This window comes from Perna viridis, chromosome 3, assembly GCF_037379345.1.
Source record: "Perna viridis isolate PV_CMFRI_1.1 ecotype Kerala chromosome 3, ASM3737934v1, whole genome shotgun sequence".
Taxonomy (NCBI): domain Eukaryota; kingdom Metazoa; phylum Mollusca; class Bivalvia; order Mytilida; family Mytilidae; genus Perna; species Perna viridis.
Window position 1 is genome coordinate 8,028,023 of NC_142447.1, and position 144,179 is coordinate 8,172,201.

The following is a 144,179-nucleotide window of genomic DNA, read 5'->3' on the forward strand; positions in this document are numbered from 1 at the left end:
ACGTGACCTTTATAGAATATGTTTTTTTTTAATCAATACTGTTTTTCGTCTCAAAATTAAATCAAGGAAACAAGGCTTAATATTGCAACTATTAAAAAGAAAAAAGTTCTACACGGCTTCATGATTTTGTTTTGACCTAACATGATTAAAGACAAAATTCATATTAGTAACATATTTGCTCGTCTATAAATACATTCATGAATCCAATAAGCTGACATTATATATCAGAAATGATCTTTAAAGCAATTTGTTGAAGACAAATACATGGCATATACAAATTACAAAAGAAAATAAAAATATAGAACAGATTTCACTTGAAAACCATTTTCAGAAGATTCATCATGATTCACTGCTTCTTTGCGAACTATTTGATTACCTAAAACTGTATCATATTAAACGTATTTTCATTTTATATTTGTTAAAAAAAACATTAAAAAAAAAGACAAAAACAAAATAGTATAACTTATCATCAAGTTGGCATTAAAAGCGATTATCAATCTTTTTGTTATTTATTAAGACTATTTTCATCGATGTTAATCGTAAAGTATTTCAGAATCATATATGATAGATATGTTGTAAGATATACAAACAATCTTTATTATGCAATAAATTATGAAAATTAATCTCAGAAAATTGGTATAAGTAAAGGTGATGTATTTGATCTGTCACATGATATTGTTACACACCATATATATTTGTATATAATATAGCCTTATTTTTTTTACTTACTTACTAAAATAATATATTTATAAAGTATTCCAAACAAACGTGTTTGTTTTTTTAATTCTTATTTTAGGAAACATTTGTGGAGATAATCATTTGCAGTACAAGATGAGCGTAAGAGCGATTTGTAAAAGATTAATCAAGGGAACCAAGGTTATAGCGGTAAAACCATTAATTTAAAAAAAAATTGTATTACTGGGTTGATGATACCCTCGGGGACAAAATCCACCAGCAGAGGTATCGACCCAGTGGTGTGAAAGAGTAATCAAGGGAACCAAGGTAAACGTGACAAAACAATAGGAGGGGAAAGTTGTATATATGGTTTTGAGGGATATGTCAAATCTATTCATCTGTAGTATTTCAAAAAGAAATTCTGTTGAAAAAAGAACAAGAAACGGCTTTAGATATCGGGCAAAAATTTGTAAGCATCAATATAAATCAACAGTTAAGTGGAGATATGTTCAAATCAAAAAGAAGATAAACTTTCTCGTTTCTGTAGTACTCTGAAAAAAATGAAAAGCAGATACAGAAAAATTCGATACAAGTACAGGTATGTGTATATTATACAACTTATAGTATTAAAATAATGTAATTAATAAGAAAACAAATTTATAACCATAAAAAAACTGTCCTTAATCTGTGCTAATATTGAAAAATAATACCAAAATAATGATATATCATTATTATCTATCTTTATCATTATCGTTTTATTTCTTATATATATATAAATAAACAGGAATCCATAGGTTTCTTTGCTACTGACAAATTGATGAAGCCTTTTTTTTGTAAGTTTTTCACTTCTTAATGGCTTTTTATACGCGCTATTTAGTCGGCATTTGAACTCGTAATATTTATTCACCTCTTACGTAAATGTATCAATAAAGAGTAATCAAAAGAACCAAGGTTCTAGCGGAAATCAAAATAATGTAATCCAGAAAGACATGTAATCCAGAATGTAATCCAGAAAAAAACAGACATGGAAAAAAAAACCACACACACACAACAAAGAAAATAAAATAACCAAAACAAGACATTCAAAATATCAAAAGTAAGGACTCCACTAAAAACTGCTAGCAATGACCAGGATCACCGGTAAGGTATGCGTCCTCTGCTTATTCTAGAAACACCCACCGAGTTGCTCATAAAAGATCATGTCCGGGGTAGACGAATGAGGAAAAGAAAACCATGACACGTTGAACAAATCAGTTTTCATGGTGCGGATATATACACTGTAATGATCCACGAGTTCATGATGAGACCATAATATTTATGATGGCAATAAAATTAAGAAATGAACACATATCTGCTGAACTGTTAATGACTATTTACATGTTTTAAAAAAATCTTTACCGTAGAACTATATTTGTACATAGTCATTTTAAAAAGAAACTAACAGGGAGCGCACAGTGAACTCAACAGGAACAAGTGTGTACATGAAAATTTAATTTGGGAGATGGCCCCCAGTGGTAGCTGTCAGCCTTACTGGAATATGTTCAGTAGTCATCAGAAACAGACATAAATTAGTTCTGCAGCCAGAAATCAGACATTTACACTCATCTCGATCTATAAACAAACATAGATTAAACAGATGGAATGGGAGATAAGGCTGCCTTTTTTTTAGAAAAAAAAGAGTTGCTGATGAAATGTTCAAACACCCTACAGAAAGCTTCAAAATGTATGATTTTTATTCACGAAGAAATGATTAGCAAGAAACAACCAACATTTCAAAGAATCAGTTTGGGTCCACTGTTTGTGTTTATTTTTCCAACGTATAATGAGTTTAAGGGATTTTATCTTACAGAGGGCACGGTATTCGGTAAAGTACGTTTAAAAAAAAATGTTAGCAGGCCATTTGAACGGTGCATTTTTTGTCGCACCTGTTGTTGTTTCTGTACACTTGTGTTTTAATACATTTATTCGTGACTATTTATTTGGTATGTGAATTGTTTATGTTCTGCATTTTTATAATAGTATTTTCCAAGCTCTCTATTTCAACGCTTTCCATCTCTTCAGACAGTTTTAATTGTATTTTGATACTGTCTTGTTTAACTAATTTTATGGACTTTGGAGTTATTGAATTAAAAATAGTTTCTGCTTTGAACATGCCAAAGGAAAAAGTATCCCGTTAACTCTGTATTTTCTCAACAATGTAAAAACATATATTGATAAAATTATGAATTGTGAAACAGAAACGGAAAACAAATCATCGAAGAAAAGAAAACATTTCAAATAGAGAATTAGTCTTGATAAAACAAACTTTGATTGGCATTATTTAAAATTACATGAGTTCATATGCAATACTTTAATAACGTCATTAATAATAACATACAACACTCCCTAAGCTGTATCACAGATAAGATGTACCGGATAGAATCATTTGTACCTTTCTTGATATCTAATAGGCTCCTGAAATTTAATTGGATAAAACACATTTATAAAAGCATTCGAAAGTTTACATCTTATCAAAAATGATTTTAGGAACTGATATCGTATGTAGCCTTTTTCTACATGACGTTGTATGTAATATTTATAGATACATATATGCAATCAATACTGCAACTGTAACCCATTTATTTCCTGTTTGTATAAAAAGTGATGCATCTATATTAATTTGTTTTAAGTTTGGGTGGAAATTCACGCATTGAAGGTATTTGTAGGGTTTAACTTGCTTTTGTCCATATTAATCATTAAGGGCTTAATCTTTGATGAAACATTTGATATTTTAATGTACGTGCCTTTGCCGTATCCACTGGCTGCTACACCATATCCACCGTATCCGCCTCCAAGAGCACCTCCACCTAATCCACCTGCAAGTACTGGTCCAGCAACTATAGCTCCACCAATACCTCCAGCAAGACCTCCTTTAAGACCACCTCCGACAAGAGCACCACCTCCAATGCCGTAACCACCACCAAGACCGTACCCACCACCAAGTGCACCACCACCAATAAGTGCGCCACCTCCAAGACCGGCACCGCCATAACCATATCCTCCTTTAAGACTGTATCCTGCACCTGCTCCATATCCATATCCACCACTTACAAGTGCACCACCACCAAGAAGAGCACCACCGAGTCCTCCAACTCCAGCACCACCTCCGTATGCGACTCCGCCGTATCCTCCTTTAAGTCCATATCCGCTTCCGTATCCACCTCCTACTCCACCGTACCCGTATCCACCTCCTACACCACCGTATCCGTATCCACCTCCTATTCCACTTCCAAGACCACCGAGACCACCCAGACCGACAACTCCTACACTAACAGGTGCTGCTGAAAGTACTACACCTCCTCCACCACCACCTCCGTAGGGTCCATATCCTCCTTTTGGGGCACTTGCAAAGGCAGCACCAACGATTGCAAGAAGACAGATTGCTGTATTCATTTCTATAAAAGAGGATTTAACGATAAATAAGTTATAATTGACACTCTTTTTTATCTTCTCATATCATGGAAAAGAAATTCATGAATTGGTTTATATTATTATATAATCTTCACGATGTGGTTTATTCTTATTGTCGCTTTCCATACAAAAGAATTTTGTAGACATAGCCTATATTAGTGTCATTTAATGATTTAATCTGATTACCTACTGAAATGCCGCGGCAAAATCTACTGTTACATAAAACATGAGCCATACTTAATTTATGAAATTTAGTTATCATTTTATTTACATCTTCAAATCTTTGAAAGTTTTTAGTAGGATTTATTTTATAGAATATTGTATATGTTCATACCCTGTTTACATGTAAACACATCTAAAATTGATTGCGAAGTGTTAAAATGAGTTTAAGTTCACATAAGTAGCCTGGTGCAAACTGTAAAAAAAATAACTTTGGGTAATCTTGCAAGTAAACGTTAATAAATATTTATGTACGTAAGAAAAATGAATATTCATGTATGCAAGAAAAATGAATATATCAAAAGTATAAAAATACCGATATTGAATGGTATTCAATTCCCAAATATACAACATATCATCCCACTTATCCTCATTTCGCCAAATAATTTTTTGTAACATACTTCTTTATCAAATTCAATTTTGTATTAAAATTTCTTCGACGTACTTATTCTTTCATAGTGAATTTAATATAGTTCAAATAAATAATTTTCTTTAAAAAAAAAACCGAGTACCAATTTACCCTATTCAAAATCTACACCTTCTTACAAATTATAATACCCCATTCCCTATAGCTTATCATTTCATGACCCTACCCGTTTTACCAGGAATAAAAAGGTTAACATCTTTTTAGCTGAAAAACAATTTTTTTATATAAACCTACTGTTAATGGGAGTCTTGGTGAAGTCTTGTTTCGTCGAAGTAGTGATATTGTATTGGTATCATGAGTCCGTCAGCTTTTATATCTTTTTAATACGAGAAAATTGCTGATGCAATTTAGATTTGAGTGCATTTATGATTGATTCGTGAAATAAATGTAGAGCGCACGTTCCTGGAGAGTGAATATCCTCTTCTTAATATTGTGGTTAAAAGATTCACGATCTGATTGCATGCAATGTACGAAAAACTGCCAAATTAGCAACTATAATAAAAAAAAAGTTCTTTGATCTATCGTGTTTTGTAAATGATAGGTGTTGTCAGAAGGTATTAAGCAATAAACGTTTATTTATGAACCATTCATCATTAACATTTAACAACGAAAACTGTGACTTAACAATTGTCTTTTCAGCATACTTACTATTGAGATAATTATAAAAAAACATAATTACTGATTGAGAGCATATCGAAATTAATTTCCGATTTGTGTTTAACAATACTTAACTTTATTTTGTCTTTGATGATTTGGTGGTTTACCCTTATAATCATTAATGCATAATTAGAAAGTAAACTGTTTCCAACAATAAATGAACTAATACCACAATAAAATAGGGATCTAACAAATGCCTATACCACAACGACAATTAAGAAATTTTCGGCAGAACGACACTATACATTCAACATTATTTAGGGAAATACAAGGGAACCATGATTTGAATAAAAAAAATATCTGAGTATGACGACCTGACACGAAAAAAAAACACACCTACACATAACAAAACTCATGAAATATCATAAACGTATTGATTTTTGCAGTGCTTCGTAGAGAAGCGAAAAATAGTTTCTGTGAAGTTGATTTTTAACCAAATATAACGTTTATCACGTTTTCAAACCGCGAAAATTGAACATTTTCACTTGAAAGGATCCGAAAAATTTAGTAATCGTGAAAATTGGTACCTGCAAAGTAACCAAATTAACAGCTACGAAGAAACAAAAGGGCATGAACAATCGAAATATAGAGTTGATATAGCTTTGAAATGCAGCAAGAAGGTATTAAAAGGGAGTCCATGCAAAAAACCAAGACAATGGGTGGCACATAACAAATTCCGTTTTCAAAAAAAAAAAAAACTCACTCATTTCATATCACAAATGCATCCTTTCTCAAAGTTGAAAGGTTTGAAATTCATTGACTTAAGAGATATTACTCTTTAATTTGAGTAAAATTTGGTTGCTTTGTTAGAGAACTTTCAACCTCTTTTCTGACCCAACCATTATCGATTTCAACAACCTTTATTCTATTTGACATAACATATGATATATTCATTACATTGAAACTAGCGGTAATCAAAAGAATGTAATCCAGGGACAAAGACCAGACATGGAAAACAGACATACACAACAAAGAACATAAAGTAACTAAAATCATACATACAAAGTAACAAAAGCAAATGAGCAACTCGGACTCCACTAAAAACTGGGAGCATGGACCAGGTGCACCGGTAGGGTAAGCGTCCTCTGCTTTTCTAGAAACACCCGCCGAGTTGCTAGTAAAAAGTCAAGTCAGGGGTAAACAAACGAGGAAAGGAATACTATGACCCGTTGAATAAATCCGTTTTCATGATGCAGATGGATACACCATAACGATCCACGAGTTCGTGATGACGACCATACAACTTCTGTAGTGATGACTTCAATCTCGTAGCAACATAACCCTGCTCCAGGAGCCTATCTGTTAGAGATCTATGCGCGATACAAAAAGTCTGCGTAGTTTCGGCAAGCTCTGGCATAACGTATGAGTCGTGATATGAACATTCCATAAGCAGGTGCCGAAGGGATGTTGCCACAGATGAAAGGAAAGTTGACAATAAAGTTATAGCTCAGGGTCTGCCTGATTTTTAAATGGACAACCTCTTAAATTATATCAAAACCTGTAAGTTTAAGTTGTTTTTCATTTATGTATTTAATTGTGTGTAACACTCCTTGAGATATTTAGGTTTCCCGCACGCACGATACCCAAATGCACACTAAACGCTCACGAAACGCACGATAAACGAACACTTCTATCGTGCATTAAACGAACGCTACTATTGTACGTTTAAACGCACGATAAACAAACGCTCCTAGCGTGTGTTGAAACGCACAATAGACGAACAATGAAAAAAAATGATATCAACAAACAATGAAGAAAGAAAAAATAGAAAGCAGAATTAATGAAAATATTTGAATTAATAATAGCAAAACATATATCAATAACAGTTGAATCAAGGATATAATCGAAGTACAAAAATAAAAAAAATGGTTCTATCGTGCGTTTAAAGGTATGTTTAAATTGTATGTACACATTGTACGTGAATAAATGGACATACATGTATGTTACCTTATTATTAGCTTACTTGGTTGAAGGACATGTGAGCTATTGCCATCCCTTGGCGCCCGCCGTCTTTGTTAACAATTTTTCCAAACTCTTCTCCTCTGACACTACTTGACCAATTGAAACCAAACTTGGTATGATTGTTTCTTGGGGTATCTTGCATAGAACAGGTGTGGAGATTTTTGATTCGTCGAAAAACATGGCCACTGTTACTAAAAATAGAACATAGGGGTCAGACAGTAGGTTTAGCCAAATTATGACACAATAAAATTGTTAAGCAAGATGAGATCCATCTGTGGTCAAATTTTCATTTTAATCTGTTTAGGTATGTTGGAGTTATTGCCCTTTCTCGATGCTTATTTTATTTTATTATTATTATTATTTTTTTTTTTTTTTTGCTTTTCTAAATGTTATTTATTTTCAAAACTCATCTCCTCGGCCAATTGGAATCAAACTTGGAATGAATGTTTCTTGGGGTATTCTGCATAGAACTGTTGTGGGAATTTTTGATCCGTCGAAAAAACATGGCTACCGTTACTAAAAATAAAACATGGGAGTCATACAGTAGTTTCTCGCTTATTATATCTCCAAAATCATTAGGCTTAGGTTTAGGTTTAGCCTAATGCATTCAATTGCTGAAATGATCATTATAAGGCCTACAAAAGGCTCAAAGGGATCAAAGTTGTCAGACGATTCCTTGTAAGAGTTATGGCCTTTGAAAGGTGAAATTTGTTTTTACAGTTTTCAGCCAATATTTTTAAACTATAATAGATAAAAAGAAACCTTCAATTGCTGAAATGCTCATTATGATAAGTCCTACCAAGTCTTCTTGTGTCAAAACTTTTGGACAACCCCTTGTTAAATGTATGTCCTTGAAAAGCAAAAATAACCAGTTGAACGATTCAGGCTACTGGGAGTTTCTTGTTGTTTTGTTTTCAAAGTTCTCTTCTTAAAAGCCATGAATTTTCTGTCACAATGTCACAGTTTGTCAATTAAGGAAAGCATTTCTCTAAAGGCTGATGTGAAAAATATTTTTATTCTTGTATAGTTCTTGTATATATTTGATCTAGATTTTTTAAAATTATTTATAAAAAAGTCTCTTCTTCAAAATGAAAGTTTGGAATGTTCATGCTTTGCAAAAGGTAAAATTCCCTTTGAATGTAGTTTTTAAAGAAAAAAAACACATACACACATTCTGAGTTTACAAAAATGACATGAATAGCGATCTTCCTAACAGTTAAAAGAACAAAACAATGCATATAAATAAATACGTGAATCAACACAATTTTATATGCAAATGTTCAGTTATAAACAGCTTGGCTTTAATAAGTATTTCTTGTATGTAATTTATATTTGAACCTCGGTCTTCCTAATGTTACAAATTACATTTAGACGCGAAAAGAGACAGAAAACTAATGACTGACAAAAATGAGTAATTTTGATATTCCTATGACGAAAAATAACACAAAGTTAAGAAAAAGGACGAAAAGCTTTTATTGTGACAGTTGAATATTATTATTGCATTCCAAGTACGGATTATATACCAGTGATCAAAGACAAGAATATGATGTTGGTTTTCAAAAGATCTTTAGGAAAAATAACATACCGATTGTCCTATTAGTCGAATAGTATAACGACGACATACGGGACAAATAAAATTCTACAAAGAACATGTACAAAGTACAAAGAAAATGTTTACAAAACGGACAAAAATAAGGCAATGACCAAAAGGACACAATGTACACTGTTAAGACAAAAGATGAATAACAAACTGATGATCAAGGGTATGCATACGATGTCGCTGACCGAAGAGAAAATTAAAAATCGACGAAAAAATAACGTACACTTTAATACAGCAATAAATAACAAACAAAATGGGATTAATTTGTACCCCGTTGACCCGTAGGTTAAGGTCTTTGTGCATCTAGTACAAATTAAGAGCGGAGAGTTTGTCAAATGACTAAAACAAAAGTACGTAAATCATGCTGTACTTTTTAAATACCAAGTGACTAAAATACACTACTTGTTTTGAAATTTATCATTGTTAACATACTTATAAAAATATCAACCTTCTTTGTATATAATTTTGATGCATCTACTTCTGTGAATGATGTATTAATTTTTGTGGTCGATTAAAAACAGATTTGACAAAGTGAAAGGGCACAAAGTAAGGTATAAAACAATGAATCATTATATAGTTAAAAGGCTTAATTAATGAAGTATTTGATGGAGTGTTTCTCCATCAAGCATACCCACGAAACATAACACAATTTAACTTAAAAACTACTTTTTGACATGTACTTTCTTTCGTCAGGACGTAATCCGTTTTATCAGGACATAAATAGAGTGATGGAACATATAGCGAGTTGTCCCGCGATAGGTTCGGAAGACGCATTGAATGAATATTTTGGTATGTCATTTTATTTCGAATGGACAAGAAGGAACTTTCATGCTTAATAAGCGAGGTAAAAGCGATTGCCTTTTAGCCTTATCAAATTTTGCGTATTTTTTTGTTTTTGCATAAGCGTACACGTGGTTTATTTTAAAAACGTAAACTTCCAAAGTTGTATCAGCTGCATTGCTTTCTTCTTTTCTATTTTTCTTTACTTTATTTTGTACAGTTAAATTAAGAACACAAATAAATAACAACCCTAATATGTGTAATTTGCATGCAGAAAGTAAATCGGGAGGGTTCATTTGTTTAGTCAAGATAAACCAACATTTATTAGTAAATATTAAAAGGATTAAATAAAAAAAAAACAAAACAAAACTCAAAATAAACATGTTTTGATGCTAATTCGTCAGTGAATTTGTTTTCTTGTTTGATTTGATTGTCACTGTGTAGTTCTCAATAAGATCATTATATTTTATTTATTCTTCTGACTCGTCTTTTATTTAAATGTCGGTAAATTCGTATGCCGGTTTTACCGTGTATGTTAATTTATACAGAAATCGTGAAAAGAGAAAAATAATTTCGACACCGAAACGTGTGTTAAATTTATTACTTAATGTTTTGAATATTGAGTTTATGTTTTCTTCAATTATTATTAAAAATAGTTTCTAACATATGCAGACATAATTATTTTATAAACTTCCAGAAAATATACATTCATGATGATTTTGCTTTAAATATTGAAAGTAAAATTCTTCGAAATTTCAAAATCGCTTCATACCTAATATGCAGAACGATTAACATGATGTAATGTATTTTCACCTTGAAAAAAATTAGTTATGAAAACAAGTTCATATGTTTGCTTAAACAATATACACATTCTGCATAGCTCTTAGTAACTTAAGTACATTTTTTTAGTCTTCATACTAGTTTCTTTGATGCTTACATAACATTGATGTAAAATGCTGAATACAACGTTCCAATGATTTTTAAGAGTTGTATCCCTTACTGTAGGTCTACCTCCTTAAATAACGGAAAACTTGAATGGCAGTTTTACCGTGTATGTAAAATCATACAGAAAGCTTGAAATGAGAAAATAATTTCGACATTCATTTGAAAATACTTGTGTGTTCAATTTATTACATAATTTGTTGAATAAATGGTTTACGTTTTCCTCAATTATTATTAAAAACACTTCTTGAATATGCACTCATGGCCATTTTAGAAAATATACATTCATGATGAGTTTGCTATAAATGATGACAGTAAATTTGTTTGAAATTTCAAAATCGCTTCTTACATCATATGCAAAAGATTAACATGATGTACTGTATTTTCACCTTGGAATTTAAGTAATGAAAACAAGTTCGTTTGCTTGCTTAAACAATATTTTCACCCTTATTGATAGGTACTTGAGTCTATAATTCATTTGATTAATTTCCTTATAATAGATCCTGCTTATTTGTTGAATTTTTACATGAATTGAAAATTGAATTGAATCTTATTGAACACGTGTTCAAAATTTAAGTGGGTTTTGCGTCATCTCAAAATTGTACTCATATCATGTCTTATTATGTAAACAAAACCAAATTTTGAAAATTAATTCCTGATTCTTAAAGACGTTTTACCCATTTATCTATAAGAAAAGTTACACAAACTATTGAGCATCACACTTTAACAATGAACGCAATTTATTTAAGTAGAAGTTGTTATATAAACCAGACAGAGGGTGATTCATCCATGTAAAAAAATCCAGTCTTAGTTTTTCTCTTGGTTGTTTTACTTTTAACATAAAACTTCTATAGATTGTGTATGAAATTGACACATTGCAGTTTTTTTTTATTTGGTTTGATTTGTTTGTTTTAGTGGAAATAAATGTATGATTTTTTCAAAAGTAGACGTGATATAAAATATATAAAAAATCATATGTTTGGTGCGTTTTTTCTAAACCATGAATCACCTCTACTATAGAAAATGTCTGAATTTCATATGGACTTGTTCTTAAACATCAGTAAACCATATAACTATGTAAGCTACAAAACACCTATAATGAGGTAAGAAAACTGTTGAGACTCGGGCTCCATTGTTGTGTTTTGTATGTTTCTTATATCAAACTATAGATGTTTGTATCTAGTTTTGGAATGCGTTAGACTCGTTATTTGAATAGAAACTGTTTTCATTTTACTTTTTATTTCAGTTCGTTCGCCAATCACTATACTTGAAAGCAACATACAAACATGTCCTTCTGGTTCAGACATTTAACTTGACGTTTATTGGGTTTTACCACATAGATAGCTTCTCCCTGTGTAACATTTTTCGGAAATTCACACTGTGAAATAAAATCGGTAATTTTACTCTACTTTTCCCATCAAGAGTCACTAACCATCACCACACATGTACATGAAGATAACCGTCTTGTAACAGACAAAATACAGGTGCAAGTAGGATTTGGGCATATCATTTCTTGTGTTTTGTTCACATTTGTTGATGTAAAGTATCATATATTTATATGAGTGGAAAAAAACTTTATGACATCCTAGAACCAACATTCTTCTATAAGTTATCAAACTGGTGAACCCGGTAAAAGTATGATAGGTTGAACAACTAGATCTACAACAACTATCTTACATTATTTTTATCATTTGTGTTTCTCATGTAGTCGAAACATCAGTTTTCTTACAAATATGAAAACAGGTAAATAATCAAATAAATAATAGTACATGATGTCTATATGTTTGACAAATATTGTACACTGAACGGAATTTAAGGTTCACTATATAACTGAAAACTGTTTTAGAGAAAGGTTTTTTTTTTGTGCCCAAATGGTGTATTGTATATAAACCGGTAATCATTAAAATATCATGAATACCCTTTAATAAACCCTTACTCAGTCGGAGCGCGGCGTTCGGTTCGGCTTGTATTTATTTTATTTTGCTAATGTATTTCTGGTGTTTTTGCCGTTCTACTAAAATGTCTTATGTACATGAACATGCATTAGCATACTATTTAAAATAAAATCTGACAGATGGGATTATTGTAATTGCATTTTTTTGGCAGAAAAAGTAGCTATATGTTGGCCTCAATGGGGAGAACTCAAATCACTCAATCAAACCAGCCATGGACATACTATAAAAAGGGTCCAGTTACACTGTTCGTGAACTGGCATGAACAAAATCTGGTTATAGAACTGTTCATCCATTAATAATAATAATTATATATATATATATATATATATATATATATATATATATATATATATATTTGCGCCTTTGCCGTTTTGGGAGAAAAATTTTACTCAAAATATATGACTTTAGGCGAAACTTTGATTTAGGCGAAAAAAGTGGTGTCGCCCTTATTTTCAAGTGTGTAATTTAAGTTCTTTTACATGTTTTTATGCCTTTTCCTTTTGCATGTGAGTACCCAGTGTGCCAATTTATAACATATCTTAACCTGAAACTGATTTAGTCACGCGTTTCGATTTAATGCCCTTTCATCTGCATACCTGCCTATATCGTCAATACGTGAATAATCGTCGTTGAGCGAACTTTACAAATTCATTAATTTCTTTCTTATTTTATATATATATATTGTAGAAACAGTTGTTAACCGATGTAAAATACAGAATCACATTTTGGTAATGATTTTTTCCAAATAAACACAAAAACTATAACATTTTATTAAACACATAAAGTTTCAAAATGTAACATATACGTTTTGGTGCGTATATCGGATTACAACACAATTTGATTGGTTGGAAATATCTAACAGACAAATGACGTTTAGTCCTTATTTGGACATAGAAATTAATAACAAAATTTACTATAATGTACTATGTTGACCTAGTTAAACAAAATTTATAAAATATTGACGTGTTTTGTTTACACATAATTTGCTTTTTGTCCTTGTTTTCTGACAACAAGATGTTATGTCATAGATATGTTACACCTTCTAATAGATACAGAAAGAAATGTTGAAATAATCAATAACGAAAGGAATGTCATTAAACAGTTTAATCATCAAACTGCATAGCGTTTTGATATGTGAAGAAGTAATTGAAGAGAAATGTTTGTCAAAATATTAGCTACTTCTGTCATATAAGATAAAGATATCTTAGAAAATTAATATTATTCTCTATCAAGGCTACCGGAGATGACAGGTGTATAAATAAACTGAAATATTCAACCAATTGCTACATTGCGGGCTTTGTAGGAGTCCATTGTTTAGTAGGAAAATTCTCACTTTACTCAATAACCACGGAGAAAAAAAAAAACTTGAGATCGATGACTCGGTGTCGTTACAAGCAGATTTATTGAGGTATTTATGAATCACAGGGGCGTCGTTTACTGTCGCATTACCATTACTGGTAACGTATAAGAGATACAACAAACGATTCATAATACTAGGGTTGATACAACCCGGGGATGTATATGCCTCTACTTTAGATAACTACGTATCAGACAACGATCCTTCACAAGTTTGATTGAAAGAATTTCAAATCTTCTGCCGTTCCCAATGTAAATGTAAATGGGCATTTGTATTTAATTAAGTTTTTTTTTGTTGGAATAAAAATCTTGCACTTATTGCATTCCAAACTTCTTTAATTCTTCTTTTGATTTGATGAATAAAAAAATGTGATACTGATCAGATAGGTATAATCAATAAAGCATTCGCTTTCCACAAATATATCAGGTATGATATCAATTTGAACAATGGCAAACACAATTTTATAAGATCGTTTTTTCGATTTATGACTGATAAAATAATATAACATTTCGTTAAGGGTTAAGTATTATTTTGGTTATTGCATGTCCTTCGTTGTTTGTGTCTGTTACTGATGTCTGCTTTTGTCCCTGGTATACATTCTTTTGTTTTCTGCTGGAATCTTGGTTCTCTTGATCACACTTCCTTTTGAACCAGAAAAATATCAAATTCAAGTCAACGAATTATGATGTTGATTGATAATCGTTAGGAATGTAATGGAGAAATAAGTAGGATAAATTCCCTGATCATGTTTTGTAATGCATTATTATCAATGTATCAGACTTTTCTTGTTTATTATTCGAGTTTTCTTGTAAGGCATACTTAATAAATCATTCGTCTAAGCTATTGGCTTAGTGATGACAACATTAATATGAAAGAATCATTTTTGTTTGTTCTGATTTTTTAAAATATTATTATTTACAATATTTGTATAGCGCCAATCTAAACTGCATTTATTCTAAGCGCTTTACAGCATATAAATGATACACAATACAAAGTATGTAGTAATCAACACCTAAAATTATACAAAAGAAAATGAAAGGAGAAATATTTTTCAGAACAGTAATTATGTATCTTAGATATAGAAATGTGTAAAACCACAAAAGAAAAGACGAACAAAAAAAAAAAAAAAAAAAAAAAAAAATTACAAACTATGTAATTAAAGGATAATTAAGTATTAAAACATTATTTAAATAGTATAAAAATAGAAATTTTCAGACGACATGACATACTTTATCATTGTTACGCTAATGATTCGCAGATATATTTAGTAATTGAACCAATTAACAACTGGTTCGAAATATCTACACGACTTGAAGCTTATGTTGAGGACATCAGCTCATGGATGACTAGCAGGTCCGGGTGTTAAAAACATAGGCCTGCAGCAGCGCTAAGCTTGTCGTATAAGGCGACTAAATAGTGCTCAGAAACCTAGCCGGGGGCTAGGCGCTCTGCCCACAGAGCAACTGGGATGTGTGCCCCAGGTGGTGGAATGGGATACCTCTGGCGTGTTACATGCTGGGGTTGTCAGGCTATAATACGGAAAACCTGACCGCAAACCATAGTGGTGCACCGTGTTGGGAAAGATGCCACGTTCCTCGCACGTTAAAGAACCCTGTTGTGGTATTCGAAAGGAGTAGGAACCTTTGCGCTCCGCCACAGGAGACTAAATTGCCCGACCTTACCCATCCCTTCTTTTTCCAGTGGCAATCAACCCTATTATCCTTGTGACCCATCCTTTTTTTTTCATTTCATGTTCATTTTATCATCCAATTCATGTTCATTGTCTGAATATAGCTGAAATATTGCTGCTCGGACGTTAAACCCCAACAAACAAACAGATGTTTTGACTAAAAGAGCACAATGTGAAGATTTATTTCGCCCTAATTCTGAAAAAAAAATGCAGGATGTTTATATCATGCCGTTGTGTTCCAAAATTTACTGATATGTAAAGTATATTAATTCTGATATAAGGTTTAGCATTGCATTAGCAACATGAGTTTATGTTTAATATCTAGCTAAGAATGGCATACAGTAAAAAGGTAACAATTATTAACCCATAATTATTACATGCACAATACGACAAGCTTTAAAGAGTTCAAAATGCTACCACCAGATTGATGTCACGGCGCAGGAAATATGACCATATAGCACTTGGTTTAACTGACCTACACTGGTTATCTGTTGAATTCCAATGAAAATACGAACTTATCTTATGCTTTTATGCTTTATAGCACTGCATGGTATAGCTCCAGCATATCTCCAAAAGCTTCTGACTCTATATTGCCCATCAAGATCACTACGCTCCCAGAACTCTGTGACACGTGAAACGTCAAGAGTGAAAACAAAATCGTACGGTGATCGTAGGTTCGACAAGGCAGCTGCCACTTTATGGAATAATCTTCCCAGTAAACTGCGAGTTTAAAACCGTCAGTATTCTATTATTACACATTCGTTAAACTCAACTGCAATAAATTTAAAGACGATATCTAATGCTTGATTGCACAAAAACATTGCGTTTTCATGAAATTATAAAAAAAATATATTGTATCATTTTCATGAGTTAGGAGAATCCTCTCCTCAAAATACGCTCTTTCGGGTGAAACATATTTTTTACAATATATCTGAACAGCTTTTAAATGTAAGCATAAGTATCATACATATACACAATTCAGCACAGATTAACTGCAATGCACATATTATTTTAGATAACTTAATGCTTTAATGCACAGAAACATTGCGTTCTCATAAAATTTTCAGATGTTTAGAATGGCTGAAACCGTTAACGACAATATGTTTTTGATCAACAAAATGTTGGGTTTGTATCTTAATATTGATGCGTTCGAGGTCATGATTCTTGGAGATGACATACATGTAGTGATAAAAAAATATTTGTTTGATCCGAGTGACTTCTCTTAAAAGATCCCATACCTGTGCATTAGATGTTGTGATTTTCATAATAAATCAATAGGCGTAAGCTTTAAAGTATATCTTGTACTAGAAGTTATGCATTGATTTGTTGACGGATGTTGAGAGATATGAGGTCGATGAATACATGATTGCCCGGGCATGTAATGGTGAATGAGAAAGAAATTAAGATCATTCTATTACTAATTTTCTATGTAGGAATAAATTATCATGAGCCGCAGCTATATTTAGTATTTCCTTTTCTTTACATTATCCGACATTTTTATGTGATGAGAAAATCAAACTTTTAAATGTAAGCATAATTATCTTACATTTACACAATTCAGCAGAAATCAACTGTAGTTATAAAAAATCTATACTACGTTTGATCTGAATGAATTCTGTGAAAAGATTTCATATCTGTGCATTAGTTTTTTTGTGGTTTTCTTCATAAAACAATTGGCGTTAACTTTGACTTATATCTTGCTCTAGAAGTAATGAATTGATATGTTGACGAATATTGACAGAAATGAGGGTAATGAATACATAATTGTCCGGACATGTAATGGTGAATGTGTTAGAAATTAAGATCATTCTATTACTAACTTTCTTTGTAGGAATGAATTATCACGAGCAATAAAGATATTTAGTATTTCCTTTTATTTACATTATCCGAAATGAATGTGTAATGAGAAAGTCAATCTTTCATCTGTTATGATAAAGTAATTATTGATTATTTGCTTCATTTTAAAATGAAAGTACCAAGAACGTAAACACTATGTATAGAAGTTCAATATTGGCGAAGAAAGTATTTTAATTTTATTGATTTACTTTAAATTTTACTTATATCTTAGGGAGAATCATTTTTCTTAACCACATGATAAAATCGAAGAAAAAGTTCATTTAACACCAGCTCTATCAGTGTATTCAATAATTGCTCTCGAAGTAAGTATCGGAAAGCGAAGGCATTATATGAATATACTGTACTTTTTAGGACTTAGGCGAAATCTGTCCTCAAAATAGACTCTTTTGGGCGAAACAAAGTTGAGGATGAAAATTTCAAAATCGCGTGTATTAAAGCGTAAGTATTCGTCTTTTACACTACAGCAGAAATCAACTGCAAAGCACTTTATTAAGGAATTCGTTATTGAACCGAAACATGGTGTTTTCATGAAAGTTTGAGATGTTCTGAATCGCCAATATATATATAATAATCTTTGCAATGTATGTAAAAGCATCGTTATATAATGGTAAGTTTATACGAAAACGAAAAAGCTGTTTTTTACATTGGCAAATATGAGTTTATTTGAAAGTGTTATTGCTAAGAGTTAGGGACAATCTTTGACTATTCATTTTTTTTTTTGTTTTCTACTAAAGCTCTGGATTCGTAATGAATACATTATTTCATAAAAGTTATGCGACATTCCCTATTTGTATTTCAAGATAGCATCTGACCGGTATTAAATAAATTATTATTTAGTGCTTTTGAAAACGAAAATGTTGCATTCGCACTATTCCTTTTTGGGACGAACTGATATAAAAAACATGTACTTGCTCTAAATGTGCAGAATTAAGATGTCGTTTTCAAAAGAAACGTATTTTGTCACTGCATATTTATCTTAACTATCATTGTTTCTTTTTAATGTATGTAATCTTAGCTTGATATTAAACATAAACGTATGTTGTTAATGCAATGCTAAACTTTATATCAGAATTAGTATATTTTTCTTTTCAGTAAATTCTTGAATACAACGGCATTATGAAAATATCCTCTATTTTTTTCTCAGGACTTGGGCGAAACAAATACTCAAACTATGCTCTTTTGGGTGAAACATAGTTACGCAATGTATTGTATCGTATCTGTTAGAATATGAAACTGTAAGTATCCTAATATTATATATTCGTTAAACCCAAAAGCAATAAATTTTAAGAAGGTATATAATGCTTAGTTGCACAAACACATTGCGTATTAATGAAATTTTAAAATTATATTGTATCTTTTTCAGGATTCAGGCGAATCCTTTCCTCACAATACGCTCGTTTGGGTGAAACATATTTTTACAATATATCTGAACAGCTTTTAAATGTAAGCATAAGTTTCATACATTTACACATTCAGGACAAATAAACTGCAATGCAATTGTTATTTTAAATGACTTTTAATACTTAAATGCAAAGAAACATGGCGATCTCATGAAATATTGTAATTTTTAGTATAGTCGATATCGTTAGCGACAATATGTTTGATCAATAAATGATCACTAAATTGTTGTTTTTTGTATTTTAATAATGTTACGTTCAAGTTAATAATTCTCAGAGGTGACATTAATAAAAATATGTTTTGTTTGATCAGAATGGATGCTCTTAAATGATCCCATATCTTTGCATCAGTTTTTGTAGTTTTCATAATAAAACAATCGGCGCTAACTTTCCTTTAAGCCTGTACTAGAAGTTATGAATTGATTTGTTGACGGATGTTGACAGATATAAGGTTGATGAATGTGTTAAAATTTAAGATAATTCTATTGCTAATTTTTTTTGTAGGAATGAATTATCACAAGCCGTAGAGATAATTAGACTTTCTATTTATTTACATTATCCCGTTATGTGTGTTAAATGAGAAATTCAAACTTTCATCTGTTATGAATAAGTAATTATTGTTTTTTGGCTTCGAAAACATTTTGTAAATTTTGAGATGAAAGTAGCAAGAATGTATACACTATGTACAGAATATCAATTTTGCCGAACGAAGTAATTTTATTAAATTGCATACATGTATTTACTTTAAATTTTAATCATAAAAAAAACATTTTACAGAGGGCTGCTCTATCAGTGTATACAATAATTTCTCTCAAAACAAGTATCGGAAAGCGAAGGCATAATATGAATATCCTCTATTTTTTAAGGACTTGGGCGAAATCTTTTCTCAAAGTAGACTCTTTAGGCGAAACAAAGATAAGCATGGAAATTTCAACAACCCTTGTATTAAAACGTAAGTATCCGTCTTTTACATTACAACAGAAAACAACTGCAAACCACTTTCTTAAGGAATTTTTATGTGTTCATGACAGTTCGAGATCTTCTGAATCGCCAACATATATGTGTAAAAATTTTTGTGATGTTATGAAATAACATCATTAAGTAATGGTAAGTTTATAAGATAACGAAAAAGCTGTTTTTTGTTTTTTTTACATTGGCAAATATGAGTTTATTTGATAGAGTAATTGCTAAGAGTTAGGGACAATTCTTCGACTATTTATTCTCTTTTTTACCCCACTAAAGCCCTAATGAAAACACTTTCTTTATAAAAATTATCTGACATTCCTACTTTTTAGTAGAAGATGGCATTTGACGGGTAGTAAATAAATCAATGCTTATTGCTTTTGAAAATAAAATTTTGTAGTCACACTATACCTTTTTCTTAGAGAAACTGAATTAAAGAATAAAAATAATAATAATAAGTATCCGTCTTTTACACTACAGCAGAAATCAACTGCAAAGCCCTTTATTTAGGAATTCTTATGTATTCATAACAGTTTGAGATGTTTTGAATCGCCAACATATATGTATAATTTTTTTTGCACTGTATGAAATAACATCATTATATAATGGTAAGTATATAGGAAAACGAAAAAGCTGTTTTTTACATTGGCAAATATGAGTTACTTTGATAGAGTAGTTGCTGAGAGTAAGGGACAATGAGAAATAGAAATCAATAACAAAACTTTCTATAATAATGTACTATGTTGACCTAGTTAAACCAAATTTATAAAATATTGACGTGTTTTGTTTACACATAATTTGCTTTTTGTCCTTGTTTTCTGACAACAAGATGTTATGTCATAGATATGTTACACTTTCAAATAGATACAGAAAGAAATGTTGAAATAATTAATAATGAAAGGAATGTCATTAAGCAATTTAGTCGTCAAACTGCATAGCGTGTACAGTCGATATGTGAAGAAGTAATTAAAGAGAAATGTTTGTCAAAATATTAACAACTTCTGTCATATAAGATAAAGATATCTTAGAAAATTAATATTATTCTCTATCAAGGCTACCGGAGATGACAGGTGTATAAATAAACTGCAATATTCAACCAATTGCTACATTGTGGGCTTTGTAGGAGTCCATTGTTTAGTAGGAAAATTCTCACTTTACTCAATAACCACGGAGAAAAAAAACTTGAGATCGTGACTCGGTGTCGTTACAAGCAGATTTACTGAGGCATTTCTGAATCATGTAGGCGTCGTTTACTGTCGCATTATCATTACTTGTAACTTATAAGAAATACAACAAACGATTTATAATACTAAGGGTTGATACAACCCGGGGATGTATATGCTTCTTCTTTAGATAACTACGTATCAGACAACGATCCTTCACAAGTTTGATTGAAAGAATGTCAAATCTTCTGCTGCTCCCTATACACATGTAAATGGGCATTTGTGTTTAATTAAGTTTTTTTGGTTAGAATAAAAATCTGTCGCGTTATTGCATTCCAAACTTATTATTTCTTTTTAATTTGATGAATATTAAAATGCAATACTGATCAGATAGGTATAATCAATAAAGCATTCGTTTTCCACAAATATATCAAGTATAATATCAATTTAAACAATGGCAAACACAATTTTATCATATTTTTATTTTTGTCGATTTATGATTGATTAAATTATATAACCAAGGCTACACTTGCATTAGTCGTTGCAGTATTTGTAATAAAACATTTCATTAAGGGTAAAGTATTATTTTGGTTATTGCATGTCCTTCGTTGTGTGTGTCAGTTACTGATGTCTGCTTTTGTCCCTGGTATATATTCTTTTGTTTTCTGCTAGAATCTTGATTCTCTTGATTACACTTCCTTTTGTGCCAGAAAAAATATAAAATTCAAGTCAACGAATTATGAGGTATGCAATGGAGAAATAAGTAGGATAAATAATGTTTTGTAATGCATTATTATCCACAAATTCGTACTGATATAATTATTTCTTTGTAATCAAATGTATCAGACTTTTCTTGTTTATTATCGGGTTTTCTTCTAAGGCATACTAAATAAATCATTCGTCTAAGCTATTAGCTTGGTGATGACAACACCATTTTTTTTAGTTATTATTTACAATATTTATATAGCGCCAATCTAAACTGCATTTACTCTAAGCGCTTTACGGCATACAAATGATATACAATACAAAGTATGTAGTAATCAACACCTACAATTATACAAAAGAATGTGAAAAGAGAAATATTTTTCAGAACAGTAATTATGTATCTAAGATATAGAAATTTGTAAAGTAAAAAAAGACGAACAAAAACAAAACATAATTATAAATTATGTAATTAAAGCATAATTAATTATTAAAACATTATTTAAATAGTATAAAAATATTAGATAGAAATTTTCAGACAACATGACATGCTTTATCATTGTTACGCTAATGATTCGCAGATATATTTAGTAATTGAACCAATTGACAACTGGTCCGAAATATCCACACAAATTGAAGCTTATGTTGAGGACATCAGCTCATGCATGACGAGCAAGCTGTTAAAGCTCAACCAAGATAAGAATGAATTACTGAATCTAAAAATTATAGCTAAAGTAAAAATATCTAGAAAATATATATATATTTATCATTTGAATGAAATAAAAAGAATTAAAAACAATAAAAAATGTTTCCATTAAAAAATAAAAATTCAAAACATAACATTACTGTGTTAAAAATGCCAGTGATAGAATAGATCAATAAACTCATATTCTAACAGATACAAAACCCTGCGAAACTATGTTTCGACTAAAATAGCAGAATTTGAGGATTTATTTCGCCCTTATCCTGAGAAATAAATGCAGGATGTTTATATCATGCCGTTGTATTCCAGAATTTACTGATATGTAAAGTATATTAATTCTGATATAAAGTTTCGCATTGCATTAACAACATGAGTTTATGTTCAATATCTAGCTGAGGATGACGTACAGTAAAAAAGAAACAATGATTAACCCATAATTATTACGTGCACATTACGACGTTACGGCAAATTCTGCTCTTTCATGGTTTCTCTCGTATTTACAAAGAAGGACTCAACAAGTATCCGAGGAAGCCATCCAACCCAATTCGATCAAATTAAACTTTGGCGTTCAGCAGGGACCTGTTTTTGGGTCCAGAGTTCATTGTATGTTTTCTTAGCCTATCGGATACACTTGGGCAAAGATTGACCGAATTCGTTGTTACATTACGGACAGTGCTTGCAAAACTCTAACATCGAGATTGGAATACGGCAACTCCCTTATATATGGCGTGAAATCTAGTAGCTTGAACAAGCTTCAAACAGTTCAGAATGCTACCGCCAAATTGATATTACGGCGCAGAAAATATAACCTAATAGCACTTGGTTTAATTGACCTACACTGGTTACCTGTTGAATTCCGATGTCAATACATACTGATCTTATGCTTTTTTATAGCACTGCATCATGTGCATGGTATAGCTCCAGCATATCTTCAAAAGCTTCTGAGTCTATACCGCCCATCAAGATCACTACGCTCCCAGAAATCTGTGACACTTGAAACGCCAAGAGTGAAAACGAAATCGCACGGTGATCGTAGGTTCGACAAGGCAGCTGCTACTTTATAGAACAATCTTCCCAGTGAACTGTGAGTTTTAAACTATAAGTATCCTAATATTACACATTCGTCAAACTCAACTGCAATAAATTTAAAGACGGTATCTAATGCTTGAATGCACAAAAACATTGCGTTTTCATGAAATTATAAAAAATATATTGTATCATTTTCATGAGTTAGGAGAATCCTCTCCTTAAAATACGCTCTTTCGGGCGAAACATATTTTTACAATATATCTGAACAGCTTTTAATTGTAAGCATAAATATCATACATATACACAATTCAGCACAGATCAACTGCAATGCATATATTATTTTAGATGACTTCTAATGCTTTAATGCACAAAAACATTGCGTTCTCATAAAATTTTGAGATGTTTAGAATGGCCGAAACCGTTAACAACAATATGTTTGATCAATAAAATGTTGGTTTTGTATCGATTCGTTCGAGCTCATGATTCTTGGAGATGACATACATGTAATGATAAAAAAAAAATATTTATTTGATCCGAGTGACTTCTCTTAGAAGATCCCATATCTGTGCATTAGTTTTTGTAGGTTGTTTCATAACAAAACAATAGGCGTTAACTTTCAAGTATATCTTGTACTAGAAGTTATGAATTGATTTGTTGACGGATGCTGAAAGATATTAGGTTGATGAATAAATAATTGTCCGGGCATGTAATGGTGAATGTGTTAGAATTTAAGAAAATTCTATTGCTAAATTTCTTTGTTGGAATGAATTATCACTAGCCGTAGAGATAATTAGATTTTCTTGTTATTTACATTATCCCGATATGTGTGTGTAATGAGGAATTCAAACTTTCATCTGTTATGAGTAAGTAATTATTGATTATTGGCTTCGAAACAATTTGTAAATTTTGAAATGAAAGTAGCAAGAATGCATACACTATGTATAGAATTTCAATATTGCCGATGAAAGTATTTTAACTTGATTGCATACTTTAAATTTTAATTATATCTTAGGGAGAATCATCGTTCGTTACAATATGATAATTTCTACTTGATTAAGATCAAAGAAAAAAATCAATTTACAGCGGGAAGCTCTATCAGTAAATACAATAATTTTTGTCAAAATAAGTATCGGAAATCGAAGGCATGATATAAATATCCTGTATTTTATTAAGGACTTGGGCGAAATCTTTCCTCAAAATAGACTCTTTTGGGCGAAACAAAGATGAGCATGAAACTTTCAACAACCCTTGTATTAAAACGTAAGTATCCGTCTTTTACACTACAGCAGAAATTAACTGCAAAACACTTAATTAAGGAATTCTTATGTGTTCATGACAGTTTGAGATGTTCTGAATCGCCAACATATATGTATAAAATTTTTGCACTGTATGTAATAACATCATTATATAATGGTAAGTTTATACGAAAACGAAAAAACTGTTTTTACATTGGCAAATATGAGTTACTTTGATAGAGTAGTTTCTAAGAGTTAGGGACAATTCTTGCACTATTTATTTTCTTTTTATTAAAGCCCTGGATTCGTAATGAAAACGCATTTTTATAAAAGTTATCCGACATTCCTAATTTGTAGTTCAAGATAGCATCTGACGGGTAGTAAATAAGTCATTGTTTAGTGCTTTTGAAAATAGAATATTATATTCTCACTATACCTTTTCTTTAGAGAAACTGATATAAAGAAAAAACATGGACTTACTCTATATGTGCAGAATCTCGAAGTTCTTGTTCACAAAAAGTATTTTGTCAATGCATATTTATCTTACTTTTCAACCATTGAAGGGTTAATCATTGTCTCTTTCTACTAAAGGTTATTCTTAGCTAGATATTAAACGAAAACTCATGTTTTAATGCAATGCTCAGTTTTATATCATAATTAGTGTATTTTTCATTTCAAAAAATTCTACAATACAATAGCATCATGAAATTATCTTGTATTTTTTCTCAGGACTTGGGCGAAACAAATACTCAAACTGTGTTCTTTTGGGCGAAACATAGTTTCGTAAGGTTAATTGCATACATGTATTTACTTTAAATTTTAATCACATCGTAGGGAGAATCATCGTTCGTTACCATATTTTTAAGGTAAAAAAAATCATTTTACAGCGGGCAGCTCTATCAGTGTATACAAAATTTCTCTCAAAACAGGTATCGGATAGCGAAGGCATGATATGAATATCCTGTATTTTTTCTCCGGACTTGGGCGAAACAAATACTCAAACTGTGCACTTTTGGGCGAAACATAGTTTCGAAGGTTAATTGCATACATGTATTTACTTTAAATTTTAATCATATCATCTTTCGTTACCGTATTATTAAGGTAAGAAAATCATTTTACAACGGGCAGCTCTATCGTTGTAAACGATAATTTCTCTCAAAACAAGTATGGCAAAGCCAAGGCATGATATGAATATCCAGCATTTTTTCCGGACTTGGGCGAAACAAATACTCAAACTGTGCACTTTTGGGCGAAACATAGTTTCGAAGGTTAATTGCATACATGTATTTACTTTAAATTTTAATCTTATCATCGTTCGTTACCGTATTATTAAGGTAACAAAATCATTTTACAACGGGCAGCTCTATCGTTGTAAACGATAATTTCTCTCAAGACAAGTATGGCAAAGCCAAGGCATGATATGAATATCCAGCATTTTTTAAGGACTTGGGCGAAATCGTTCCTCAAAATAGACTCTTTTGGGCGAAACAAAGATGAGCATGAAAACTTCAACAACCCTTGTATTAAAACGTAAGTATCCGTCTTTTACACTACAGCAGAAATTAACTGCAAAGCACTTTATTAAGGAATTCTTATGTGTTCATGACAGTTTGAGATGTTCTGAATTGCCAACATATATGCATAAAAATTTTTGCACTGTATGTAATAACATTATTATATAATGGTAAATTTATACGAGAACGAAAAAACTGTTTTTACATTGGCAAATATGAGTTACTTTGATAGAGTAGTTTCTAAGAGTTAGGGACAATTCTTCCACTATTTATTTTCTTTTTGTTTTTTATTAAAGCTTTGGATTCGTAATGAAAACACTTTTTTATAAAAAAATATCCGACATTCTCAATTTGTACTTCAAGATAGCATATGACGGGTAGGAACTAAATCACTGTTTAGTGTTTTTTTGTTTTGTTTTTTTTTGTTTTTTGTTTTTTGTTTTTTGTTTTTTGTTTTTTTGTTTTTCAAATAAAATGTTGTAGTCACACTATACCTTTTTTCTTAGAGAAACTGAATTAAAAAAAAAACATGGACTTGCTTTATATGTACATAATCTCGATGTTGTAAACAAAAACTATTTTGTCACAGCATATTTATCTTACTTTTCAACCATTTTAGTGTTAATTATTGACTCTTTCTACTGTATTTCATTCTTAGCTAGATATTAAACACAAACTCATTTTTAATGCAATGCTCAACTTTATATCAGAATTAGTATATTTTTCATTTGAGTAAATTCTTAAATACAACGGCATTATATAAATATCCTGTATTTTTTCTCAAGACTTGGACGAAACAAATACTCAAAAACTGTGCTCTTTTGTGCGAAACATAGTTTCGTAAGGTTAATTGCATACATGTATTTACTTTAAATTTAAATCATGTCATAGGGAGAATCATCTTTCGTTACCATATTATTAAGGTAAAAAAAATCATTTTACAGCGGGTAGTTCTATCAGTGTATACAATAATTTCTTTCAAAACATAATCGGAAAGCGAAGGCATGATATGAATATCCAGTATCTTTTTAAGGACTTGGGCGAAATCTTTCTTCAAAATAGACTCTTTTGGGCGAAACAAAGATAAGCATTAAAATTTCAACAACCCTTGTGTTAAAACGTAAGTATCCGTCCTTTGCACTACAGCAGAAATCAACTACAAAGCCCTTTATTCTGATGTGTTATTGAACAGAAAATAGGCATATTCATGACAGTTTGAGATGTTCTGAATCGCCAACATATATGTATAACATGTTTTGCACTGGATGTAATAATATCATTATATAATGGTAAGTTTATAAGAAAACGAAAAAGATGTTTTCTTCATGGGCAAATATGAGTTTATTTGAAAGTGTTATTACTAAGAGTTAGGGACAATTCTTTGACTTTTTATTTTCTTTGTTTTCTACTAAAGCCAACGATTCGTTATGAAAGAGTATAGAAGGGAACCAAGGTAATAGCGGTAATCAAAAGAATTTAATCCAGGGACAAAGACCAGACATGGAAAACAGACATACACAACAAAGAACATAAAGAAACTAAAATCATACATACAAAGTTACAAAAGTAAATGAGGAACTCGGACTCCACTAAAAACTGGGAGCATGGACCAGGTGCACCGGTAGAGTAGCTTTTCTAGAAACACCCGCCGAGTTGCTCATAAAAAGTCAAGTCCGGGGTAGACGGACGAGGAAAAGAAGCCTATGACCCGTCAAATAAATTAGTTCTCCTGGTGCTGATGGATACACCATAACGATTCACGAGTTCATGATGACGACCATAAAACTTCTGTAGTGATAACTTCAATCTTGTAGCAACATAACCCTGTACCAGAAGCCTATTTGTTAGAGTTCTAGCGCGAAACAAAAAGTCTGCGTAGTTTCGGCAAGCTCTGGCATAACGTATGAATTGAGATTTGAACACTCCATACACAGGAGCCGAAGGGATGTTGCCACAGATGAAAGGAAAGTTGACAATTCTGAACGAAATGTCATCACGTTTGTCGTAAAGTTTGGTCAATAGGTTTCCTTTATCATCGATTTCTATGTGTAGGTCAAGATATGAGGCTGACTTCACAGTGTTTGTAGTATCCTTTATCTCAAGTACTTTTGGGTAGATGCGATGTATCAAATCCCCGAAATTAGGATTGTTTAAAGATAATACGTCATCTATATAGTGGAAACTGAGATTGAAGGATCTAGCCAAACGATATTCTTTCTTTCTGATCAGATCAGCTATACGGACAGCCTCATAAGAGTGACGGAATAGGTCAGCAAGAAAAGGAGCATAATTTGTTCCCATTGGAATGCCGACTGTTTGTTGAAAAACACGTCCACCACACTGGACAAATATGTTGTCGATTAAAAATTCCAGCATTTTGTAAACATCTTCCTCTGTATACATTATTTTATAAAAGTTATCCGACATTCCTTATTTGTATTTCAAGATAGCATATGACGGGTAGTAAATAAATTATTGTTTAGTGCTTTTGAAAAAAAAATGTTGCATTCACACTATACCTTTTTGGGAGAAACTGATATAAAAACATGTACTTGCTCTAAATGTGCAGAATCAAGGTGTTGTTATCAACAAAAAGTACTTTGTCACTGCATATTTATCTTACCTTTCAGTCATTTCGGGTTAATAATTGTTTCTTTTTACTCTATGTCATTCTTAGCTAGATATTAAACATAAACTCATCTTGTTAACACAGTGCTAAACCTTATACCGGAATGATTATGAATTTCGCTTTCAATAAATTCTGGAATAGAATGGCATTATATAGATATCGAATTTTTTTTCAGGATTTTGGCGGAAGAAATCCTCAAATTATACTTTTTTGAGTTGAATTATGGTTTCATAAGGTTGAGTAACTGCTAGTATAAAACATTGTAAGTATCAGATTAATACACATTCAGTGAGCTCTTCTGTAATCAATTGAAATACGGTTTCTACTGTTTAAATGCATAGAAAGAGTAATCAACTGAACCAGGATTCCAGCGGAAATCAAACGAATGTTATCGATTACAATTAAAACTGTGAGCATTGACCAGGTGTACTGGTAGGGTGGGCATCCTCTGCTTTTCTAGAAACACCAACTTGGTTGCTCATAAAAAGTCAAGTCCGAGGTCGACGAAAAAAAAGAAAAAATAGACGTTCAACAAATAGGTTATTATGGTGCAGATAACACAGTAACTATCCACGAGTACCTGATGACGACCATGTACTTTGTTGTGATGACTTCAATCTGGAAGCATCAGTAACCATGTTTCCAAAAGTCTAACGGTAAGAATTATAGAGTGATACAAAAAGTCTGTGTAGGAACGGCAAGCTCTGACTTATGATTTGTGATTTGTGAACTTTATACGCAAATACTGAAGAAATGTTGCAAAGAAAGTTTGAAATTGAAAAGAAAGTTGACAATACGGAAAGAAAAGTCATCGCGTTTGTCGTATTCTTTGTCAATAGTTTCCTTTACCATCGATTTGTACGTGTAAGTCAAGATATAAGGCCGAATCAACAGTGTCGGTAGTATTTTTTATCTCAGGTTCTTATGGGAAGATGCGATGTATAAACTAGGACTGTTTAATGACAATAAATCACCTTTTTAACGGAAACAAGAGCATCTGATAAAACTATGTTATGTTCTTCGTCGGTCAACTATTATCTTTCCTTTTTGACTAGTTTGAGAAAATCTTTTGTCGTCCCTTTTATGGTCATTGGACTGTTGGAAATATTAGATACTAATAGCACGTCACATGTGACTGTTTGATGCACAGTGTGTAAGTTTGTTTACCATGTATATTGATGATTAATTGTGTGTGGTTATAGGTGGTCTGATCCCATCAAATATTTAGAGGGAACTTCTGATAAGTTATCAACTGCTAATCTCACTGTTAATCTCGAAGTTTGAAAATCAACAGTTGACTACTTAATGCATACTATAGGTCAAGGATTAATCAAGGGAACCAAGGTTATAGCGGTAATCAAAATAATGTAATGCAGGGACAAAGACCCGACATGGAAAACAGACATACACAACAAAGAACATAAAGTAACTAAAATCATACATACAAAGTAAAGTAACAAAAGCAAATGAGCAACTCGGACTCCACTAAAAACTGGGAGCATGGACCAGGTGCACCGGTAGGGTAAGCGTCCTCTGTTTTTCTAGAAACACCTGCCTACTTGCTCATAAAAAGCCAAGTCCGGGACAAACGAGGAAAGGAAAACTATGACCCGTTGAATAAATCAGTTTTCATGGTGCAGATGTCAAGAACATGTCTAACCCTTATTGCTAAAGTTGAAGCAATTGTTCAGTTCGTTACTCCAACGCAAATAATGAGGTATATGGTCATGTTTGATTTCTATAGAAATTTGTTTTCTAATTTTGCTACTGCCGTTGAACATTTAACACAACTTCTTAGTTTTAGTGAGAATCCCATCTTTCGGTCGAATGGCAAATGCCAGATAACTGTTGAAAATATGAAATCACTGTTGACTAGTTTTCCGGTCTTAATATCTCCAGATTAAGAAAATGTTTTCATACTTTTTGTAGACGCAAGCGACGTTTATGTTCGAGCTGTCCGGTGCAAGGAGAGGCCAGATCTTCTAAACCAACCAATTCCATATTTTAGGTAGAAATTAATATTGAAAAAGAATGTTTTACAATATTATAAGCTTTATAGCATTTTGATTTGTATTTAGGGGGTGTTAGAATGCTATATATGTTTATTACATTCAAGGTGAATATGTTTTAGCTACTATTATACTTGTTTGATTATTATTGCTAAATACAAAAATAGTAATATTGTAAATATATTATTTTAATAAATGATTTTTTCTAGACTTTATAACCAAACAAGTACTGTTTTTCGCGACTCTTTAATGATGCATTACAATGATGTAAATTGGTCCAGAACTTTCGTAGTATTTTTAGAACATTTTTGACTTTGTACTTAAATGCTGGATTTCTTACACTCAAATTAATTTAATCGACTCATCATTTTTTTTTTTTTTTTTTTTTTTTTTTTTTTTTGGGGGGGGAGTTATTTTATAAAAGTGCTTTAATTCTTTAAATACTAGACTTATATACATACATTTGTACCTTGAATTAAGTGTTGAATAGTACATTGGACTCGATGGATATTAACATTTTCAATGAAATTTTTAATCATGGAATTTGTAACGTTTTATTTAAATGATTGAAATCGTAATTTTTTGCTTGTTGACTGAACTTTTTGACATTTACTAAAAAACTAACTATGTGGTATTCCATTGATATAATCAGAAATCAATGGGTTAGAATTTAACATTTAACACCTTGCCTGTAAAAAACATCACATAAAAACAAACTTGCTGAAGTATTTGATGACATTTCATTTGTCATTCTAATCACAACATGTCTACACTATAATTTAAGGAATGAATAACTGGTCTCTGTAAATACAACCTTAATGTAATTACTGATGACAGATGACTGAACGCTCCCCAACAGACCATATTTTGATTAGATACTTGAAATTATTTTTTGCACATAGCAAAGCTCATCTGCACTATAAGTGTTACAATTTTGAATGAGACCCACCTTTGAAATTTTTAAACATGCATGTGTGCCAGATTTTGTTAAGATAGCTGCTTGCCTTAATGTTGATGTTGTTTTTATAAAACAGCAACATTATACTGGCTGTTCTTTATAGCTGGAAGTCGTGAGAATAGAGATTTAATATATGCTATAAAAATATATTATTGGGCCAAGTACCAGTGAATGAAGCTCCCTAAACCTAAAAGACCGTTTGCATTTTTAGGGTGTTTTGTGAGGTTAACTTTCTTTCAAAGTTTAACTCATATCCGTTCCCTATAAAAGACCACCACACTGATAGTATTGGTATTGCACATTTTGTCAGTGCATTCGATCTGCTAAAAAGCTATGTACAAGTGCCATTGACAAAGACAGCTTGTGAGATATCAGACGGCTTGTTTTAGTATAAAATCATGCAATTTAATATAACAAAACGCACCACTAACATTAATGATGTTTTGAAGGATCTTAATACATGTATCTTTGTATAAGGTAGTACAAGCATACGAACTGTGCTACGATCAATCGAACCATCCGTGTTACTTTTTATTAACTCAACATCAGGGACAAAACAGAGGTGATATTAAGCTTGTTTATATTTACATTTTCAATATATCATATCTGCCTTGATTTTGATTTTACTTTAACTATAAAAATAAATGTTTTGTTTCAATGTGAAAGTGGTTGTTAGACGAAACGGTTCAAATCATTGACATCAAACAATATTGTAAAACTTTTGAACAATATGCGATATTTCGTATACTTCTCACCAGATTACTAAATTACATTTCGCACACGGAAATTATACCATTTTTCATGAATCGTACAGTCAACCTTACATGTTAAGTTGACTCTTAAATGAATAAATTTTTAAATATAGGCAAAAATATATATTAACAATAATCAGTCCTGCCTTTCTTTATTTTATGACTGTTATGACTTTTTATTGTCTGATAATTTCAATCCTGCCTTTTATTTTAAATTTGATCGTAGCAACATCCTGCAATGAATATTAAATTGTAGTTTTCTTGAGTGTACAATACAAAGTTTTGTACAAGACCCTGCGTAACCCGCTTGTTGTTAACACACATAGTATTTGTTTTCACATTTTGAAACATCATTTGCATATACATGTCGTTATGCCTGTTTTGTTTAAATCTTCGGCCGACCAAGATTGCAAGTATACTTGCAAATTATGATGTCCTTGTTGAATTATAAAACTTACACTGCAATCGGCCCTCGTGTGCGTTTCAAGAGTCAATAACAATTAACCTTTTTACGAAATGATTTTTTCTGTAACTTGTGTACTAGACCAAATATTGAACTGATTTTCATGTCTAAGCAATAGATAAGAAGTTTTGATTAACAGTCTCAAGTAAAGCAAGCAATTGAATGAATGACAAATTTTGAACTCAAACGTATTGGTAGTAACGAGATAGTAAAATTCTACCTACAACTATGAATTACGACACACCAGTCAACTATTATTTAGGGTTGTAGTAAATCAAACACATACGTTCAGTGTTGAACTGAAATGCAAAGCTTAAATGTTGATTGACAGCCATTTCCTTCCAAAAATAAAAAATAACGAGGCTTGCAATGATATGAAATCACTCATCATTCATATCAAGGTCGAATTGTAAACTAGTAAAACACCTAGTACGTTACAAAAGAGGGTATCTGGTAATAAGCACTATGGGGAGTGAAGTTTATTTTGCCTTGCACTGTGATATTAATGTTACAAGTTTCAATTCAGACCAATATTAGATTAAACTTGTTCAGAATTCAAAAGAATTTCTACAAAAGAGCGTTTCATATAACTGAATAAAATGTATGTTATAGTCATCATTTTATTGATTTAGTTAATATTTATAATATTTTCATTGACCCCTTATGGGATAAGTAAAGAAACAAATACAATATAAAAAGAAACACTATATCATATTAAGCTATTGAAACATAGAAATGAAATAAAAAAATGATTAAATACGTATGCACTTAACCAATGTGGACCTCATTTTCACACTTCTAAAGACTGCTTCATTAAATCTACAACAATGGGTAATTCACCCATATCTTAATTTAGAATAAGAATAGGTTTATCAAAAGAGTCAAGTTGGCGAAAATCTGGGAATTTATCTGACGAAACTTTTTTTTTAATTTGCCCTTAACCCCTCATTTATTTTGCAATTGAAAACTCATTTAAAACTTTGCATATTTGTCAACTTCTCTTTTAACGGTGTATATTTTTATATCTACCATGTTCCAGTTCCAAGTTATGATCACTAACGCGGAACATTGTTAGCATCTTTATACTATTAAATGTTTACTTTTAAATAATCTGACATTGGAGTATTTTGTTAGCAACATACCTTTGTTCAAGAGGCATAATTGTATGAAGTCTAAAGTGGTGCCCGAATGATGGAATGGTGTACCCTAGGCATGCCACATGCTGGAGTCGTCAGGCAATAATACGGAAAACCTGGCCACAAACCATAGTGGTGCAACGTGTTTGAAAAAATGCCTTGTTCCTCGCATGTTAAAGAACCCTTCTATGGTATTCTATCGGAGTAGGAACTATTGCGCTCCGCCACAGGAGGATGAATTGCCCAACCCTACCCTCCTCTCCCTATTTCCAGAGGCTATCAAACTTTGCCGACTCTATCATCCTTGTGTCCCGTCCCATTCTTCATTTCATGTTCATCGCCTGGATATACCTAAAATGTCGCTGCTCAGTAGTTAGACTCCAACATTAAATCTATCAATCAATCAATCAATCTTAAGATAGCTATACTTCATGAAGTACCGTTTACCTATCATACATGCTCTTCACACTCGATTTGTACCGTGCTCTTACCATGAAAGTGCGCTTTTTACCCAAAACATCACAGCTGTTGTAAACCGTACAATTAACATGACCATAATAACGTGCATTCTTATGACATATGTTGAAAACCTTTTTCTTTACAATGAAATAAATATACCACATGAAAAAAAAAACAACATAATACCACTGAAAACAAACATGCTTTTTTGATCAGAGGCGGTTTGTATCCGCAACATTCAATGCTACTTGAAAAAAAATTGCCTATCCAAAACATACATTTTCATCATAACTGCTACAGATAGTACTTCTGAAATGTTCATAGTACTTTCCTGCCCAAGTAATATTCGTTCATCGCATCTTATTGGAAACCTACTATAAACATGGCCATTTCACGTGAAATAGCATTTCCTACCCAAAATTATAAATGGTAATTGATAATGACGGTATATGGCAACATTATGTGCAAATACGTTTTCCTACCAAATAAATGAATGCTCATCACATCTGATTGAATGTACTCTGAATTTGGCCAATCTACTTACGAACGTCGCTTTTCTACCTAAATTATACATGCTCACCATATTTGATACTTTAAATATGACCTTCCTACATCAGATCCGATTCAAACGCTACTCTTAAAATGGTCACTCTATTTGGAAAGCAATGCCATACCCTTAATGTGCATGATTATTGCATATGGTACTGTTAACATGGCCTTACGTTTAAAATAACAGTTTCATACGCATAATTATTCCTGCTCATGAAATTTTATTCGAATATTACTTTAAACATGTTAATTTCACTTAAACAAAAACTATCCGACCCAAAACATATATGCTCATCAAGTTTGATGCAGACTATACTCTTGATGTAGCGACACTAATTGACAAAGCAACTTTCTACCCCCTAATGTACATGCTTATCACATTTGTCGCGTATTGTACTCTTTACACGTCCTTATTATATAGCATGTTTACACAAACAATCACCTGATTCTAACCGTACTTTTAGCATGATCATACTACTTGAAGCAGCACTTTCCTACACAAAGCATCCTTGCTTATTACATCTGATTCAAAACCTACTCTTAACATGGCCAAACAACTTTAAATAGCACGTTCCTTGGTGAGATAAAGTTTTTGTACACATGATAATTGCATCAGATTAAAACTTTAATCTAAATATTTCAATAGCACTTTTAAACTCAAAACATGCATAATTATTAAATCTGACGTAAAGTGAACTATATTCCTGACATGATAACACTCTTTGAAACAGCGCTTTCTAACTCAGAATCATTCATGTTTATCAAACTGATTTGAACTCTTCTCTTATCATAGCTTTACCGTAAACTAGCACTTTTCAACCCAAAACATAAGGCTCATACCGTATTATTAACATAACAATAGCACGTTCCTACTCAAACATCCATCCTGATTTCATCTTATGTGGGCTGTACTTTAAATATGGCCATACTACTTGACAGAGCTCTTTCTTACCAAAATCATAATATCACATCACATCTGATGATGACCGATCGCTCAACACATCCATACTACTGAAAACTCATTTCTTTCCATATCATCACATCATATTCTAATCGCATTCTTAGCATAGTCATTCTCCTTCAAATATTAATTTAATCCAATTCAACATGTTTATTATATACTCTATACATAGCTATACTACTTGTAGTAGTACTTCCCTACCCAAATTATTCATGCTCGTAAAATCTAATTCGAACATCCACTTAACACGACCTAACAATTCAAAAAAGAAAGTTATAACCCTGTTTAAAGCTGTTTATTCGATCCGATCTGATTCAACATGACCATATCACTTGAAATAAACTCTTATTGATAACATTGTCATACTATGTGAAATAGCACTTTCCCACCGAAAACATCACATCTGATGTGGACAGTACACACCATATGGCCAAATCACTTGAGATAGCACTTAACTACCAAACACATATGTGATTCTCGCATCAGTTGCCGACTTCTCTCTCAATATAGCCAAAGAACTAGGAATGGCACTTTCCTACCCCAAAATATTCATAGTCATTACATTTTCTCCGACTTCTACTGCTGACATGGACATGTAGCTAAAAATAGTACTTTCCTACTAAATTCATACATATTCATACATGTTCTTATATCTGATTTGTATCGTCCTCTTGATATAGCGAACCATACCTAATGTACTCTAAACCTTGAGTGGCAACGTAAGAACGGGTTTTCATACAAAAAGTGTACTTGTTGATTCCATCTTTTTCGTATGTGCTCAACATATATCGGTACTATTTGAACTAGCGCTTTCCTACCCAAAACATTTACACTCACCACATCAAATTTGTACCGTATTTTTAGCATAGCCATAATACCTATCATAGCATTTTCCTACTCAAAATATACATGTTCATCTTATTTGACGCGGACTGTACTATAACTATTGCCATACTACTGCAAAGTGCAATTCCTAACCAACATCATACATATCCATCATATGTTATTCAAACCCTACTATTAATGTAGCCATACCACTTGTAAAAGCACTTTCCTACCAAAATCAAACATGCCCATTACATCTGATTGTACTGTACACTTAACATGACCATACTACTTGAAATGGCACGTACGAAGTCATCACATATAATACGGAGTGATGGCATAAATTGGCTTACTACTGAGACTAGTAATTTCTACTAAAAAGAAACTATCTGATGTGAATTGAACTCTTCATATGGACATACTACTTGCAGTATCACTTTCCAAATCAAACATATACCCTCTTCACATCTGAAATAGACTGTACTCTGAACATAGCCATACTACTTGAAACAGCATTTTCATCACAAAATTGTACATGCCCATCACAAAAGACGCCAGCAGCACTCCTGATACATAGAGCCAAACTTCTTCAAACAGCACTTTCCAACATAAATATATATGTTCATTATATTTGATACATTTGTACCTAAATCATACATGCTCATCATATCTATTTCGAACCCTATTGATAACATTGTCATACTATGTGAAATAGCACTTTCCCACCGAAAACATCACATCTGATGTGGACAGTACACATCATATGGCCAAATCACTTGAGATAGCACTTAACTACCAAACACATATGTGATTCTCGCATCAGTTGCCGACTTCTCTCTCAATATAGCCAACGAACTAGGAATAGCACTTTCCTACCCCAAAATATTCATAGTCATTACATTTTCTCCGACTCCTACTGCTGACATGGACATGTAGCTAAAAATAGTACTTTCCTACTAAATTCATACATATTCATACATGTTCTTATATCTGATTTGTATCGTCCTCTTGATATAGCGAACCATACCTTATGTACTCTAAACCTTGAGTGGCAACGTAAGAACGGGTTTTCATACAAAAAATGTACTTGTTGATTCCATCTTTTTCGTATGTGCTCAAAATATATCGGTTTTATTTGAACTAGCGCTTTCCTACCCAAAACATGTACACCCACCACATCAAATTTGTACCGTATTTTTAGCATAGCCATAATACCTATCATAGCATTTTCCTACTCAAAATATACATGTTCATCTTATTTGACGCGGACTATACTATAACTATTGCCATACTACTTCAAAGTGCAATTCCTAACCAAAATCATACATATCCATCATATGTTATTCAAACCCTACTATTAATATAGCCATACCACTTGAAAAAGCACTTTCCTACCAAAATCAAACATGCCCATTACATCTGATTGTACTGTACACTTAACATGACCATACTACTTGAAATGGCAAGTACGAAGTCATCACATATAATACGGAGTGATGGCATAAATTGGCTTACTATTGAGACTAGTAGTTTCTACTAAAAAGAAACAATCTGATGTGAATTGAACTCTTCATATGGACATACTACTTGCAGTATCACTTTCCAAATCAAACATATACCCTCTTCACATCTGAAATAGACTGTACTCTGAACATAGCCATACTACTTGAAACAGCATTTTCATCACAAAATTGTACATGCCCATCACAAAAGACGCCAGCAGCACTCCTAATATATATAGCCAAACTTCTTCAAACAGCACTTTCCAACATAAATATATATGCTCATTATATTTGATACATTTGTACCTAAATCATACATGCTCATCATATCTATTTCGAACCCTATTGATAACATTGTCATACTATGTGAAATAGCACTTTCCCACCGAAAAAATCACATCTGATGTGGACAGTACACATCATATGGCCAAATCACTTGAGATAGCACTTAACTACCAAACACATATGTGATTCTCGCATCAGTTGCCGACTTCTCTCTCAATATAGCCAAAGAACTTGAAATAGCCCTTTCCTACCCCAAAATATTCATAGTCATTACATTTTCTCTGACTTCTACTGCTGACATGGGCAGGTAGCTAAAATAGTACTTTCCTACTAAATTCATACATGTTTATACATGTTCTTATATCTGATTTGTATCGTCCTCTTGATATAGCGAACCATACCTTATGTACTCTAAACCTTGAGTGGCAACGTAAGAACGGGTTTTCATACAAAAAGTGTACTTGTTGATTCCATCTTTTTCGTATGTGCTCAAAATATATCGGTACTATTTGAACTAGCGCTTTCCTACCCAAAACATTTACACTCACCACATCAAATTTGTACCGTATTTTTAGCATAGCCATAATACCTATCATAGCATTTTCCTACTTAAAATATACATGTTCATCTTATTTGACGCGGACTGTACTATAACTATTGCCATACTACTTCAAAGTGCAATTCCTAACCAAAATCATACATATCCATCATATGTTATTCAAACCCTACTATTAATATAGCCATACCACTTGAAAAAGCACTTTCCTACCAAAATCAAACATGCCCATTACATCTGATTGTACTGTACACTTAACATGACCATACTACTTGAAATGGCAAGTACGAAGTCATCACATATAATACGGAATGTTGGCATAATTTGGCTTACTACTGAGACTAGTAATTTCTTCTGAAAAGAAACCATCTGATGTGAATTGTACTCTTCATATGGCCGTACTATTTGCAGTATCACTTTCCAAATCAAACATATACCCTCTTCACATCTGAAATAGACTGTACTCTGAACATAGCGATACTACTTGAAACAGCCTTTTCATCACAAAATTGTACATGCCCATCACAAAAGACGCCAGCAGCACTCCTATTATATATGGCCAAACTTCTTCAAACAGCACTTTCCAACATAAATATATATGCCCATTATATTTGATACATTTGTACCTAAATCATACATGCTCATCACATCTATTTCGAACACTATTGATAACATTGTCATACTATGTGAAATAGCACTTTCCCACCGAAAACTTCACATCTAATGTGTACAGTTTCCTTTACCTAGCTGGGGAGGGGACATTTTGTATACTGGTACATCCATAGATAGTATTCATGACATAATATTTTACAGTGAACAATATTTAATTCTTTTTTTTTCTCTAGGGCGTTTTGCTCTCTCTGAGGTGTGTTGACTACTCAAATATTGTGTTATTGTATTAATTTGAAATGTACATTATGCTTATGTACTTAATCTTTTTCAATGTAGAAAACTGGGATAGGGAATGGTGTGATGTGTAATAAAAATGTTGAGGTATAGAACTTTGCAAGAGATCTTAAATGGATAAAATTGTGGCCTTTCAATCTATCAATTCAAACATTAATTGATACTCATCTCACTTTGTTTTAAACTTATAAAAAGAGATTTGATATAAACATCCATATGTTACCAAAAAGATAAAAATGGACCAACAGTGTTGCTTCTTATTGACTTTAAGATCACATTATGATTTACTTTAATGATAATAGCTGTAAGGCTAATCATATTTGCAAAATTAAGAGCGTCCTGATTATATTGCTAGCTGCCTTGAGAACGTCGAACGATTTCTGTTAAAGCGCTTTTAAGTGGCTTTTTGACCAATTAAATTTTATTTGTTAAATCATTTTATACAGTACCTTATGATGGACAATTAATTTTGATTCACCTTTACCTAGAATGATAGGAAAGTTTTGATATAATCATAATAAAAGCAAGGAAATATCCGATATTTACGAGTGCATTTATGCACTCTTGATTTGTTGATTGTTCACAATAATAATTCTAAATGTTGGAAATAGACTATAAATATGGGCTGGATTATTTTGGTTTTGCAACTGGCACACCTCGTGAGCTGACGAGACTTTATTGATGTTATTTTTATAAACTATAATGTAGAAAATGGATTTAGAATGTTATGAATCTGAATTAGATAACCCTGTATGCACCAACTTTAAATCCTTTGAATTTCAAACGGTTCAGTACAATGTCAACGAAATATCGCATATGTCGGAAGAAAAGTGTTGACAACTTTGTTTGCCACAGAGGGGAGGTATCGTCCAAAAGAAAACTATTTTCAAATTATTCAAACAGACATTAAACCGTACGTACGTAATTGACAATCGAATGGATGATTGAATTATGTGAAGAAGAAGAATCAACGGATAATGTAGCACTTCTAGCAGTGAATTATATTGATAGGTACATGTCATTGATAGATATTGATCGGACACAACTGCAACTTTTGGGGGCTGTTGGATTACTTGTTGCATCAAAACTAGGGAAAACAGATCCAATAAAGCCACAAAAACTTATTTCATGTGCAGGAAATTATTTCACCCTGAAAGACATGTATGCAATGGAATCATCAGTTTTGAGAACACTGAACTGGGGATTGTTTTCCGTTACACCTACTGATTTTCTGATCATTTTTTGAATTTAATGACAATTGCAGTTAATTTGCGAGACAAGACATGCTCAAAAATTCATTTACGTATGCAATTTACTGAAATGGGATTTATTATGCACAAACCATCAGTGATAGCCGCAGCAAGTGTTGCAGAAGCAATTAATGGGCTTAAGAAAAAATTCTATTCCGTTGACGAATTGTTGTAGACTTTACGTGACGTAGGGAGTATAGATGGTGATTGCTTGTAATTATGCCAGGAGCAAATTAAACGTATATTATCAATTAATTTACAAGAATAACATTCGACTTGCCATCAAAATTCTATGAAAAGCTCTAATTTCCTGAGCTACACTTCGAAATCGATGGTAAAGGAAAATTATTGACCAAACTTTACCACAAATGTGATTACTTTTCATTCAGAATTGTCAACTTTCCTTTCATCTGTGGCAACATCCCTTCGGCTCCTGCGTATGGAGTGTTCATATCACAACTCATACGCTATGCCAGAGCTTGCCGAAACTACGCAGACTTTTTGTATCGCGCTAAAAGTCTGACAAATAGGCTTCTGGAACAGGGCTATATTGCTACAAGATTGAAGTCATCACTACAGAAGTTTTATGGTCGTCATCATGAACTCGTGGATTGTTATGATGTATCCATCAGCACCATGAAAACTGATTTATTCAACGGGTCATGGTTTGCCTTTCCTCGTTTGTCTACCCCGGACTTGACTTTTTATGAGCAACTCGGTGGGTGTTTCTAGAAAAGCAGGGGCCGCTTACCCTATCGGTGCACCTGGTCCATGCTCCCATGTCTCCTATTCGTCGGAATATCCCAAAACTTGAGTTTATCACATTAATTCTCTAAAACCTTCGTTTAGGAGAAAAAAATCTGCACATCCGGTCCTTAGACGTTGCCAATATCGCGTTTACATGGTTGATTGTATGGCAAAAATAATGACCGGTAAAAATATTTAGTTTGTATTTTTTTTCTCCAAAATGCATGTCTCCCTCCTAACAAGTTGAGGAGTAATTGTAGGTATTAGGCATTTCAATAAAAGAAGAGGCGTCATTAATATATAATTAATGTACAGAAAAGAAGACATTTGAAATATTTAGTGTATCTCAATTTAACCATTTAATTGATGATACAAACTTGAATGAAAATAATGTGCGTCAGTTAAAACAAAATCTCCTATATAATTGAGTTAGTCGAAGTTTGGGTTTTCAAATACTTGATACATAAAGTAGAAAATACATAATTCTAAATATTTGCTTTCAATCGTGTGACTCGAATATCCACGTTAATTGATAAAAACAAATCTATTCATGGATAGAATACACAAGGATGTGGTTCATATTTTGTAAAATATCCTTAGATCTTTTTTAACAAGCGTACAAACAAGACGGGGTTTAGATTGTTAAGCGCCTTTTATCTATCTGACCCATGTAAATAAATATGCCATACTACGACTATGAAGAACAAAACTATTTCAGAGTTGTAGGCGTAACTATTTAATTCTATAATGAAGTGACATGTCACCACATGGATAAAATCTCATAGACATGAAAGATTGCGGTCTGCATTATATCACGCCTTGTGAATAGAGGTGAAATGTTTTTAAACAAATGTTTGTTCACAATTATTGAATGACGTCGTCTTGTCATTAATTGCATCGCAAATCCAATGAGATAAAATTTGTTTTTGCTGTCTTACTACATTAGTTATATCGATAAAATGCCATCTATATCTAGCGAAAAATGTCATATTTCAAAGTGACTTTTTAAGATGAACATTTACGCATTTCAGACTGAAATATGTCATAACTGTATGGTCGTCAAAAATAGATTCACAATAGAAAGAATAAATTGTTTCGTACGAGTATGTAAAATCGAAGGATGTATGAGTTACAAATCACCTTATTTTCGATCGAAAAAAAAAAAAAAACTGTCAATAAGGGTTGATAATAATTGATTAAAACTTAATATATGAATAATATTTCAGTCAAATTATTATTGCCATTACATGAGTTCGGACATTTAATTAAATGAATTACATATATTTTGCAATTGTAATTAATCGAATTACAATTTAAATTTAACGTCATGAATGCCAAGTATAAGTAAAAAAAAATCTCCTGTACATTGAACCAAACATAAAGACCTTTTAACAATGTACATCTCACAAAAAAAAATGATTGATTACTTGTACAATTAAAGCACTATCTGTGTATTACAATTCTAACATCGTTGCTGAATTAATTAATCAATTAAATCACTATTGAATGTTATCATTTTTCGAAACGGTCACTGAGGTGCTTTATTCAGCCTAAATTTATATTTTGGTCTTATTTTGAAAATCATTTGTAAATAGAAACACTTACTCAGCACGAAAATCACTGTCTGTTTTTTTTTTTAAATCAAATTTCATATAAGTAAATTTTTGAAAGAGAATTTAGGAAAACGAAATCAGATCAAAATTTTCAAAAAGTTCATCTTGGGGGCCGATGCCTAAATGACCCATTTTAGGTTAGAATTTGATTTTGAAAAATATAAATGTTTTCAACAAAAATCCCTGTCTTGTGTTGTTGAATACAAATTATGAAATTTATATTATATATTTGTCTTCCATAAACAGAATTCTTTTTGTTTGCAGAGTCGAGGAAAATGACACTGTCTATTTGGAACATTTGTTGAAAAAAAAAGAATTGAAAATGAAGAAACTGAAGCAACTGGGATAGCTATCTACTTCATTTTATGCTAAAAAAACAGGTAAATTGAAGTACAATGTTGAATAGATAGGACAAATGGCTAATAGAAACTTATATTTATATCCTAAAAAAAAGAAGAATACTTATTGTTTTATATAAAGGCCTGATTTAAAATATACTGTAAAATTATGTTTCTAGCACATTTCTAGGAAAGGTTTCCCTAAAGTCCTGAGCGAAATCTAGAGAATATTTGCATAATGGCGTTGCTTTCTAATATTCACTAAAACATAAGTTCTTGTATACCCTAATAGGGCTGCTTTTTTCTATATAGCATTTCTTCTTATCAAACAATCAATAATGTACTTTAGCATCGTCAGATCATAATTCGAATTTCACATTACATACAAATGTCAGTTAATGTAAACAGGGATATTATAAATGTCTCTACGAAGCGTGATATCTTTTTCACGACACATTCTAAATTACATGTCCTGACAATTATGTATTCACAAAACTCAGATTCGTCAAAATGAATATCAATCCATTTTTTTTCTGGTACAATTTAAAACCATTAAAATACATACACGCAATTTTAAATATTCTGATTTTGTCCCCAATGCACAGGTTTGAGAGATATGGATTTCATATATATATATGTGTATATCGTCAAAGATCAATTGTGAATAAGTGTGACACTGTTTGTTTCATATTTTATTTTATGTTAGGATGCACGATGATCATAGGATTTGTTTGTGTGCCGTCCTCTCAATGACTGGAAAATGTCCTTCCCGATCTTTAATATAATGGATTAAACGACAAAGATAGTTGTATCGTATAGACAGATAATGATAGAAATTCTCCATTTACATTATTCCACAAGACAGCAGAAAGATGGCACACATTGCACCAGTTGTGAACAACACACGGATTTTGCCTAGGTATAAACGAAAGTTTTCTGTTCAATGATCATATTGGTTATTTGAGATATACATTTGGTTTTGTTTGTTACCAATTTAATTCTGATCACAAAGAATACTTCAGTTTTGGAAAAAAACAATAATGAACTCTGCAGATTAAAGTATTCAGAAGACATTTTTTTCTAATCAACAAAGTAAAAAGATTTTTTTTCATAATGTTGTAAAGAAATCATTGAACATTTTGAACATAATGTAAGTTACCTCTTACCTAGATAGCTGGGAAGGGAAATGCTTCGATATGATTATAATATTGACATTGAAATGTTCAACATCCTAATCTTAATAGCGGGATGCATTTATTAATTAATACCTAATTGTGGGTTCAAAATAGTTTTTTTATAAGTCATCAAGAAGGCTTTGTTTGTTAACTTACTTCATATTGTTTTATTAGAGACATTACTGTTCAATGATATTGAAGTTTGCTTTAAATAATAAGGGTTAGTTTGTTTATTGAACAAAGGTTAAAGTGTATACCTTTTTTCACTAAACCTACATAGCCATTTTTTAATTAAGGTATGCATTGGTTTTAAGTATAACTTCTTTTCTGACGGTGGAATCATAGCTAAAATATAGTCAAGCACTGACTCTTCCGACATGAAATAGCATGAAATGCCTACTATAGCAAAAAAATCGTCTAATTTGCGACACACATTATTCTTAATACAATCGAACATATATTGGAATGAAGGAAGGCTCAAATTATTGGCATATACAGTATTTTCCTCCCGTCGAAACAGCATTTTAATAAACTTAGATTTGGACCACAATTCTTCAAATATCTTGCAGGTGGATGATAATTCAATTTAACTGTCTTCAGAGAGGTGTTTTACTCCATTGATGAAGTGCTGTATTCTCTAGTCCAAAATCAATATATTCGTTGATGCCGAAATCCTGTACACCTTGTACATGTACAAAATGGCTGAGAGTAAGCTACATACCAGTTCTGAAATCTTGCAGTCCGAATATAAGCGTTTTCCATTTATGATAGCTTTTATCAATTTTTTCAATAATTAAAAATTCTGGAATCTTACATTTAATGTTTAATCGAACTTATTGAACATTTTGGACATATTGTAATTTTATAAGTTATCTCCTACATAGAAAGCTGGGAAGAGAAATAATTCGGTAGAAGCATATTATAGACATTAATATGTCCAAAATCATCGTCATAGCTGCGAGATGCATTTATGTAATTCAACCTCGTTGTGGTATCATAAAATCTATTTTTTTTTGTCTTAATTGTACATTCAGCCACATCGATTTGTTATTTCAAATGTTGATAGAGTACAGAAAATTCTTCCCATTTTATTGTATATGAATGAATGGAGAATATGGATGGGGAGTGGATATTGTGCATATTGAATGGAAAAGAAGGAATACTTAAAAAAAATGTATACCTTAATTATAAATGGCTATGTAGATTTAGCGAAAAAAAGTATAAAGAATGTAGAATACCAGCGTTTTATATTGACAAATTTGATAGAAGCTATTATAATTAGAACATTTTTTTTTAAAATAATAATAATCGAGCTACAGGATTTCACAATAGGTATGTAGCTTACCGTCAGCCATTTTGTAAATGTACAAAGTGTACAGAATTTCAGTAATTGTATGCGTACATTGGAAATCTATCGATTTGTGATTTCAAATATTGAAAAAATACAGAAAATTTCCCATTTAATGGCATATGGATGAATGGAGAATGCGGATTGGGGATGGGTATTTATATAGGGGGGGGGGGTGGAGAATTTGAATGGAAAGGAAGAGAAATTGAACGGGAAAGTATTCATTAATATGAAATTACAAATGATAATTTAAATGTTGAAAAATAAAATAACTGATAAGAAATATGCAATTGGGATTTCATGAGGGTGGGGGGTTTCTATGGGGGCGGGGGGTTTCTATGGGGGCGGGGTGGGTTTAAGGACAATTGGGAATGGGAAGATTGTAAATGGTGTAAATGACAAGTTTATACCATTCAAGAGCTGGATGGTCTTTGTTTGCTTAATGGCTCTTTTTTAGATTGAGTTAATATATCAATAACTACAAATATATTTCAAAGAGACGGGTAGGAGTATTTTGTTTTATTTTATTGCAAAGTTTGCAATCTGTGTTTTTAATACATTAATCTCAAACTAACATCAACTTTATCAAAGCAAATACAGAACGATAACTCTTCATGTACCTTATCTCAAAATGGAAATAAAAATCTTAGGTTGGCTGTGTAATCTGTAACTGATTCTTAATAGACCAGTTCCAATTTCAACACAAATCTAGCCAGCTTAGTGAGTGATTTATAGAGCTCTCTTGGTAGAAATCTGTTTTACATTATACCAATTTGTCCTACTTAACTAATAATTGGAGTATCATATACTTTTACTTAAAAAAAAACAAAAAGACTTTTAATTTTAAACTTGTTATAAAAACAAAAGTAAAGTGATTGCACTTAAAATTGAAATTGGCTAGGCAAATAAGTCTTGCTATAATAAACTATTAATATGTCTTGCATAGTTTACCAAGGTAACAAATCGAAACAGTACTGAGTAATAACAGCTGGCTGTTTAAATGAAGCCCATCTGCACAAAACTTCTCCTGTTGTGCCTCCTTTGTCTTAAAGCTTGAAAAGTGCCAAAATGCTCCATTTACTTGATAATTTGAAAACTTTTAAAATATAAGTTTATCGCTTGTCTACAACAATTAAATTGCAGAAAGAGTATTTGTACTTCTGAAAAGCTGGACCCTGTTTAATACTTGGAATATTGCCATATGGTTAACCTAATGCGTTAATAAGAAATTACTATCAGTAATCCCTTTTACAAGGTCATGAACCTACAGCTTACATAGAACATTAGAGCTAATCTGAGAAAAAAAATCTATTTGTTTTGTTTTCCTTAAGGATATTCACTGCTGTGTTTAAAGATTATAAGGATTTTAGAGGGTTGTAAAATCTGTTAAGATCTTTTTATGCTAGAATGTAGAAAACAAATGATGGGTCAGTGTGCTTCTTTTTGAAACATAAGCCTTGGAAAATGTCACATGATTTTCCATAGGTTTTGTCTTAAAAGGCTTTATACGCAGAAGAAATAACAAGAATTTCATAAAAAAAATGTCGAAATATTATGTTAAGATGTGTTTAATCAAATTATGAAAATAGAAGTGGGGATCACTAAGTAAAAAATATCAATGCAATGAAATGGGTAGAGGAGTACAACAATCTGACATAAAAATGACTGGACATGAGCAGTGAACATCTTTATAATGCTATGTCATGTCATATGATGTGTTAATTCATAATTTATTATATTGTTTTCTTAGTATTATGATTCAATGTAGGTACTTATCTCCAAGTGCAATTGATTTTTATACACCGTATATTAATAAAAACAAATATTATTGAAGAATCCTTTATTGCTCTAACTTGCTTGTAACTTGTATTTTTTTTTACTCTTTAAGTTATACAACTTAACTTATAAAGAGTAATCAAGGGAACCAAGGTTATAGCGGTAATCAAAAGAACGTAATCCAGGGACAAAGACCAGACATGGAAAACAGACATACACAACAAAGAATATAAAGTAACTAAAATCATATATACAAAGTAACAAAAGTAAATGAGCAACTCGGAAGAAAATGATTATATTCTGTACCATAAAGACTTATAGTTCATACGTATTTTGTTATGGTCTTCTAACTTGTTATATTTAATATATTCTATTTTGTCAGGTTACTTATGTAAGAATATTTTGAGTGATTATCAACATTTGACTCTTGTAGTTCAATCCATCATATTTTTTAAGTTAGTAAGATTTATGTCATTAGATCTGGATGTTGGAAATATTGATAAATGGTATACATATTAGTTTTACTGGCTTTCATATACAACTTGGCACTCCTTACTGTGTTAAAATATCATATTATACCAAAGTGATTGAGATGAACATCATCAAAACATTAAAATCTGTTGATTGTCATAAACACGTTTGATACCTTGAGATCTGTATATTCTTGTTTTTCCTTTTGTATTTATCTGTATGTACATGTACTTAATTTACTCAAAATGAACATGCATTGAAAGCTAAATGAATCTGCTATAATACGACATAAATTTTATTGTTACATTTATTCATTAATATATATTTATATGAAATCAAAATTGTTAACAAAAATTGCTTCCTTCTGTTTATGTTGACTTGCAAACGAAAAACTTGAATATCGTTTGATTTGGATTTCAACTTTTGTAAAGACTGCTGACATAATTGAATTGTACTATGCAGGAGACTTTCAGAAATGTTATTCTATACATGCAATGTCATGTTGACGTGTGCATTGACTATAGGTGTTGTCCCACTTGATATATTCAGCGGCACTACCGCGATCTCACCCGACGATGTATTGCCTGGTCAAAGGCCATGTGAGCTATTGCCATCAATTGGCGTCCGTCGCCGTCGTCCGTCGTCGTGGTCGTTAACAATTTTTTTAAAAAATCTTCTCCTTTCTCAGAAACTACTTAGCGGAATTATATGAAACTGCACAGATGTTCCTTTGGGCATCTTTCACAAAAGTTGTGTTTAGATTGTTGATCCGTCAAACAACATGGCCGCCGGTAATGAAAATAGAACAAAGGGGTTAGACTATATATTGCATATATATTTTCATTTTAATCTGTCAAGCCATTTAGGAGTTATTGCACTTTTTTCGACGTTTTTTCTTTCATTTTTTTTAATGTTATTTCTTTAAAAAAAATTTCTCCTCTTACCCTACTTGATCGATTGGAATCAAACTTAGTATTGATGTTCCTTGGGGTATCTTGCACAAAAGTTCTGTTTAGATTTTTGATCCGTCAAAAAACTTTGTCACCGTTACTAAAAATAGAACAGGGGTCAAGCTGTAGTTTTTCAATATATCTCAAAACCCATTAGCCAAATTATAACCGGGTAAAACTGTTCAGCATGATGAGATCTACCTGTGGTCCTTTCGTTATTTTCATCTGTTAAGCCTTGTATTGATCTTTATGATCAGTTCCATCAAAGTCATCGTAGGCCAAAATTATTAGTAAACCTCGTGATAAATGTATTGCCATTGAAAGACAAAATTTAACCAGGAGAGAGATTCAAGCTCCTGGGAGCCTCTTGTTATGTTTGTCATAGAGCTTGAGGTCGACACATTGACATAAACTTCTTTTCTAGTGTTAGAAACATCAGTAGCTGTGGAATGAACGCCATGTTGATTAGTCTGTGACACAACATTAATGTCCATTGCCTGGTTAGCGTACGATGGCACTGTAGCACCACAATCCGAAAATCCATCTGACTGACTTAATTATAAAATACAAATAGAGGCGAACATGCTTAGGATTCTTTAAGGGGGTTTATCTTAAATCCACTATAAGTAAAACTGCTTGATAGTAAAACTTGATATTGCTTTATCAGATAATATGCTCAATAATTGTAAACTACAATTTCTAATATAATTGAAGATTTATAAATGCACGAAGCCGGACTTGTCGCCAAGTTCTGAGAAAGTTTGTGTTCTGTGATTCAGAATCATCTTTTTTTTCAAACCACAAAAAAGATGAAAGGAACAGTTTTTAATTCAATGCAATTGATGTATGTTCTTTTGTGAATTTTGTATTATTTTTTGTTTCTGTTTATGAATGTGCACAAAGCCAGACTTGTCACCAGGTTCTGAGAGATTTTGTACTTGATTTAGGACCATCTTTCTTCAAACCACAAACAAGATGAAATGAACAGTTAATAATTGAATACAATTGATATATGTCCCTTTATGAAATTTATGTTTGTGAATGTGCATGAAGCCTATCTTGTCTCCAAGTTCTGAGAAAGTTTATATCCAGAATTTTTTTGCCCTGGGTTGCGATTTCTAATAAAAGTATTTAAGAGAAACCAGTGGAGTAATTTACATGTTAGTTGTTTTATATACATGTATTATATTTGATTTATAAAAGAAAAAGTTTCTTTGATGGAATATTGGTTGATATGTATTTTCTTTTGAACATTTTGGATTGCTTTACAAAGAAATAAGTGTTGAAAGATGTTTTGAAATAATAAAAAAGGATATTTGGACTAAACAGAAATTTAATCGTTGTAGTCTTTGATTTACTGCTCAAAGTATATGATATTGGAAAAGTCATGAACTCCAAGAACTCTATATGTAATTATTGTAATATTGTTAATGATTGTGGATAAATGAATTTAATACGTTATTCAGTTTATGATGCAATAAATTGTATTTGATTTTATATTAGTATTGATAACATTACTAAAAGTATTTTTATATACAAAATATACATTCTGCCTACCTATTCTGATGCCATGATTATTATATGAACAGTTTTTTTTTTCTTCAGAAATTCTGAAATTAATGCATTTGTATACATTATTTCAATCACAATGTGTAAAAAAATGTAGAATTGTAATGTAAAATTAGCTGTGATGTAACTTTTTAGCCCGTGTACTACCATCACATACATTATAGTAACTGCTGTGCTTTACAGAACTTGCATTTTTCATTTATTTATTTATTTTTGTAATACATGAACTATTATGTGGTGAATATAATGTAAAGAATATTATAGTACTGTTAAAATTGGGATGTTCATTTATGATTGTTATTGTAAGCAGTACAGTTCAAGTGGAACATGTCATCTTAAGTCCATTCAAGTCTTTTGTAACTGTACATTTCTCCAATCATCTAATGAACACTGTGAAACTTGAGACCTGCTTTACCTAGACGCCATTGTTTCACCGCAATTAAGTTCTGAAACAGCAAATTTCTCTTATTGTCGAAGAAACTATTATGCAACAAGTAATTAGTCAAACGACGAGTAAATTGTCATGCTTTCAAGATGGAGTAATTCATATTTTAAACTAAAACAAGTTTTCCGTGAAAAAACTAAGTTCATTTTGGTTGTAGCGCTACTGCAACATTTTTTATGAAGTATTGTTACTGATGAAAATAAGAGTTTCATTACTTCTATCAACTTACTAGATATATGGAATTATACTGGTTTTATATTTGATTTGTTATCATAAACTCAGATGTTTTAATGATTTTGAATATTTACATTTTTTTTTTCAAAAATCCACAAAGATCATTTAGCTAATGATCCTACTTGCCATCTCCCTTTCATATAGAGAATAATATTCTAGTCTTATCATCTTCATATGTTTTACCAACTTTCCCATTATTTGACAGTTGACTCTTACAAGATGAATGAAAATATTCAAATTGTTTTGTCTTTAAATAAATCTGTGATCAGTTTTGTTCTTTCCAACTGATGAATCGCAGCCTCTCTTTTCTTCGTCTTCTGTTTTACAGAAGTGTACATCTGCACAATAAAAAAGACGCGATCCTAATGTATATGTACTATTTTTTTTACAGTAAGACCAAATGACACTTTTATTTTGTGATATGTTATTTTTAGTCAAAGGGCTTTTCAGTAGCATCCAAATTACCATGTATTCTTAAATCTCATTCAGTGTCATAAAATACTGCACTTCATTTTGAAGGACTCAGTGTCAAGCTCCTGAAATTGGAAATAGGAAAATATAAATTGTTGGAAATGTTAACATCTGAAAATATCTTCCTGTATTTGCATTTATAAATAATAATCACTAGAATTATTGACACCCTGTCATTTTTAACAGATCTGTTGTACATGTACGATAACAATTGCAAATGAAGTTATAAGACTCCAGTTACTGTCACTTATACATGTGGCTCCAACCCAGTAATGTTTCATACTGATATTTGTTAAAACTCCACGTGGAACTGGGTAACTGTAGAATAATATTAACTGATAAGGGGTACCAAAGTCTTCCTTTAGTACTGGTAAAGTGTCCATAGTAATCGTTGTTAAAATAACCAAACGATCTGTATCATTCTTAGTTCAAGTATATCAGGATATCTTAAAAGCTAAATATAGACTTTTATATACAAAATAAATGAGTTACACAATTGTTCAATTTAAATTGTAGTATTATAATGATAATGTTTTATGTCTTAAACTCATATATATTTTGTTCCGTACGATTTCTGACGAAGCCTGACTTGTCTCGAAGTTCTAAGGATAGATCGACTATATTGTAAATCTTTTCTGCAGTCATGTTTAATAGCAGGTCTTATTTCCATAAGCAAATGTTAACTAGTCATGAAAGCATGTGAACATTTTCCTTATGTTGAGTTTATATGGAAATGTTATTTGAAAACCACTTCGGGAATGTAATAAGAGATTACATGTACATGTATTGAAGTATATGCTACTACATGTAATATGGTTTTTGATTTTGTTAACTGTTCACAATGTACTTTCGCCTTCTTCATAATATTCGCACTTCAGTTGATATGTGTATTTTGTTCTTAGAATAAAAAAAAATTGATCACTCTGATTTATTTAAGCTTATCCTGCTTACGTCGCCTTTATATGAAAATCCACTTAAAGCCCATGTTGTGGTAGTTTACGTGTTATGTATCAGAGATATCAATCGATAGGGGACGAAGTCCGTGTACGGTATATACCACAAATCTAAAATATAACATAAGAAGTACTGAAAGCCTGATTTCAGTCTTACAGGGAGTAATATCCGGTGTAATTTTCCACAATTTATGGATTAAATATTGGCCAAATGACCAAATAGTTCTGAAAGAGAAAAACAAACTGAATGTAGAGTAAGGTAGTTTCATATCTTAACTTACGGAAGGACTCGTTTGTTGTCATCCATACCTTAATTAAAACTTCCTCCTTTTACATCTCGGCCAGTCTAATATATTAAGTCATATAAGTTGATATCTAGTACTCAGACGTGTTGAAATCAATACACCAAATGGCATAATATACCTAAACCATATTTAATCAAAAAAATCGAATAGGTCTGCAATAGACATGTTTTCACAAAAAATCCATACATAAAGAAAGACAAAAGATATTTCACTTACAGTTTTGTAGCGTGGGTTTCTGTATTGTTTTCCTATAAATGACTTGCAATGGAAACAACTAGTATTTTCTGATATAAATATTGATACCAAATGTAGAAATGGTGGGAAATCCTTTTACAAGATAGCATCAGGAACACTAAAATTTACAATACACAAACGTAAAGAAATAGAAAGTTACACACAGAAGAAATCACTTAAAAAAATAAAGATCATTATGAAATTGAAATTGATGTGTTGTTTAATCATTCAGTATGTGTTGGTAGAAACATGTTTTCTGGACGATAAATTTGTTCTACAATGTACAAGTTTAAAACAAAAGGAAAGCTGGGATAAGTTTTGGTTTGGGTTGTTACTTAACTGTTAGGAATAAGGGACCAAAACAAGCATTTTCAAGACATCCAATCAATAATTTTATTAAAAGTGTATATATTTCTTTGACATTGTACCTCAAGGTGCCATTCAAAAACAATCTACTGGAGTTTGCAGATCGAGCGTCAAATTTACATTACCACGGATTTTACCTAATGGTACATAAATAGTAAAGCCAGGACCCACACACAATTTTCTCACAAAAAAACACAAAAAATCCACATAAAAGACAAAACAAAATAAAAATAAAAACAAAAAAGAAGAAACAAAAGCCCCCTAAAAATAAAATAAAACAAGTTTTAAGTTGTGCTTGAAAGCAAGTCACATACAAGTTCCCTCATGTTCCACACATGATCACAGAATCAAAAAAATTAAATTCAATGTACAATGTCAAGCCTATATACCACGTTTTATAAAATTCAGATGAAATTTACATTATTTTCCAGTGGGGCATATTAATTTAGATGGCGGCCATTTTAACTGGCTAACTGGCAGCCATCTACAATAATCCAAAATATGAAACTCATTCACACTTAGATGGTTTTAAATATTCTTCAAATCTGATGAATATATTACAAGTAATTCTTCCTACATAAAGGAGAAGCATCTGAAAAATCACAAAAATCAACCAAATTGTATAATGGCTATTTAAAGGGAACAGACCACATCAATTCTCATGAGCATAAATGATTTTGAGTAGGAAAATGATATTTCAAGTACTTATGCCATATTAAGAAAACGGTTGGCATCTTAAGTTATGGGCGTGCATGATTTTAGCAGGAATACGTGATTTGAAACAGTTTGGCCATGTTAGGCTAACAATGCTTAGATGATATGATAAGCATCCATTTTTGGGTAGATCTCCTTCATACGTGCATGTCAGAGGTACGGTTTACGTCAGATATGATGATCATATACGTTATTGGTAGGTAAATGTTATTTCGAGTCGAAAGGTCATATCAAAACTAAAGTACGAATCATACGTGATGAGCATGTATGATTTAGGTAGGAAAGTGCTATTTCAAGTAATATTTTCATACTTACGCTTCATATCAAATCATATGTGATGTGCATATACGATTCCAGTAAGAACGTGATGTTTCAAGTACTATGATCATGTTAAGAGTTCTATTCGCATCATATATGATTGGTATGGAAAATTAAGATACGGAAAAGGTATTTCACACAGTATTATTATTTTTGGAATTGAGGGGTGAACAGTACGCATTAATTGTCATGATCATTAATGACTTTGGGTAGGAAAATGATTTTTCAAGTACTTTCGCCATGTTAAAAAACAGTTGGCATTTTAAGTTATGGGCATGTATAATTTTAGCAAGAATAAGTTATTTAAAACCGCTTGGCCATGTTAGGCGTACACTTCCTATATGAGGTGATGGGCATGCATTTTTGGGTAGTTTTTCTGTCAAACGCGCATGTCAGGGGTACGCTTGCCTTCCGATGTGATGGTCATGTACGTTATTGATAGGAAAATGTTATATCGAGTCGTAAGGTCATATTAAGAATACAGTACGAATCAGATGCAATAGGCAAGTATAATTTAGGTAGGGAAGTGCTATTTGAAGTAGTATGGTAATATTTAGGGTACATATCAAATCTGATGTGAACAGCATGTATGATTCTGTTAAGAATGAGCTATTTGAAGTAGTATGATCATGTTAAGAGTTCAGTTCGCATCATATGTGATTGGTATGGAGAATTAAGGTACGCAATTGGTATTTCCCACAGTATTGGTATCTTTGGAATTGTATAATGGCTATTTAAGTGAGAACAGTATGCATCAATTGTGATGAGCATTATTGATTTTGGGTAGGAAAATGATATTTCAAGTATTTTGGCCATATAAAGGAAACGTTCGCATGTTAAGTTATGGGCATATATGATTTTAGCAGGAATAAGTTTTTCGAAGCAGTTTGGAGATGTCAGGCGTACAATGCTTATATGATGTGATAAGCATGCATTCTTGGGTAGTTTGTCTGTTAAACGGGCATGTTAGGGGTACGGTTTCCCTCCGAAGTGACTATCATGTACGTTATTGGCAGTAAAATTTTATTTCGAGTCGTAATGTCATATTAAGAATACAGTACGAATTAGATATGATGAGCATGTATGATTTAGGTAGGAAAGTGCTCTTTGAAGTAGTGTGGTCCAATTTAGGATACACATCAAATCAGATTTGATCAGTATGTTTGATTCTGCTAAGAATGAGCTATTTCAAGTAGTATGATTATGTTAAGAGTTCAGTTCGCATCATATGTGATTGATATAGAGAATTAAGGTACGAAAATTATATTAGACAGAGTATTGTAATCTTTGGAATTGTATAATGGCTATTTTAAGGAGGACTGCACGTATCAATTGTCATGAGCATTAATGATTTTGGGTAGGAAAATAATATTTCAAGTACTTTGGCTATATTAAGGAAACGTTCGCATGTTAAGTTATGGGCATATATGATTTTAGCAGGAATAAGTTATTTGAAACAGTTTGGAGATGTCAGCCGTACAATGCTTATATGATGTGATAAGCATGCATTTTTGGATAGTTTGTCTGTTAAACGGGCGTGTTAGGGGTACGGTTTCCCTCCGAAGTGACTATCATGTACGTTATTGACAGTAAAATTTTATTTCGAGTCGTAAGGTCATATTAAGAATAGAGTACGAATTAGATATGATGAGCATGTATGATTTAGGTAGGAAAGTGCTATTTGAAGTAGTATGGTCCAATTTAGGATACATATCAAATCAAATTTGATAAGTATGTTTGAATCTGCTAAGAATGAGCTATTTCAAGTAGAATGATTATGTTAAGAGTTAAGTTCGCATCATATGTGATTGATATGGAGAATTAAGGTACGAAATTGGTATTTCCAACAGTATTGGTATCTTTGGAATTGTATAATGGCTAATTAAGTGAGAGCAGTATGCATCAATTGTGATGAGCATTATTGATTTTGGGTAGGAAAATGATATTTCAAGCACTTTGGCCGTATTAAGAAAACGTTTGGCATCTTAAGTTATCGGCTTATATGATTTTAGTAGGAATAAGTTATTTGAAACAGTTTGGCCGTGTTAGGCATACACTTTTTATATGTGATAAGCATGCATTTGTGGGTAGTTTTTCTGTCATACGTGCATGTCAGGGGTACGGTTTGCGTCAGATGTGATGATCCTGTACGTTATTGGAAGGAAAATGTTATATCAAGTCGTAAAATCTAATTACAGATAAATTACTAATCAGATGTGATGAGTATGTGTGATTGAAGTAGAAAAGTGCTATTTGAAGTAGTATGGTCATATTTAGGTTACATATCAAATCAGATGTGATAAGTATGTTTGATTCGGCTAAGAATGAGCTATTTCAAGTAGTATGATTATGTTAAGAGTTCAGTTCGCATCATATGTGATTGATATGGAGAATTAAGGTACGAAATTAGTATTTCCCACAGTATTAGTATCTTTGGAATTGTATAATGGCTATTTAAAGGAGAACTGCACGTATCAATTGTCATGAGCATTAATGATTTTAAGTAGGAAAATGATATTTCAAGTACTTTGGCCATATTAAGGAAATGTTCGCATGTTAAGTTATGGGCATATATGATTTTAGCAGGAATAAGTTATTTGAAACAGTTTGGAGATGTCAGGCGTACAATGCTTATATGATGTGATAAGCATGCATTTTTGGATAGTTTGTCTGTTAAACGGGCATGTTAGGGGTACGGTTTCCCTCCGAAGTGACTATCATGTACGTTATTGACAGTAAAATTTTATTTCGAGTCGTAAGGTCATGTTAAGAATACAGTACGAATTAGATATGATGAGCATGTATGATTTAGGTAGGAAAGTGCTATTTGAAGTAGTATGGTCCAATTTAGGATACATATCAAATCAGATTTGATAAGTATGTTTGATTCTGCTAAGAATGAGCTATTTCAAGTAGAATGATTATGTTAAGAGTTAAGTTCGCATCATATGTGATTGATATGAAGAATTAAGGTACGAAATTGGTATTTCCCACAGAATTAGTATCTTTGGAATTGTATAATGGCTATTTAAGTGAGAGCATTATGCATCAATTGTGATGAGCATTATTGATTTTGGGTAGGAAAATGATATTTCAAGCACTTTGGCCGTATTAAGAAAACGTTTGGCATCTTAAGTTATCGGCTTATATGATTTTAGTAGGAATAAGTTATTTGAAACAGTTTGGCCATGTTAGGCATACACTTGTTATATGTGATAAGCATGCATTTGTGGGTAGTTTTTCTGTCATACGTGCATGTCAGGGGTACGGTTTGCGTCAGATGTGATGATCCTGTACGTTATTGGCAGGAAAATGTTATATCAAGTCGTAAAATCTAATTACAGATAAATTACTGATCAGATGTGATGAGTATGTGTGATTGAAGTAGGAAAGTGCTAGTACAAGTAGTATGGTCATATTTAGGTTACATATCAAATCAGATGTGATAAGTGTGTTTGATTCGGCTAAGAATGAGCTATTTCAAGTAGTATGATTATGTTAAGAGTTCAGTTCGCATCATATGTGATTGATATGGAGAATTAAGGTACGAAATTAGTATTTCCCACAGTATTAGTATCTTTGGAATTGTATAATGGCTATTTAAAGGAGAACTGCACGTATCAATTGTCATGAGCATTAATGATTTTGGGTAGGAAAATGATATTTCAAGTACTTTGGCTATATTAAGGAAACGTTCGCATGTTAAGTTATGGGCATGTATGATTTTAGCAGGAATAAGTTATTTGAAACAGTTTGGAGATGTCAGGCGTACAATGCTTATATGATGTGATAAGCATGCATTTTTGGATAGTTTGTCTGTTAAACGGGCATGGTAGGGGTACGGTTTCACTCCGAAGTGACTATCATGTACGTTATTGACAGTAAAATTTTATTTCGAGTCGTAAGGTCATGTTAAGAATACAGTACAAATTAGATATGATGAGCATGTATGATTTAGGTAGGAAAGTGCTATTTGAAGTAGTATGGTCCAATTTAGGATACATATCAAATCAGATTTGATAAGTATGTTTGATTCTGCTAAGAATGAGCTATTTCAAGTAGAATGATTATGTTAAGAGTTAAGTTCGCATCATATGTGATTGATATGGAGAATTAAGGTACGAAATTGGTATTTCCCACAGTATTGGTATCTTTGGAATTGTATAATGTCTATTAGTGAGAGCAGTATGCATCAATTGTGATGAGCATTATTGATTTTGGGTAGGAAAATGATATTTCAAGCACTTTGGCCGTATTAAGAAAACGTTTGGCATCTTTAGTTATCGGCTTATATGATTTTAGTAGGAATAAGTTATTTGAAACAGTTTGGCCATGTTAGGCATACACTTTTTATATGTGATAAGCATGCATTTGTGGGTAGTTTTTCTGTCATACGTGCATGTCAGGGGTACGGTTTGCGTCAGATGTGATGATCCTGTACGTTATTGGCAGGAAAATGTTATATCAAGTCGTAAAATCTAATTACAGATAAATTACTAATCAGATGTGATGAGTATGTGTGATTGAAGTAGGAAAGTGCTAGTACAAGTAGTATGGTCATATTTAGGTTACATATCAAATCAGATGTGATAAGTGTGTTTGATTCGGCTAAGAATGAGCTATTTCAAGTAGTATGATTATGTTAAGAGTTCAGTTCGCATCATATGTGATTTGTATGGAGAATTAAGGTACGAAAATTGTATTTCACAGAGTATTGTAATCTTTGGAATTGTATAATGGCTATTTAAAGGAGAACTGCACGTATCAATTGTCATGAGCATTAATGATTTTGGGTAGGAAAATGATATTTCAAGTACTTTGGCTATATTAAGGAAACGTTCGCATGTTAAGTTATGGGCATATATGATTTTAGCAGGAATAAGTTTTTCGAAGCAGTTTGGAGATGTCAGACGTACAATGCTTATATGATGTGGTAAGCATGCATTCTTGGGTAGTTTGTCTGTTAAGCGGGCATGTTAGGGGTACAGTTTCCCTCCGAAGTGACTATCATGTACGTTATTGGCAGTAAAATACTATTTCGAGTCGTAATGTCATATTAAGAATTCAGTACGAATTAGATATGATGAGCATGTATGATTTAGGTAGGAAAGTGCTATTTGAAGTAGTATGGTCCAATTTAGGATACACATCAAATCAGATTTGATCAGTATGTTTGATTTTGCTAAGAATGAGCTATTTCAAGTAGTATGATTATGTTAAGAGTTCAGTTCGCATCATATGTGATTGATATGGAGAATTAAGGTACGAAAATTGTATTTCACAGAGTATTGTAATCTTTGGAATTGTATAATGGCTATTTAAAGGAGAACTGCACGTATCAATTGTCATGAGCATTAATGATTTTGGGTAGGAAAATGATATTTCAAGTACTTTGGCTATATTAAGGAAACGTTCGCATGTTAAGTTATGGGCATGTATGATTTTAGCAGGAATAAGTTATTTGAAACAGTTTGGAGATGTCAGGCATACAATGCTTATATGATGTGGTAAGCATGCATTTTTGGATAGTTTGTCTGTTAAACGGGCATGGTAGGGGTACGGTTTCCCTCCGAAGTGACTATCATGTACGTTATTGACAGTAAAATTTTATTTCGAGTCATAAGGTCAAGTTAAGAATACAGTACGAATTAGATATGATGAGCATGTATGATTTAGGTAGGAAAGTGCTATTTGAAGTAGTATGGTCCAATTTAGGATACATATCAAATCAGATTTGATAAGTATGTTTGATTCTGCTAAGAATGAGCTATTTCAAGTAGAATGATTATGTTAAGAGTTAAGTTCGCATCATATGTGATTGATATGGAGAATTAAGGTACGAAATTGGTATTTCCCACAGTATTGGTATCTTTGGAATTGTATAATGTCTATTAGTGAGAGCAGTATGCATCAATTGTGATGAGCATTATTGATTTTGGGTAGGAAAATGATATTTCAAGCACTTTGGCCGTATTAAGAAAACGTTTGGCATCTTAAGTTATCGGCTTATATGATTTTAGTAGGAATAAGTTATTTGAAACAGTTTGGCCATGTTAGGCATACACTTTTTATATGTGATAAGCATGCATTTGTGGGTAGTTTTTCTGTCATACGTGCATGTCAGGGGTACGGTTTGCGTCAGATGTGATGATCCTGTACGTTATTGGCAGGAAAATGTTATATCAAGTCGTAAAATCTAATTACAGATAAATTACTAATCAGATGTGATGAGTATGTGTGATTGAAGTAGGAAAGTGCTAGTACAAGTAGTATGGTCATATTTAGGTTACATATCAAATCAGATGTGATAAGTGTGTTTGATTCGGCTAAGAATGAGCTATTTCAAGTAGTATGATTATGTTAAGAGTTCAGTTCGCATCATATGTGATTTGTATGGAGAATTAAGGTACGAAAATTGTATTTCACAGAGTATTGTAATCTTTGGAATTGTATAATGGCTATTTAAAGGAGAACTGCACGTATCAATTGTCATGAGCATTAATGATTTTGGGTAGGAAAATGATATTTCAAGTACTTTGGCTATATTAAGGAAACGCTCGCATGTTAAGTTATGGGCATATATGATTTTAGCAGGAATAAGTTTTTCGAAGCAGTTTGGAGATGTCAGACGTACAATGCTTATATGATGTGGTAAGCATGCATTCTTGGGTAGTTTGTCTGTTAAACGGGCATGTTAGGGGTACAGTTTCCCTCCGAAGTGACTATCATGTACGTTATTGGCAGTAAAATTCTATTTCGAGTCGTAATGTCATATTAAGAATTCAGTACGAATTAGATATGATGAGCATGTATGATTTAGGTAGGAAAGTGCTATTTGAAGTAGTATGGTCCAATTTAGGATACACATCAAATCAGATTTGATCAGTATGTTTGATTTTGCTAAGAATGAGCTATTTCAAGTAGTATGATTATGTTAAGAGTTCAGTTCGCATCATATGTGATTGATATGGAGAATTAAGGTACGAAAATTGTATTTCACAGAGTATTGTAATCTTTGGAATTGTATAATGGCTATTTAAAGGAGAACTGCACGTATCAATTGTCATGAGCATTAATGATTTTGGGTAGGAAAATGATATTTCAAGTACTTTGGCTATATTAAGGAAACGTTCGCATGTTAAGTTATGGGCATGTATGATTTTAGCAGGAATAAGTTATTTGAAACAGTTTGGAGATGTCAGGCGTACAATGCTTATATGATGTGATAAGCATGCATTTTTGGATAGTTTGTCTGTTAAACGGGCATGGTAGGGGTACGGTTTCCCTCCGAAGTGACTATCATGTACGTTATTGGCAGTAAAATTTTATTTCGAGTCGTAATGTCATATTAAGAATACAGTACGAATTAGATATGATGAGCATGTATGATTTAGGTAGGAAAGTGCTATTTGAAGTAGTATGGTCCAATTTAGGATACACATCAAATCAGATTTGATAAGTATGTTTGATTCTGCTAAGAATGAGCTATTTCAAGTAGTATGATAATGTTAAGAGTTCAGGTCGCATCATATGTGATTAATATGGAGAATTAAGGTAGGAAAATTGTATTTCACAGAGTATTGTAATCTTTGGAATTGTATAATGGCTATTTAAAGGAGAACTGCACGTATCAATTGTCATGAGCATTAATGATTTTGGGTAGGAAAATGATATTTCAAGTACTTTGGCTATACTAAGGAAACGCTCGCATGTTAAGTTATGGGCATATATGATTTTAGCAGGAATAAGTTATTTGAAACAGTTTGGAGATGTCAGGCGTACAATGCTTATATGATGTGATAAGCATGCATTCTTGGATAGTTTGTCTGTTAAACGGGCATGTCAGGGGTACGGTTTCCCTCCGAAGTGACTATCATGTACGTTATTGGCAGTAAAATTTTATTTCGAGTCGTAAGGTCATATTAAGAATACAGTACGAATTAGATATGATGAGCATGTATGATTTAGGTAGGAAAGTGCTATTTGAAGTAGTATGGTCCAATTTAGGATACATATCAAATCAGATTTGATAAGTATGTTTGATTATGCTAAGAATGAGCTATTTCAAGTAGAATGATTATGTTAAGAGTTAAGTTCGCATCATATGTGATTGATATGGAGAATTAAGGTACGAAATTGGTATTTCCCACAGTATTAGTATCTTTGGAATTATATAATGGCTATTTAAGTGAGAGCAGTATGCATCAATTGTGATGAGCATTATTGATTTTGGGTAGGAAAATGATATTTCAAGCACTTTGGCCGTATTAAGAAAACGTTTGGCATCTTAATTTATCGGCTTATATGATTTTAGTAGGAATAAGTTATTTGAAACAGTTTGGCCATGTTAGGCATACACTTTTTATATGTGATAAGCATGCATTTGTGTATAGTTTTTCTGTCATACGTGCATGTCAGGGGTACGGTTTGCCTCAGATGTGATGATCCTGTACGTTATTGGCAGGAAAATGTTATATCAAGTCGTAAAATCTAATTACAGATAAATTACTAATCAGATGTGATGAGTATGTGTGATTGAAGTAAGAAAGTGCTAGTACAAGTAGTATGGTCATATTTAGGTTACATATCAAATCAGATGTGATAAGTATGTTTGATTCTGCTAAGAATGAGCTATTTCAAGTAGTATGATTATGTTAAGAGTTCAGTTCGCATCATATGTGATTTGTATGGAGAATTAAGGTACGAAAATTGTATTTCACAGAGTATTGTTATCTTTGGAATTGTATAATGGCTATTTAAAGGAGGACTGCACGTATCAATTGTCATGAGCATTAATGATTTTGGGTAGGAAAATGATATTTCAAGTACTTTGGCCATATTAAGGAAACGTTCGCATGTTAAGTTATGGGCATATATGATTTTAGCTGGAATAAGTTATTTGAAACAGTTTGGAGATGTCAGGCGTACATTGCTTTATGATGTGATAAGCATGCATTCTTGGGTAGTTTGTCTGTTAAACGGGCATGTTAGGGGTACGGTTTCCCTCCGAAGTGACTATCATGTACGTTATTGGCAGTAAAATTTTATTTCGAGTCGTAAGGTCATATTAAGAATACAGTACGAATTAGATATTATGAGCATGTATGATTTAGGTAGGAAAGTGCTATTTGAAGTAGTATGGTCCAATTTAGGATACATATCAAATCAGATTTGATAAGTATGTTTGATTCTGCTACGAATGAGCTATTTCAAGTAGAATGATTATGTTAAGAGTTCAGTTCGCATCATATGTGATTGATATGGAGAATTAAGGTACGAAATTGGTATTTCCCACAGTATTAGTATCTTTGGAATTGTATAATGGCTATTTAAAGGAGAACTGCACGTATCAATTGTGATGAGCATTAATGATTTTAGGTAGGAAAATGATATTTCAAGTACTTTGGCCATATTAAGGAAACGTTCGCATGTTAAGTTATGGGCATATATGATTTTAGCAGGAATAAGTTATTTGAAACAGTTTGGAGATGTCAGGCATACAATGCTTATATGATGTGATAAGCATGCATTTTTGGATAGTTTGTCTGTTAAACAGGCATGTTAGGGGTACAGTTTCCCTCCGAAGTGACTATCATGTACGTTATTGGCAGTAAAACTTTATTTCGAGTCGTAAGGTCATATTAAGAATAGAGTACGAATTAGATATGATGAGCATGTATGATTTAGGTAGGAAAGTGCTATTTGAAGTAGTATGGTCCAATTTAGGATACATATCAAATCAGATTTGATAAGTATGTTTGATTCTGCTAAGAATGAGCTATTTCAAGTAGAATGATTATGTTAAGAGTTAAGTTCGCATCATATGTGATTGATATGGAGAATTAAGGTACGAAATTGGTATTTCCCACAGTATTGGTATCTTTGGAATTGTACAATGGCTATTTAAGTGAGAGCAGTATGCATCAATTGTGATGAGCATTATTGATTTTGGGTAGGAAAATGATATTTCAAGCACTTTGGCCGTATTAAGAAAACGTTTGGCATCTTAAGTTATCGGCTTATATGATTTTAGTAGGAATAAGTTATTTGAAACAGTTTGGCCATGTTAGGCATACACTTCTTATATGTGATAAGCATGCATTTGTGGGTAGTTTTTCTGTCATACGTGCATGTCAGGGGTACGGTTTGCGTCAGATGTGATGATCCTGTACGTTATTGGCAGGAAAATGTTATATAAAGTCGTAAAATCTAATTACAGATAAATCACTAATCAGATGTGATGAGTATGTGTGATTGAAGTAGGAAAGTGCTAGTACAAGTAGTATGGTCATATTTAGGTTACATATCAAATCAGATTTGATAAGTATATTTGATTCTGCTAAGAATGAGCTATTTCAAGTAGTATGATTATGTTAAGAGTTCAGTTCGCATCATATGTGATTTGTATTGAGAATTAAGGTACGAAAATGGTATTTCACAGAGAATTGTTATCTTTGGAATTGTATAATGGCTATTTAAAGGAGAACTGCACGTATCAATTGTCATGAGCATTAATGATTTTAGGTAGGAAAATGATATTTCAAGTACTTTGGCCATATTAAGGAAACGTTCGCATGTTAAGTTATGGGCATATATGATTTTAGTAGGAATAAGTTATTCCAAACAGTTTGGAGATGTCAGGCGTACAATTCTTATATGATGTGATAAGCATGCATTTGTGGGTAGTTTTTCTGTCATACGGGCATGTCAGGGGTACGGTTTGCGTCAGATGTGATGATCCTGTACGTTATTGGTAGGAAAATGTTATTTCGAGTCGTAAGGTCATATTAAGAATATAGTACGAATCAGATAAGATGACCCTTTATGATTTAAGTAGGAAAATGCTATTTAAAGTGGAATGGTCATATTTAGGGTACATATCAAATCTGATGTGATAAGCCTATTTTATTCTGGTAAGAATCTACTTTTTGAAGTAGTATGATCATGTTAACAGTACAGTTCGCATCATATGTGATTGGTATGGAGAATAAAGGTACGAGAATGGTATTTAACAGAGTATTGCTATCTTTTGAATTGTATAATGGCTATTTTAGTGAGATCTCTACGCATCAATTGTCATGAGAATTATTGATTTTGGTAAGGAAAATAATATTTCAAGTACTTTGACCATGTTAAGAAAACGGTTGGCGTCTTAAATTATGGGCACGAATGAAATTAGCAGGAATGATTTATTTGAAACAGTTTGGCCATGATAGCCGTACAATTCTTATATGATGTGATAAGCACGCATTCTTGGGGGTAGTTTGTCTGTTAAACGGGCATGTTAGGGGTACGGTTTCCCTCCGAAGTGACTATCATGTACGTTATTGGCAGTAAAATTTTATTTCGAGTCGTAAGGTCATATTAAGAATACAGTACGAATGAGATATGATGAGCATGTATGATTTAGGTAGGAAAGTGCTATTTGAAGTAGTATGGTCCAATTTAGGATACATATCAAATCAGATTTGATAAGTATGTTTGATTCTGCTAAGAATGAGCTATTTCAAGTAGTATGATTATGTTAAGAGTTCAGTTCGCATCATTTGTGATTTGTATGGAGAATTAAGGTAGGAAAATTGTATTTCACAGAGTATTGTAATCTTTGGAATTGTATAATGGCTATTTAAAGGAGACCTGCACGTATCAATTGTCATGAGCATTAATGATTTTGGGTAGGAAAATGATATTTCAAGTACTTTGGCTATACTAAGGAAACGCTCGCATGTTAAGTTATGGGCATATATGATTTTAGCAGGAATAAGTTATTTGAAACAGTTTGGAGATGTCAGGCGTACAATGCTTATATGATGTGATAAGCATGCATTCTTGGATAGTTTGTCTGTTAAACGGGCATGTCAGGGGTACGGTTTCCCTCCGAAGTGACTATCATGTACGTTATTGGCAGTAAAATTTTATTTCGAGTCGTAAGGTCATATTAAGAATACAGTACGAATTAGATATGATGAGCATGTATGATTTAGGTAGGAAAGTGCTATTTGAAGTAGTATGGTCCAATTTAGGATACATATCAAATCAGATTTGATAAGTATGTTTGATTATGCTAAGAATGAGCTATTTCAAGTAGAATGATTATGTTAAGAGTTAAGTTCGCATCATATGTGATTGATATGGAGAATTAAGGTACGAAATTGGTATTTCCCACAGTATTAGTATCTTTGGAATTATATAATGGCTATTTAAGTGAGAGCAGTATGCATCAATTGTGATGAGCATTATTGATTTTGGGTAGGAAAATGATATTTCAAGCACTTTGGCCGTATTAAGAAAACGTTTGGCATCTTAATTTATCGGCTTATATGATTTTAGTAGGAATAAGTTATTTGAAACAGTTTGGCCATGTTAGGCATACACTTTTTATATGTGATAAGCATGCATTTGTGTATAGTTTTTCTGTCATACGTGCATGTCAGGGGTACGGTTTGCCTCAGATGTGATGATCCTGTACGTTATTGGCAGGAAAATGTTATATCAAGTCGTAAAATCTAATTACAGATAAATTACTAATCAGATGTGATGAGTATGTGTGATTGAAGTAAGAAAGTGCTAGTACAAGTAGTATGGTCATATTTAGGTTACATATCAAATCAGATGTGATAAGTATGTTTGATTCTGCTAAGAATGAGCTATTTCAAGTAGTATGATTATGTTAAGAGTTCAGTTCGCATCATATGTGATTTGTATGGAGAATTAAGGTACGAAAATTGTATTTCACAGAGTATTGTTATCTTTGGAATTGTATAATGGCTATTTAAAGGAGGACTGCACGTATCAATTGTCATGAGCATTAATGATTTTGGGTAGGAAAATGATATTTCAAGTACTTTGGCCATATTAAGGAAACGTTCGCATGTTAAGTTATGGGCATATATGATTTTAGCTGGAATAAGTTATTTGAAACAGTTTGGAGATGTCAGGCGTACATTGCTTTATGATGTGATAAGCATGCATTCTTGGGTAGTTTGTCTGTTAAACGGGCATGTTAGGGGTACGGTTTCCCTCCGAAGTGACTATCATGTACGTTATTGGCAGTAAAATTTTATTTCGAGTCGTAAGGTCATATTAAGAATACAGTACGAATTAGATATTATGAGCATGTATGATTTAGGTAGGAAAGTGCTATTTGAAGTAGTATGGTCCAATTTAGGATACATATCAAATCAGATTTGATAAGTATGTTTGATTCTGCTACGAATGAGCTATTTCAAGTAGAATGATTATGTTAAGAGTTCAGTTCGCATCATATGTGATTGATATGGAGAATTAAGGTACGAAATTGGTATTTCCCACAGTATTAGTATCTTTGGAATTGTATAATGGCTATTTAAAGGAGAACTGCACGTATCAATTGTGATGAGCATTAATGATTTTAGGTAGGAAAATGATATTTCAAGTACTTTGGCCATATTAAGGAAACGTTCGCATGTTAAGTTATGGGCATATATGATTTTAGCAGGAATAAGTTATTTGAAACAGTTTGGAGATGTCAGGCATACAATGCTTATATGATGTGATAAGCATGCATTTTTGGATAGTTTGTCTGTTAAACAGGCATGTTAGGGGTACAGTTTCCCTCCGAAGTGACTATCATGTACGTTATTGGCAGTAAAACTTTATTTCGAGTCGTAAGGTCATATTAAGAATAGAGTACGAATTAGATATGATGAGCATGTATGATTTAGGTAGGAAAGTGCTATTTGAAGTAGTATGGTCCAATTTAGGATACATATCAAATCAGATTTGATAAGTATGTTTGATTCTGCTAAGAATGAGCTATTTCAAGTAGAATGATTATGTTAAGAGTTAAGTTCGCATCATATGTGATTGATATGGAGAATTAAGGTACGAAATTGGTATTTCCCACAGTATTGGTATCTTTGGAATTGTACAATGGCTATTTAAGTGAGAGCAGTATGCATCAATTGTGATGAGCATTATTGATTTTGGGTAGGAAAATGATATTTCAAGCACTTTGGCCGTATTAAGAAAACGTTTGGCATCTTAAGTTATCGGCTTATATGATTTTAGTAGGAATAAGTTATTTGAAACAGTTTGGCCATGTTAGGCATACACTTTTTATATGTGATAAGCATGCATTTGTGTATAGTTTTTCTGTCATACGTGCATGTCAGGGGTACGGTTTGCCTCAGATGTGATGATCCTGTACGTTATTGGCAGGAAAATGTTATATCAAGTCGTAAAATCTAATTACAGATAAATTACTAATCAGATGTGATGAGTATGTGTGATTGAAGTAAGAAAGTGCTAGTACAAGTAGTATGGTCATATTTAGGTTACATATCAAATCAGATGTGATAAGTATGTTTGATTCTGCTAAGAATGAGCTATTTCAAGTAGTATGATTATGTTAAGAGTTCAGTTCGCATCATATGTGATTTGTATGGAGAATTAAGGTACGAAAATTGTATTTCACAGAGTATTGTTATCTTTGGAATTGTATAATGGCTATTTAAAGGAGGACTGCACGTATCAATTGTCATGAGCATTAATGATTTTGGGTAGGAAAATGATATTTCAAGTACTTTGGCCATATTAAGGAAACGTTCGCATGTTAAGTTATGGGCATATATGATTTTAGCTGGAATAAGTTATTTGAAACAGTTTGGAGATGTCAGGCGTACATTGCTTTATGATGTGATAAGCATGCATTCTTGGGTAGTTTGTCTGTTAAACGGGCATGTTAGGGGTACGGTTTCCCTCCGAAGTGACTATCATGTACGTTATTGGCAGTAAAATTTTATTTCGAGTCGTAAGGTCATATTAAGAATACAGTACGAATTAGATATTATGAGCATGTATGATTTAGGTAGGAAAGTGCTATTTGAAGTAGTATGGTCCAATTTAGGATACATATCAAATCAGATTTGATAAGTATGTTTGATTCTGCTACGAATGAGCTATTTCAAGTAGAATGATTATGTTAAGAGTTCAGTTCGCATCATATGTGATTGATATGGAGAATTAAGGTACGAAATTGGTATTTCCCACAGTATTAGTATCTTTGGAATTGTATAATGGCTATTTAAAGGAGAACTGCACGTATCAATTGTGATGAGCATTAATGATTTTAGGTAGGAAAATGATATTTCAAGTACTTTGGCCATATTAAGGAAACGTTCGCATGTTAAGTTATGGGCATATATGATTTTAGCAGGAATAAGTTATTTGAAACAGTTTGGAGATGTCAGGCATACAATGCTTATATGATGTGATAAGCATGCATTTTTGGATAGTTTGTCTGTTAAACAGGCATGTTAGGGGTACAGTTTCCCTCCGAAGTGACTATCATGTACGTTATTGGCAGTAAAACTTTATTTCGAGTCGTAAGGTCATATTAAGAATAGAGTACGAATTAGATATGATGAGCATGTATGATTTAGGTAGGAAAGTGCTATTTGAAGTAGTATGGTCCAATTTAGGATACATATCAAATCAGATTTGATAAGTATGTTTGATTCTGCTAAGAATGAGCTATTTCAAGTAGTATGATTATGTTAAGAGTTCAGTTCGCATCATATGTGATTTGTATGGAGAATTAAGGTACGAAAATTGTATTTCACAGAGTATTGTTATCTTTGGAATTGTATAATGGCTATTTAAAGGAGGACTGCACGTATCAATTGTCATGAGCATTAATGATTTTGGGTAGGAAAATGATATTTCAAGTACTTTGGCCATATTAAGGAAACGTTCGCATGTTAAGTTATGGGCATATATGATTTTAGCTGGAATAAGTTATTTGAAACAGTTTGGAGATGTCAGGCGTACATTGCTTTATGATGTGATAAGCATGCATTCTTGGGTAGTTTGTCTGTTAAACGGGCATGTTAGGGGTACGGTTTCCCTCCGAAGTGACTATCATGTACGTTATTGGCAGTAAAATTTTATTTCGAGTCGTAAGGTCATATTAAGAATACAGTACGAATTAGATATTATGAGCATGTATGATTTAGGTAGGAAAGTGCTATTTGAAGTAGTATGGTCCAATTTAGGATACATATCAAATCAGATTTGATAAGTATGTTTGATTCTGCTACGAATGAGCTATTTCAAGTAGAATGATTATGTTAAGAGTTCAGTTCGCATCATATGTGATTGATATGGAGAATTAAGGTACGAAATTGGTATTTCCCACAGTATTAGTATCTTTGGAATTGTATAATGGCTATTTAAAGGAGAACTGCACGTATCAATTGTGATGAGCATTAATGATTTTAGGTAGGAAAATGATATTTCAAGTACTTTGGCCATATTAAGGAAACGTTCGCATGTTAAGTTATGGGCATATATGATTTTAGCAGGAATAAGTTATTTGAAACAGTTTGGAGATGTCAGGCATACAATGCTTATATGATGTGATAAGCATGCATTTTTGGATAGTTTGTCTGTTAAACAGGCATGTTAGGGGTACAGTTTCCCTCCGAAGTGACTATCATGTACGTTATTGGCAGTAAAACTTTATTTCGAGTCGTAAGGTCATATTAAGAATAGAGTACGAATTAGATATGATGAGCATGTATGATTTAGGTAGGAAAGTGCTATTTGAAGTAGTATGGTCCAATTTAGGATACATATCAAATCAGATTTGATAAGTATGTTTGATTCTGCTAAGAATGAGCTATTTCAAGTAGAATGATTATGTTAAGAGTTAAGTTCGCATCATATGTGATTGATATGGAGAATTAAGGTACGAAATTGGTATTTCCCACAGTATTGGTATCTTTGGAATTGTACAATGGCTATTTAAGTGAGAGCAGTATGCATCAATTGTGATGAGCATTATTGATTTTGGGTAGGAAAATGATATTTCAAGCACTTTGGCCGTATTAAGAAAACGTTTGGCATCTTAAGTTATCGGCTTATATGATTTTAGTAGGAATAAGTTATTTGAAACAGTTTGGCCATGTTAGGCATACACTTCTTATATGTGATAAGCATGCATTTGTGGGTAGTTTTTCTGTCATACGTGCATGTCAGGGGTACGGTTTGCGTCAGATGTGATGATCCTGTACGTTATTGGCAGGAAAATGTTATATAAAGTCGTAAAATCTAATTACAGATAAATCACTAATCAGATGTGATGAGTATGTGTGATTGAAGTAGGAAAGTGCTAGTACAAGTAGTATGGTCATATTTAGGTTACATATCAAATCAGATTTGATAAGTATATTTGATTCTGCTAAGAATGAGCTATTTCAAGTAGTATGATTATGTTAAGAGTTCAGTTCGCATCATATGTGATTTGTATTGAGAATTAAGGTACGAAAATGGTATTTCACAGAGAATTGTTATCTTTGGAATTGTATAATGGCTATTTAAAGGAGAACTGCACGTATCAATTGTCATGAGCATTAATGATTTTAGGTAGGAAAATGATATTTCAAGTACTTTGGCCATATTAAGGAAACGTTCGCATGTTAAGTTATGGGCATATATGATTTTAGTAGGAATAAGTTATTCCAAACAGTTTGGAGATGTCAGGCGTACAATTCTTATATGATGTGATAAGCATGCATTTGTGGGTAGTTTTTCTGTCATACGGGCATGTCAGGGGTACGGTTTGCGTCAGATGTGATGATCCTGTACGTTATTGGTAGGAAAATGTTATTTCGAGTCGTAAGGTCATATTAAGAATATAGTACGAATCAGATAAGATGACCCTTTATGATTTAAGTAGGAAAATGCTATTTAAAGTGGAATGGTCATATTTAGGGTACATATCAAATCTGATGTGATAAGCCTATTTTATTCTGGTAAGAATCTACTTTTTGAAGTAGTATGATCATGTTAACAGTACAGTTCGCATCATATGTGATTGGTATGGAGAATAAAGGTACGAGAATGGTATTTAACAGAGTATTGCTATCTTTTGAATTGTATAATGGCTATTTTAGTGAGATCTCTACGCATCAATTGTCATGAGAATTATTGATTTTGGTAAGGAAAATAATATTTCAAGTACTTTGACCATGTTAAGAAAACGGTTGGCGTCTTAAATTATGGGCACGAATGAAATTAGCAGGAATGATTTATTTGAAACAGTTTGGCCATGATAGCCGTACAATTCTTATATGATGTGATAAGCACGCATTCTTGGGGGTAGTTTGTCTGTTAAACGGGCATGTTAGGGGTACGGTTTCCCTCCGAAGTGACTATCATGTACGTTATTGGCAGTAAAATTTTATTTCGAGTCGTAAGGTCATATTAAGAATACAGTACGAATGAGATATGATGAGCATGTATGATTTAGGTAGGAAAGTGCTATTTGAAGTAGTATGGTCCAATTTAGGATACATATCAAATCAGATTTGATAAGTATGTTTGATTCTGCTAAGAATGAGCTATTTCAAGTAGTATGATTATGTTAAGAGTTCAGTTCGCATCATTTGTGATTTGTATGGAGAATTAAGGTAGGAAAATTGTATTTCACAGAGTATTGTAATCTTTGGAATTGTATAATGGCTATTTAAAGGAGACCTGCATGTATCAATTGTCATGAGCATTAATGATTTTGGGTAGAAAAATTATATTTCAGGTACTTTAGCCATATTAAGAAAACTTTGGCATCTTACGTTATGGGCATATATGGATAAAGAAGGAATAAGTGATTTGAAACAGTTTGGCCATGTTAGGCGTACAATTCTTATATGATATGATAAGCATGCATTTTTGGGTAGTTTTTCTGTCTTACGGACATCTCAGGGGTACGGTTTGCGTCAGATGTGATGATCATATAGATTGTTTGTAGGAAAATATTATTTCGAGTCGTGAGGTCATATGAACAGTACAGTAGGAATCAGATGTGATGAGCATATATGATTTAGGCAGGAAAGTGCTATTTCAAGTAGTACTGTCATATCTAGGGTATTTTACACCAAAGCATTGTTATCTTTGGAATTGTATAATGGCTATTTAAGTGAGAACAGTATGCATCAATTGTCATGAGCATTATTGGTTTTGGGTAGGAAAATGATATTTCAAGTACTTTGGCCATATTAAGAAAACGTTTGGCATCTTAAGTTATCGGCTTATATGACATTCGTAGGAATAAGTTATTTGAAACAGTTTGGCCATGTTAGGCATACACTTCTTATATGTGATAAGCATGCATTTGTGGGTAGTTTTTCTGTCATACGTGCATGTCAGGGGTACGGTTTGCGTCAGATGTGATGATCCTGTACGTTATTGGCAGGAAAATGTTATATCAAGTCGTAAAATCTAATTACAGATAAATTACTAATCAGATGTGATGAGTATGTGTGATTGAAGTAGGAAAGTGCTAGTACAAGTAGTATGGTCATATTTAGGTTACATATGAAATCAGATGTGAGACGTATGTTTGATTCTGCTAAGAATGAGCTATTTCAAGTAGTATGATTATGTTAAGAGTTCAGTTCGCATTATATGTGATTAGTATAGAGAATTAAGGTACGAAAATAGTATTTCACAGAGTATTGTTATCTTTGGAATTGTTTATGGCTATTTAAAGGAGAACTGCACGTATCAATTGTCATGAGCATTAATGATTTTAGGTAGGAAAATGATATTTCAAGTACTTTGGCCATATTAAGGAAACGTTCGCATGTTACGTTATGGGCATATATGATTTTAGTAGGAATAAGTTATTTGAAACAGTTTGGCCATGTTAGGCGTACAATTCTTTTATGATGTGATAAGCATGCATTTGTGGGTAGTTTTTCTGTCATACGGGCATGTCAGGGGTACGGTTTGCGTCACATGCGGTCATCATGTACGTTATTGGTAGGAAAATGTTATTTCGAGTCGTAAGGTCATATTAAGAATATAGTACGAATCAGGTAAGATGACCCTTTATGATTTAAGTAGGAAAATGCTATTTAAAGTAGAATGGTCATATTTAGGGTACATATGAAATCTGATGTGATAAGCCTATTTTATTCTGGTAAGAATGCACTATTTGATGTAGTATGATCATGTAAACAGTACAGTTCACATTATATGTGATTGGTATGGAGAATTTAGGTACGAGAATGGTATTTCACCCAGTATTGCTATTTTTGGAATTGTATAATGGCTATTTTAGTGAGATCTCTACGCATCAAGTGACGTGAGAATTATTGATTTTGGTAAGGAAAATGATATTTCAAGTCCTTTGACCATGTTAAGAAAACGGTTGGCGTCTTAAATTATGGGCACTAATGACTTTAGCAGGAATTATTTATTTGAAACTGTTGGCCATGATAGCCGTACAATTCTTTTATGATGTGATAAGCATGCATTTTTGGATAGTTTTTCTATCATAAGGGCATATCAGGGGTACCGCTTCTGTCAGATGTGATGATCATGTATGTTATTGACAGGACATTGTTATTTCGAGTCGTAAGGTCATATTAAGAATAAAGTACGTATTAGATATGATGAGCATTTATGATTTAGGTAGGAAAGTGCTATTTGAAGTAGTATGGTCCAATTTAGGATACATATCAAATCAGATGTGATGAGCATGCATGATTCTGGTACGAATGTGATATTTCAAGTAGTATGATCATGTTCCGAGTTCAGTTCGCATCATATGTTATTGGTATGGAGAATTAAGGTACGAAATCGGTATTTCCCACAGTATTGGTATCTTTGGAATTGTATAATGGCTATTTAAATGAGAAGAGGATGCATCAATTGTGATGAGCATTATTGTTTTTGGGTAGGAAAATGATATTTCAAGTACTTTGGCCGTATTAAGAAAACGTTTGGCATCTTAAGTTATCGGCTTATATGATTTTAGTAGGAATAAGTTATTTGAAACAGTTTGGCCATGTTAGGCATACACTTCTTATATGTGATAAGCATGCATTTGTGGGTAGTTTTTCTGTCATACGTGCATGTCAGGGGTACGGTTTGCCTCAGATGTGATGATCCTGTACGTTATTGGCAGGAAAATGTTATATAAAGTCGTAAAATCTAATTACAGATAAATCACTAATCAGATGTGATGAGTATGTGTGATTGAAGTAGGAAAGTGCTAGTACAAGTAGTATGGTCATATTTAGGTTACATATCAAATCAGATTTGATAAGTATATTTGATTCTGCTAAGAATGAGCTATTTCAAGTAGTATGATTATGTTAAGAGTTCAGTTCGCATCATATGTGATTTGTATTGAGAATTAAGGTACGAAAATGGTATTTCACAGAGAATTGTTATCTTTGGAATTGTATAATGGCTATTTAAAGGAGAACTGCACGTATCAATTGTCATGAGCATTAATGATTTTAGGTAGGAAAATGATATTTCAAGTACTTTGGCCATATTAAGGAAACGTTCGCATGTTAAGTTATGGGCATATATGATTTTAGTAGGAATAAGTTATTCCAAACAGTTTGGAGATGTCAGGCGTACAATTCTTATATGATGTGATAAGCATGCATTTGTGGGTAGTTTTTCTGTCATACGGGCATGTCAGGGGTACGGTTTGCGTCAGATGTGATGATCCTGTACGTTATTGGTAGGAAAATGTTATTTCGAGTCGTAAGGTCATATTAAGAATATAGTACGAATCAGATAAGATGACCCTTTATGATTTAAGTAGGAAAATGCTATTTAAAGTGGAATGGTCATATTTAGGGTACATATCAAATCTGATGTGATAAGCCTATTTTATTCTGGTAAGAATCTACTTTTTGAAGTAGTATGATCATGTTAACAGTACAGTTCGCATCATATGTGATTGGTATGGAGAATAAAGGTACGAGAATGGTATTTAACAGAGTATTGCTATCTTTTGAATTGTATAATGGCTATTTTAGTGAGATCTCTACGCATCAATTGTCATGAGAATTATTGATTTTGGTAAGGAAAATAATATTTCAAGTACTTTGACCATGTTAAGAAAACGGTTGGCGTCTTAAATTATGGGCACGAATGAAATTAGCAGGAATGATTTATTTGAAACAGTTTGGCCATGATAGCCGTACAATTCTTATATGATGTGATAAGCACGCATTCTTGGGGGTAGTTTGTCTGTTAAACGGGCATGTTAGGGGTACGGTTTCCCTCCGAAGTGACTATCATGTACGTTATTGGCAGTAAAATTTTATTTCGAGTCGTAAGGTCATATTAAGAATACAGTACGAATGAGATATGATGAGCATGTATGATTTAGGTAGGAAAGTGCTATTTGAAGTAGTATGGTCCAATTTAGGATACATATCAAATCAGATTTGATAAGTATGTTTGATTCTGCTAAGAATGAGCTATTTCAAGTAGTATGATTATGTTAAGAGTTCAGTTCGCATCATTTGTGATTTGTATGGAGAATTAAGGTAGGAAAATTGTATTTCACAGAGTATTGTAATCTTTGGAATTGTATAATGGCTATTTAAAGGAGACCTGCATGTATCAATTGTCATGAGCATTAATGATTTTGGGTAGAAAAATTATATTTCAGGTACTTTAGCCATATTAAGAAAACTTTGGCATCTTACGTTATGGGCATATATGGATAAAGAAGGAATAAGTGATTTGAAACAGTTTGGCCATGTTAGGCGTACAATTCTTATATGATATGATAAGCATGCATTTTTGGGTAGTTTTTCTGTCTTACGGACATCTCAGGGGTACGGTTTGCGTCAGATGTGATGATCATATAGATTGTTTGTAGGAAAATATTATTTCGAGTCGTGAGGTCATATGAACAGTACAGTAGGAATCAGATGTGATGAGCATATATGATTTAGGCAGGAAAGTGCTATTTCAAGTAGTACTGTCATATCTAGGGTATTTTACACCAAAGCATTGTTATCTTTGGAATTGTATAATGGCTATTTAAGTGAGAACAGTATGCATCAATTGTCATGAGCATTATTGGTTTTGGGTAGGAAAATGATATTTCAAGTACTTTGGCCATATTAAGAAAACGTTTGGCATCTTAAGTTATCGGCTTATATGACATTCGTAGGAATAAGTTATTTGAAACAGTTTGGCCATGTTAGGCATACACTTCTTATATGTGATAAGCATGCATTTGTGGGTAGTTTTTCTGTCATACGTGCATGTCAGGGGTACGGTTTGCGTCAGATGTGATGATCCTGTACGTTATTGGCAGGAAAATGTTATATCAAGTCGTAAAATCTAATTACAGATAAATTACTAATCAGATGTGATGAGTATGTGTGATTGAAGTAGGAAAGTGCTAGTACAAGTAGTATGGTCATATTTAGGTTACATATGAAATCAGATGTGAGACGTATGTTTGATTCTGCTAAGAATGAGCTATTTCAAGTAGTATGATTATGTTAAGAGTTCAGTTCGCATTATATGTGATTAGTATAGAGAATTAAGGTACGAAAATAGTATTTCACAGAGTATTGTTATCTTTGGAATTGTTTATGGCTATTTAAAGGAGAACTGCACGTATCAATTGTCATGAGCATTAATGATTTTAGGTAGGAAAATGATATTTCAAGTACTTTGGCCATATTAAGGAAACGTTCGCATGTTACGTTATGGGCATATATGATTTTAGTAGGAATAAGTTATTTGAAACAGTTTGGCCATGTTAGGCGTACAATTCTTTTATGATGTGATAAGCATGCATTTGTGGGTAGTTTTTCTGTCATACGGGCATGTCAGGGGTACGGTTTGCGTCACATGCGGTCATCATGTACGTTATTGGTAGGAAAATGTTATTTCGAGTCGTAAGGTCATATTAAGAATATAGTACGAATCAGGTAAGATGACCCTTTATGATTTAAGTAGGAAAATGCTATTTAAAGTAGAATGGTCATATTTAGGGTACATATGAAATCTGATGTGATAAGCCTATTTTATTCTGGTAAGAATGCACTATTTGATGTAGTATGATCATGTAAACAGTACAGTTCACATTATATGTGATTGGTATGGAGAATTTAGGTACGAGAATGGTATTTCACCCAGTATTGCTATTTTTGGAATTGTATAATGGCTATTTTAGTGAGATCTCTACGCATCAAGTGACGTGAGAATTATTGATTTTGGTAAGGAAAATGATATTTCAAGTCCTTTGACCATGTTAAGAAAACGGTTGGCGTCTTAAATTATGGGCACTAATGACTTTAGCAGGAATTATTTATTTGAAACTGTTGGCCATGATAGCCGTACAATTCTTTTATGATGTGATAAGCATGCATTTTTGGATAGTTTTTCTATCATAAGGGCATATCAGGGGTACCGCTTCTGTCAGATGTGATGATCATGTATGTTATTGACAGGACATTGTTATTTCGAGTCGTAAGGTCATATTAAGAATAAAGTACGTATTAGATATGATGAGCATTTATGATTTAGGTAGGAAAGTGCTATTTGAAGTAGTATGGTCCAATTTAGGATACATATCAAATCAGATGTGATGAGCATGCATGATTCTGGTACGAATGTGATATTTCAAGTAGTATGATCATGTTCCGAGTTCAGTTCGCATCATATGTTATTGGTATGGAGAATTAAGGTACGAAATCGGTATTTCCCACAGTATTGGTATCTTTGGAATTGTATAATGGCTATTTAAATGAGAAGAGGATGCATCAATTGTGATGAGCATTATTGTTTTTGGGTAGGAAAATGATATTTCAAGTACTTTGGCCGTATTAAGAAAACGTTTGGCATCTTAAGTTATCGGCTTATATGATTTTAGTAGGAATAAGTTATTTGAAACAGTTTGGTCATGTTAGGCATACACTTCTTATATGTGATAAGCATGCATTTGTGGGTAGTTTTTCTGTCATACGTGCATGTCAGGGGTACGATTTACGTCAAATGTGATGATCCTGTACGTTATTGGCAGGAAAATGTTATATCAAGTCGTAAAATCTAATTACAGATAAATTACTAATCATATATGATGAGTATGTGTGCTTGAAGACGGAAAGTGCTAGTTCAAGTAGTATGGTCATATTTAGGTTACATATCAAATCAGATGTGATAAGTATGTTTGATTCTGCTAAGAATGAGCTATTTCAAGTAGTATGATTATGTTAAGAGTTCAGTTCGCATAATATGTGATTTGTATGGAGAATTAAGGTACGAAAATAGTATTTTACAGAGTATTGTTATCTATGGAATTGTATAATGTCTATTTAAAGGAAAACTGCACGTATCAATTGTCATGAGCATTAATGATTTTGGGTAGGAAAATGATATTTCAAGTACTTTGGCCATATGAAGGAAACGTTCGCATGTTAAGTTATGGGCATATATGATCTTAGCAGGAATAAGTTATTTGAAACAGTTTGGAGATGTCAGGCGTACAATGCTTATATGATGTGATAAGCATGCATTTTTTGATATTTTGTCTGTTAAACGGCCATGTTAGGGGTACGGTTTCCCTCCGAAGTGACTATCATGTACGTTATTGGCAGTAAAATTTTATTTCGAGTCGTAAGGATATATTAAGAATACAGTACGAATTATATATGATGAGCATGTATGATTTAGGTAGGAAAGTGCTATTTGAAGAAGTATGGTCCAATTTAGGATACATATCAAGTCAGATTTGATGAGCATGCATGATTCTGGTACGAATGTGCTATTTCAAGTAGTATGATCGTGTTAAGAGTACAGTTCACATCATATGTTATTGGTATGGAGAATTAAGGTACGAGAATGGTATTTCACAGAGTATTGCCATCTTTGGAATTGTATAATGACTATTTAAAGGAGAACTGTACGCATCAATTGTCATGAGCATTAATGATTTTGGGTAGAAAAATTATATTTCAGGTACTTTAGCCATATTAAGAAAACTTTGGCATTTTAAGTTATGGGCATATATGGATAAAGAAGGAATAAGTGATTTGAAACAGTTTGGCCATGTTAGGCGTACAATTCTTATATGATGTGATAAGCATGCATTTTTGGGTAGTTTTTCTGTCATAAGGGCATGTCAGGGGTACGGTTTGCGTCACATGCGGTCATCAAGTACGTTATTGGTAGGAAAATGTTATTTCGAGTCGTAAGGTCATATTAAGAATATAGTACGAATCAGATAAGATGACCCTTTATGATTTAAGTAGGAAAATGCTATTTAAAGTAGAATGGTCATATTTAGGGTACATATCAGATCTGATGTGATAAGCCTATTTTATTCTTGAAAGAATGTACTATTTGAAGCAGTATGATCATGTTAACAGTACAGATCGCATCATATGTGATTAGTATGGAGAATTAAGGTACGAGAATGGTATTTCACACAGTATTGCTATCTTTGGAATTGTATAATGGCTATTTAAGTGAGAACAGTACGCATCAATTGTCATGAGCATTATTGATTTTGGGTAGGAAAATAATATTTAAAGTACTTTTGTCATATTAAGAAAACGGTTGGCGTCTTAAATTATGGGCATGTATGACTTCAGCAGGAATAAGTTATTTGAAACTGTTTGGCCATGTTAGGAATACAATTCTTTTATGATATGATAAGCATACATTTTTTGTGAAGATTTCTGTTATACATACATGTCAGGGGTTCGTTTTCCGTCAGATGTCATGATCATGTACGTTATTGATAGGAAAATGTTATTTCGAGTCGTAAGGTAATATTAAGAATACAGTATGAATCTGATATGATGAGCATGTGTGTTCTAGGTAGGAAAGTGCTATTTGAAGTAGAATGGTCATATTTATGGTACATATCAAATCTGATGTGATAAGCCTATTCTATTCTGGTTAGAATGTGCCATTTCAAGTAGTATGATCATGTTAAGGGTACAGTTCACATCATATGTGATTGGTATAGAGAATTAAGGTACGAAAATTGCATTTTACACAGTATAACTCTCTTTGGTATTGTAAAATGGCTATTTTAGTGAGATCTCTACGCATCAATTACCATGAGCATTTTTGATTTTGGTAAGGAAAATGATATTTCAACTACTTTGACCATGTTAAGAAAACGGTTGGCGTCTTAAATTATGGGCACGTATGATTTTAGCAGGAATCAAATATTTGAAACAGTTTGGCCATGATAGCCGTATAATTCTTTTATGATGTGATAAGCATGCATTTTTCGGTAGTTTTTCTGTCTTACGGGCATGTCAGGGGTACCGTTTCCGTCAGATGTGATGATCATGTATGTTATTGGCAGGAAATTGTTATTTCGAGTCGTAAGGAAATATCAAGAATACAGTACGAATTAGATATGATGAGCATGTATGATCTAGGTAGGAAAGTGCTATTTGAAGTAGCATGGTTAAATTTAGGACACATATCAAATCAGATTTGATGAGCATGTATGATTCTGGTACGAATGTGCTATTTCAAGTAGTATGATCATGTTAAGAGTACAGTTCGCATCATATGTTATTGGTATGGAGAATTAAGGTACGGAAATGGTATTTCCCAGAGTATTGCTATCTTTGTCTGTTATACAGACATGTCAGGGGTACCGTTTCCGTCAGATGTAATGATCATGTAAGTTGTTTGTAGGAAAATGTTATTTCGAGTCGTGAGGTCATATGGACAGTACATTAGGAATCAGATGTGATGAGCATATTTGATTTAGGTAGGAAAGTGCTATTTAAAGTAGTACGGTCACATTTAGGGTATTTCATACCACAGTATTTTATCTTTGGAATTGTATAATCGCTCTTTAAAGGAGAACAGCATGCATCAATTGTCATGAGCAATATTGATTTTGGGTAAGAAAATGATATTTCAAGTACTTTGGCCATATTAAGAAAACGTTTAGTATCTTAAGTTATCGGCATATATGATTTAAGCAGGAATAATTTTTGAAAAAGTTTGGCCATGTTAGGCGTACAATTATTATATGATGTGATAAGCATGCATTTGTGGGTAGTTTTTCTGTCATACGGGCATGTCAGGTGTACGGTTTGCGTCACATGCGGTCATCATGTACGTTATTGGTAGGAAAATGTTATTTCGAGTCATAAGGTCATATAAAGAATACTGTATGAATCAGATGTGATGAGCATGTATGATTTAGGTAGGAAAATGCTATTTCACGTAGAATGGTCATACTTAGGGTACATTATCAAATCAGATGTGATGTGCATGTATGATTCTGCTAAGAATGAGCTATTTCAAATAGTATGATCATGTTAAAAGTTCAGTTCGCATCATATGTGATTGGTATGGAGAATTAAGGTACGAAAATGGTATTTCACAGAGTATTGCTATCTTTGGAATTGTAAAATGGCTATTTAAGTGAGGACAGTACGAATCAATTGTCATGAGCATTAATGATTTTGGGTAGGAAAATGATATTTCAAGTACTTTGGCCATATTAAGGAAATGTTGGTATCTTACGTTATGAGCATATATGATTTAAGCAGGAATAAGTTATTTGAAACAGTTTGGCGATATCAGGCGTACAATTCTTATATGATGTGATAAGCATGCATTTTTTGGTAGTTTTATCTGTCTAACGTGGATGTCAGGGGTACGGTTTGCGTCAGATGTGATGAACCTGTACGTTATTGGCAGGAAAATGTTATATCGAGTATTAAAATCATATTACAGATACATTACGAATCAAATGTGATGAACATGTATGATCAAAGTAGGAAAATGCTATTTGAAGTAGCATGGTCATACTTAAGTTACATATCAAATCAGATGTGATGAGCATGTATGATTCTAGTAAGAATGTGCTTTTTCAGATAGTATGACCATGTTAAGAGTTCAGTTCGCATCATATGTGATTAGTATGGAGAATTAAGGTACAAAAGGGATATTTCACACAGTATTGTTATCTTTGGAATTGTATAATGGCTATTTAAAGGAGAACTGTACGCATCAATTGTGATGAGCATTAATGATTTTGGGTAGGAAAATGATATTTCAAGTACTTTGGCTATATTAAGAAAACGGTCGACATCTGAAGTTATGTGCATATATGATTTTAGCAGGAATAAGTTATTTGAAAGTTTGGCCATGTTAGGCGTTCAATTCTTATGTGATGTGATATGCATGCATTTTTGGGTAGATTTTCTGTCATACGGGCATGTCAGGGATACGGTTTCCGTCAGATGTGATGATCGTGTACGTAATTGTTAGGAAAATTATATTTTAAGTCCTTTGGCCTTATTAAGAAAACGGTTGGCATTTTTAGTGATGAGCATGTATGATTTTAGCAAGAATAAAATTTTTGAAACAGTTGGGCCATGTAACATTATTATATGATGTGATGAGCATGCAATTGTTTGGGTAGTGTTTCTGTCATACGGCCATGTTAAGACTACAGTCCGCATCAGATGTAATGAGCATGAATGAGTTCCGACTCGAAAGTGCTATTTCACGGACTATGGCAATGTTAAAGGTACAGTTGGGATCTGATATGATGAGCATACTTTGGTAAGGAAAGTGCAATGTTAGTAGTATTGGCTATGTGAAGAGTAGGCTTCGAATCATCTGTTTAAAAGAGTTTGGACATGTCAAGCATACAATTCGCATCAGATTACATAACCAGGCTATATTTTGGTTTTGGGTAGTTTTTCGGACAAACGGCCATTTTAAGCGCAGGGTCCGCATCAGACGTTATGAGCATGAATGGGTTTTGACCGGAAAGTGTTATTTCACGGACTATAACAAAGCAAAGAGTGCAGTTTGCATCAGATGTGATGTGCATATTTTGGTAAGGGAAGTATGATTCCAAGTAATATGACCATGTGAAGTGTAGGTTTCGAAAAAGGTGTGAGGGAAATGAATGATTTAATGGATGTATAGAAGGGTAACATTTGTATCCATTCAAGATCCTTGATATTGTTCAATTTTTCACCGCTTTAATTACATATCACAACTTTCTAGGTATATGCCTTTAAAAAAAAAAAAACAAACAAAAAAAAAAAAAACGCTTTCTTAAGAACAGACGCATGATGTATCCTTCTGATTTAAACAATAACACAATATTTGAATGGCTAGATTAGTATACAACATTTTCCCTCCCAGGTTTTCTAGGTTAAGTGAACTATATTTGACATTACGCGTCACTTAGATTTAAACAGTGATTTGAATTTGAGGAATAGTCATAAGCTACAACCTTCAAACAAAAACAGTCTAAGTCATTTAGCAAGCCATTTTGTATCAAATATTTACTCTTCATATTACATAAAATAAGAAATTGAATATTATTTCAAGATTACCTACTGAATTATGTTACACATGCCTTATTTTTTGGTTGATAAGGAGACAAATTAAGGTTATTTTTTTTACATAATTAAGTCCATTTTTCAGTTAGTGAAATACTTAGACTTACCATTTTTATACGACTGCAAAACAAATTTGGATGTATTATGTTAAAGGTGTGTAGTTGGAGTCTGTAGACAATTTGATTTCCGTAATTTAATACGAGTTTCCCTTGTATAGGTACTTCTAAGTTGGTACATGAAAGTTTAACACATATATGTCCACTGTGGTGGACGCCTTTTTCAACAAATGGTGGGCATTCCAGTGGGAACAAATTGTGCTCTTCTACTAGCTGACCTATTTCATCACTCTTATGAGGCCGACTTTATAGCTGATCTGATTCGAAAGAAAGAATATCGTTTAGCTAGAACCTTTAATTTCAGTTTCCACTATATAACTGACGTATCATCTTTAAAATTCCTAATTTAATATTTGATACATAGCATCTATGCCCCCCCCAACAAAAACAAAAAAAAAACAAAAAAACTTTGAGATAAAGGATACAACAGACCTTGACCTACAGTTAGAAATCGATGTATGATCAGATTCTAAAATTACAGTTATTTAAATGGTTGAAATTTTTACCATTATTTCTTTTCTCAGCTCTTCGCTTCACACAAAATTACTAGAAGATTTTTGTTGTTTATTTTCTAGTGATATTTAACTGAACTTTTTAGTGCCACCTAGGGATAGAACTACTTTGATTTGTGTATGACTACAATTAAGGCAAAGTCTTCTTTCTCCTTCTGATGTTATTTTTTAGTGTAACAGAAATGACCATAATTTGGATTGACAAATTAATTCACTTTAAGACATTAGAGTTAAATAACTTTGAGGCCTATCGAAGGACTAACTGAAAACACTGCCATTGGTATTTGACCACTTATTGGTCAATTTGCTCAAATTTCTTTGTTGAAAATAGGGTAACTTTGCTAAGGGTTTAAAAAAAAACGTGGATGGATTTTGGTAAGTGTTGTTCAAAAGTAAAGGTAAAAGATAGGGGAATGGCAACATATATTTTTTCAATTTATTTAAAATAAGTGGAATACAAATACTTTCAACAATTATCATTACACAATTATCAAGTATCATGATACTTGCGAGAAACATACTTTAAATTATATAAATAACCCCATTCCCTCAAAGTGTTGTAATACTTTAAACAAATGCTACTACCAATTAATTTAATGTTAATTCCAGTAAGTAGTTAAAACTATCACAAAAGAACTTAGAGGCTCAAGAGAGCCTGAATCGCTCACCTGGTTAACCATTTCCTTATTTGAAAAACTTGAGGAATGAGACAGGCTAAGTTAAAATCAACTAAATTGTCAAATGCAGGAAATGCTTTTCATAGCATTTTCATGGCCTGAACCAGAATTTTGCTAAAGGCAACAATTTTTTTTCTTTTTTCAAAAACCCGTCTTAATCCGAACGGTCAATTTGTGTGGGATACCCTAAGGAACATGTATGCTAACTGTCATTGAATTCTGTAAAATGGATTTTGAGAAGCAGATTTTCAAAGTTGCATATGCGAAAATATAAAAAAAACTGTTTCAGGGGCCGTATGACCAATCGTTTTGAAAATTTTGGTCATAGGTCTGTCTCATAATGCTAAACAATATTACCAAGACAGAAATTTGCTAAAGGCAACGATTTTTGAGTTATTTGCAAAAAATTGCCATCTGAACCTATGTTCTATTTTTAGTAACGGCGGCAATGTTTTTTCATGAATCAACAATTCCAACAACCATTTTGTGTGGAATACCCTAAGAAACATAAATGCCAAATTTCATTGAATTCTGTCCAATAGATTTTGAATAGATTTTCAAAGTTGCACATGCAAAAAATCCAAAAAAAAAAATCTGTTTCCGGGGCTGTAACTCCTACATCAGTTGACCAATCATTTTGAAAATTTTGGCATAGGTCCATCTCATGATGCTGAACAATTTTATTTGTGCCAGATATTTGCTAAAGGCAACGATTTTTGAGTTGTTTGCAAAAAACTGCAATCTGACCCCTATGTTCTATTTTTAGTAACAGCAGCCATGTTTTTTCAATGATCAAAAATCCCAACGATCATTTTGTGCAAAACACCCTAAGGAATAATCATGCAAAGTTTAAAACCTGTCAGTTTAGTAGTTTCAGAGGAGAAGGTATTTTAAAATTTATCCACGACAACGACGGACCCCAAGTGAGCTTAAAAGCATCGTTATAGAAATATCCTTATTGTGACATGAATCGCCATTCATACAGAAGTTTAAAGGTACCAGAAGTTCAGCAGTTTTTTTTCCACACTCATTTGTAATATGCAATCTATCAAAATTTCATATTCTATGTATTTTCTAAAATAAAATAAACCTATTTTTCTTAAACTTCTATCCTTAAAAATCTGAGAGAAAAATGCTCATTACAAACTGTGTCAGTATACCAATCTGTTATTCCAAAGTTCTTCTTCCTTTCATTTGAACAGGGTACGTGACTGATCAACCTAATGCCGGAAAATAAATGCTATTTTTCCTCCATTCCCCTGGGTGAACAAATAGGAAAAGTGTTTTTTTTTTTTTCAAAAAATACATCCATTTTATGACACAAATAAATATTTACAAAGGTCTAATACTATAGTTTGACCCTTGTCTGGAAATATTACAATCACTGAACACATCAAGGAAGACAGCTTTTTTCCCTCCTGAAAAAAAGAAATAAATTCAATGCAGTTCAATCCATAAATAATGAAAACTGAACAAAATAAAACCATATTACTTATGGCTGTCATGAACTTGTAGTGAATCCATCTGTACAATGAATACTTATTTGTACAAAATGCCAATAGTTTTTCTTTCTTTTTTCTTCTTCCCTGAATTGACTTTTTATGAGCAACTGAGCGGGTGTTGCTAGAAAAACAGAGGATGCTTACCATATCAGTGCACTATGGTTATGCTTCCAGTTTTTGTGGAGTCTTAGATGCTTATTTACTTCTGTTTTACCTTGCATGTACAGTAGTCCCACTCTTGAGAGAACAACCCATTTGCAACATAAAAGAGGCTTTACAAAAGGGGTGGTCTCTATAAAGGAATTGATCTGAAAATCAAAATGGCTGAAAATATATACAAAATGTTCCTTATGTAACAGATTTGCTTTTCTTTTGTAGGACCTTTATGTATAATCCAGATAATGTCTGTTACATGTTTTATGAATATTAAAATGCCTTTTATTATCTGTTTAAAATGCAAGTATGACACATTAAAATATAACAATGTATTTAAACATAAGATGCATTCATTAAAAGAACTTGAACGTGTACATTGTATCAGATTTACTTTGAAAAATGAACTGATGTCAGACTGTTTTCATAATCAAAATGTTCTCCTTTTTCCAAATAATATTTTGAATTTGCATTTTACACACCTTAAAATCTGCCGCCAGCTTCCTCAAACTGTGACCCTTTTCAGTTAATTTAATGACTTTAACTTTGTTTTCGAGTGTCAACACTTTCATTTTTTTTTAACAGATGTCATCTTCGTTTACCAATTGTGCAATCACAGAAGTGTAACTTTAACCTTTCAGGTCAAACTATTGAACATCCAGTCTCAAACTTCTGGTTTATCATTGTTATCAAAGTTGTCAATAAACAACAGCATGGTTGTTTTTGAGAGGACAAAGGATATTTTTGGCCGAAAAAAGGTGGCCTTCAAAAAGGGGTTAATTAGTATATAAAAGAGTTAATGCAAGAGAAATATGGCCAGGAGAAAGGAGTGGTCTTTCAAATGAGGGGCCCTAGAAAGGGGGACTGCTGTATAATATTTCAGTGATTTTTTATTCTTGGTTGTGTGTCAGTCATCCATGCCTGTCTTTGTCTCTGAATTACATTCTTTTAGTTTCCACTATAATCCTTGAACTCTCTCATCATTAGTTTGATAAAGAAGTGTATTTCTTATAAAAAACATATCCCCAATACATAAACAAAACTGTAAAATTTACTTATTTTATTCATCTCTTGCTTTCTAACCTACTAGGTAAATTAAGCAATGAAAAACACATTTTTTACTAAAATGCAGTTCTTTTTTTCTGGAAAAGTAGAAAATCAACATTTTAACTACACAATTTGATTGTGCTTTATATGCTAACAAATAAAATGCTTACAAAAATCTCTTAAGAATGTTATTTTCAAACAGTTTCCAAATACATAAACCTATGGTGCTGCTGCAGGGCACAGTTGTTCGGTTTAACCTAAACAACCTCGCAACTGACATCTATCATTGATTGCTTGATCCTATAAAAAACAGATAATTACTTTTAATACATGAAATAAAACACAATTTGCCAAAATTATACCACAATACTTGAAATTCTATGCATTATGCTATGCAAATTAGGCCTCAGACTGAATCATGAACAATTTATGGTTTACTGCAAGAAATATCACTAAAGTATGATAAAAGAAGATATTCCAGACCTGTCAACAACTACAATATTCGTCATAATAGAAATTTGCATTAAAATTGTTCTACAACATGGCAAACATGAATAAATTTGATATTAAGTGACCAAAATCCTCAAAAATATATATTATTTTTAGAAAAAATATCAATTAAGAATAGCAAAAATGCATTAGGTGAGTGATTTTTACTTTCAAATGTAAGTGTGCACACATACACAGAAAAATTCTATATCAGCCCAAACACAAAAATATGTTTGTTTGCTGTTTCTCAACCCAATGATTTAAAGCTTAGGTCAGTAGGTAGGAAAAAACAAATTCTTCTATTGAAATTATCAGAGAGGAAGAAATGCATAAGGAATGTAACATAAGTGAGGTAATTAGTTAGTCTCGTATCCATGATGATTTATTATTATTTTATCCATAATTTTATGTTGCTTATGATGTTATATAAAAAGTGTGTATCAATTATATCATTGTTATGTTAATTTGTAATTATATTGTAATGATCAATATCTTGAATTATGATACATGTACAACTTTCATGCATATAGAATGTTTCAAGAAATTTGATTTTAACTTAAAAAACCTAGACCAATCCACAAAGATTGGGAAACTGTCAAACCTTAAAGTCAAAAGCACATGTTTTCTACTTTCACTTTGGTGGTGTTGTGCTGCAGTACTCCTTATCAACTGGACATACCTCCTCTTTCCTGTCTTTGAATCTGTATATAAAAATCACACATTTTATCTACTTGGATACATCTTTAAATATGGCCAAAATTCAAGTTAAAAATTACATGCAGCTGTTTAAAAAAAAAAAAAACATAAAAGGAACTCTATTTTATTAGCCTCCATGTTTTGACGTAGACCCGCTCAAGAATATCAATACAATACTTGTACCTATTACTACAGGCAAAGTTTGCGATAAATTTTTTAAAAAAATCTTGAGTAAATGTGATATGTTTTGAAATACCTTACAAGTTTTTTTTATAACTTCCATGGGAAATAAGGTTGTAGCCGACAAAGAAGTTGGTTTGTTAAGGGCAAAATTTGGCCTCAAAAACAAAGTCTACATGAAGAAACTCTAATATTGTTTCTCAAGCTCTTTAATGTGTTCTATAGTTGATTTGATTGGTTTATGGTAATAATTTGAACATATAAGCCCTTCAAACTTGACCGAGATTGGAAAAATCTGTTAAAAAGGCTGGAAAACACCAAATTTTGTGTAGTTTATTACTCTTTGAACAATGGCCACATGCATGTTGAATCTCTTGCTTCATATATTTTGTGTATAATTGTCAGTTACAACTCGTGTAAAAATATTTTGAGTCAACAGATGTGTGGCAACTTCCGCTCCACACAAAAATCACCGTAAAAATTGCAGAAATGTTCAAGGTTTTTGTAAAAGTCTCATAAATGCACACTGTTATTTCTGGAATAAAATCATAAATCTTGTCAAAAACATCTTAAATTCAGTGTTTGCCACCATTTTACTATACTGCTATTACTTAGAAATCAGATAATCAAATTTTCAAAAAAGCCCAAATTAAGAGGCAAAAAAGGGTCCTTACCAAACATTCTCCTTTATAGGTATAAATCCTGGAAAAAAACTCCCATTACTTTCTATGCTTAGCCATCACAAAATCAACACCCATATTTTTTTACCATTCAAAACCTGGATTTTTCATATATTGTTTAGATAAAAAGATATATAGTTTCATCTTATGCCGCTGTCAAACTATATGGTCATGCAGAACTTTTTGGCAATTCACATGGCTTGTTTGTAAACAATGTATTTCAGCACTGTGTTTCTATACAGGACATCCCTATTCTTTAGATCTTTGGTGAAAAAAAATATTTCAGTTCTTGAAAAAAAAAAAAAAATAAAAATTACTAGAAAAATGAAAGTACTGTAAGAAAAAAATTCAAACCAAGCAGTGTTATTCAATGGTCTAAGTTCTGGCACTCATTTCCTTACCTCAAATTTTTCTCCCCAAAATGGGCAGTGCTTGTTGATCTCATGAATATTTAGTGGTTTTATACCTATAAGGGAACAAATTCCATCAAACCTAAATATTTTTCAGTAAATTACTCATTTTTATATTCAAAGACCAAATATTATGCTTTATTTAGTATCTTGCCTCCACTTGTGGCCAGAGTAAATTTTATATTATTCAGCAAAACTTTCAGGGGTTGAACATTTTTTTGGGAAGACCCGAGCCCTGGACTTTTTCATCTTTTGTACACTAAGCCCGAACAATGTTATGTCAAGTCCCAATCAATATAAATGCAATTTTGTTATCTGATATTCTTATGTATAATTCTAGGTTTGCAGGGAAGAAGACACAGTGTCAATTGATTCCATCTCCACATCTGATGCCTTGTCATCAGCTTTCCATTTCTGCATTTTTTTTAACCGTGAAATTATAATTGAGCAATGATCTTATCCTCAAAAAATTATCAACAAAATTTGATCTTTATCATTCCAGCGCTTGATTAATAAAATTTGTAGCATGTCAAAAAATGTGTCTGATCAAGCGCAGGTGTGATTCAGACTTGAGAATGACTAATCAATAGATCGATCTAGTAAATACCCATTCTAAAAATAAAGTTATTACTATTTATAGGTCAGGGAATAGATCAAGAAACATGGTCCAAATAATGACAACGAAATCTTTCAAAAATTAGTTCTATTTTTTTTAGATCTGCCATGCCCGACAGACTTATTTCATTGAAAAACGACAAGTCCCGAGGTGCATTTTTTTTAGTCCTGGGCATCGGGCTTTAGGAATTTTCAACCCCTGACTTTTCAATTTAAAAAAAATTCTGTTGATTTCTTGAAGAAAACCACTTAACCAAAAAAAAAGGCACAAGAATATCTAGTAATGATAATCAAATATTGTTTCTAGAATTTTACAATGTAATTTCATGACAAAATTTTAAAAAAGGGACACTATGCTGTTCACTTGAAAAAATACAAGTTTAGGAATGGAAACACACCCCACAATAAAGGGCTTACACATACAAATTCTGAAGTATATGAAATACAAGTGACTAATTTTGTGAAACTAACACTGGATGAATATGATCTTGTGACTAAATCTCCAACAAGCAAACATTCAACAGAAATTCCAGTCTCCATGACATCTGTGCAGTTGCTGTGTACAAATCAGGCAGCTAAGACTGAAGTGGAAAATGTGCTGAGAATAAAATTAAGACTGCACAAGACAAATCTTTACATTAATCTAACTAAATAAGTTATTCAGAAGTACTTTGATATATGAAAGCCATATTTATACATGTAAAAAAAGAAAGTTTTTCAATACATGTAAAATAGAGAGTTTTGGAGTTTTTCAAATGTCTATGGTAGAACACATGAAAATAGCCCCCCCCCCCCCCATTTTTTTTTGAAATCCTTAAAAACAAGAGAAACCTACATAAAACTTTTATTTTTATTCACTGTCAAGAAATACAGTTATGAAATTACTATAAAAAGTAGATATGGAAAACAGAAATATGAGCATATGATGTAAATGGTGCATGATAAAAAAAAATAATGAAAACAAGGGAGGTAATTAAATAGACCATTTTTCAACTGATTGATTATATGAAAAATAAATCCTTTCTAAAATTGAATTAGAAGGAAATTTATAGTAAAAACTTTTATTTGTGCCTACAGATCTGAAAGAAAGACAAATAGAACTGTAACAATAGGAAAAAATAGTGACATGTAGAATAAAGTATTTAGGGAGCACATACAAATGTCACCGAAGTAAAAAGGTTACTTAGACAGGATTTATTGAAAGAACAGAAATGGGATTCAGCTTGAACAGAAGTGGCAAAGTGTACTAAGTGCAAATACAAATCAAAAACCTTTAACTTGTACGAAGACGTTGAAAGCAACAATAACGGTCGTCGTGCAGCCAAAATACATGGAAATGTAGGCAGGCAAGTGGGTCTTCAACACACACCAATAGGTACATCAAGTTACCATCAAGTTTGTATGGCATCAAATATCCCCCCTCCATCTGTATCAGGTATGCAGTATAGATCAAATTAAGTGGCTAAAATAACAGAAAAGAAAAATGAAGACATGAAAATGCTGAGAGAAAAGGTAAAAAGGGTGAAAAGACTACATGGCTAGGATCCTAAGACAAAAAATGTCCAGGCCGATGGAATCTATATCAGCAGAATATATTAAGGTATTGGAAAAACGCCATTCCAACTAGCAACACAGTCTAACTTCTCTGTAACTGACAATGAAACATTCAAACATTATGTTGTAGCCACAAATCAAAAATCAAAGCTGTGCTCATAAAAAAGAAAAAGCATACAGTAAACCAGAGGCTCACGTGAGCCTGTATCGCTCATCTGGTTTAATTACTTGCTAAATATTTCATATAATTTTGCGTAAATTTACAGGGAATTTTCCTTAGATGAAGATTTTCTTGCAATTTAAAGCATTGGTGAACAGGAATTACTGCATGGGACAGGTTGGAAAGGGGACATAATGCATAGTTTGCAACCCCAACATACTAAAATCCGGAACCAGGCCTTTAAAAATGCAGAAATTGCCATTGTTTTGCGGAATCCATGAAATTTCTGCAAAACACAGCGTTTCTTAGCCTCCAACATGATTACTTTGCTAAAAAACTAATCTCATTAAACTAGGCATTTCACATCCAGTTTTGTATGGAAATATAGTTTACAAGGCACATAAATGCAAACAATGTCCATCAAATCTTAAGAATTATTTAAATAGACTGATTCATAAAGGATATAAATTCGACATTGTTGTCAGATCATTAAATCTTGTCTTTGTAGGAAAAAATATTGATACTCTTATTAGATCATTACATTATAACTTAATCATTCATATTTTAGCATTTTAGTCATTGCACAACTTCTTGCTAGACCAACATAGTCTATGATGTTGCAGTTCTAAATCCTTTGGAAGTTTTGTAACTGATATTTTTTGTGTTGGGAGGCTTGAAGATTTGTCATCCTTATTTGTGTCCTGAGCTTGCTTTCAGTAACTGCGAGCATTCATTGTTTATACCTCATTTGTTTGTCTTCTATGTTATTGTTAATAATTGTTGAGGTACTTTTCTAATGAATTGGATGTATTTCAGGTTGATTTTTACTGTGTGTCTAACTTTGTATTTATTTTAGCCTTTGACCGTATAGAGGGGGAGGGTTTGGATCCAACAAAACTAGTTTAACCCCGCTGCATATTGTTTGCGCCTGTCCCAAGGCAGGAAATATAGTCACTGGCATGTAGTTGTCTTTTTTAAAACATTTTAGTTTCTTACCATAAATGATAAACTGATATAGTATTGAGGAAGGGCCGGACCTTTTTCGGGATGCTGGGATCAGAGGTTTTTAAGCTCAGGATTTCGGGATTTCTGAGAATTAAGCCCGGGATTTCGGGAAATAAATCCACCGGGAATCGGGATTTTAGCAGTTTTTAAGTTCCTTTGTTGTTCGGGATTTCGGGATTTAGTAAAAATAAAGTCGGGATTCCGGGATCAGACCCCCTCCAGCCCCCCCTCAGTATTGTGTTCACTGATTTATCCACTTTGTTTTTATTGGGGCAATTTAGAGCTTGCTACATGGAGGAAATTTCCCACTTGTTGAAGATCATGTGGCGACCTCTAGATGTATATTTTCTTGAGTGGAAACTTTGGTTAAGTTAAGATCCACAGTGGCAGCCATTTTGAAATGGCAAAAGAATCACAAGCTTTCATCTCCTCATGCCAACGATCATTTGTTTCCAGTTTTGTTTCATTTGGTCAAGCGGTTTCCGAGAAAAAGATTTTTACATGTTTTTCTCATAGGGTCCAATGTTAAAGTAAGATCCTCAGTGGCGGCCATTTTGAATTTCCGATTGGCACCAAAATCACAAACTTACATCCCTTCATAAAAGTAAACATTTGTGTCAAGTTTTGTTTAATTTGGTCAAGCGGTTTCCGAGAAGAAGATGTTTACATGTTTTTCCCATAGGGTCCAATGTTAAACTAAGATCCTCGGTGGCGGCCATCTTGAATTTCTGATCGCCACCAAAATCACAAACTTTCATCCCCTCATATCAGTGAACATTTAATGTGTCAAGTTTTGTTTAATTTGGTCAAGTGGTTTCCGAGAAGAAGATGTTTACATGTTTTTCCCATAGGGTCCAATGTTAAACTAAGATCCTCGGTGGCGGCCATTTTGAATTTCCGATTGGCACCAAAATCACAAACTTTCATTCGCTCATATCAGTGAACATTTGTGTCAAGTTTTGTTTAATTTGGTCAAGTGGTTTCCGAGAAGAAGATTTTTACATGTTTCTCCCATAGGGTCCAATGTTAAACTAAGATCCTCGGTGGCGGCCATCTTGAATTTCCGATCGGCACCAAAATCACAAACTTTCATCCCCTCATACCAGTGAACATTTGTGTCAAGTTTGGTTTTATTTGGCCCTGTGGTTTCAGAGAAGAAGATTGAAATGTAAAAGTTTACGGACGGACGGACGACGGACGCCAAGTGATGGCAAAAGCTCACATGGCCTTTGGCCAAGTGAGCTAAAAACTAAATTAACATGCAAGACAGTATTGGAAATGAACAAGCCTGGGCAAGAACTGCGAGATGGGTTTGAGCTTAATGAAGTAACCACAGATCCAGACAGTAGTGCATATAATGCTGCAGAAAGCATGGTCAACAAAGGTCTTACTTCAACTGAACCAGTACATTACCTCAACAAAAGACCCATGTCAGCCAACCATAGGAAGTATGTGACAAATCTGTCAAGTGTGTGTGATATAATGCCAGCTCGCTTGAAAACCCCCCCAAAAAAATACCTCCATGGGCTGTTTGCTTCTGACATAGCAGCAAGGTGACAAGCAGAATACATGACACTCCAAAATTCCTGATGGGGCTCTATCAAAACTATCATATGTTACTGATGCCATAGTATCATAGTGAACTGTTCCTGTGGTAACCATTCAAAATGTTAACTTTATTTATTTGCATGTTCAAAAATTAAGAAATCTAAGACTTGGATTGAAAAAAATGCTTACTTAAAGCAGGGAAATTTTGAAATTGAATCAAATGAGAAGTCCAAACATGTTTTACAACAAATTATGAACTACCGCCTAGATAAAGTGATGCTTGCTACATATAAGTTGAGCCCCTTAATCACGCTATTAGAAGTACTGTACCAGCAAATATAAACTATGCGAGAAATTTTTCCAGTTGAATCCATACGCCAATCCATAAAGTCAACAAGGGCACTGGCAACTCTATCATCAGACTGTGTGTAGTCTGATCAAATCAGGGTCAACAGTGGCCAAGTCACTGAAAACCAGAGGCTCCTAGGAGCCTGAATCGCTCACCTGGTTGAATTTTGCCTTTCAAGGGCAATAAATTAAACAAGAAATTCCCCAATTTTGACTCAAGAAAACTTTGATAGGACTTATCATAAGTATCATTTCAGCAAATGAAAGTTAAAATCTATCATAGTTTTCAAGACATTGGCTGAAAACTGAAAAAATAAAAACCTGTCATTTTCCCCTGTCAAGGGCAATAACTCTTATAAGGAGGCATCTAACAACTCTTATGCCTGAAGACTTTTGTAGTCCTACAAATAAGGATCGTATCATATTTTGAAAGAATTTGGCTAAACCTAATGGTTTTGGAGATATATGTGAAAAACTACTGTCTAACCCCTTTGTTCTATTTTCATTAACGTGGACCATTTTTTTTATGGATCAAAAATCCCCACATCAGTTCTATGCAGGATACCCCAAAGAACACTCATTAGAAGTTGGGTACCAATTGGTCAAGCAGTGTCAAAGGAGAAGATTTTTTAAAGAAATAACATTAAAAATAGGAAAAAACATTGAAAAAGAGCAATAACTCCAACATGGCTTATCATATGAAAATGAAAATTTTTTAAATCAGCTAAACCTACAGTTTTGGAGATATATGCAAAAAACTACTGTCTGACCCCTATGTTCTATTTTTAGTAACGGAGGCCTTTTTTTTTTAATGGATCAAAAATCCCCACTTCAATTCTATGCAGGATACCCCAAAGAATATTCATACAAAGTTTGGTACCAATTGGTCAAGTAGTGTGAGAGGAGAAGAGTTTTGAAAAATTGTTTAACGACGACGGACAAGTACGACGGACTCCAAGTGATGGCAATAGCACATATGGCCTTTGGCCAGGCGAGCTAAAAATGGCACTTTGAAGATATGGGTTCCCAGAAAACACACCTATACTAGCTGAAACTGACACACAATACAAAAAAATTCTTGTCACCATAGAACAACACAGTTTCAGCCTTCTACCCAAGCTAGAAGCTCACTAGCAGAAATGTAACAGTAAAGAAGAAACTTATAGTTTCATGATGCCTCCAAGTGATGGCAATAGCACATATGGCCTTTAGCCAGGCGAGCTAAAAATGGCACTTTGAAGATATGGGTTCCCAGAAAACACACCTATACTAGCTGAAACTGACACACAATACAAAAAAAATTCTTGTCACCATAGAACAACACAGTTTCAGCCTTCTACCCAAGCTAGAAGCTCACTAGCAGAAATGTAACAGTAAAGAAGAAACTTATAGTTTCATGATGCCTCCAAGTGATGGCAATAGCACATATGGCCTTTAGCCAGGCGAGCTAAAAATGGCACTTTGAAGATATGGGTTCCCAGAAAACACACCTATACTAGCTGAAACTGACACACAATACAAAAAAAATTCTTGTCACCATAGAACAACACAGTTTCAGCCTTCTACCCAAGCTAGAAGCTCACTAGCAGAAATGTAACAGTAAAGAAGAAACTTATAGTTTCATGATGCAAACATACTTTGTAAGACAGCAAGCAATCTAAGATCACTTGGACGAGATCCAGAGTGCCCAGGCTATCCTGGTAACTGTTCAGCCAACATGAAATGGAGTGCTACAATAGGCAATGAAGAGAGGTATTTTGAAATACTGGGTGATATGCTAAATGACCATTTATATTTGGACAATTAACAACAGATGGTGATAGTCATACGTTCAGAGGATTTAGCCGGAAACAAGAAGAAAATTTAGTTATCATACCTGAGAACCGTCGCGACACCAGATACTTAGCCAAATCACAAATGCGAGACTGTGACAATGCTAAATTTAATGAAATGATGCTACAGTTTGTAACTAAAACAGATTGCACAATGCTAAAAAAAAAACGATTTGCTTTTGACTTAAGCAACAGCTGCACAAAGGGTTCAACTTCGCTCTTAGTCTTAGGGAGTTTGCAAGAGATATGAACAAACTTGTAAACAGATTTAGCTATGCAACAGATAGTATCATTGCGTGTTATACAAGACATTGTTTAGAAAAGTACAAATCATACTCCTATGTATGTAAAGGTACTGAGCAAGATCACTGGGGCAAAGACTTTATGCCAGATGTGGAAGCAAAATGCTTGTACATGACAGAGGATGATAAGAGACTTGGGTGTAATATAATCAACATTAGATTTGGTCGGACAAACTTCGTTAAGACTCGTTTTGGGACAGTGACACTTAAGTGTGAGGCTGTAAACCGAGGCTATGGAAAGTCAGATCCAAAAGAATCCACTCACCTGAGGATCTGTTCTGCTCCTATTAATTCAAACTACTGTCTGACTACAAGTGCAAGCAGGATTAATCATGGACCAGGGGAATCTTGCCACTTCCGACAAATTTGTATCCAGTCACCAAGCTGAAAAGACAAAATGAGAAATATGAATATGATAAACAAAAGACACAAAAAATGAAAAAAAGTTAAGAATTGTTTCTACAATCAGGAATTTTACAACTTATGACTCAATACTGGATGAGCCTGGAACATATAAACAAGAGGCTCCCAGGAGCCAAAATCCCTCATCTGTTTAAATTTTTGCTTTCAAAGGCAATAACTGTAACAAAATGGTGTTGGACAAGTATGACTCCATGAAGACTTTGTTAGGGCATATCATGAGGATCATTTCGTCAATCAAAAGTTTCATTCTATCTATTATAGTTTTCAAGATATTATCATATTTTTTTTTAATTCAAACTCATATTAAGTATTTACATTTCATGTCATTTAAAGACATACAATTTGTGTTATTACTAAGAGCACTGAAGATGAAATGTGTAGATTTCAGATATTTAATATCACAAATCTACATGTATTTACCATATTTGACTGCACAAGGCAAACAATAAGGGCATCTTACCATATCTGACTGCACAAGGCAAACAATAAGGGCATCATGTTAATATAGTATTAATGTATGGCTTTTTTCTGTATTGGCCCTGTTACATGCCCGAGGTATTAATAATGGCCATTACAGCCATCCGAGGCTATTAATAAAAAGGGCATATTACAGGGCCAATATGGAAAAAGCTTTGCATTGATACTTTTTTTAACCAACTTTATATCTATTACTGAAACATATGATTTCACCTTAATTTGAAATAAGTCTGTATCTCGATGAATCAAATATTTATGAAAATAAATCATGATGGTGTTGTTTCTAATAATCACCCCCCCCCCAAAAAAAAAAAAAGAAAATAATAATTAATCTCTAGTACAAGATTAAACATACCTAATAATTCAATATACTCAGTTCCAGTACCATCTTTCAACAACTTTAAATCTCCTAATCTAATTACATGTAATTGAATTAGATCACTCTTACTTAAAGTTGTCACTTATTAAAGGTAAGAAAAACTATTAATGCCCCATACTAAAATTAGTAATGCATGGCTGTGATTTCCTAGTGACCGGCTGTAGGAATTTCCAAATCGTAACTACCAGTTGTAAATGATGGGCATTTCTATACATTTTATGTTGGATAATAAAATTCTCCAAAACTTTTAAAGTTTGGACAAACAGAGAAGACAAGCAATAGTTAGGATTGCAAACTAATTCTTGGTCTATTTATTAACAATTGACATTATTTCTATCTTACATCTACTTCACATGATTTTTCATTGATACATGTAGGAATTAATACACATTTGTACATATATGTAAATAAACTAAACTGGTCATTGTGCCCTGTACAAGTAATACAAATGTACACTCTCCCTTGCATAACTACTATTTATCCTGTCACATAATATGTGTCTGAACAAGGTTTAATTTAATATATATACATGTATCTTCATATGTAGACTGCTCTATTTAGGTTACAGACCACCAATTCAACCAATGAGCATTTGGAACGTACGCAAAAATAGTTCTATGCAGAAATTACCCCTGTTCCTCATAGTGCTGTGAAAAAAGTTCTCATCTCATTTAAAAAATTTAAACAGTTTCTGAAAGGAAAAACATTTCTGTACATTTTATAGGTGCATTTTGCTTCTTGTGATGTGAAGCCTAATCTCCATAATGATTTCTAAATATACCCCTATCTTGTGAAAACACTGGGATTTCCCATGCTATTTATAGACACTTCACTTCCGGTGACCAGTACTGCACTGCAAGTCAGCTAACCCCACATGCCATTCAGAGGATTGTGAGCTGGCATATGTAGAATCATGCTGATATATAGTCCTCTGCAGGTTAAAGTTAAGGTAAAGTGCAGAGAAGCCATTGAATATTGTGAAATTAGCATAGAACCTATGGGAAGTGGAATTAGTGGTTTTTAGCCTCTACTGTTATTGGATGAATATATATATAATAAGGTTAAGATTACGTTTTGTAAAAATAAATTCATCTTTTCTGATAGTTTTCAAGCCTTTTCCTATTTTTTTTACTTACATTTATTTCAAACAGTGAATGTGATTTTTAAAAACTTCAGGAAACACATGGATGTATGTACAGGTACGTGTATCTCCGTTGTTCCACTGTTGCTGTTGTCAAGAACCTACCTCGCCTGGGAAAAAAATATAACTCCAAATGTATTATCCACATCAAAGCATAGCTTTTCCAAGATAGGAAAGGCAATCATTGTCTTATTTGCAGCTGTCAGCTGTGTCTGAATTTTGTTTATGTTACATGATATGTGTAAAATATTCCCATCATCCATCAAGAACTGTAATAGGATACAAGAGCACAATTATTCGTAATGCATTTTCCATAGGGTACCTATGTAGTTTGAAAATTAATTTCAACAAAACCACACAAATTAGCAGAAAATGGGTTTCAGTTCCTAAAACTAGAAAAGCATACTTTTTATTTGCACAAAAAAAAAGTATATGGTCATGCGGCAAAAGTTGATCGAAATTTCAGTTGTTATGGACTCTTGAAAATTCAGCACAAAATACACTGGAAAAAAATGAAGCACCTAGATTTCATTTATGAGAAATCATTTCAACCCTATAACAAATTATTAATTATTACCAAAATAAAATCAATCATAAATGGGTAAGTTTTGAAATGAAAATAAATTTCAAGCCATATCCAACCAATCAGGTACCACCTTGTATTCAGTACTCAGTACCATGTTGGAGTAAAAAAGTTCCCGGTAGAATGTAAACAAATAATTGCGCATTTGTATCCTATCAAAACATGAAGCGGTTAAGAATCAGTACTCAAGTTCGCATTTATAAAGCACATCTTAACACAAGTACAGAAACCAAGTTAGGTGAAAATCCGTTAAAGTTTAGTCGAGATATTCCCTTTTTAGGTTGGAGTGCGAGTTTGCGGCCAGTGCTGAAAAATTTCCACAGAAAGCAAAAATCAAAAATTAAAAATGGAAAATTTCTTGTTAAAATATCTTAGAAATTATTCTCACTTATGTTTTCCAACACTTTAAGCAATACTCCTTTTATGCATGTACAAGTTGAAATCTAAATTTATTAAGGGTAGAATCTACCCTTTTAATAGTAAAAATACAAAAAAAATGGAAAAAAGGTTCAAAACTTTCTAAATTAAGTGAAATGAAGATCCACTTTCTAACTTTATCGTGTAATTTTTAATCGTTGGTGATAAGAGGTACCAGAATGACAGCAACAAATTTTGCTTGTCATCATAATAACTATAGAAGAGCCATGAGATCATCAAATGGCATCTTTGAAGAATTTTATATGTTTGAAGGGGGAGCACCTGTTGTTTATCCTGTAAATAGTGCAAAGACTGAACTTTTCACATCAACCTGTACTGCAAAACAAGTGTATAAAATAAACTTGCATCAGAGCACATCAACACTTATCAATGCTAAATTAACAGAGTCAACATTTCAAATTTATAAAATGTCAGGATTCAAAAAAGGAAATAAATACACATTTAAATCTGGGAATTTACCTCACAAAAAAAGCAAGGACTAAACTTTCAACAGTGAAAAGTGACTTAGAAACACCTAAATACATTAGACTTACAAGGAAAACTCATGAACTGGTTGTTAATGATCCATACACTGATCCTGAGGAGAAGGCAGAGCGGTCCAGTTGTGCGGCCAAGTTACTGCGACCAAAATCTAAATCTGTTCCTGTTGCTAGGAAATCTAAGAAAGGAGCTAAAAAATAAAAGGTAGGACATGTAATAATAAATAACGTAATTAACTTACAATCAAACAGTTTATTAATGTAGATTAAAAAAAAAAAAAAACAATATATGCCATATGTGCACAATTTTCAAACTATTTAGTTTTTCCTTAAAACTTGCTAATTTATTTCCAAGAACACAAATTCTTGCACTTTGTATAGTAATTAACCTTTATTTAAGTTATAAAGTAGGAAAAAATCAACTAGATATCAGCCAAATGTACATAAATGCTCCATTAAAAAAAAATATTAAAATTAAGGGGGAGATAACTGTAAATTGCATTTGAATACAGAAATAACTTTAGTGTTAGTAGGACATAAAATATGGTTTCTTCTCTTATTTTCAGGTTGAATTCTGATTCCCACAGAGTGCTGTGCCTTTACAAGTCAGAAAACATGTGGAATTGCGCATTTAGAGAGCATATGATGAAAAGTCCAGACTGTGATGGTATTTTACTATACGATTTGGACAAAGAAAAAAAAAGAGGTTTCTCTCAAGATTTCGACTTATTTGCGCATCGTTTAAATACTTTTCGAAGATGTATACACAGTATGAGGAACTTGAAACCGGCAGACCGGGTAGAAAACCCTCAAAACTAACAACTGGTGTACTAGTTGGCCTGAGTCAGACTCCAATTTGTCCTACAAGCTTGTGCAAAATCTTTCTAAGTGGCAATATCTCAACTCCAGCAGCCTCTAGCCTGCAAAGAAGGACAAATAAAGTATATAAAAACATTGTACAAGTTGTAAAAAAAGACATGAAAAGAAGAAGGGAAGAATTAGTTGAAATAAACCGCCTCCGAGGAAAGAAAAATCCAAGATGTATTAGTGTTCAAATGGATGGCATGTACAGCAACAGACCCAACCCAGGAATTGGACGCACACCGTTCCAACAAGCTAATCAGCTGAAAATGTAACAAAAAAACATAAAATTGTTAATTTGGTTGACAAAAATAAGCTCTGTTCAGAGCATTCTTCACTAGATATTGATTTTTGACTCAGGCCAACTCCAGTCTGAATGTACTGATGAATGCAGTGCTAATATTCCAATGGTGAAGAGCATTGGTGATGAATATGCATGGGCCAGGGAGTGCCTTGAAGACCTTTTAAAAGACAACATAAAAGTAGACTATTTAGTTACTGACCCAGACAGTTCAGCTTACAGAGCTGCAGTTGATTTGTATGAGGAGGGAAAATCAAAAACTGAGCCTCAGCATTTCATTGATACCAGGCATTTGTCGGAAAATATGCGGAAAAGTGTGGAAAAAGACAAAAGTCTCCTAAAAATCATGCCAGCACGGACACAAAAGCAACGCCAAAAGCTACTGAATAACTTTGCAACAGACTTAACTGAAAGGTGCAATTCTGAAGTTGCTATATGTACTAAGCAATTCAGAGGAAATTTTAAAAGAGTTAAATCAAAGATGTCTCATACAGTTGATGCAGTTATACGGTGCTACATGGGAAAACATGACTTATGCAAGAAACATTCTTTTGTATGTGGCAAGAGTGAGTGGCTCAAGAAGAGAAGTCTACTACCAAAGACATTCAAAATCATGCATACCCATGAAAACATGGATTTTATTCGTATCGCAGTAAATAAGTGCCTCGGACCAAAAGCACTTGAGAAGACCAGGCTTAATATGAACACTAACTTTGTCGAGGGTGTGAATCGTAGCATAAGGCGTTCCTTACCTTCAAATGTAATGTACAAAAAGAACTATTCTGGAGGGGCACACTCAGCCATCCATAGTGTAAATCTTGGTCCAGGTGAATCCATCCTTGAGTTGTGTAGTGCCTTACACTGTGACATTCCAGTTGGGAGTACAGCTTACCAGGCTCTAAAAAGTGTGCAGAAATTAGACATTTTACAAAAGCAGCATAAGCAAACAATGGAATACAAGAAATATAGAGGTGAAAAACGTGAAAAACTGTACAAACTCAGGGATGTCATTAGAAGCCAGCAGCCGGCAAAAATCGCCGCCTACTCTTTCAAACGTCGCCGCCTACTTTCGTACCCCACAAAAATAAAATTCATGAAATATTCTTCAAGACCCTCTTTATATAATATACTGACAATATTCATCCACAAATATTAAAGATTGCACTTGAATGACGCATCGGTGTGACTTTAATGTATTGTTCGGTTGCTAAAATAAATAGTCCGCGTTTTTTCCCTGTTTCTAAATATAGACTTTCTTATTTTTACTGAACTAAAAATACTTCGTTTCCGGTCAGCAAAAAGCAACATGTCGGGCCGTAAAAGGTCAAAGCCTGTGACACAGGGACAATCATCTATCTGTTGTTTTTTTGTCACCAGGGCCAGCTAAGGCCAAAAAGACAGACAGTGACAATGGTAGATATAAATTAACAATCATATTATTGATGATATTTAATATCTTATTTTAATTCGATAAAATACTAGCAAGGTCATTGGGTATGACAAGTGCCATTTTTGTCAAAACAAAATTTTCAACAAGATTGGATCGATTGATGGTTCAAGCGTGTAATGAGAGAAAAGATTGATATGGGAGTGGTTAATTATGCTAGTTAGCAAAACAATTTAGAAAAAAAAATAATTAAAAGCTCAAATTATTTATAATTACTTTGTTGTCACTTGTCTTAAGTGGAAAAAAGAAGGGTCTATGCAATGGGGAACTTTTCAATAATAAACAATTTGTTCAAAATTTTAAAAAAATATCACATTTTTTAGGCTTAACAAACAGAAACTTGTATAAAAATTGTAATCTTATTGTCCTGTACAATGGCCCAGGAGAGCCCTAGAATGCAGGATATTGCACCATTTACCCCAGAGCTTATGGGGGCCGCGAGCGGCCCCCGGACCCCCTGCCATAATGGGCGGGTTCGCCACCTACTTTATCTAATTAGCCAGCTACTTAAAAACTTAGTGACATCACTGAAACTGTATGAAAAATTAAGTGAAATTATTGCGTATGAGAAAAACTCGCTACTGAAAAGTGAAAAAGAACAGAAACCTTCTTCTCGAAACAAACACACAGACCATTCCTACAGTGTAAAAAAAAGAAAAGGAGAATTTCTGTTAGAAAATAGTTTTTATATTAATAAAATGAAATATTAAACAAAATGGTTTGTGTGATTTTGAGCAGAGGCCTTGACTTTTGCAGTGAATTCTCTCCTGGTTAAACTCATGTTGTTATATGGCTATGTGGTCTGGCTTGACACACACTTTCTCATGGCAGATATGGCTGCACTCTTTGTCATTAAAAGATTTTTGAAAATCATCCCTTGTGATCCTATGCCTTATCATGTAGGAAAGCCTGTGTGCAGTCTCCCTTTTGCCCTCTCGATCAGGCCATTTCACTACTAGGACCCCATAACCTGACTTGGACTTCCGTGCCCTTATCCATTCAATGCATCCCTTCTCATTGCCCATTAAAATAGCCTTTTTGAAAAACTTTTTCTCAATATCAGCCCAAAAAGCATCAATTTTGAAAAAAAAAAGAATGATCAAAGTCACCACAGAGTTTGCAGGAAAGCTAAGCACCAAAAAACAGTGATGAAGAAAAAAAGTGAATGTGATAGTACACATTCTCTATAGGATACAAGAGCGCAATTATTAGTAATGCATTTTCCATAGGGTACCTATGTAGTTTGAAAATTAATTTCATGTAGTGTATGAACCACAACATATCAATGCAAGTATGATGGTATTCGATTGTTTTCTTGTAAAAAAAATGCCATCCCTTTAATACTGTCCTGTCATTCTGACATCTGGAAAATCAATGAAGCGTTCTTCTCCTTAGCAAAAAATCCCTATCACTATCAGTATCTTAACACCCTTGCGTTTTAACATTGCCTAGAGAAAAAGAGGCAATGGAAATTAAGATAACCATAATCCATATTGGAGGGCTTGGCCTCAGGTCACCAAGAGGCTTATCTCTAAATCAATCCTTTAGCTAATATGGTCCACATACAAAATTAGTCCATATTTCCTCTGACCCTGCAACTCTCCTCTTTTTCATTTGGATATTGATATGTAGGGTTGGGTCAGAACGATGTGTTATACAAAAAATTGGAGATTCAGCGGTACCACAGAGTACAGCCCTTCAACCGCTTGCAATGACTTTCAAGTTGAAATTGTGCATGTCACACCTACCTAGTTCGTGGATCGTTATGGTGTATCCATCTGCACCATGAAAACTGATTTATTCAACGGGTCATAGTTTTCCTTTCCTCTTTTGTCTACCCAGACTTGACTTTTTATGAGCAACTCCGCAGGTGTTTCTAGAAAAGCAGAGGACGCTTACCCTACCGGTGCACCTGGTCCATGCTCCCAATTTTTAGTGGAGTCCGAGTTTTTCACTTGCTTTTGTTACTTAGTATGTATGATTTTAGTTACTCTATCAGTGTGAGAAACCATTTTTCCCCAACTTGCCATTCTGGCTAGTGGAATATTGATCTTGCTAGTCAAATATAAATTCAACTACCCACATTTTTTTTTTCTGTACTATCATCTTTTTTCTCTTGGATTTGACTATCTCCTGTCTTTCTGCAACTATCTTTTCATTTGTTTTTAAATTTATCAAAAACTTTTCCATTTTCGAATATACCCTCCCATTTAAGTTTTTCAAGTACTTTACAGTAACAAAATAAGTACTCCATTTCTTGTTCATTTTTATTTTAGCAATAAACAACTAATTTGCAAGGTAACAAATCTTAAATTACCAAGATAATTTCGTTTAAATACTAATACGAGATCAGGACCGTCGCCTAGGTTTTGGCGCATCCCATTTACCAGAAATTAAAATGGCAGATCGTAAACAATGCTTTACAAGTCAATAAAATTGTGCATATCATGCCAAAATTCACTTAAAATATTCAAGCTAAACTTCTTAAAATGAAGGGAACATATTTATAATGTATGATGTTAAGGGATGTTTTACTAAGTAACCTGTTGGCTGGTTAACTTTCCTTGGACCTTGCCAATCAATTGATGGTCGCCAAATTGACGAGTGTAAGCAAATGAGAACTCGCCAAAATACACATCTACTCGTATTTGGCGAGCGGTTGTTTTCCACACTGCTCTATGTTCTTTGTTGTGAATGTCTGTTTTCCATATCTAGTCTTTGTCCCTAGATTACATTCTTTTTATTACCAATATAACCTTGGTTCCCTTGATTACTCTTTGATTCTGGAATCATTTTCCTGTATGCTAATACCAAATTAACTACAAGAATTACATTATGGAAGGAACAGAGCAGAAACGATTTTTAAGACTGGAATCTAACAGAATATTTCAAAATTCCACAGAAAAATCACGTGTGTACTACCCTTCCGTTCCAAAAGTAACATGCTCTCTTTTACGATTCAAAAATTTTAAAACATTTTAAATGTCAACAAAACAGGGTCTCAAATGGAAAATGATCAAAACTTCAAAAAAAAAAGGTAATTTTTGTAGCAAATTTGGTATCAGCATACAGGAAAATGATCCTGGAATCAAACTAGGTAGATATGACATGCACAATTTCAACTTGATTCTTGAAAGTTGTTACAAATACAAGCAGTTGAAGGGCGGTACTCCGCGGTACCGCTGTTTCTCCAACTTTTTGTATGGCACATCATTCTGACCCCAACCCGACATATCAATATCCAAATAAAAACAAGAGGGTTGCAGTGTCAGAGGAAATTTGGACCAATACAAAATGACCTGAAATGTTTTTAAAATGGACGTCCTTGTTTTGAATGTAGGTTAGTGAGGTCTTACCGCTGATGAATCTGCGAGAGCAGTGTACATTTTGTAAGTCAGCAAAAATTACACTATGACGATTTCAAAAGTTGTACAGAGCTTATATTTCCTGTTTGATTTATCGACTTTAAATAAGGTTTACTTGACTTGATTACCTGCCTGTACTGCCATTACACATTCAAATCGTCTCGGGTCTTAATTATCCTCAATTATGAAAAGGTCCGATAAATTCCTTATAGCAAAAGGATGGTTACCTGTTTGGAATGACTTATGTTCGGATAACAGTCAGAAAAAAAACGCATATGGGTGTGGCTATCGTTCGAGGTTCTGTTGTGGAACATTCAAGTCCCAAATAATCGTAGAATTTTTCATGAGAAAATTTTGCTCTTCAATCCTTTGAATAAATGTCTTTCTTTATTGAAATGGTGGTAAAATCTCAACGAAAATGCTGCTGTTGATAATGTATTACACTTACCCTAAAAATGAACCTCTTTTCCTGGTTCCCCCAACATATCCATGTTTCAAAACAACTTTTTTCACTTGAGTATTATATAATAAGGGCGAAATTTGATCGGGAGAATTTTTTTTTCATCAAATTAAACTTAAAATACAACTGACCAGCAAAAAATGACACTATATAACCTCCGATATTAAAAAAATGCCTCATAACTTAATCAATATTTTCGACCAAACAAATTCTACTAACGTCGGAAAATATCGTATTCGCCCAAAACGGCCAGGGCGCATATATATATATATATATATATATATATATATATATATATATATATATATATATATATATATATATATATATCACAGAGTAATCAAGGTAACCAAGGTTACTGCAGTTATAGAAAAGGATAAGGAAATACAGATATATTTTTACATTTGTATACCATCAAAAACAACCAGTTTAAATAGAACATAAAATTAACAGAAGTAAGCTATAAGAAAAAAAAATACCTGTCAAAAAGTTGTATTTTTTTATTTCAAGATATTTTGGACAACACTTCACCACTTCTAAATATGCATGTGTAAACATTTGTTAAAACAATGAAATTACATTGTATTGAAGTCTCGTGTATAAAAGTTCAATACTTGCCATGATGTATTTACTCACTTGTAACATGAATATTTAAGAACAAGATAAAAAAAAATTAATTTCAGGAAATCATTAGCATCTCCAATTTTAAATTGAAAAGAAGCAGTTGTAGTTCGCTCAGGTTCCACATGCTTAGATTTAATACAGATTCATGGTTGTATTTTCGGCTTTAAAACAGAAATCTGTGTCAGTTTGTTTTTGTTCATCAGACAAGTCCACATTTTAGGTTTCTGACATTGAGACACTTCTTATCATATATGAATGTTCAATGCTGTTTTTCAAATACTATGTACATGTATGCACAAGTCAACCTTAATTATTTGTGTTTTTTTTTTACATCAATGTGGTCTTTGTCAAGCTGAGGTTACTGGTATTGATGCGACATGCCACATATCAAAATAATTGTTAAAGAGTATCTACCCTCTCACAAAGAGAATTCACTTTCCTGCAAGAATAAACATACTCTTGCTAAATATTTCACATATTTGACAATTATACATTACATTTTATATAGAACTAATATATTTTGATATCTTTTATTTATTATAAATATGGACCTACATTGGAAGGAAGAAATATCCAAGAAAGTCCTTTACAGAAAATCATTTCCCTTTCTTATGTACAGAAAATTTATGTCTAACTGTGTAATACATGTATCTTTAAATCCCATATATTAGCAGAAAAAGTATCTATTGGCTGATAAAAGGTAATTATGCAGTAGTTTTATATACATAATAATGAAAATTATAAACGAATGACAAATTTCTACAGTACAGTTAGATGGGCAAACTCTGACATCTCAATGTATAATAAAGAAATACTTTGAAGGAAGAAAAAAGGTCCCCTTTAATTTTGTAAATTTCTAGATCTACAGCTCCAGTACAACGTACTTCCCATATTTTCTTTTTAAAAGTGCATTTTTCATGATTTTCATATATTATTTGTAATGCAGACCTGGCTTTCCAAAATATTAGATGGTTGTTTAATAATTTAACTGGACAAAACAACCAGCGTTTTTAAGGGATTCACAGAGATCACCACAAAAGACCCCCTCCCCCAATTTATAAAAAGAAATAAATGTTCACGTCAATATGTCCTTCAAGAGTAAAGAAAAAAAAATGGTTCAATCGAGAATGAATTTCGAGAAAGGAAGCTGATTATGATAGCGAAAAAAAAATCAGGAAACACATGATGAGCTATTGGGCTTTGGGCTTGGTATCATTTGTACGTCACACTCACAGCATGCATCTTTCATCATAGCTTCAAATCGTTTGTAACATCGTCTAGAGGACCCAAAAATCAGCCTGCGTAATGTTCGTCAATCATATTGAAGGCATGGAATGAATATACCATTACTTCATCTTTGCTTTGCAATCGCTTCAATACAGCCGCAAAATGTCGATTTTGTCCCATCAACTTTCATATTTGTACTACTTTATTTACTACGCTACACATGGAATGATGGGTAGTATTTGGTATTTTTAGAAAGCTCTGCGTCATTCCTATCCTGTCATTCCCCTTTTTGAAATCATCGACCCGACAAATTGTTGCACCTTTAGGTTCAGTTTTTGCTCTAAAACAAATCTTAAGTCTTTGAAAAACATTCATTTTTAAATATTTTAGCGATTAACTCTGTGAAAAGTGTGTATTTTATGCTTTTTTAGCAAGTATGTTTACTTCTGGTTTCTTTACAACAAAACCCAAAACGAAAATTACATTATCTCCCCTTTCCCGCGTGACCAATAAGTGGAACTATCCTGTCAGCACGGCATTCCCACTGTACTTCATCATATCATTTCTCATATAAAAATGTTTATGACGTTTCAATAAAATGCACTAGAATTCATAATGATAATTAATTTACTTTTAAAAATTGATTATTAGCAGGTTATTCAATTGAAAAAAATGAAAAAGCTGTTTATTTCTTTCGGTGTGATTATTTTTAGGTTAAGTGCACCTTTGATGCCTTTAAAAGTGGTTGAAATTGAAATAACATTTTCAATCGATTGTTGGTCTCACATCTTACATCATTAGACACAGGCTTTCATAATAATCAGCATGTCTTTGAAAAATTCACTCCTACGTACCCTGCCTGATTCCTATCATTGTAGCATGTTTTAGCAATCAAACATCTTTATAAAAAGAAAATATTGATCAAGCTCTACTCAGCGCAGAAGTTCGTTTTCTCTCTTACCGTCCACTGCAGATAGGCCTTTCGAAATTCACGGGCATTTTCAACCCATACAATCAGGTGACGTCGCTAAAACGATTCACTATTTCCCGACTTTGCAAGAATATTGCATTTTCTGAGAAGGCTGATTAAAGCGTCTAAAAGAGTAATTAGAGGAACCAAGGTTTTAGCGGTAATCAAAATAATGTAATCCACGGACAAAGGCCAGACATGGAAAGCAGACATGCACAACAAAGAACATAAAGCAACTAAAATCATACATACAAAGTAAAAAAAAGCAAATGAGCAACTCGGACTCCACAAAAAAACTGGAATCATGGATCAGGTGCAGCAGTAGAGTAAGCGTCCTCTGCTTTTCTAAAAACACACGCCGAGTTGCTCATAAAGAGTCAAGTCCGGGATAGACGAAAGAGAAAAGGAAAACTATGACACGTTGAACAAAGCAGTTTTCAGATTGTTTTTGAAGGTCAGACGCTTTTTTGGTGATGATCTCTAAGAAAACCAAGCACTGAGCAGGGCGTCGCCATCTGATTCGTATGTAGGGATTTTCTTTCGACGAAGAAATTTGTACAGATGACATACAAAATATGACGCATATCTGGCGAGTCCTTTGGTCAATATTTATATAAGGTTCGCTACATTATGTATGTACATCATGTTCGTTTCCTGTGCAGGCCAACAACTTAGATTTTGACGCATTTGAATTGTCCAATTGTTGAAGTTTCGGGTGAGGGGGTGGGGGGGGTTGCCGATACATAATAGTAATGTAAAGCATATATACCCTGTATGAGGACATATTAAGTCATTGATAAAAAAGCCTTAGCATTTTACCTTAAAAAAACAAACATTTTTTTTTGTATTTGTGCGATATATTTTTCTGAATCATAATATGATAAATCAGACAATTCATGAACGTACATATTTTTTCAGTAGTAGTAATATGATGCAATATCATAATTACCAGAATTAGTGGTAGTTTTCACGGAGTCATTCTAGTCAAGCAGTTTTTTTTCATTCCAACGTGTCTAGTTCGCCATTTTTGTATATGTGCATGATTAAGTTTCTTTCAAGTATGTTTCAAACCAGGCATTCGGTAATTCTAACACCATAGACAAAATTCGTATCAATTACTTAAGTAACCAATATGGGGTCTTTGTCCTCTGAGGAGGTAGTTCTTCAAATGTCAGTTTCTCGTTGTGCAAATTTTTATTCACCTTCAGTTAACGACTTATAACTACTTGTGTAAGATTTGATAAGGGAATGGGTTTAAATATTTATTCATAATCATTTTCAATTAATTGCGGTTGATGTACCAAGTATTTTTTTTATTATTGAAGATATTGTTTGCACATGACGCATGTTACATGTACAGCGTTGACTGTTCTAAGGACAATTGGATTTTTTGCAGGTCCTATCACTTGGTTTATATGAACAACTATTTGCACAAAGGTATTCAGTTGCACAGTTCCCGCCATTTCTTCCGAATAAGTTTGCTACCCTGTCAGCTAGGCAATCAGCGTCTGTGCATGATGGGTCATCACGACAATCACTGAAATGAATATTTGTTTTGAAAAAAAGAACAACATTGTTTTTGCCATACAAAGCAAATAATTACATTTAAACTTTTTTCAGCCAATATCCGTATTATTTAAAACGATCAAAAACACAAAAACGAAATTGTCTATATTTTAACATTTCATCATGATTTAGCACTCTTTTTTTTCATTATATTTGTATACAACACGTAGCTTATAATCAATATTTTCGTCGTTGTCATGCCATTACATATAGTCTACATATAATTTATATCTAATTTTGAAACACTGTGACAATGTTTGTATGTTAACGATGGATGGATTTTTTACGTAAAGTAAATAAGTAAGAAAAGGAAAATATTTTACAATCCATAGCCTGTCTTATAAACAGTTCTTCATATATAATATGTCATAAAAATATTTACTTCATCTAGTATTAATCCTTAACCGATAGTATATCAGATCAGTCATTTGTTTTTGAACATTTTCCTTAAGTTATTTCTCACCTTATTTTCCTAGCTGTCTCCTCCCTATTAGACCCTGTGCAATCGTAGATTGCTTCATAGTTGGCCATACAATGGAAATACTTGTCACAATTTAAACAATTTGCAGCTTTCATTGCGTCGTAATTAGAACTAAATTTGTCTTCTGAGCAACTGTTCCATGGACCAAATAATTTGTGTTTATATATGCAAACTGCTACTGAAATCTGTGCCGACACCGATGACATAAGAAAACAGAAGATTAACAACCAACTGATGAACTGGTAATCTGCATTTAGGATAATTTTATAAATAAAAATGTATGGTACATAATATCACTACCATTTGTTAACGAATTTCTTGTCGTAACGGTAAAATGCAATGGTATATTGTGTTGTGTTGTGCTTTGTTTTATTATTGGAAAGCAGTGGACACTTTTACTAAATGTTAAAATATGGACGCTTTTTTATTTTGTTGAAATAAAATATTCATGTTTATTTTGTTGTCTGTTGGTTTTATAAATGTTGTTTGTTCAAATCTCTGTTTCATTTTATGTTTCTTTGTTTTGTTTTTGTTTAACGTTAATTGAATACATTATGCATATAGTAGTTTTCATTTACCGTACTTTGATGTATTACAATCCAGATAATAAATAAATACACCCTCGCACTGTTGAATCTTTTGAGATAAAGTATACTTAAATATGAGGTTTTTACCTTATAATTTAGTAAATATTTACTTCAATATTTACATCATACTACTTGTATATGTATTATGTATGTCAACAGGTGTAAATATTATAATTTCTTGTAATAGTTGTACGAATCGTTAGAGATAGCGAGAAAAGTGTAAAATTTTATAACATGAAAGAAACAGTAGTGTAATGCTTACCTTTCATCGTTGTAAAAAGTATAAATAAAAATGCATTTGGTCGTTTATATATACGACTAATACGATCACGTGTTGCGGCTAAAAGAATTAAAAAAAAAACACTTTCGATTGGGCCTTTAAACAGATTTACGTTGCACTAATAGTTTAGATGGAAGTGAGGTGAATAAATATTAACAATATTTCAGCCACAGCCGTAGCTACGTTAGACTAAAATTGAAAACACTTGTGATTATTTTAATATGAAACGAGTGTGGTGGTACAATTGAATTGTGTCTAAAATCGGCGCTTTGTGTAAATATAACACTTAAGCTTACCCATTTTGTTTCATTTTATGGAGAATATTTACTGCAACACACACACACTTTATCGTTATAGCAGAACAAAGAACTTATTAACTTTCTATATTATTACACCAATACCCGAGTACTAAGCGCTACTCTCTGTAAGAATCGGGCAGTGGGTGAATCATGGTGGATAAAAAACATGAAATCTTATTCAAAATACTGAAATGCAGAAACGGCATTCATTTTTAGTTAGTGTTAGTTATTCGAGGAGTACATATATTATTTGAAATGCATTGCAACTGCATCATCATCAAAGAGGGATAACTCACTGTCGCGTATCATTCTTTTGTAACTTTGAATTCACTATTCAGCATCTTTTGACACTTCTTAGATAAACAAACTGTCAATCGATCTTCAAAAGACCATAACTTATTTGCCCAAATTTCAAAGTTGTGTTTTTTGTGAGTACGATTCATTATTTTCGATTTTGTCTGATTATTACAGATCCAAGGCTCTATTAAACAATTAATAGTGTAACACGTATTTATTATCTGTAAGACCTGTGGTTTGACAAAAGGGATAGATTATTTTTCCTATCATTTCTAGAATTTGCATAACTGCCTGGAAATTTTTTTAACGAATCACAATTATTCACACCTTTCTTGGGAAAACCACAATGGTCTAGAGTTATCCCATGCATATATTTTTAAACAATACGATGAATTAAAAACACTAAAACTATTTCAGTTGAAAAAATGTGTTTTGACCTTTTTATATTACTTTAAGTAAGCAATTGCCATAGTTTAGGTATGGATTTTGGATTGTTCATGCCCTGCCTTTCAAAAAAAGAAGTTTTAATGAAATTCTTGACTAATATGGGAATATTAATTTCCAAATATGTAGTCAATTTTAATATTAGGCAATTACGTCAGCTATACAACCTTGCAGATAAGTCATGATTAATCTATAAAAACAAGTTTCCTATCAGATTTGAGTGCTGTTTGATTTCAAAGTCGTGATTACAAGGAAACAATATTCTCTTCAGCAATTTCCTATTAATTTTTTCGTGATTTTGATAAAGTCTTTGTGAAGTTCTGAAATGCTGAAATGCAACAGGAAATATCAGAAAAAATATACATTCATCTTAGACTACTTAACGTATACAATTTTTATCTACGCTGAAGAAATATCAGCATTATTTTATCAGAGAATGCACTCGATAATATTACTGTAAAAAGAACTAAGTGGTATCATTTGAAGCAGCAGAAATAAGCTTCCCGTCAGAACAATATAAGGTAGTACTAAACAGATGGATTATAGCTGCAAGGTTGCTCTTAGTTCGTGAAAAATCAACCTTTTATTTAACAGTCTAATATCAAAGTTTACTTTCTAAAAACATAAAGAACACATTTTGTGATTTTTTAATTGTTGTGCTTCATAAAACTTGTGAGTGTATTGGTAAATATTGTAACAGAGCAATGCATGGTAACATATTAAAAAATCAGTTTCAGTACCACTCAACAACTACATGTAATGAACAATATTATTTTTATGAAATATCAACCACGGCAAGAAGGCGGCAACTGTCAAAATTTACGGTCATTTTGACAAATTTTGGCGTTTGTTCTCTCTTAAAATTTGGACAAAAATTAAATACCAAAAATATAACTTACTAGTTTTGAGGAAGATAAAAAGACGCAGGGGACTGATGCGCTTAAATGGGTTTTATACATTTACATTACGCTTGTTCACCATTACAAATATAACATTTGTCGATAATACATAAATCTGCTATTTCCACGAAATTTCAGCTTTCATGTATAAACTGTAAATATTACAACATAAGACCACTCAGTTAAGTCTCAAAGCTGTACACCTAAAAGAAGCAGCTTGTTGGCCCTCATTAGCTCAGGCAAATAGTACGAAGATGCAAAGACTGAAGATACCCAAGCATAAAATTATTTCCCTAAGTCCTTATTGAAGTTTACACTGCCGCAAATGGTTGTTTCCATTTGAACTAAATTGCCATAGATGCAAATGTAAAATTAATTGTAAAGTTACACAAAAAGTATGCATATCATCAAATCATAATGAAAATACTAAATTCGTTTTAAATTGGAGACATTTGTCGAATTATTCAACATGTAAGTTTTCGGTTTGCACAGCGAGCATTCTTTGTTTGTATCCATAGAAACCAACCTATTTTGATTGTTTACTAACCAAATCATGCAAAAAAGAAAACATTTATAATTTGTGGTTTTAAAATCGCACTTTTGTTTGTAAACACGAAATAAGCTGCGCAATTTATGTTGGTTAAGATACAAAGGTGCGAAAATATCCGTATATGTAAAATATCTTTTTTTTTTAATTTTAAGTGTCAGTCTCTGTGAGAATCAGGCAAAGGTGTGAAACAGGTATGAAAAAATTTCTCAGCGTAGCCAGTGATGCAGAGACCAAATATTGGTCTTTTCAAATAGAGACAGCATCCTTGAGTGATATTACATTGTCCGATCGGTGGGGTTTTGACATGCATGTTTCTGATTTTTTCCCATTTTGCCCGATTCTTACAAACACTTACACTTTACATGATAATGAAAAGGCTACTAAGCACGTATATTCGATTGCGTTGTATAATTGTGCTTTAAAATGTATACATGGCGAATGATAAAAAACAGATAATATCAGTTTCTACACGGATCTCATTTGTTTGTTTGATATATCGTCAGACAAAATGACATTCCATTTAATATTACCACTTACCACATAAAAACAACGTTTGTTTTGATAAACGTGACGTATTTGCGATGGCATACGCGACACGTGATAAGTGAAGTGTAAAAGACTGAAAAATCTAAATTGTCTAACATTCTTCACAAAACATTTCTAAAAATTGAGAATTTGTTATGTTGTGAATATCAAATGGTAGTCTTCATCTTTTATCGAAACCACTTTTAGCTTTGGCATTTGTATTTACATGTATTTCACAGTTTTATGTTTGTGTTTGTGTTTTATTTTGTTTTATTTTTAATGTTTTAATTGTATTTTCTTTTGTTTGTTTGTTTGTTTTTAATTTTCTATGAGGCCGAATTCTCATTGGGTACGTATTATATAACGCGATGAAAACATTAAAGAATCACGTGATTACTTTCATCTCGCTGTTTATTTTACTTGATGTAAGTTTATGATCCAGCACACAACATATTGTTTACGTTTTACGTATTGTAGTGCTTAGGAGATAAAAGTAAACAATGATTTCCAAATCTTAGATTGATTTATACTTATGTATACAATTATAAGGAGGATTATCTAACATGATTGATGCTAGACACGTACATGAGTAAGAAAATAGGTTGTTTATATCGCTTGAGTAAAACATCAAATTAATTCCATCTTTATACAAGCAATCTACTAATACTTGACACATATTGTTGTAAAATCAAACGCGTGTCACAAATTTTTGAGTAACGTAAAAATTCAAACTAAGCTAAATTCACACACGCTCGTAACAATATTCGTTACAAACAAAATCCATTTATACACTTACACAAAAGATATTTAGCAACAATCAACATAGATCTACGATAATATTCAGTCAGATATAAAAGTACACCGTTGAAGAATACAATACTTACATGATACAAACTTCAAACGCTAAGGAGTTTCCCAATTCGTTGAAAAAATAAGGCGTCAAAACAGAATTGTAGAAAAAAAAACAGTATACCCGCTCTCAGATGCAACAACCCTGAAACCATATGGTCAAAATATAAAGAGGGTCGTCAAATAGAAATTTGATGTCGTTTCAGTCTTCAATGGATATACTGCTTTCGTTAAAATGTCAAGTACACTACAGTTGCCGAGAAAACTGTAATACTTTAAAAAAAAAATAGACAAACATACTATACTATATTTCTCCCATTATAACCATTAGTACTTTAAACATTATAACTCTTAGATCGGCATGAATCAACCGTTAGATAAACCTAAGTACAGCTCTGTTTTTATACCATACAGAAACTTATGATAACGCAGGATAGTTAAGGTACTTCAAGTGTATTTTCTACTACATAAAATAACACAGTCATGTAATACTACAATGTCATAAGCAATGTTTACGTCAACGTCTGCAGGCGATTGTAATTTTCCATCAGACGTTTTTCGGAAATGCTATCTAGATATATTGGAAAAGACGAAAATAAATTAAGGGTTTAAATCATCACTTCAGTTTTCAGCTTTAATATTCTTTAGAAGTTTGCTTATTTCACATTTCTTGCGATTTTAATAGGAGCAGCTTATTTTCCATATATGGAAAACGGCGTGTTTACAAGCCTGAACATTTCACAGCACCCCCTTTTAGTATAATTATTTACTCAGTGTTTCAATTTTATGTGAATATTACCCGCATGCTCATAATAGTCTAAACATTTACAACATTAAAAAATCAATAAGATTATTAACACAGGCGTGTAATTGCAATAAAATGCGTCTCCTTCACAACGCATGTCAGTGCTATATATAGATAAACGAAAGGCGCAGCATCGTGCACACTTGTATTACAAATTTAAAGCATTCACGGTCATACAGGGAAAACGGTAGTATTTATTTTCCCATAGCCGACAATACTAACCTTTTCAAGTTTTTCAGTAATTTCTAATTAAAACTAGGTCTCAAAAACCGTATTGTATAGTAGTACTTTCATTCAGAGATCGAAAAATCACCATGGGAATAGAGGTTGACCATTTTGGTTTTTTTTCAACCACCATCAGAAGTATGAAGGTACCGGAAGTTTTACATTTTTTTTTGGTTCCGCACTCATTTGTAATATGCAGTCTTTTTAAAATTTCACAAACTATGCATTTTTAAGGATGAAAAAAATAAACTTATTTTTTTTAAACTTTAATCCTTGAAGAATCTGAGAGAGAAAAATCATTCGTTACAAACTTTGTCAGTACACCAATTTGTCCATTCAAAGTTCTAACTACTTTCATCTGAATAGGGTACACGATTGGTCAACCTAATGCAGGGAAGTAAATACTACTATTTTCCCTACAGCCGATAAGGTACGAATGTGCACGGTTATAATAAAGCACATAAGGGAAAGAAACATCGGATATCTATGTCGTATAACCCACCGAGTCAAATTTATTATTTATCTAAAAATAGATCATTTGAGCGTTTGTAAACAAAAGAGAAACGGAAGGTGGGACACGTACTATGTCGGTTTTTCATCTCGCCCGACCTGTTCCACTCAATCAAATTTCGTGTGTCATACATCAGTAGAATTGGAATAAAATAATGACTGGATAGTAGAGCAAAATAATCATTCGCCTACTTCAACAGATTAACAAAGGATGAGGGTCCATAAGGCCTTGTTCTGCCTACTGAAATAATTGGTAAAAATAACTTCAATTCGGAAGAAAACTAAGTAATAATGCAATACGTATTGTAAATTTTCAATTTTATGCATTGAGTTTGTGATTTAAAGAGTAACAATACAGAAATGAATGCACAAAACCCGCCTGGAAGACTATTCTGTAAATAAAACAGCATTTTTTTCACTATTCTGCCTCTTATTTTATAGTGAGATCCAAAGTTAACCAAAAAAAGATTGAAACTGGAAGTGTGCATTTATAAATTCTTTCTACAGGAATAAGGATTTTTTTGGTTAACGCTGGATCTCTATGTGAATTTAACCAAAAAAATCCTTCAAAAATCACACTTAAAATCGCTTCAAAAATGACCAAGTCGAACTTTACCTGAACATGTATCATGTGACCTACCTTACTGTCACACGTTTAAGCACCACCTGACCACCTGTGTAATATACACTGAAATCCTAATATTATACTGTAGCAGGTGGAATAGATATATTTATTAAAGAGCTTTTATCTCATCTTTATGCCAAAGAATGAAATAAAGTCTGAAATATATTTTGATCAGACGCCGATTTTGATATAGCCACTGCTATGAAGATACATGCATGTACGTGAATGTACTTATATACTTTGAACCGCGTTACTGTCTTTTGCATGGGATTTTTATCTATGGATTTAATATTTGAATCCAATAGTTTCCAATACTTTTTTGCCCTTATATCCGTATAAATCTCATCGATAAAAGATTGTACTTTTGGGTCGAAAGTAGTACAAACATGATATGTTTTAAATTAGCTTGTATAAGCATCTGTCTATAGAAACAGATAACACGCTGTCTAAAGATAATTTTGTTTGTAATAAATGCTGAAACGCATTTTATTTCCTTAGGCGATCTGGCAAAGTTGTAAAAAAACTGATATAATATCAAGCGCGAATAAAACTTTTTACTCGCTCCTGTTTTTATTTTGAAAGTAGAAAAAATAAAAGCCGTTTGCGTTGTTTGCCTGTGAAAAGATCCAGGTTCTGGGTATCTATCTATTGCAATGATTAAGCACAGTTCTTTATAACAAACTTCATACACAGCTTTCTTTATCCGGGAAAAAATCTTCAATACATATACATTTACAATGTGCACATATCAAACATGCCCTTACATGTATTCGATATTGTAAATTTAATATATACAAAATGCTGGTAAATTGTACGCAACTTGGTGTGTATAAAATCCTGTTGCTTAAGTGTCTAGTATATAAAGTAAATATTCCAACACTTCTTTCGTATTTAGTGTACACCTACACATACGCCAAAAAAATGTAGACACTTAAAATACCCGTATTAATATCAAAAGTGTTACCTAAGGAAGTACTTTGATGCACCGCTCAGGAGGAACATGGACGTACATGTAATTTCTTTACGTTCATGTGTAAATATCTGTGCTTAATAGCGTACATGTAGTTTTAGTATTTGCTATAACAGGTCTTATATGATATTTGTGCCAAGCGGTCCTGCATGTCGTGCTAATTTGTGTCTGCTGTTCAGCTTTTTGTCGTTTTCTTTTCGAGTATCTAATGCAATTTTAGCGCTTCTACTTTTTGTGAACGAAGTTGTCTTTTGTTGTAGTCAGCTGCAACCCGTGTTACGTTTGTTTTCATTCCATGTCTCCAAAATTTTGTTTTCCGCCCCTTAAAAATGCGACAATGCCTTACAAATACATGTAGGTTGTCAGGTAAAATAAGCATGGTCTGCCGTGAACCATCTAATGTTTTGTGGTATGAATATCCATAAGCTTTCATGCATTTTAGCGGAGATATGGTTCGCATTGATGTTGATCTTCGGAAAACTCCACAAAAGGAGCCCCCCTGTTATTTTTATCCGAAATTGAAGTTCGTTACTTCTGGGCTTCTTAACTTCCCAGTTTCATCCCGATATTTTTGACTGATGAATAGCGAAAATTTTGAAAGCGGTAGGATTTAAGCTCCCACCGGGAGACGGACACGACCGTTGCAGATTACGGAATGTATGATGAAACGTCGAGGGGCTCCAGCCGAAAACGGCCGATAGCGGGAGGTTTTATACCTATATAGATGCATTTATTTCTAACTTTCCAACATTAATTAGCATTCTTTGTAATCATTGGTTCTAATAAAAAAATGGTTTTTTTTTTATTTTTCTCATTTATATATTTTAAAGCTTCGCAAATATCATAGATATTGTTGATTTAACTAAAAGTGTTGATAAGTTTATCAACCATGATTTATGCATGTACGTGCTTACTTTGTTTCAGCTAATGTACTCAGAAGAAACTTTAACACATTGCTCAAGGATATGTCTGTCTGTCTAGTTAAGCACGAGATAGATTAGTGACTTTTAACTGGTTATGATGGTATATAGTCACTCATGCAGTGTTAGTGTAGTTGAGGAGGAAACGGTAGCACATAATTTGTATATTTGCCTCATCTCTGTCGATTCTGTTTTCAGCGGAACATATTCTGAGACTCGATGATTTTAATTTTAATTACATCGGGCACTGAAGATAAATTTATATATATGCCTCCTTAATTTGAAGCTTCAAAGCTCATTTCATGCGCAGACAGAAAAAAAGCTACATAAAACATTTGTATGGCTAATTCTAGAATGCAAAACTATAAAAATATTAACATTACATGTATGATATGGTAACATATTGTGTTTAATTGATAAAAACACACACAGATCAACACTAAACAGATGGGAATAAGTAATACATCATATTTGTATCACCAAGTTTTCCTCTATATCTTGTTACAATATATATGTCTAACAGATTGCGTAAAACATAACACTAAGGTGTAATTGTTTTTTACTTTATTCAACATATACTGATTGAAGACAACCTACGCATATATTTTTGTTGTTTAAACATTTTGTCGAGAACAGCCAACCCACAGCCGGTTTACTACTTGCGGTCTGACTTGACCTCAAAAGATGACATTCATTGGTTTCTTTTTTATAATTGATGCCCAAACATTTCTCATCTCCCCTGCACATTGTAGCACACGTAATTGATGATTTGGTGCAGCCGTTCCATAGAAGTGTCATGTTTCCATATCTGCCAACGGTAGTACAGAATGTCCCAATGTCTTCTAAATGTTCCTGTAATAAAATTCTGAAATTTGTGTAGATGAAAAGTAAAAGACATTGTCAAAATGTTAACCAAGGCAGGCAAATGATATGATACATTATTACATTTCAAATGAGATACAAATGGCTATATCTGGCTTGATTTAATATTTGGCAAATAAAGTTTAAAGTGAATAGATTAAACGATATCAAACACGTAAATTTTAGCCATTATTTTTGGTTGATTCCTGTTTCAATGTTAATCATGTGTGGTGGGGAAAACAAAAACATTATCTCAAGCGATATTGAATACAATCTCCTTTACCATACAATTATCTAAGGAATATTAAAGTTTTAACGTTAATAGCCAAAGTAATCATATACTATGTACCGAATAAAGATTAACAAAACCTATGGACAAATGTTTAAGTATGCCTCCTTATTTTAGCAACAACAGAAGGGTAATCAAGAGAACCAAGATTATAGCTGTAATCAAAAGAATGTAATACAGGGACAAAGACCAGACATGGAAAACACACATACACAACAAAGAACATAAAGTAACTAAAATCATACATCCAAAGTAACAAAAGCAAATGAGCAACTCGGACTCCATTAAAAACTAGGAGCATGGACCAGGTGCACCGGTAGGGTAAGAAGAAAACAATTAGGAATTACCTTTATGTGAGAGTTTAACGATTTTATAGACACGTTCGATTTTAGCATATGGGTAAATATAAACATGTATGTAGGTGGTCGACACATTTAAAGTAATGCGCCTATATAGCACATGAATATAGTGAAACCTATTTAAACCGAACTCCGGTTTGATTGTACATTTTTTCGGTTCAGACAGTCATTCGGTTTTCTGTGGTTCAAAATACATTTAAAATGATATGAAAGGACTTAGAAAATATCTTTTTTGACAGATTTTGTGTTTGTTTCCTCCGTGTTCGGTTTGGACAGGTTTCGTCGTAAAGGAAAATATCTTTTACATGGTGTATTGTTCTTATGTCACACTTTTTCTTAGACACAAAATAAACATACCGGAATGTTGTATAGCCCATGTTCCGCTATCGCCAAAACCTGTCTTTATTCCAACACTAAGAATTGTCATAGGTGATTTGTCTGTATAATCAATAAATGTTTGCCCGTTTTCTTCCCAAACTTTATATGACAATGAGTTGTCCATGTTACTTTGAACCCACAAAAATCAGTACAAAATGCTGGGTCAATGGCTGTTTGTGGATAGTTTGAAAAATTATCATTTTGATTCCGTCGTACATTCGAGTGTTTCGAAATGAAAACTTTACAGAAGTTGTCTGTCTTCATATTTGCTTCTGATGACAACAAAACAAACATATGTCCACTATACCAACTTTCGGATGCGAACTTAAACTTGAAGTTTACCTCATTCTGTGGATATCATAATCAGACAGCCGCGTGTAGTACTGATACGTGTTTGGATCCCACGAATTGTTATCGCCGTCGTTGGGTGTATAAATCCACATTTCTTGTAAACTGCTTCCTATGGAGAAAACATCTATAAGAAATCAACTTTAGTTTAGAATATATTTATAATAATAATTTATCTACCTAATAAAGTCTGATATAAAAATCTACAATTGGTTACATCAGGCAAAGAGCTTTTAAAGTTTACATAATCTACGGCAACGATGAAACACATTCTTTTCTGATGGCCTTTCCGATCATCCGATACATTTACATTCTAGACTTTGTGATATATATATGCTGTTTTATCAAGGGCATTAAATTGTTTGATCTGAAGATTGTATCACGACGCTAAATTCCAAATCTTCAGCTGTTTATGATACTCTTTTATCAAAGCAAAGATTAATCAAGGGAACCAAGATTCTAGCGGAACCAAAATAATATAATCCGGGGACAAAGACTAAACATGAAAAAAACACAACAAAGAATATAAGATAACTAAAATAATATATATAAATCAACAAAAGTAAATGAGTAACTCGGACTCCTCCCGAACACGTTGAACAAATCGGTTTTCATGGTGCAGATGGATATGCCGTAATGATCTACGAGTTCATGATGACAAACATAAAACTTCTATAGTGGTGACTTCAATCTTGTAGCAACATAATCCTGTTTCAGAAGCTTAATTGCAAGAAGTCTAGAACGATACGAAAAGCCTGCGTAGTAACGGCAAGCTCTGGCAAAATGCATGAGTTGTGATATGAAAACTCAATAGGATATTGCTACAGATGAAAGGGGTGTTGACAATACGGAATGAAAAGTCATCCTGTTTGTCGTATAGTTTGGTCAATAGTTTTCCCTTACCATCGATATCTGAGTGGAGGTCAAGATGAGAGCCTGACTTTAGCCTCATAAGAGTGAAGGAATAAGTTGGCAAGTACAGGAGCATACATTGTTCCTATTTGAATTCCGATCGTTTGTTCAAAAACGGGTCCACCACACTGGACAAAAAAATGCTATCGATGAAAAAATTCCAGCTTTCCGAAAACATCTTCTTTGGTTTATTTGGAAGGTGATTTGAAATTATTTTTACAAAGTATGAGGAATCTCTACCAACAACTACATATATGTATATCAAGTTGTACCGTTCTTTTTATGTAACAACGATGTAAAATGTTTTTGAGTCGGTATTTTAACTGAGTATGGGGAATAGAAGTATAAAGAATTTTAAAAAAATCATAGGTTTTTATGATGTCATGTCACCTAGAATGAGCTATTTGTTTTTCAAATATACATTGCTTTTTTTGGTTTTGTTTTTGATTATTTTGCAGTTTTCACAATTAATTGAAAAATGTTAAGTACAATTCAGGTCAATTACGTGTAAAAATGAGAGACGACATTTAAGTGAATAGTTTTAATTGTCAATACCTAACATGAAATGATAATGAAATGAAAAATGGGATAGGACACAAGGATAATAGGGTCGACAACTTTTGATTGCCACTAGAAAAAGGGAGGGATTGGTAAGGTCGGGCAATTTAGCCTCCTGTTGCGGAGCGCAAAGGCTCATACTCCTATCGAATACAACAGCAGAGTTATTTAACGTGCGAGGAACGTGGCATCTTTCCCAACACGGCGCACCACTATGGTTTGCGGTCAGGTTTTCCGTATTATAGCCTGACAACCCCAGCATGCAACACGCCAGGGGTACCCCATTCCACCACCTTGGGCACACATCCCAGTTACTATGTGGGCAGAGCGCATAGCCCCCGGCTAGGTTCCTTAGCACTATTTAGTCGCCTTTTATGACAAGCTTAGCGCTGCTGCAAGCCTATCCTTTTGACACTTTTAAATGTCTTCATCTAAGACAAACATTAAATTTTGGATACTTTTCGCTTGGGTACATTTAAGGGATCAGGTTTGCATATACACTAAAACAAATGTTTGCAACACTTCTATTACCAGCATTTATGGTCCCACTGTGGAAGGTTTTATCGAAAATATGTTTTTAAAAATACTTTTTAGTTATGTCCTGTGGTAACACAGACAAATTTAATCAAACTGGTCTTTTTGTCTAGTTTGGTACTTATATAGGCTTAAACTCAAAGAAATGTCTCGCTATAATCTTATGCAAAGAACCGATTAGTTCATTTTAAGAGTAGACGAGTGTTCTGCTAATGTTGACCTTCCAAGGCCCCATGGACAAATTGATTACTAGTTAAAGTATAACTAAGGTCAAGAAAACACTGCTTTAAAAAAACCTGAAACGTCAATATTTCTATGGGCTATATATAGAAATATGGAGACCTGCAATCAACGTCCGTTGGACTTGGCATACAAAGTAAAACAAATGCATCCACTGTATTTGATCAAGTCAGTTCAAGTCCATTTAATCATACAAGATCAAAAGTAACACAGGATGCTACCAGCACAGAAACATTTTTGAAATAAAATGCCCAGAACAAAACCACGCACATATAGATACAAATCCATCTGTTTGAATTAAGTACAGAGGTAGGAAGTTTGTCTTACACGGAGAGTCACCGTTGGCAACCTGATATTCAAAGTTGATAATAATGTGATTTCGTATTTTTAAAAGAAGTGTCCATGACCAAATGCTGTTTAACGTCCAATACTTGTTATGTTAAGCATTTCATAATTGCATGTTTGTTGCGTACGGTATAATTATTTTGCCGATGAAAAGTAAAAACACAGACATTTGAACTCGAAAAATCCAATCTTTGATACTTGGCAGTACAATGGATCGATGACAAATAGCAAATCAAAAGATATATTCAAATATATCTTTTATATCAGGAAAAAATATTATTAAAATCTGGTCCCTTTCTTTATGCATTACACTGGCAATTCGCAATTTGTCATATGTGATTCTAAAACTTACATGTCAGGGAGATGGTACAATGTAATACCTCGAAAACCTAGTTGGACAGGAACTTTAAATTTGGTACAGGGGTTTTGAATAATGAAAAAAAGGAAACGATAAATTGCCCGTTGCCATGGCGCAAAATTTGAAAATGCTCCGATTTAGTTTATATTTGGTTCGCCTAGTCCTACTTTTCAATTGTCCTCTTTTTCATGAGACAGTATATTAGTTAGCCCATGCTACCTACTACTTATTTCATCATTTCTACAACTAATTATTTAGATTTAATGTGATAATAAACTTTTTGTTTCTCTCATGGCCATTCCAATTATATGCTCCAATAGAGTAGTTAAACATTTAAAGATAATGTAATGAAAAGCAAAGCCTCTTAAATTCAGCGTGAGAAATTAAAGGTTAAGGTAGCCTTTGCTGCATCAAAATGTAAATAGAAAACAGGAAATATTTAAACTTAAAAAAAACAGACATCACACGAGGTGCTTTTATATTGTAAGCGTCCTATGTTTCTTTTTTTCTGAAATCATCCGTGGAGACGCTTATGTATATCCGGCATACTAGGTCTGAAGATGCTGTGCAAAATGGAATGCATCAGGGTTTACGTTTTAAATAAACGAATCATTTTCATCAACAATTTAATGACGAAAGAAATTATCTCATTCTTAAGGCAAGAAACTGAGGATCAACAAGATGATTCGCCTGAAGTACATCTAAATCCCAAACAATTACGCGCAAAACTTTACAATAGTTTATCATATTTTCATTCAATAGAAGAAACGTCAATATGCAGTGTCTATATTAATCTGTATTCATTTATTGTATGTATGATTTTAGTTACTTTATGTTATTTGTTGTGTATTTCTGTTTTCCATGTCTGGTCTTTGTCCCTGGATTGCATTCTTTTCATTACCGCTATTACCTTGGTTCCCTTGATTACTCTTGCTACCATCCATCAGATTGTAGCTATTGAGTAATACAGATGAACATACATTACAGTTCATCGGAGATCTTTTCTACGGTCGATTTTGAAGGGTATGCTAAGATCTAAAACAAAAACCGCATTGTCTATGTTGCTTGAGTTAGTCGCTTACCTAATGACTTTTCATGATTGATGACAGTATGTGATTGTTCTATTCAAGTGATACTGAGAGAGGTTTTTGGTAGGAACTGTTTATAATTGTTCGTACATCAGGTTTATGGTAGCCGGATGTGTTGTTCGTTTCATCCAACATGTTGTATTGGGATTATTTGATTTTAATATTTTGAAATTATGACATGCTTTACATAGAATATTTTGCACAAGAACTAAAGATACAGCATGGTGGTATAAACGTAGTTTTCCCTGCCCTGTTGAAAACAGTAATTAATAAATATACATAAAGAAATATAGTTTATTTACCGCATGTGCCGTCTTTTTGAAGTAACAACGATGTATAAGGTTTTTGAGTCGGGATTTTAACTGAGTATGGGGAAGTATAAACAGTGGAAAAATGATAGGTTTTAATGCTATTGTATTCTGATAATAATCTTGAAATGAGGGTTTTCAGAAGATCTTTCGAATATTTCAGGATCCACATTGAATTAGTATCATTGTCGTATAATATGCACCATGTGAACTCGTTTGATGTTTCTAGAAAAGCATAGAACGTTTACCATGTCTTTGAACCTGGTACATGCTGCTAGTTTTTAGTGGAGACTGGGTTGCTCATTAACTTCTTTGTGTGTGTTATTTCGGGCACTTCATGTTCTTTGCAGTGTGTGTGTCTGTTTTCCCTGTCTACTCGTGATTCTTTGAGCTTAATATTTTGATTAACCTTAACTACTCTTTGGCTTACTCAAGTCAACAGGACCATGTTATGCAGTGAGGACAGAATCATTTCATTTGCTGTGGTTAGTTTCTGTAATAATCTCCACAAGATAAAAGGCTATGTGTAGTCGACGATAATATCACATAGTTTTGAAGTAGCCTTTTTTCAGTATTTAGACATTTGTTTATTTCAACACCATAATTTTGGAAATTCTTTCTACTTCCAATTACTTTTTTATTTAAATCGAGAAGAGGTCTTCTTAACTGATAGACAAATCAAATACACTTTCTTAACAGACCGTACACTCTTTAAAATATTTTCGAATAATTATGACACAAATTAAGTAGATTTACCGCGCATTACTCAATTTAAAATAAAATATTAATTCATGAAAATCGATTCATAATATTTCCAATGTAATTTGCATAGAAATGAAATAAGTTTTTATTTATGAAAATTGTCGACACAAAAATACTGTTTAAACCGCTACTGTAATGAATAATGGTGAATTGGATAAAGACTTTAATAACACATTTCAACGAAATTAAGATTTATGAGTCACATGGCCAACGCAAGGTCAGATAAATTTCAAACATGTAATAATAACTTCCAACTTTCCTTTCATCTGTGGCAACATCCCTTTGGCACCTGCGTATGGAGTGTTCATGTGTTCATATCACAACTCATACGTTATGCCAGAGATTGCCGAAACTACGCAGACTTTTTGTTTCGCGCTAGAACTCTAACAAGAGTTATGTTGCTACAAGATTGAAGTCATCACTACAGAAGTTTTATGGTCGTCATCATGAACTCGTGGATCGTTATGGTGTATCCATCTGCACAATGAAAAACGATTTATTCCACGGGTCATAGTTTTCCTTTCCGTTTGTCTACCCCGGACATGACTTTTTTATGAGCAACTCGGCGGTTTTTCTAGAAAAGCAGAGGACGCTTACCCTACTGGTGCACGTGGTCCGTGCTCCCAGTTTTTAGTGGAGTCCGAGTTGCTAATTTGCTTTTGTTACTTTGTATGTATGATTTTAGTTACTTTATGTTCTTTGTTGTGTATGTCTGTTTTCCATGTCTGGTCTGTGTCCCTGGATTACATTCTTTTGATTACCGCTATATCCTTTCTTCCCTTGATTACTCTTCCAGTTTATATATGTTTTATTGTGGTTCGTCGGTATCACCTTGATCTCGTTCCCCCTACCTAACGAATGTCGTCAATGCGATGTTCTTTTGTCGTTTTGGCGACCGGCATGTAATCACTTAATATGCGAATTCCAAGTCATTTTGTATTTCATAATGTTCTCTAAATATCTATACTGATTGTTTAGACATTATGTCAGCTTAAGTATAAAATAAACACAGGGATATTACGGGTATGTGGTGTATCAGCCTTGAAGGGGTAGGTATCTAACAATTTTAAATCGTCATGTGTTCATTGTACCACGACTTCAGCCAAAAATCACTCCAACACATAAACCAACTGCTTACGAGATCTTCAAAAATGTAACACTATCTTTAAAGAAACATAGGCTTTTTTATTAAAAATAAAATAACAGAAATGTTGTAAGTAAACATTAACACCATCCATTTAAAATTGAAATATCACGATGCCTATGACAATAAAGTAACACTTCAATACCATTCATTTAGAACGTTTCATATGTCAGAAACTTACAAAATGTTGAATTTTCAAAACATCAATGTAATTTTTTCAATAATGCATCAATTTGCGTACTTCAACCATAGTAGAAAATCAAGAAACGATGACGCATGCCGTACGATACACATAAGGGAAATGCATACGGTTGACAAGTTAAAAGCACACAAAACTTCGCCCGCACGTTTACACAAAAAAACATGCACATCATGCACAATGAACCTGCTCCGATGAGTTAAAAACAAGCAACACACATATACTTATTGTTTAAACATTTTGCCGAGAACAGCCAATCAACAGCTGGGTAACTAGTGGTGATCTGTCGTGATCTCAAAAGTCGACATTCATTGGTTTTCCTGTTAAAATTCGTCCCCAAGCATTCGTCTTCTCCACTACACATGGTAGTACATACAATCGATGATTTTGTGTAACCTTCCCTTAGAAGTAACATGTTGCCATATTTACCAGGTTTATTGCAGAATATCCCTGTGAACGTTCCTTTTAAACAATGTAAAATAAAAGATACTGAATGATTTTTTTTCTTTTGTTTGTTTTTCTGGAAAAAAAAAGTAATTATATGCGTGTATGTGATTTAAGAGGCCGTCCATGTAGAAATCAAGCCGATCCTATAGTATTGGCGGTATAATGTAAATTTAATTCTACCAATTGTGCTACCGATGTAATTTATTTAATTCAGTATATTTCAAACCAAACTTATGTTTTTTACACGATTTATAATTTGGCATTGAAAGTCTATTGAAACACTCTGAACTGAGAAATATTATATTCTCTCATGAAAATATTCAATGTCGTTATTTACAAAGGCCGTTTACTGCATAGAGTTGCACGTTAAATACCATAATTGCGATCTTTGCTCACCAATCCGTATCCAATCAATCATCGATCCGTCAAACTGATCTGTGAAACTGGTGATCGCTTCTATTTTCCATCAAATTACCACAGATAGGAATCAAGACATCAATTGATTTATCTTTCTTTAACTTTTTTCATTGAGATAGTAAATGTGAATAATTTAATATAATAAACTCAAAATACATGTAATGTAGCACTTTATCGGATTCGTTTCTTCGGTCACTGGTCATCGATTTTTCAAACAGCAGTCATCGATCCGTCAAATAGTTGGAAGGATCGGTTCAGGAATTTTACCTCGCGGTTACTTAAGCAGAAAAAATGCACGGTAAGCTTTCAAAAACATTCTGTACTTTATAAAAATGAATCGTCGATGAAATATAATTGCTAAATGAAAACTTACGTTTTTAATATGGACAAATAACTTAAGCTTCCGCTTTTGTTATTTGCGGTAATAAAAGCCATGTATCATTTGACAACATAAAAAAGAATAATAATCATATGTTAAATTTGATCTGTTAAAATCTTTTTTTTCAATTTGACTTAAGATTTATCAAATATCTAAAACCTTTGTCGCAATATGCTATGTTGACGATGCAGAATTGCAGGGATCTTGACCGCGCATATATGTGTATTATTTAGAATACCATTGAACTTCAGAAGTCTTAAAAAATCATTTAAGGTTTTGTGAATAATTATGAAATGATATAACCCAAGGATATCAACAACATTTCCCCACAAATCAATTATCGTTAAGATTGTACACGATACCACAGAATAAAATCTGCGGACAAACTACTTTAAGTAACTAACATTGTAAGTAGCTGTCTTTAATAAGATCAGACGAGAGGCGATTTATGCATGTTATAAACACAACAGATCCACTTTTGTTTCTAATTCAGAAAAAAGTTACAGACCACAAAACCAGTTTGTAATTCGGTTCTTAGTTCTAATATCGGTCTTGGTTTTCTTTGACTTGGTTGATTTTAGTTGGAGATAAATATATGGTTTCTCAAAAATACAAATCTGAATACAGAAAGGGTTATTATTACAAAACAAATTGTGATAGTAAAATAAAGCATGGGTGTTCAGTGTTTTTATACACCATGAATCACTTCTAACATAGGCAGAGTTTGAATTTTATATGGATAAAGAACGTACCGGAATGTTGGATAGCCCAAATTCCCTTATCGCTGAATCCTGTCTTTATCCCGACACTCTGTATGGTCATAGGTGTGCTATCCATGTAATTGATTAAACCGATTCCGTCTTGTTCAACTTGAATGTGACCTTGACTATTCCATGAAACCTTGAACCCTCGAAAATCAATACAGTTTGCCGGTTCCACACTTGGTTGTGGATAATGTGTAACAACATTATTCTTTTTTCTGCGTACATCTGAATGAATCGAAATAAAAAGTTCATAGAAATTGTTTGACTGCATATCGGCTGCAGATGACAACAAAACCATTACGTGTTTACAATACAAACTGCCGGCTGCAAATTTAAAATTAAAGTTTAACTCATTCTGTGGATATATATCATAATCGGAGAGTCGTGTGTAGTACTGGTACGGGTTGGTACTCCAAGCGTCATTATTCCCGTCGTTGGGTGTATAAATCCATAATTCTTGAGAACCACTTCCTGTAAAGACAGATGTCAAATAGTACGATCAGTTTTATCAATCCTAAGTTCAACGAGGAATTCTTAGGATTGTTTGGCTATTATTATTATTATTATTATTGTTCTTATTATTATCATTATTATTATTGCTCTTGAGAAAAAAAATTGAATGCTTATTTTATAATTGAATTTAATTCGAAAATCAAAATGAAGTCTTCTGTTAGCCACGAAAATTCAGTGGCACATATAACTGAGACAAATTTCCGTACATTTTGGAATACAAACTCATATGATCCCTTCAATCTGGTAGTTTTATCTACTTTTCGGATTGCTAGATATTTTGCGATTTCAAACCATAGGGCGACGCGATATGAACTGGTGGTATGCAAAGTCGCTGTTGTGATTGGTGGTTCTGAGATTTTGTACCATAGTCGATAAAATATGTTGTGTCAAAAGCAACGTGCTGACTAATAAATATTAAATGGGAAGACATTGAACAATATGACCGCTTCTTTTTTTTTCTAGGGATTGGAGAATGTCTTCTGCTTGTATTTCTTACACAGCAACTATACTTTTGAAACCGAAGTAAAGAAAATACAGCAGTTTGAGTTATTTATTTATGCAGACGCGGTTGAATCAATTTCACTACCCTTAAAAGTAGTGAAATATCATATTGAACCTCGAAATGGGATTAAGTCAATAATCTTTATTTCAAACGTCGTCATTCATCCAAGTAAGAAGAGTGCATTGAGTGCAAAATGTTTTGAAAGCCAGCTATCAAATGAAAAGTCATACACTGTACAATTTAGTATCGATAATTATTCTTCTAACAATGTGGTTTGGTTGGATCTATGAAAAAAACATTTTAAAAAAGATTTTCTTAGAAACAGATTGGATGTCGCAAGTCATATACTAGGTCGTTATTCGTATATTGTTAAAATCAATTATCATGTCCTACAAAGGATTTATTCAAAGCACAATATTGCAAAAAGAAGCTTTAGCATATCAAATCAATTATTGTAAACGTACCCTTCCTGTATAACGAATTCAAAAGTGGGGTTGATTAGCATCGTTTAGTACAAAAGTGAAAATAATTCGAGTGTAGTCCTGTCGTATATCAAATGAAAAATCATTATAATAACGTTATAAAGGATAGGACTTTTTTTTAAAATACCATATTGCGTTATTAAACAAAAAACTTTCAGTTCATGATATCATGATAAAGTTATTTTATGTAAAGAATTAAGCAATTTATGGCCGCATTCATGTTAATAAAATTAAGAACCCATTCACGTTATGATGGACAAAGATTAAAATTATTCATTAAATGAATAATTTTATATGACCACTGCGTTTCCTGCGTTCCTTGTATATATTTACAGGCAATCCAAAAAGAATGATTAACACATAATGATACTTACCAACACAGAAGTAGTTTTTAAAAACAAATATTAGAACGCAAACGTATACAATATGTATCTCCATCTTCTTTAAACTTGCAGCTAAACAACTGTGGTCCTGTTTCATATACATATTGGTTTTAATTGGATGTAAATAATTAATGTCTTGTCGTTTGAAAAACAGTTACTAAAACATGAATAAACGTTATTTTAACAGGTTAAATGAAAGAATATAAAGCATCCATTTATAGTTATTGTTTGGTCATGAACTTTATTATTGCCTTTGTTCCAGAGCACAAATGCAACTCGACATATCGAACAGTAACAAAAACCTTCTTTAAAATTTTTCTGAACTGTAGTTCGATAATTGATAGCGATTCCTTAAACCGTTTATTTAAATCTTACATTATTGGTACATGATGAATATTGCAATGTTTTGACAGTGCTTATAATATATTGTTATGAGGGTCCCCTGTTGTTGTAACTGATGCTTTGGAAACCAAATTGATTGCTACTGTTTTTCATGACCATAGCTAATAGATGCCCACAGACAAAAAAAATCGTCATTTAAAAATTTACAGTCGTCAGCATAATTTAATTGACCAATACAGGTTGCCCACTTGGAATATGTTATATGTCAAAAACTTCCGTCTCTCGTAGATAATCTTCTAGGAAACAGGAAGTATTCAAACCTCCTCCGCAGACCAATAGCCGTTTTGTGATTCATTACATATCACTCTAAATTATAGGATTTGCATTACAGGATGTGAAAAAAACCATGATTATCACCCCTAACAAACCCATGAGGTAACTTCCGTTGTACTGTACTTATTTGCATAAAGAGGCGCGGCAATACCTTAGTATAAAAGAGGTGAAAAGCTTTGAAATATCTACGGTTCACTCTGGGGACTGGAATTGTTTAATATGTCGAAGAATTCATATTGATCTTTTATAGTTTGTTTGTTTTGTGTGCTATGTTTTTTTTCACTTTTTTCATTGTTCTTCTTGTGTTCTCAGTGTTTCAGAGTCCTTAAATTGCATATACTAAAAGACTATGCAAACATTGTAAAATTAATGAAGATTAAGCTCATTTCATATTTAAATATAAAGTTAACCATAGTTTTGTGGAAACTGTGTTTAAAAATATAGAATGTCTAGGGCGTCTTTTTCGTTAACAGTCATAAGAATAAGGATACAAGTATTATCATGGCACGTTTAAATCAATCTTTGTATTTTTATTTCTGCTTATACTCTCAATTCATGGTGTGTTGTGATTGATTTGTATTGTTACAAAAAATTATTGTATATATGTGTTATAATACTTAAGTTATTTGATTTGATTTAAAGGTGTATTGAAGGGAACCACGATTCTACTGGAAATCCACAGAATACGTATGTCAAAGATAAAAACTAGACGAAAAAAAGCAGACACACACAACAACAAAGAACATAATGAGCATCCCGGATTCCACTAAGCGCTGTTATCATGGAGGAGCTGCACCAATTGGGTAAGCGTCCTCTTTATGTTTGTAGTATCCCCAGTATTGCTACTTCTTTATGGCTTGAAAAGGATTATGATTTTAAATCAAATGGCTGATTTTTTATGTTTGATGGCTTTACCTTAACCCACCCTTTGTATTGGAAATACCTGTACCAAGTCGGGACCATTGTAACGATTTCCAACTTTCCTGAATTTACACTGATATTACCATAAGTTATACAGACTTTCCTATTGACTATTCCATTAGATTTACCAAAATGTGATCAGTTCGGTAATTTTGTTACTACCCTTCATTTGTCAAAGTAATAAAAACAATGACAGCCGATGTTTCGACTTCATATTTAATCAACAGTGTGTACTTTACAAATGTGAAATCTATGTAGATATAGTAAGATTGCAAAATTCAGATTTCAACAGAGATTAAAGAAAAATTAATTACTCTTATTCTAAACTTACAATAACGAAAGCTTCCATTAGTCAAACCTCATTTAAAATCCACATTACTGTATGATTGCAAGAAAAATACCGATCTCAAATAAAAATTTTGCTGGAATTTATATACTCTTGCTTGACTTGAGTCGATATACATTATAATTAATAGTATCTAATGCTTGAAAAGTCATGTTCAAATGATCCTATAAACAACTTATACACATATTCATATGGTTCAGACACTTTGCGGAGAACAACCAGCCATCCGCCAGTTGACTACTAACAAGCTGTCTTGTTCTCAAAAGATGACATTCATTGGTTTCTTTTTTAAAATTGATGCCCAAACATTCGTTATCCCCACTGCACATTGTAGCACATACTATCGATGATTTGGTAGATCCATTCCATAGTACTATCATATTGCCATAGTAACCAGGTTTATTGCAGAAAGACCCAGTGAACGTCCCTTCAATACAATGAAAATCAAAATATTATTATTAAAGAGGCCGTCCATATAGAAAACAAACAGATCCTATGTTATTTATGGCACATATTACATTTTATTTCACCAATTGCTCTGTTCCAATTTTATGTTAACTGAATATTCATGTCAAACTTTGATTTTTCGACATCAAAAGTAAATTACTCAAAACATGTTTTCGACAGATCGAAGAGTTATCTCCTATACCACTTGTCGTTTTATCGATGTAATCTATTTCATTCTTATCATTTCAGTGGATTCCAAAACAATATTTGGAGTTTTCATATCATAACTCAAACGTTATGCCAGAGCTTGCTACGCAAACTTTTTGTATCGTGCTAGACTTTTTACAATTAGGTTTCTGGAACAAGATTATGTTGCTGCACGATTGAAGTCATCACTACAGAAATTTATGGACAACATGATTAACTCACGGATCATTACGGTGTATCCATCTGCACCATGCAAAACTGGTTTGTTCAACGTGTCATAGTTTTCTGTTCCGTTCCTCATTCTTCTACCCTGGACTTGACTTTTTATGGGCAACTCGGCGAATGTTTCTAGAAAACAGAGGACGCTTACCCTACCTGTACTATTGGTCCATGCTCCCATTTTTAATTGAGCCCGACTTGCTTAATTACTTTTGTTACTTTGTATGTGTTATTTTAGTTATATTGTTTTCTCTGTTGTGTGTGTCTGTTTTCTGTGTCTGGTCTTAGCCCAGGTTACATTCTTTTAATTTTCGTTTGAATTTTGTTCCCTTGGTTGCTCTTGCTTTTTAGATAATATGAGTTTATGATCTTAAATACATTATTTAAACAAGACTTTGCCGGTGTCACCAACTGTGATCTACTATGGACATCCTCTGAACAAAGAAAAAATCCTACCATTCTCTTCTAAATGATGTTCAATATATATATTTATATCTAAAATGACATTATCGTATATGTGCATAGAATTGCAAATAAAATTTCATAATTTGTCAGTACTTATTTCCGGTTTGTAAACATATCTTTGATAACAACAGAATTTCGAGAAAAACTTCAAACCTGTAAAGACGAGGAAAGCGTCAGTCAGATATAAAATAAATGTAATAAACTAAATCACAATCCTTATGTAAGTCTCATATTGTTATTTAACCGCGATCTGTTATTTGATTTTTAAAAATTCTAAAGATATTATTTAAACATGTGTAGAATGAGGTAAAATAAAGAACAGACAACAGAAACAACACAATAAAAAGGCAGGTTCCATTGTTAGATTGTTGACTCTTCCTCGGATTTTTTTATGCTAAAAAAATCCAAGGAAGCGTACACAATTGAGCAATGAATCCTGTCTCTCCCAGCACGACTTTATTATATTTCTATTTATAAGATCTTATACATTTGCCCCGTGTAAGTCCGGTTGTAAAAAATGAGTCTGCAGCAGCGCTAAGCTCGTGGTTAATGGCGACTAAATGTCTTTCAGAACCTTGGCTGGGACTATGGCGCTTTGCTCATAGAGCAAATGAGTTGGTGGTGGTGGAATGGGGTACCCTTGAAATGCTGCATACTGGGCTCTTCAGGTCATAATACGGAAATCTGACCGTAAACCATTGTAGTGCAGCATGCTGAAAAAAAATGCAACGTTCCTTGCCTTGCAAGATGAAAAACCCTGTTGTTGTATTCAACTGGAGGAGAACCCTCAGATTAACTACAGAAGGCTTAACTACCGGACACTACCCACCTCTCCCTATTTCAAGTGGCAGTCGAACCTAAATTGTTTCCCATACAATTTTTCATTTCATCATCTATTCATGTTCCTTATATCATACATTGCATTTTCATCGCCCGGGCATAGCTGATATATTGCTACCTGGGCGGTAAATACCTATCAAACAATCAATTCTATATATTTAAGGTTTTTTTTCTTGTATTTTATGTAAAAATACAGATAATGGAATCTAAGATATTCCTTAAGGAATAACTTTAATGAAACATCTTTAAAACGAACTTCTGGAATAGAAATCTTGTTTTAATTAGACAGATAATCGGTTTCCAAGTTAAAAATACATTTATATTAATGCTATTGATACAAAGAGACTTTAAAAGTGTATTTTTCGTAGTACTCATGATTCGGTTTAGACATACTTTAATATACCTCCTTTTTTAAAAGGACACTCGGTAAATTACGCACATTAATTACAAACTTAAGAAAACTCAATAAAAAGAAGGACAATGTCTTATAAATAATGCAATGAGACCTAGTTAATTCTGAGGACTTCCAAAAATCCACAAACAAGTAGTCATAAATCTTGTCCGTAGATGGGAAGAAATAGAATCGAACAAGGTTGTTAAACATATTAAAAACGGGCAAAACCTTTCAAATAAATGACAATATTACGTTAAATATTAGTTAGAAAATTTGATTCAGTTCGCTAAATGTCCTTTATGCCAGAAATTTACATTGGTAAGACTGGTAATCATCTTTGAGACAAATTAAGGGTTCATAGAAAACAAATTTGGGATCCCTACATACTCACCTTGAAGACAAATTTATCAAAAGATTCAAGCGGTGATGAAATCGAAATTGAAACTACATTGCTGTCATTAGCATATAATAGTTCGTTACAATTTACAGTTGTCGTTAAGTTTCCGTTTACTACGAAATAAATATCTGAATTGCCAAAACGCTTAAAGGGACACCAGTGAACGATCAGATTTTTATTTCGCTGTAATTTATCCTAATTTAGATATATAAAGGACCTACCGGAATGTTGGATGGCCCATATTCCCTTATCGCCAAATCCTGTCTTTATCCCGACACTCAGTATGGTCATAGGTGTGTTATCTGTGTAACTAATTAAAAGGTTTCCGTCTTGAACAACTTGAATGTGACCTTGATTACTCCATGTGACATTGAACACTCGAAAATCAATACAATTTGCTGGCTCTACTCTTGGTTGTGGATAGTTTGTAAAAGCACCATTCTCTTTCCTGCGTACATTTGAATCAATTGAAATGAATAGTTCATAAAAATTGTTTGACTGCATATCGGCTGCAGATGACAACAATACCATTACGTGTCCACAATACAAACTGTCGGCTGCAAATTTAAACTTGAAGTTTAACTCATTCTGTGGATATAGATCATAGTCAGAAAGCTGTGTGTAGTACTGATACGTGTTTGTATCCCATGCATCGTTATCGCCGTCGTTAGGTGTGTAAATCCACATTTCTTGTAAACCACTCCCTGTTAAATAACAAAAATGATACTTAAACATAATTCAATCTGCCCTTGAGTAAATTGTATATCCACAGAGGGTGACATACTTTTATATTAATTTTTATGTTATCTTTTAATAGATAGTGTTGGGAAAACTAATCGATACAATGTTTGGATGTTTTGTTTTGCAATATAAAATAATTCTAGACCCTTTGAACTGGAATTGTTTAAGTCCTGTCTTGCCTAAAAACCAGACAGAGGCTTATGATAACTAAATTCTTGTATTTCATAATCCCAAATACTTTTTCATTGTAAATCCTTCTTAAGGCCTCATAGAAACTGTAATCGAAAATAATAGGGCAAATTAAAGTTTGGTTATGTTCTACTACAAAAAAAGCAAGAAAAAATTTCCTTCACAATTGGTACACTTTAACTAATCAAAAAATATTTCAAAATGAGTAGCAGATCCAAGGACATGAACATAGGAAGAGTTGTTTTAATGACCTAACAAATGTATAACGGTCTCATTGATAATCTTGAGATATGATGAATCACCCCCGCCTGGTTTTTATTTTAAGCAGAAATTAATATTCATATTCAGTTGCTTTAAAATTAATTTGGTTTGGCAACTTATTTGAGAGGTTGATTTTCAATAAAAGTTCATACCTTTTTGATTCATTTACTCCTGATAAACAGTAATCGAATGAAAGGATGCACATCATCAATAAATTTCAAATGACCCAAAGTGTATTTTAATAATATTTGTCTTCAAAATCCATGATATTGGCTACTGAACTTTATAAGAATTGTACAAAACTACAAAAGAATGAAACAACCAATGAATTAGAACATTATTTTTGAAACACAAAGTTCGGATACAACCCATAGAAGATTTAAGCCCCTGATTATTATTTTTGGAGATATTAGATAGAAGGTGGTCATAAATAAAATGTCGATGTCATGCAAATCTGTACCAAGTACAGTACGGTCAGAATGATTTTACTTAAACAATTTAAGTACTTTCGCTTTGATTTTTTTGTTGTTGTAAATGATGGTAAAGTAAACAGTGGTCGTTTACCGTACATTTGACTGTTAACAACTTGAGCTAAAGACCATCAGTAATATTGAAGCGGTGATCGTCTCTCTTTTTTATGAACAAAACCTTTTTTCACGTATGTATTTTTTAAACATGGACCGATATGTAACTACAAAACTGTAAAGGTTCGAAAAACAAAAGATTGAGTGTATTTAAAAGAAGGAACCAAACACAATTTGATGTTACAGGAAGCTACAGATACTATGAAGTCAGCCTCATATCTACACTTAAAGATCGATGGTTAAGGAAAACTATCGACTAAATTATTTCATTCAGTATTGTCAACTTTCCTTTCATCTGTGGCAACATCCCTTCAGCACCTGCATATGGAGTTTTTATATCACAACTCTTTCGTTATACCAGAGTTTGTCATAACTACGCAGAACTATTTGTATCGCGCTAGACGTCTTACAATCAGGCTGCTGGAAGAGGATTAGGTCGCCATAATATTGAAGTCACCACTACAGAAGTTTTTGGTCGTCGCCATGGACTCGTTGATCATTACAGTGTATTCATCTGCACCATGAAAAGTGATTTGTAAAACATCTCACAGTTTTCCATTCCGTTTTTGTCTACCTCGGACTTGACTTTTTATGAGCAACTCGGTGGGTGTTTCTAAAAAAACAGAGGATGCTTACCCCGCCGGTGCATCTGGTTCATGCTCCTTGTTTTTAGTGGAGTCCGAGTTGATCATTTACTTTTTTTACTTTGTATGTATTATTTTAGCTATTTTATCTATTTCATGATCTTTTGTGTGTTTTTTTCTTTTTTCATGTCTGGTCTTTGTCGCTGGATTAAATTCGTTTGATTTCTGCTTGAATCTTGGTTTTCTTGATATCTAACAATAATATGTTTATCATTTTTATTATTTTCTGATGATTATATTGTGTGTTTTTCATAATTTTATTTAATGTGTCATTTATATCATAACAATATTTGATTTTTAAATTTGGAATAAGAATGGGCACAGATTATAAATACTACCTCTATTCTCATATTTTGTCAAACTTTTAATCAAAAGACATTTCTAATAAGTTGAATATATTCGATGCATGTAGTATATATAAGATAAGATTTTTCTAAAACGGAAAACGGGTGCCCGATCCGAGTCAGTAGTAAACTCATTATTACATTAATGGAAACACAAAACTCGTGAAGATCAATAATGAATATAACAGGAGCAACGAAACCATCTGTTTTAGTTCAATAAAAAAAATCTCCGGGTAATTAAAGTATGACTATTAAAGAATGAAAACGGACATAAATCCTGATTATATTTAAATGTTCAGTTATTACTCGTATAAATGTTACTCGGCGCTTAAATAATAGCATTAGATTTCCGTTAAAATGTTTTAACTTTTACTAAATCTAATTTATTTTGTTA

General features: G+C 32.8%; 2 protein-coding genes and 4 long non-coding RNA genes across 58 annotated transcripts in view; 2 read left to right on the plus strand and 4 right to left on the minus strand.

The window, feature by feature from the left end:
- Positions 1–3,010: 3,010 nt before the first annotated feature.
- LOC148620875 (uncharacterized) lies at positions 3,011–5,045 on the minus strand. Its single transcript, XM_088574709.1, has 3 exons — positions 5,006–5,045; positions 3,459–4,109; positions 3,011–3,129 (listed from the first exon to the last, which is right to left on the minus strand). The coding sequence occupies exons 2-3, from the start codon at positions 4,105–4,107 to the stop codon at positions 3,119–3,121; spliced, it is 660 nt and encodes a 219-aa protein (XP_088430835.1). The 5' UTR covers positions 4,108–4,109; positions 5,006–5,045; the 3' UTR covers positions 3,011–3,118.
- Positions 5,046–9,676: 4,631 nt separating this feature from the next.
- Positions 9,677–12,790, plus strand: LOC148620876 (uncharacterized). Its single transcript, XR_015920829.1, has 2 exons — positions 9,677–9,834; positions 11,959–12,790. It is a non-coding gene; the product is annotated as an uncharacterized LOC148620876 (long non-coding RNA).
- A 3,150-nt stretch (positions 12,791–15,940) lies between these two features.
- On the plus strand, positions 15,941–48,574 carry LOC148620877 (uncharacterized). Of its 26 annotated transcripts, none has more exons than XR_015920980.1 (12): positions 15,949–16,450; positions 17,923–18,009; positions 18,716–18,806; positions 19,835–19,920; positions 23,394–24,788; positions 26,207–26,293; positions 29,082–29,168; positions 29,962–30,059; positions 30,836–30,914; positions 44,142–44,257; positions 44,922–45,134; positions 45,960–48,574. It is a non-coding gene; the product is annotated as an uncharacterized LOC148620877 (long non-coding RNA). The 26 variants fall into 26 exon arrangements; XR_015920982.1 differs by lacking the exon at positions 29,962–30,059 and adding an exon at positions 25,493–25,551 and having other exon boundaries at positions 23,394–24,391; positions 24,702–24,788; positions 26,207–29,168; XR_015920997.1 differs by lacking the exon at positions 29,962–30,059 and adding an exon at positions 18,935–19,014 and having other exon boundaries at positions 15,941–16,450; positions 26,098–29,168.
- A 2,969-nt stretch (positions 48,575–51,543) lies between these two features.
- Positions 51,544–86,519, minus strand: LOC148620878 (uncharacterized). 2 transcript variants are annotated; one of them, XR_015921026.1, is made up of 5 exons: positions 85,816–86,519; positions 54,129–54,264; positions 53,606–53,718; positions 52,649–52,719; positions 51,544–51,950 (listed from the first exon to the last, which is right to left on the minus strand). It is a non-coding gene; the product is annotated as an uncharacterized LOC148620878 (long non-coding RNA). The 2 variants fall into 2 exon arrangements; XR_015921025.1 differs by lacking the exon at positions 51,544–51,950 and having other exon boundaries at positions 52,394–52,719.
- Positions 86,520–86,583: 64 nt separating this feature from the next.
- LOC148620879 (uncharacterized) lies at positions 86,584–115,318 on the minus strand. 27 transcript variants are annotated; one of them, XR_015921014.1, is made up of 14 exons: positions 114,739–115,301; positions 111,746–114,246; positions 105,369–105,514; positions 104,275–104,374; positions 103,509–103,645; positions 101,950–102,064; positions 100,790–100,848; positions 99,800–99,918; positions 99,038–99,130; positions 94,057–94,247; positions 93,257–93,366; positions 90,806–90,905; positions 89,886–90,015; positions 86,759–88,431 (listed from the first exon to the last, which is right to left on the minus strand). It is a non-coding gene; the product is annotated as an uncharacterized LOC148620879 (long non-coding RNA). The 27 variants fall into 27 exon arrangements; XR_015921012.1 differs by lacking the exon at positions 99,038–99,130 and having other exon boundaries at positions 114,739–115,036; XR_015921009.1 differs by lacking the exons at positions 99,038–99,130; positions 100,790–100,848 and adding an exon at positions 92,162–92,226 and having other exon boundaries at positions 114,739–115,035.
- A 22,584-nt stretch (positions 115,319–137,902) lies between these two features.
- Positions 137,903–144,179, minus strand: part of LOC148620880 (uncharacterized) — a 9,069-nt gene continuing 2,792 nt past the window's right edge. The window contains exons 2-3 of the mRNA XM_088574714.1: positions 141,244–141,726; positions 137,903–138,480 (exon numbers count right to left, since the gene is read on the minus strand). Of these exons, the coding sequence (XP_088430840.1) occupies positions 138,218–138,480; positions 141,244–141,726 (746 nt within the window). The 3' untranslated portion in view covers positions 137,903–138,217. The remainder of the gene's footprint in view (positions 138,481–141,243; positions 141,727–144,179) is intronic.

Coding starts and splice junctions, on each gene's coding strand:
- LOC148620875 (XM_088574709.1), bottom strand. CDS start 4,107: ATGAATACAGCAATCTGTCTTCTTGCAATCGTTGGTGCTGCCTTTGCA.